The sequence below is a fragment of the Heterodontus francisci genome, chromosome 14, assembly GCF_036365525.1.
Source record: "Heterodontus francisci isolate sHetFra1 chromosome 14, sHetFra1.hap1, whole genome shotgun sequence".
Classification (NCBI taxonomy): Eukaryota; Metazoa; Chordata; class Chondrichthyes; order Heterodontiformes; family Heterodontidae; genus Heterodontus; species Heterodontus francisci.
In genome coordinates, this window is record NC_090384.1 from 68,045,149 (window position 1) to 68,169,769 (window position 124,621).

Genomic DNA, 124,621 nt, shown 5'->3' on the forward strand with positions numbered 1-124,621 from the left:
GTTGGAGAAGTTGTCTCTAAATACCCTAGGTGGGTACGCCCTTTTATTGAGAGACCTCCTTCTCTTCCCTCTGTGCACAGTTTCCCCTCTCTGCTGCCTGTGTTCCATTCCCTGTCATGTTTCAGCCCAAGAGGGCCTGCAACTATAGCCCCCATTATTGAAAGTGGCTTTCTGCTGACAGACCTTCCAACTCCTCTGGCCTCCTTGTCAAAGTCCAGCACCACTCCCTTTTGACTCCAACAACCATTCTAAACTCTTCCACAACATTCAACATGGTACTTCCACTCACTCCACAGCTGCAAAAGAAAGTCAAAAGCACCTCTCCTGGAAGTACCATGGTGATTTGTTTAAGAAACACAAGGGTTGGGGGGGAAGGAGGTGGGTACCTCCTACCGGTGAACGCATGTCCAGCTGAGAGTAATTTAGACAAGGCGTCAATAGGAGCTACAAGGTCCAAAATAGCAGTCTGCATACGGGTGGCACAGTGGCGCAGTGGTTAGCACCGCAGCCTCACAGCTCCAGCGACCCGGGTTCGATTCTGGGTACTGTGCGGAGTTTGCAAGTTCTCCCTATGACTGTTTGGGTTTTTTCTGGGTGCTCTGGTTTTCTCCCACAGCCAAAGACTTGCAGGTTGATAGGTAAATTGGCCATTGTAAATTGCACCTAGTATAGGTAGGGAAATTAAGGGAAGGTAGGAACATGGGATTAATGCAGGACTAGTATAAATGGGTGGTTGATGGTTGGCATAGACTTGGTGGGCCGAAGGGCCTGTTTCAGTGCTGTATCTCTGAAATTAAAAAAAAAATCAGTATTAGATGCTGTTTGATGTCATGATCTGCCGACTGTGCATGCTTCTGGTGCACACACAGCACGCCTGTATTCTTCTTCTTCTTAGGCAGTCCCTCGGGAATGAAGATGACTTTCTTCCACTCCAGGGTTTTGGGTCCATAGGTGACTGAGTAGTTCAATTCTGGATCCGCACACTCTGTCGCAGGTGGCGTTTGGTGAGGCAAGTGAATGAGATGCTCGAATTTCCGAACGCTCCTTCCACTGTTTACACTTGGTCGTTGCCTGGGCATGTCGATGTTGTTCGAACTGGCTGGCACCTTCGTGGATGCTTCTTCTCCATTTTGGGTGGTCTCGGGCAAGAGATTCCCACGAATCAGTGGAAATGTCACATTTTTTCAGGGAGGCTTTAAGGACATTCTTGTAGCGTTTCCTCTGCCCTCCTGGGAGCCTCTTGCTGTGATGGAGCTTGGAGTAGAAAGCTTGCTTTGGGAGTCTTGTGTCAGGCATGTGGATAATGTGGCCCGCCCAACATAACTGACTAGCCATGACCAGTGTCTCAATACTGGGGATGTTGGCCTGAGAGAGGACACTGATATTGGAGCGCCTGTCCTGCAACTGAATTTGCAGGATTTTGCGGAGGCACTGCTGGTGATAACTCTCCAGGGCTTTGAGATGTCTGCTGTACAGTGTCCATGTTTCTGACACATACAGGAGGGCAGGTAATACTATGGCCCTGTAGACCATGAGCTTGGTGCCAGGTTTGAGGTCTTTGTCGTCAACCATCTTTTCTTCCGATGACCAAAGGCTGTGCTGGCACACTAGAGGCGATGCTGAGTTTCATCGTTGATGAGGAGAAATTTCTTTACTCAGAGGATTGTGAATCTTTGGAATTCTCTACCCCAGAGGGCTGTGGAAGCTCAGTCATTGAGTATGTTTAAAGCAGAAATTGACAGATTTCTAAATACAAATGACAAAAGGGAATATGAGGATAGTGTGGGGAAAAAGGCATTGAAGTGGAAGATCTGCCATGCTCATATTGAATGACGGGGCAGGCTGAATGGGCTGAATGGCCTATTCCTGCTCCTATGTTCCTATGTCTGCCCTTGCTGAGACAAGGCTCCCAAGTTTTGAGAAGTGATCCACATTGTCCAGTGTTGCGCTGTGGGAGCAGGCTGGTAGAGGACCTTTGTCTTCCAGATGTTTAGCTTAAGGCCTATTTTTTCATATGCCTCCGTGAATATCGAGATGTGGATATCACAGGGGCAGGAATGGATGTTGGATGTTCCGGGGTTTAGATGTTTCAAAATGAATAGGGAGGGAGGTAAAAGAGGTGGGGGAGTGGCATTGCTAATCAGGGATAGTATCACAGCTGCAGAAAGGGAGTTCGTCGAGGAGGGTTTGTCTACTGAGTTATTATGGGTGGAAGTCAGAAACAAGAAAGGAGCAGTCACTTTGTTGGGAGTTTACTATAGACCCCCCAATAGCAACAGAGACACAGAGGAACAGATTGGGAGGCAGATTTTGGAAAGGTACAGAAGTAACAGGGTTGTTGTCATGGGTGACTTCAACTTCCCTAATATTGATTGGAACCTCCTTAGTGCAAATAGTTTGGATGGAGCAGTTTTTGTCAGGTGTGTCCAGGAAGGTTTCCTGACTCAATATGCAGATAGGCCGACTAGAGTGGAGGCTATGTTGGACTTGGTGCTTGGCAACGAACCAGGCCAGGTGGCAGATCTCTCAGTGGGAGAGCATTTCGGTGATAGTGATCACAATTCCCTGACCTTTACTATAGTCATGGAGAGGGACAGGAGCAGACGGGATGGGAAAATATTTAATTGGGGGAGGGGGAATTACAATGCTATTAGGCAGGAACTGGGGAACATAAACTGGGAACAGATGTTCTCAGGGAAATGCACGACAGAAATGTGGAGGTTGTTTAAGGAGCACTTGCTGCAACTGCTGGATAGGTTTGTCCCGATGAGGCAAGGAAGGGATGGTAGGGTGAAGGAACCTTGGATGACAAGAGATGTGGAACAGCTAGTCAAGAGGAAGAAGGAAGCTTACTTAAGGTTGAGGAAGCAAGGACAGACAGGGCTCTAGAGGGTTACAAGGTCGCGAGGAAGGAACTGAAGAATGGACTTAGGAGAGCTAGAAGGGGACATGAAAAAGTCTTGGCGGGTAGGATTAAGGAAAATCCCAAGGCGTTCTACACTTATGTGAGGAACAAGAGGATGGCCAGAGTGAGGGTAGGGCCGATCAGAGATAGTGGAGGGAACTTGTGCCTGGAGTCGGAGGAGGTAGGGGAGGTCCTAAAGGAATACTTTGCTTCAGTATTCACTAGTGAGAGGGACCTGGTCGTTTGTGAGGACAGCATGGAACAGGTTGATATGCTCGAACAGGTTGAGGTTAAGAGGAAGGCTGTGCTGGAAATTTTGAATGATATGAGGACAGATAAGTCCCCGGGGCCAGACGGGATATACCCAAGGATATTACGGGAAGCGAGGGAAGCGATTGCTGCGCGTTTGGCGATGATCTTTGCGTCTTCACTGTCCACTGGAGTAGTACTGGATGATTGGAGGGTGGCAAATGTTGTTCCCTTGTTCAAGAAAGGGAATAGGGATAACCCTGGGAATTATAGACCAGTCAGTCTTATGTCGGTAGTGGGCAAATTATTGGAGAGGATTCTGAGAGACAGGATTTATGATTATTTGGAAAAGCATGGTTTGATTAGAGACAGTCAGCATGGCTTTGTGAGGGGCAGGTCATGCCTCACAAGCCTTATTGAATTCTTTGAAGATGTGACAAAACACATTGATGAAGGAAGAGCAGTGGATGTGGTGTATATGGATTTTAGCAAGGCGTTTGATAAGGTTCCCCATGGTAGGCTCATTCAGAAAGTGAGGAGGCATGGGATACAGGGGAAGTTGGCTGTCTGGATACAAAATTGGCTAGCCCATAGAAGTCAGAGGGTGGTAGTAGATGGAAAGTATTCAGCATGGAGCTCGGTGACCAGTGGTGTTCCGCAGGGATCTGTTCTGGGACCGCTGCTCTTTGTGATTTTTATAAATGACTTGGATGAGGAAGTGGAAGGCTGGGTTAGTAAGTTTGCCAATGACACAAAGGTTGCTGGAGTTGTGGATAGTGTGGAGGACTGTTGTAGGTTGCAACGGGACATTGACAGGATGCAGAGCTAGGCTGAGAAGTGGCAGATGGAGTTCAACCCGGAAAAGTGTGAAGTGATTCATTTTGGAAGGTCGAATTTGAATGCAGAATACAGGCTTAAAGACAGGATTCTTGGTAGTGTGGAGGAACAGAGGGATCTTGGGTCCATTTCCATAGATCGCTCAAAGTTGCCACCCAAGTTGATAGGGTTGTTAAGAAGGCGTATGGTGTGTTGGTTTTCATTAACAGGGGGATTGAGTTTAAGAGCCGCGAGGTTATGCTGCAATTCTATAAGGCCCTGGTTCGACCACACTTGGAATATTGTGTTCAGTTCTGGTCGCCTCATTATAGGAAGGATGTGGAAGCTTTAGAGAGGGTGCAGAGGAGATTTACCAGGATGCTGCCTGGACTGGAGGGCATGGCTTACGAAGAAAGATTGAGGGAGCTAGGGCTTTTCTCATTGGAGCGAAGAAGGATGAGAGGTGACTTGATAGAAGGGTACAAGATGATGAGAGGCATAGATAGAGTGGATAGCCAGAGACTTTTTCCCAGGGTGGAAAGGGCTATCACCAGGGGGCATAATTTTAAGGTGATTGGAGGAAGGTTTTGGGGAGATGTCAGAGGTAGGTTCTTTACACAGAGAGTGGTGGGTGCGTGGAATGCGCTGCCAGCGGTGGTAGTAGAAGCAGATACGTTAGGGATATTTAAGCGACTCTTGGATAGGTACATGGATGAGAGTAGAATGAAGGGTAGGTAGTTAGTTTGATCTTAGAGTAGGTTAAAGGGTCGGCACAACATCGTGGGCCGAAGGGCCTGTACTGTGCTGTACTGATCTATGTTCTATGTTCTGTGAATGCATCGACAAGGGTTTGAAGCTCGGCCTTTGAGTGTGTGCATACGCAAGCATCGTCAGCATACAGCGGCTCAATGACAGAGGCTGGAGTGGCCTTGGTTCTCATCTGGAGGCGATGTAGGTTAAATAGTTTCTCACTCGTCCTGTAGAGTAGATCTATTCTGGCAGGCAGCTTCAAGGAGATGAGGTGGAGTGTTGCGGCGAGGAAGATGGAAAAGAGTATTGGTGCGATGACACAGTCTTGCTTGACCCCATTTTGCACTCAAATTGGGTCAGTAGCAGATACATTGGCAAGGATTACAGCTTGCATGTCATCATGCAGTAGTTAGAGGATGGTAACGATTTTCTCCGGGCAGCCAAATTTGAGGAGGATGTTCCATAATCCCTCCTGGTTGATAGAGTTGAAGGCCTTTGTGAGCTCAAAGAAGGCCATGTATAAAGGTTTCTGCTGCTCCCTACATTTTTCTTGGAGTTGTCTTGCTGTGAAGATCATGTCCACTGTACCTCTTGATGGCCAGTGCTAGCGCCCTTAAAATTACGCCATGCACTGCATAGGCCACCCCAGACATTTTTGGAGTTCTGGGCTTCCATAGCACCAACACCAGGGGCTGCATTTTGCAGCCAAGGATATTAAATTTAATGAATTAGGGGTTGGGAAATAGTAAAACTCAGAGAAGATGGTTGAGTTGGTCTTCGTATTGGACAGAACATGATTGGCAGATTTTTATGCAAGTCGGAGTTAATGAAGGAAGGAGAATGGGGGACTAGTAAGAAGGGTTTGAATAGTCAAGTCTGAACATGACAAAGGTATGTATAAGGGTTTCAAGGTGGCAGATGAGGTGAGGTAAAGGTAGAAACAGGCAATGGATGCAGGGATGGAAGAAGGAAGTTTTGGTGTTGGATAAAATGTGAGGTTAAAAGTGGTCAAGATTGAACAGGATATTAAGGTTGCATATGTCCTGGGGGTTCAGCTTCAGAGAATGGCTGTATATGCATGATATAGTCAGGAGCGAGAGAGAAAAAGTTGTGGGAGGTGAGAAAGACAGTGGTTTGGTCTTATTGATCTTGGACTGCAGCAAGTCATACTTCAAGACCTAACATCAGACGAGCAGTTTAATTGCACAAAGACAGTCAGTTGGTGGTGGGTAATTAGGGGGAATGACAGAAGTAGTGGAGAGATAGAGCTGGCTGCCATTGACGTACATGTGAAAGCTGGCTCTATATTTGTAGATTATGTTGTCTAAGGGCAGCATGTAAATCAAGGAGAAAGCCAAGGCTAGATCCTTGTGGGACTCCATAACTGCAGGGAAGGGAAATTTTGGATATGCTCTGGTTGAGTTTGGATAGGTCAACATCTTGGGGGTTACCATTGACCAGAAACTGAACTGGACCAGCCACATAAATACTGTGGCTACAAGGGCAGCCCAGAGGCTGAGAATTCTGCGGCAAGTAGCTCACCTCCTGACTCCCCAGTGCCTGTCCACCATTTACAAGGGACAAGTCAGGAGTGTGATGGAATACTCTCCACTTGCCTGGATGAGTGCAGCTCCAACAACACTCTAGAAGCTTGACACCATCCAGGAAAAAGCAGCCTGCTTGATTGGCTCCCAATCCACCACTTTGAACATTCATTCCCTTCACCACTGATGCACAGTGGCAGCAGTGTGTACCATCTACAAGATGCACTGTATCAACTCACCAAGGCTCCTTAGACAGCACCTTCTAAACCTGCGACCTCTACCACCTAGAAGGACAAGGGCAGCAGATGCATGGGAACACCACTACCTCCCAGCTCCCCTCCAAGCCACACATTATCCTGACTTGGAACTATATCGCCGTTCCTTCACTGTCACTGGGTCAAAATCCTGGAACTCTCTTCCTCACAGCATTGTTGGCATGCCTACATCCCAAGGACTGCAGTGGTTCAAGAAGGCAGCTCACCACTACCTTCTCAAGGGCACATCCCATGAACAAATAAAAAAAAAAGTGTGGATGGCACCATGCGAGGATAGTCCCAAGGTGCTGGATGGCAGAGGAGAGAAACTGAAGGAGGATGGCATAATTAACAATGCCAAGATCGACAGGAAAACAAGAAGGTATGAGACACCAGGATCGTAGGAACCGAGAATATCATTCTTGACCTTGACAATGGCTGTGTTTGAACAGGGAGTGTTTGGAAACATAAGCACAAGGCTGGGAGTGATGAAGATCCTTAAAGTGCAAAGGAAGGTTGGAGATGAGTTCATAAACTGTAGGTGGAATGCCCTAAGAATTGCTTCAAAATGAATTTAGCAGTCAGACTGAACAGTAGAAAATAAAATGGCTAACTAATTAAACTATGAAAGTTGATACAACCATAACATTTCTTACCAGGAATAGAAACATCGCTCACTACAAGCATGTAGACTTTCATCTATCCAATAGTATGGTTATGTAATACTAACAACTTTGTCTACTATCTACTCTTGTCTACTATGGGCAGCACAGTGGTACAGTGGTTAGCACTGCAGCCTCGCAGCTCCAGCAACCCAGGTTCAATTCTGGGTACTGCCTTTGTGGAGTTTGCAAGTTCTCCCTGTGTCTGTGTGGGTTTCCTCCCACAGCCAAAAGACTTGCAGGTTGATAGGTAAATTGGCCATTATAAATTGCCCCTAGTATAGGTAGGTGGTAGGGGAATATAGGGACAGGTGAGGATGTGGTAGGAATATGGGATTAGTGTAGGATTAGTATAAATGGGTGGTTAATGGTTGGCACCAACTCAGTGGGCCAAAGGGCCTGTTTCAGTGCTGTATCTCTAAATCAAATCTATGGAGTCTTATCTTCAATTAGTATATTAGTCTCAGACACTGAACTCAATGTTTTAAAATTCATTTACAGGATGTTGGCATCACTGGAAGGCCAGCATTTATTGCCAATTCCTAATTGACTTTGACTGAGTGCTTGCTAGGCCATCTCAGGAACCAGTTCAGAGTCAACTGCATTGCTGTGGGTCTGGATTCACATATAGGCCAGACTGGGTAAGGACAGAAGATGAACCAGAGTGGTTTTTATGACAATCTGCTCCTTGTTAATGACATTAGTTTTTTTCAAAATTCCAAATTTATTTATTAATGGAATTTAAATTCCCCAGTTGCCATGGTCAGATTTGAACTCATATCTCAGGATTGTTCGTCCAGGTCTCTGGATTACTAGTCCAGTAACATAACCACTATACTACTGTGCCCTTAATTTATAACTGTAAATTTATAATCATTGAGCAGTTAATGGTGAACTATTGTGACATAACTGAACTACTTTTGTAACTTGATATTTATTTTGTCAATTAACCCTATCTAATTAACAGAATTGTACATTTATATGGGGTCTTTCACGACTTCAAGATATCCCAAAGTGCATTTCAGCCAATTAAGTAATTTTGAAGTGAGCTGTAAGTAATTAGTTGCACATGCAATATTTAAAGATAAATGCTGCTGTGATTCTCAGGTTAAGAAACAATTGTTGGTTCATGACTGTTCTTTAACTTCTTTGATAATTGGCAAGAAAGAATTAATTTATTCACGCAAGGAGCTAGTGCATATCCCAGTAGTGTAAATGTTAATATAAACTGAATTTGTTGTTGTAAGACAATTCAGTGGACCATATCGAGACAACATTAGCTTCTAGCTTTAAAAAACATTTTTTGACAAGGCGAAGGGGTTAAGAATTTGTCTCGTGCCATGGATGAATACTTCTTTCTTTTGGGCCTCCTTATCTCGAGAGACAATGGATATGCGCCTGGAGGTGGTCAGTGGTTTGTGAAGCAGCGCCTGGAGTGGGTATAAAGGCCAATTCTGGAGTGACAGGCTCTTCCACAGGTGCTGCAGAGAAATTTGTTTGTCGGGGCTGTTGCACAGTTGGCTCTCCCCTTGCGCCTCTGTCTTTTTTCCTGCCAACTACTAAGTCTCTTCGACTCGCCACAATTTAGCCCTGTCTTTATGGCTGCCCGCCAGCTCTGGCGAATGCTGGCAACTGACTCCCACGACTTGTGATCAATGTCACACGATTTCATGTCGCGTTTGCAGACGTCTTTATAGCGGAGACATGGACGGCCGGTGGGTCTGATACCAGTGGCGAGCTCGCTGTACAATGTGTCTTTGGGGATCCTGCCATCTTGCATGCGGCTCACATGGCCAAGCCATCTCAAGCACCGCTGACTCAGTAGTGTGTATAAGCTGGGGGTGTTGGCCGCTTCAAGGACTTCTGTGTTGGAGATATAGTCCTGCCACCTGATGCCAAGTATTCTCTGAAGGCAGCGAAGATGGAATGAATTGAGACATCGCTCTTGGCTTGCATACGTTGTCCAGGCCTCGCTGCCGTAGAGCAAGGTACTGAGGACACAGGCCTGATACACTCGGACTTTTGTGTTCCGTGTCAGTGCGCCATTTTCCCACACTCTCTTGGCCAGTCTGGACATAGCAGTGGAAGCCTTACCCATGCGCTTGTTGATTTCTGCATCTAGAGACAGGTTACTGGTGATAGTTGAGCCTAGGTAGGTGAACTCTTGAACCACTTCCAGAGCGTGGTCGCCAATATTGATGGATGGAGCATTTCTGATGTCCTGCCCCATGATGTTCGTTTTCTTGAGGCTGATGGTTAGGCCAAATTCATTGCAGGCAGCCGCAAACCTGTCGATGAGACTCTGCAGGCACTCTTCAGTGTGAGATGTTAAAGCAGCATCGTCAGCAAAGAGGAGTTCTCTGATGAGGACTTTCCGTACTTTGGACTTCGCTCTTAGACGGGCAAGGTTGAACAACCTGCCCCCTGATCTTGTGTGGAGGAAAATTCCTTCTTCAGAGGATTTGAACGCATGTGAAAGCAGCAGGGAGAAGAAAATCCCAAAAAGTGTGGGTGCGATAACACAGCCCTGTTTCACACCACTCAGGATAGGAAAGGGCTCTGATGAGGAGCCACCATGTTGAATTGTGCCTTTCATATTGTCATGGAATGAGGTGATGATACTTAGTAGCTTTGGTGGACATCCAATCTTTTCTAGTAGTCTGAAGAGACCACGTCTGCTGACGAGGTCAAAGGCTTTGGTGAGATCAATGAAAGCAATGTAGAGGGGCATCTGTTGTTCACGGCATTTCTCCTGTATCTGACGAAGGGAGAACAGCATGTCAATGGTCGATCTCTCTGCACGAAAGCCACACTGTGCCTCAGGGTAGACGCGCTCGGCCAGCTTCTGGAGCCTGTTCAGAGCGACTCGAGCAAAGACTTTCCCCACTATGCTGAGCAGGGAGATTCCACGGTAGTTGTTGCAGTCACCGCGGTCACCTTTGTTTTTATAGAGGGTGATGATGTTGGCATCGCGCATGTCCTGGGGTACTGCTCCCTCGTCCCAGCACAGGCATAGCAGTTCATGTAGTGCTGAGAGTATAGCAGGCTTGGCACTCTTGATTATTTCAGGGGTAATGCTGTCCTTCCCAGGGGCTTTTCCGCTGGCTAGAGAATCAATGGCATCACTGAGTTGCGATTTGGTTGGCTGTATGTCCAGCTCATCCATGACTGGTAGAGGCTGGGCTGCATTGAGGGCAGTCTCAGTGACAGCATTCTCCCTGGAGTACAGTTCTAGGTAGTGCTCAACCCAGCGGTCCATCTGTTTGCGTTGGTCAGTGATTATGTCCCCCGATTTAGATTTGAGGGGGGCGATCTTCTTGATGGTTGGCCCAAGAGCTCTCTTCAAGCCATCATACATTCCTCTGATGTTTCCGGTGTCTGAGGCCAGCTGAATATGACTGCATAGGTGTTGCCAGTAGTCGTTTGCGCAACGCCTAGCTGTTCTTTGTGCAGTACTTCTGGCTGCTTTAAGTGCTGCGGATGTTAAATCGCTGGGGGCTTTCTTGTAGTTCAACAGTGCAATGCGCTTAGCGGCTATGACAGGTTCCAGCTCTTCATTATGAGATTGAAACCAGTCTGCATTTCTCTTCGCACTTTTGCCGTAGGTGGTCAAAGCTGACTCATAGATGGCGTCTCTGATGTGGGTCCACTTGGTCTCAGCATCCCCTGTGGGAGTGTTTTGAAGGGCTGTTACAAGTGAATTTAGAAATTTTTGTAACAGCTGTGGGTGAGAAATTCTGCTCGTGTTGATGCGCGGGTGGCCCTTCTGCTTGGAATGATGCAACTTCTTTGGTCTGAGTCTAACCTTGCTGCACACAAGGGAGTGGTCGGTGTCGCAGTCCGCACTGTGGAAGCTGCGTGTGATTTGAACACTGTTTAAGGCGGCTCGCCTTGTGACAATGAGGTCTAGCTGGTGCCAACGACGTGATCTTGGGTGCCTCCATGAAACCTGGTGACAGGGTTTAGTGTGAAAGAACGAGTTGGTGATGCAGAGGTTATGATAGGTACACAACTCAAGCAGTCTCTGCCCGTTCTCATTCATCCTTCCAACGCCATAGCGCCCAAGGCAGGAGGGCCATGAGTCATGGTCGGCCCCAACCCTGGCATTAAAGTCCCCCAGCAGGAATAGGTGTTCGGTGTTGGGGATGCTGCTAATGATGTTATGGAGTTGTTCATAGAACTGGTCTTTAGCTTCAGGTGGGGAGCAGAGTGTTGGAGCATAGATGCTGAGTAGGTGTACTGGACCAGAGGTGGTGAGCAGTCGGATGGACAGTATGCGTTCCGAGCCATTTGAGGGAGGCTCTATCATGCTGAGCAAGGAGTTTCTGATGGCGAAGCCCACTCCATGCTGTCTTGGTTCTTCAGGATCCCTGCCCTGCCAGAAGAAGGTGTAGTCTTGCTCTGCTAGAGAGCCACTCGCGGGGAGGCGAGTCTCCTGAAGTGCTGCAATGTCCACATTGAATCTACTGAGCTCGTTGTTAATGATGGCGGTCTTCCGAGAATCGTTGATTTGTGTAAGGTCTTCCGACAGGCCAGGACACATAGTTCTGACGTTCCAGCTTGCAAAGCGAAGGGCTGGTACCTTCTTTCCTTTTTTCATGTTGTTTGGTGCGGTGTATCAGTCCACCTTTCGGGCAATGACCCTGAGCTCCAAGCACCCATTGAAGCAGGCAGACTGTGGCGGGACAGAACCTTATTGACCGGGGGCTGCCCGGTTTGAGGCGGGCGGTAGCTGTCCAGTGAGGTGCAATGATCTCTCCCACCGACAAAGGCAACCCGTGGCGCCCAGTTTCTACGCCAATTTATCTGGACTTATAACCCGTAACTGCTGCCTTCCGTGTTGTTTTAGTCGCTGTGAGGCAACTATGGAGTGACCTCTCCATGGCGCATGCCTGGGCAAATTTATGGAGGTTGAGAGTTGCCCAGTCGTCAAAACCCCCCTCTCGGCCTTTCTGGTGGGGTCCAAAGGAGTGCAGGACACGACGTTTGGCACCAGTATGGCTGCAGGAACTGCCGGAAAAATGCTAAAGGTGACACATGACCGCCTACGGGGTTCCGCTCCGGATTTTCTGTTAGGGTTTACTCCCTTAGCCTTGGTCTCTCCCGAGACGCCCACAAGGCAGTGGGGTTCGTTTGATGAATACTAATGTCAGGATATTGATCCCAACATTCTTACAAAGTGACAAGGACAACCTTGTTATGAATGGATTTTTTGAGAAGAGAGCGATGATTGCAGTTTTGAAAAGGCCATTAACTATTCTTCCATCTTTCTCTTCCTTTAACGAATGTTTATTTCAGTTCAGCATTCTGAAAATAGCCAACTTACCTGGCTTCACTACCACATATCTGGTACTGTTCAATGTCTTCCAGGAAGTCGAGTTAGGGTTTGAGTGGGAAACACTGGGTGAAGCATGCAGCACAAATAAGGAGAACGAAGTGCAAATGGCAGCAGAAGAGCAGTCTGACAGAGGGTAAAGGACCATTTTCAGGCTGCTCTTAGATCCTCAGTTCCAGGATTGGTGCCATCCAAAATCATCCTATAAAAGTCTATGCATCCGATAAGGAATTCAGGAGAAACTTCTTCATTGAGAGTGGTGAGAATGTGAAATTTCCTACCACATGGAGTGGTTGAAACGAACAGCATAGATGCATTTAGGGGGAAACTAGATAAGTACATGATGGAGAAAGGAATAGAAAGATAAGTTGATGGAGTGAGTTGAATTGGGGGTGGGGTGGGGGTGGGGGAGGATGCTTGTGTGGAGCTAAAACACTGGCATAGACCTGTTGCGAAAAGTGGTCTGGTCTGTGCTATAAAATTCTAAGTAATGAAACCTACTGTCCTTACCCAGTCTGGTCGATATCAGACTCCAGACATACACCAACATGGTTGACTCTTAACTTCCCTCTGATGCAGCCTTGCAAACCACTTAGTTGTACCAAACTGCTGCAAAGAACTGCAGTAGTTCAAAAGGAAGGTCTGCTACCACCTCCTCAAGGGTAACCAGTGATGGGCAATAAATGCCAGCCTTGCCAGTGACACACACATCCTGAGAATTAATTACAAAATGGTTTGCATGTTGAACCTGATCAATTCATTGAATTCTTTGAGAATATTTTAAAAACACAGCTTGAATGGAGGAGTTTATTGAAAACAATATTGATTCTTTATCAAAAGTTTAGAAAATAATGATTGTTGGAACTGCATTTTATTTTTAAACATTAACATATCTTTACCATAGAAACCAATTATTTTTTCCATCACCAGCTCTCCAGCAAACTGTTCTCAAATTGCCTCCAGTCATTTCCCTTGACTAAAACATGTATCCCAAAGTCAATAAATAGTCACAGAGTGAACATATTGTAATTTTTGGAGCATATTTTGTTAACTGTTTTATACAAAAGGACATTATGTAGGATAATTACGAATTATACTGATGCTAACATGTTTGGAACAGTGAACAGGATTTGCAGTACATGGTAAATCGTGTAATATACTTCACAATTTCTTTGATCCTTCCTGTCATGCCTTAACACATAACTCAGAATGTCCCCAAGTACTTCACACCATTCTTTTCTTTTGGGCCTCCTTATCTCGAGAGACAATGGATAAGCGCCTGGAGGTTGTCAGTGGTTTGTGAAGCAGCACCTGGAGTGGCTATAAAGGCCAATTCTGGAGTGACAGGCTCTTCCAGAGGTGCTGCAGAGAAATTTGTTTGTCGGGGCTGTTGCACAGTTGGCTCTCCACTTGCGCCTCTGTCTTTTTTCCTGCCAACTACTAAGTCTCTTCGACTCGCCACAATTTAGCCCTGTCTTTATGGCTGCCCGCCAGCTCTGGCGAATGCTGGCAACTGACTCCCACGACTTGTGATCAATGTCGCACGATTTCATGTCGCGTTTGCAGACGTCTTTATAGCGGAGACATGGTCGGCCGGTGGGTCTGATACCAGTGGCGAGCTCGCTGTACAATGTGTCTTTGGGGATCCTGCCATCTTCCATGCGGCTCACATGGCCAAGCCATCTCAAGCGCCGCTGACTCAGTAGTGTGTATAAGCTGGGGGTGTTGGCCGCTTCAAGGACTTCTGTGTTGGAGATATAGTCCTGCCACCTGATGCCAAGTATTCTCCGAAGGCAGCGAAGATGGAATGAATTGAGACGTCGCTCTTGGCTGGCATACGTTGTCCAGGCCTCGCTGCCGTAGAGCAAGGTACTGAGGACACAGGCCTGATACACTCGGACTTTTGTGTTCCGTGTCAGTGCGCCATTTTCCCACATTCTCTTGGCCAGTCTGGACATAGCAGTGGAAGCCTTACCCACGCGCTTGTTGATTTCTGCATCTAGAGACAGGTTACTGGTGATAGTTGAGCCTAGGTAGGTGAACTCTTGAACCACTTCCAGAGCGTGGTCGCCAATATTGATGGATGGAGCATTTCTGACATCCTGCCCCATGATGTTCGTTTTCTTGAGGCTGATGGTTAGGCCAAATTCATTGCAGGCAGACGCAAACCTGTCGATGAGACTCTGCAGGCACTCTTCAGTGTGAGATGTTAAAGCAGCATCGTCAGCAAAGAGGAGTTCTCTGATGAGGACTTTCCGTACTTTGGACTTCGCTCTTAGACGGGCAAGGTTGAACAACCTGCCCCCTGATCTTGTGTGGAGGAAAATTCCTTCTTCAGAGGATTTGAACGCATGTGAAAGCAGCAGGGAGAAGAAAATCCCAAAAAGTGTGGGTGCGAGAACACAGCCCTGTTTCACACCACTCAGGATAGGAAAGGGCTCTGATGAGGAGCCACCATGTTGAATTGTGCCTTTCATATTGTCATGGAATGAGGTGATGATACTTAGTAGCTTTGGTGGACATCCGATCTTTTCTAGTAGTCTGAAGAGACCACGTCTGCTGACGAGGTCAAAGGCTTTGGTGAGATCAATGAAAGCAATGTAGAGGGGCATCTGTTGTTCACGGCATTTCTCCTGTATCTGACGAAGGGAGAACAGCATGTCAATGGTCGATCTCTCTGCACGAAAGCCACACTGTGCCTCAGGGTAGACGCGCTCGGCCAGCTTCTGGAGCCTGTTCAGAGCGACTCGAGCAAAGACTTTCCCCACTATGCTGAGCAGGGAGATTCCACGGTAGTTGTTGCAGTCACCGCGGTCACCTTTGTTTTTATAGAGGGTGATGATGTTGGCATCGCGCATGTCCTGGGGTACTGCTCCCTCGTCCCAGCACAGGCATAGCAGTTCATGTAGTGCTGAGAGTATAGCAGGCTTGGCACTCTTGATTATTTCAGGGGTAATGTTGTCCTTCCCAGGGGCTTTTCCGCTGGCTAGGGAATCAATGGCATCACTGAGTTCCGATTTGGTTGGCTGTATGTCCAGCTCATCCATGACTGGTAGAGGCTGGGCTGCATTGAGGGCAGTCTCAGTGACAGCATTCTCCCTGGAGTACAGTTCTAGGTAGTGCTCAACCCAGCGGTCCATCTGTTTGCGTTGGTCAGTGATTATGTCCCCCGATTTAGATTTGAGGGGGGCGATCCACACGATTCACCATATGAGTTACAGAAGATTAAAGTAAAAAAAAATAAAAGACTCCAGACAGACATCCACATTGTTTCTGTATGAGACAATCTGCAGAACAGTAATTTGATAATGCATTATCCTGTTTGTCAAATGTCTTGTTCAAAAAAGTTGCTTTACTTCAAAAACTTATAGTAGCTTTAGAATATATTATGTAATCAAGCTCTAGCAAAGATTGATTTAGTGATGTTTGCTATTAAGGTAATATTTCTAAACACATCTTTTGATTCAATTTTGTTCATTAGGCGCTCTTGGTTTTACATTCAGAAAGTACCTTTACTAAAAGCCAGTTCAAATCTCTGTAGTTGTTAGGAATATAATTTTCAAATTCAGTGGGCAGCTTGCTCGAACTCTGTCTCAGAAATGCTAAAATGATTACTTGAGATTGTCATGAATAGAATGCCACTTCAATTATGTGGTTTCAATCAGAATGAAAATGGATAAATTATGAAAGTAGTGAAGCCGAAAATGAAACTCAACCTCTCGGAAAAAGGAGAATAATCCGAAAGAAAATTAGGTAAAAATGGTAGTTAATGAATTGGCTAGTTCGAAGCAAAGAGTCTGCAGTAGCAATTCAGTCGCTGACCGGCACTCTTACTATTGACAGTTACCACCATAGTGAACGATTCTGATTGTGTTTTGTAAGATGAGGCTGAAAATGGCTGTCTCGCAATTTTATTTGTGAAGGCTGCCGCACGGGGTGTACTTTTGTTTCCTCATTCTGCTGTTTCCTGCCTTATAGTAGTTGTTCTAGTGAACAGTGACGAAGGAGGAGGAGGGAGGGGGACTGGCCTTCTTTACACACTGTCCATGTTACTGTCGGTGGGGCACTGACTTCCCCACCCCCTTGGTAGCTTTGTCCAACGATGGACGCCTGTTCAACAGTTGCCAGATGCATGTTCTCGCTAGAGCGAGTGGTCAATTCTTGCTGTTTAAACTGAACATGCCTCCCATATTTCTAAATGTGAAGGCAGTGCCAGAGACTGGGGGTTGGGAGAGAAGGTAAAACTCTCCCGAGCGCTATCACACAATGCTGCCAGCTCACAACACTGTGGGAGCAGCTGCCCTGAACTGCCCTCTTTGTTGCAAGTAAGCGGCGAGGGGGTGGGGGAGGATCCGGCGCTTCCGAGCAGCCAGGAAACTCTGTCTAAACCACACGTTTAGTTGAGTAAAGTAAAACACAAATCCACAATCATTTCCGCAATAAAGACCCAGACTCTTCTCAAAATGAGTAAAGCAGATCATTTTAAAGCACTCTTTGTTCCTGCCCCTGTATGATAATTGCAATGTATGAGAATGTTGTACGAATAGGTAATTAATAATTGAACTGGCCGAGTACACGGCCTGCAATGTGCTCGGCTATCAGAGATTGGCAGTCATTCCGCCATTGAGCAGTGACCTGCAATAACAGGCTTGCAGACTGTTACAAAATGGCTCTTTGCAGAATTTATAGACGTTGCTAACATTTTACAGACGCAGAGTTTTGTATCACAATCACATCGGCACCACACCTGACAAGGTAGAGGAACAACGTTGATTTATTTTCTACTATGAACAATCAAAAGAACATGCAACTTATTTTTAAAAAGCAGAAGCTACAATGCTGGAGCTTTGGATTGTAAATTTGCTGGCACAAACTCAAAGGCTAATTCCGACTATTATTTATTCTTGAGCTAATCTCTACAGGGGGTGAATCTGTAGTTATTATTGGATTATTCAAGTGGGGGGAAGTCTCCTGTATTGCTGAAGTGCATTTCCCAGGTGGTTGGTTAATATGTACCATTGACACAGGGGTTGCAGTCTTCCAACCCAGAGTGTAACAGAACAGTAAGACAACGTTATGATGAAAGGTCACAAACCTGAAACGTTAACTCTGTTTCTCTTTCCACAGATGCTGCCAGACCCGCTGAGTATTTCCAGCACTTACTGTTTTTATTTCAGATTTCCAGCAACCACAGTATGTTGCTTTTATTAAAGTAAGGCAACGTTGTCAGACAACATAGATGACAAGTTGCTGAAATTCTTTAAGAGCTTCTGAAACATATATTTCCTTTTATACTGCAATAATCACTACCCAGAATTGCATAGCATTTATTAACTTCGATGATATAACGCACTAATCTCACGCTGGAAGGTTAGTCATGTTCAAATGGTCACTGATACAAACTCCCACTGTGGCTATTGTCACACAGCAGATAGACTACATCACAGGCCCAGGAAGCATTGTCATAGGCATAAAAGCAAATTCCCAGATCTTTTATTTAAAAAGCTATTATAGTTCCCATTATGCAAAAATATTATTCACTATCATTAAAGTCACTCAAGCTTTTAAAACCATAGAAAAAGTACAGCACAGAAGGAGACCATTTAGCCCATCATGGCTGCGCCGGCCAAATAAACTATCCACCCAAACTAATCCCACCTTCCAACACCTGGACCATAACCCCGCAGGTTACAGCACCTCAGGTGCATGTCCAGGTACCTTCTAAAAGAATTGAGGGTTTCTGCCTCCACCACTGTTCTTGGCAGCAAATTCCAGACACCTACCACTCTCTGGGTGAAAAAGTTTCCCCTCATGTCCCCTCTCATCCTTCTACCAATCACCTTAAATCTGTGTCCCCCTGGTAACTGACCTCCCCTCCAGGGGAAACAAGTCTTTCCTGTCCACTATCTAGGCCTCTCATAATTTTGTACACCTCAATCAAGTTTTCTAACATCAACCTTTTCAAAAAGGAAACTAATTAAAAGTACATTTCAACACACCGGCAAAAACAAAGTTGCAAGATACACGCATGACAACCGAAAAATAATTGTAAAGGCAAACAAGCAACTTCAAAAAAAAGCTGCAGCAGTTCCCAAAAAGCTGACAACTCAGAAACAGTCTTGAATATAAGTCTGTGACATGAATGTAACAGACTAAGTGAAATTCCTTAATATAAAAGCAAAATACTGCAGATGCTGGAAATCCGAAATAAAACCAAAATGCTGGAAATACTCAGCAGGTCAAGTGGCATCTGTGGAAAGAGAAACAGAGTTAAAGTTTCAGGTCGATAATCTTTCATCAGAATTGGGAAAAGTTAGAAATGTAATAGGTTTTAAGCAGGTGAATTGGGGAAGGTGGATAAAGAACAAAAGGGAAGATCTATGCTAGGACGGAAGACGGGAGAGCTTAAATGCCAAAAGAGTTGGTGGTGCAGAGCCAAAGAGAGTTCTAATGGGACAAGTAACAAAACAAAAGATGTGTCTAGAGAAGGTATGAATGGCAGAATGATGAACAACTGCCATCCGAAAGCAAAAAAAACCAAAAAACAGTAAGACCGAAATTTGAAACAAATAGGAAACAAAATGGAGGCAGAGATTACTGTCTGAAATTGTTGAACTCAATATTGAGTCCAGAAGGCTGTAAAGAGCCTAATTAAAAGCTTGTGTTGAGCTTCATTGGGGCACTGCAGTAGACCGAGCACAGAGAAGTCAAGTGAGAGCAAGGTTGAGAATTAAAATTGCATGGCAGAGGAAGCTGGGGGTCAACATTTTCAAATTTCCTGGCCTTAACCATCTCTTGTTGGCCATGAACGTCCAATCTCTCTGCACCTCTATCCCTTCACCAGGATGGCATTAGCACTCTCCGCTTCTTCCTTGAACAGTGCCCAACCAGTCTCCATTCACCACCACCCTCCTCCACTTGACTGAACTTATTCTCACATTGAACAACTTCTCCTTTAACTCAACTCACTTCCTCCAAATAAATGCTATGGTTACCAGATGGGTCTTAGCTTTGCCTGCCTTTTTGTGGGACATGTGGAACATTCCTTGTTCCAGTTCTACTCGAGGCTCCCTCCCTCACCTCTTTGTCTTGTACATTGATGATTGTATCCATTTCCTGCTCTCGCCCTGAACTGTAAAACTTCATCAACTTTGCTTCCAATTTCCACACTTTTCTTACCTTCACATCATCCATCTGAAACTTTTCCCTTCCCTTCTTCAACTTCTCTGTCTCCATTTCTGTGAATAGGTTATCCCCGGGGCCAGACGGGATATACCCAAGGATATTACGGGAAGCGAGGGAAGAGATTGCTGCGCCTTTGGCGATGATCTTTGCGTCTTCACTGTCCACTGGAATAATACCAGATGATTGGAGGGTGGCAAATGTTGTTCCTTTGTTCAAGAAAGGGAATAGGGATAACCCTGGGAATTATAGACCAGTCAGTCTTACGTCGGTAGTGGGCAAATTATTGGAGAGGATTCTGAGAGACAGGATTTATGATTATTTGGAAAAGCATGGTTTGATTAGAGACAGTCAGCATGGCTTTGTGAGGGGCAGGTCATGCCTCACAAGCCTTATTGAATTCTTTGAAGATGTGACAAAACACATTGATGAAGGAGGAGCAGTGGATGTGGTGTATATGGATCTTAGCAAGACGTTTGATAAGGTTCCCCATGGTAGGCTCATTCAGAAAGTAAGGAGGCATGGGATTCAGGGAAAGTTGGCTGTCTGGATACAAAATTGGCTAGCCCATAGAAGTCAGAGGGTGGTAGTAGATGGAAAGTATTCAGCATGGAGCTCGGTGGCCAGTGGTGTTCCACAAGGATCTGTTCTGGGACCTCTGCTGTTTGTGATTTTTATAAATGACTTGGATGAGGAAGTGGAAGGCTGGGTTAGCAAGTTTGCCGATGACATGAAGGTTGCTGGAGTTGTGGATAGTGTGGAAGGCTGTTGTAGGTTGCAACGGGACATTGACAGGATGCAGAGCTGGGCTGAGAAGAGGCAGATGGAGTTCAACCTGGAAAAGTGCGACGTGATTCATTTTGGAAGGTCGAATTTGAATGCAGAATACAGGCTTAAAGACAGGATTCTTGGTAGTGTGGAGGAACAGAGGGATCTTGGGGTCCATGTCCATAGTTCGCTCAAAGTTGCCACCCATGTTGATAGGGTTGTTAAGAAGGCGTATGGTGTGTTGGCTTTCATTAACAGGGGGATTGAGTTTAAGAGCCGCGAGGTTATGCTGCCGCTCTATCAGGCCCTGGTTCGACCACACTTGGAATATTGTGTTCAGTTCTGGTCGCCTCATTATAGGAAGGATGTGGAAGCTTTAGAGAGGGTGCAGAGGAGATTTACCAGGATGCTGCCTGGACTGGAGGGCATGTCCTACGAAGAAAGGTTGAGGGAGCTAGGGCTTTTCTCATTGGAGCGAAGAAGGATGAGAGGTGACTTGATAGAGGGGTACAAGATGATGAGAGGCATAGATAGAGTGGATAGTCAGAGACTTTTTCCCAGGGTGGAAAGGGCTATCACCAGGGGGCATAATTTTAAGGTGATTGGAGGAAGGTTTCGGGGAGATGTCAGAGGTAGGTTCTTTACACAGAGAGTGGTGGGTGCGTGGAATGCGCTGCCAGCGGTGGTAGTAGAAGCAGATACATTAGGGGCATTTAAGCGACTCTTGGATAGGTACATGGATGATAGTAGAATGAAGGGTAGGTAGTTAGTTTGATCTTAGAGTAGGTTAAAGGTTCGGCACAACATCGTGGGCCGAAGGGCCTGTACTGTGCTGTACTGTTCTATGTTCTATATGTTCTATAAGCTCACTGACTCCCACAGCTACCCCGACTACACTTCATCACACCCTGCTTCCCGTAAAGACTCCATTCTATTCTCTCAGTTTCTTCCTCTCCGTCGCATCTGTCTTGATAATGTCACACCAGTGCTTCTGATATGTCTTCCGTTTTCTTCAACCGAAGATTCCCCCCACCCTACCATGATTGGCAGGGCCATCGACTGTGTCTGACCCATTTCCTGCACTTCCGCTGTCATCCCTTTCCGTCCCTCCCAAAGCCACAATAGGGTTCCCCTTGTGCTCACCTTCCACCCCACCAGCCTCCGTATTCAATGGATCATCCTCTGCCTTTCAGCTACCTCCAGCATGATGCCACCACCAAACATATCTTCTCCTCCCCTCCTCTTTCAGCATTTTGAAGGAACCATTCCTTTTGTGATACTCTGGTCCACTCCTCAATCACCCCAACACCCCATCCCCTTCCCACAGCACCTTTCCATGCAAGCGCTTGCCCTTTTACTTTCTCTCTCCTCACTGTTCAAATCTTCAAACACTCCTTCCAGGTGAAACGGTGATTTACGTACTTCTTTCAATTTAGTATACTGTATCCGCTGCTCACAGTGTGGTCTGCTCTACACTGGGGAGACCAAGCACAGATTGGGTGAATACTTTGTGGAACACTTCCATTCAATCTGCAAGCATAACCCCGAGCTGCCAGTGGCCTGCCATTTTATTTCTCCACCTTACTCTTACACTGACCTCTCTGTCCTCATCCACTGCAGTGTTCCAATGGAATTCAACGCAAGCTCGGGGAAAAGCACTTCATCTTTCAATTAGGCACTTTACAGCCTTCTGGACTCAACATTAAGTTCAACAATTTCAGACTGTAATCTCTGGCCCCATTTTGTTCCCTTGTCTTTACAAGTTTCCGTCTTAACTGTTGTTTTTCTCTTGTTTTTGCTTTCTAAGAGCAGCTGTTCCTCATTCTGCCAATCACACCTCCTCTAGGCACATCTTTTATTTCCTTACTTGTCCCATTTCCACTTCCTTTGGCTCTGCACCACTTACTCTTTTGTCATTTAATCTCTCCTGTCGCCCCCTACCACAGACCTTCCCTTTTTTTTCCCAGCCTTCCCCAATTCACCTGCTTAAAACCTATTACATTTCTAACATGTCCTCGTTCTGATGAAAGGTTATTGACCTGAAGCGTTAACTCTGTTTTTCTTTCCACAGATGCTACCTGACCTGCAAGTATTTCCAGCATTTTCTATTTTTATTTAAGTTAAATTCCTTCTTTGTTATGTGGAATTTGAGGATTCTTACCCAAGTTTTGGGATTGAATTCTACAATTTAGTTTATTTTTCTATGAGACCACATGGAATCATCTATGACAAAAACTTGTACTTATATATTGCTTTTAATATGCACAAATATACCAGCTTGTTATCTTTGAGAATTCCCTTTAGTCTTATTGGCTGATTTGAAAATGCTAGTTTCTAAGAAAACAAATAGTTTTACTGCTTCTTGTAACCTCAAAAATTCTGGTCCCTGGAAAGGATAGCAGAATCCTCCGTGATTCTGTTCTCATTAGAGATGCTCTTTTATATGCATTACAGAAATACCAAGAATACTTCATCAGTCAGTATGCTACATGTACTGATTACAGTCAACAAGCATAAAATGGGAATGGCAAGGCTTACGATTAGTCCAAAATGTCATCCTGTAGGTCAGCTTAAAATAAAATTGTGGGGAAGTTACTGGAATTTATTATCAGGGGCAGTGCGAGTACTGGAACAGGTTTTGGCTAATGAAAGAGAGCAAAGATATGTGAATGGTAGATCATGCCTGACTAATTTAGTTAAAGTTTTGAGGAGATCATTAGGGTGTGTCTATTGGATGTTGTCCATATCGACTTCCAGCAGGCGTTCGATTATTAGCAAAAATGAGTGTGTGTGGAACTTTAGGTAACCATGTGACACAGCTCCATAATTGGTTGGGTGGTATGAGAGTAGGGATAAAGGGTTTGTTCTCTGGTTGGTGGGAAGTGACAAAGTGCTATTCCCCAGGGATCTGTACTGGATCCTCAGCTTTTCATCATTTTTCAACGACTTGGATAAAAGAATAGAGAATTGCATATCCAAGTTTGCTAATGGAGGAGCATTGCTTAGTTGGTTTGAGTGTGCTAATAACAGCAAGGTTGTGGGTTCAATCACAGTACTGACCAACTACACTACCTGATGCTGTTTTGCCTGAAATGCAGCAATTCCTTTTCATTATGACTTAAACTTGAGGGTAGAGAAGACAATTTTGAGATTTGCAAATGACACGAAACTTGGAAGTGTAGTAAACACTGACGAAGTGAGTAATAGACTTCAAGAGGTCACAGAGGGGCTGCTGGAATAGATGGATAGACGGCAGATGAAATTCAACGCAGAAAAGTGTGTGGTGATACATTGTTGGTAGGAAGAATGAGGAGAGACAATATAAGCTAAATGGTACAATTTTCAAGGGGGTGCAAGCAGAAAGGTGGCAGGACAAGTTAATGAAGCAGTCAATAAAGCATATCGGATCCTGGGCTTTATAAATAGAGAACTAGAATACAAAAGGCAGGAAGTTGCTAAACATATATAAAACACTAGTTTGGCACTAGCTGTATTATTGTGTCCAAGTCTGGGCACCAGACATTAAGAAGACGTGAAGGCACTGGAGTGGGTATAGAGGAGATTTATTAGAATAGTTGCAGGGATGAGGGATGACAGTTATGTGGATAGAGTGGAGAAGCCGGGGTTGTTCTCTTTAAAGCAGAGAAGGCTAAGAGGAGATTTGATAGAGGTGTTTAAAATCATGAAAGGTTTAGATAGAATAAATAAAGAGAAACCGTTGCCAATTGGTTGATGCCTGAAGAGCACAGATTTTAATGTGGTTGGCAAAAGAACCAGAGGCAACATGAGGTAAAACCTTTCACAGAATCACAGAATAATACAGTGCAGAAGAGGCCCTTCGGCCCATCGGGTCTGCACCGATGCATTAAAACACCTGACCTGTCTACCTAATCCCATTTGCCAGCACTTGGCCCATTGCCTTTTTATGCAACGAATGGTTAGGATTTGAAATGCAATGCCTGATAGGGTAGTGGATACAAATTCAATAGCACCCTTCAAGAGGGAATTGAATAAATACTAAAAGGAGAAAAGATTGCAGGGATATGAGGAAAGAGCAGGGAGTGTGGGACTAACTAGATTGCTCTTCGAAAGAGCTGGCACAGACTCGATGTGCTGAACGGCCTCCATCTGTGCTGTACTATTCAATGATTCTATGGCACTGTGTTAGGAGGCAAAGAAAGTTGTGTGAGTCCAGACAAGAAGTTACAAAGAGACATAGATTAAGCAAATAGGAAAAAGTATGGCAGATGGAGCTCAATGTGGGAAATATTAGGTCATCCATTTTAGATCTGAGAAAGACAAATAGGAATATGTTCTTAATGATGAGGGACCAGACACTGTGGAGGAGCAGAAGGATTTAGGTGTCCATGTATGCATTCATTAAAAGCTAGTGCACAGGTACAAAAAGTAATCAAAAAGTGTAATGGAATGTTGGCTTTTACCTCAAGTGAGCTGGAATTCAAAAGTGAGGAAGTGAAGCTTCAGTTGTATGAAGCTTTGGTTTCAGTCTTAGCCACTGAACCTCAGGAAAGATATGTTAGCCTTGGAAGGGTTAAATTATGAGGACTGGTTGCAGAAACTTAGCATGTATTCCCTTGAGTTTAGAAAGTTCTTGGATTATCTAATGTTTATTATAAAAAAAGAATTTGATAGTGTAAACAACTTTCTGTGCTGGGAAAATTCAGAATATGAGACATAATCTTAAAATTAGATCTTGGCCATTCGAAAGTGAAATGCGGAAACGGTTTTTCACACATAGGGCAGTGGAAATGTGAAACTCACGCCTCAATACGCTAGGGATACTGGACTAATTTTTTAAAGACCAAGATAGATAGATCTTTGTTACATAAGAATATCAAGGGATAAGGAATGAGGGTAGGAAAATGGAGTTGAGGTACAGAGCAGCCATTCTTTAATTGAATAGTGGAACAAGCTCGAGGGACTGAAAAGCAAACTCCTGTTCCTATGTTCCTCAGGTATTTTAATGATGAAGCTGAACCCATTTAAATTAACAGAAAGAAATTTGAAACACACACATAAATGTTCTGAAGGTAGTATCCTGCAACATTTTTTCAAGGCCAAGATGTCGTTGGCCCTATTGCAAGTGTGTAACTAAAATGGAAAACACTCCCATCTAGTGTATGTAAAGGATTACTACATGGATTTCCTTTACAACGACTTACAGGAATTCTGTTCCCCAAATTATGTTCCAATTTTACAAATTATGAAATTCATTGATAGACTATTGGTAGTGGAATGCTTTGATGTGGCCTGTCGATAATAGAATGTCAATATAGGACTTGGACAGGTGAAGGCAAGCCACCAATGGCAGGGTGAAGGGAGGGGAGGATGCAAAAGAGGCCAGAGTTGGAGGAACATAGAGTCTGGGAGGGGTTATAGGGCTAGAGAGGTTTCAGAGATAGGGAGGGGTTAGGCCATAAGGGATTTAAACATGAAGATGAGAGTTTTAAATTGGAGGCCTTAGGGAAGCAGGTAGCAATGTAGGTCAGCTAGGACAGGGATGGTGGGTGAATATGACTTTGTGTAGGTTAGAATACGGACAGCAGAGTTTTCATTGAGTTGGAGTTTACAGAGGGTGGATGATTAAAATTAAATTAGATCAAACACTCAACAGCCTCATAATTCACTCAGGACTGAGGTAAAATATGACACTACCAATTAGACAGATGAGAAAAAAGACCTGTGAAAATCTTCAAAAACATCTCAATATAGATTTCATTTTTACTTTTATATATATTGTTACGACCAGGTGAGAGGGGTCTAGGGGTTCCTTCTCAGCCTTTGCTTGGTTTAACCGTAACAAGGTTTAATTTTAGAAACACCGTGTTTTTAGTTCCCCCTTAGTGAATCCTTGTTCACTGCTCCAAATGTAAGACAAAGAAATCAAACAGGTTTCCTTAGATTTAAACAAGAAAGGTGGAAGTTTATTAATCTTAAACACTAATCTGGTTACCGACTACAAATATGCGACGCAACCACGCTAGCATGCATACCAATAAACACACACGCAGATAGAAACAGAAAAAAGTAGAAAGAATAAAGGGGAAAAGTTTGAGGCAATATCTGTTAGTTACTTACTGTCCTTCGAGTTCAATGTGGAGTCTTTGGTTGCCGGTAAGTCCTGCTGTTTGTTGGGGCCCAGTTCACGCTTCAACTTGTTTCGATGTTGGAGTCTTTTCTCCCTTGAGGTTTACGTGTCTTCCATGGGTCCGGTGGCTTGGGAGAAAGCAAGAAAGAGACAGCCAGGAGAATGGCCTCCTTGCTCAGCTTCAGTTGCAAACTCTCCTGATCCTTTTTGTGTGGCCCAATTCAAAAAGCCCCAGGTTGCCCAGCAGGAGAGTCATATGACTAGGTCCATATTTGGAACAGTCTCTCCAGCAAGGTTTGCGAATTATATTGTCTTAGCAGGCCCTGGAATGTGCTTCCTTACACCTTCAATGTCTGGTGATCAAAATCCATTTGGGTTAATTGGATCAGGGAATAGTCCTTTGTCTCCACAAGCAGCATCTCTTAGTATGCAAATGCCCTTCCAGCCCAAATGTCTGGTGATCTCTTTAACAAGACATTTCTTCACTCCAGCAACAGTTTAAAATCAATGTTCATATGACAAAATTAATATGCCTCATTCTTGGCTGGTGGGGGTCTGCATGACACCTCCACACCCAGTGGAAGGAAATGTGATTTTTAAAAACAGCATTTCATTAAAAGGGACTAGAGAGAAGATAAGGACAGGAAGACACATATGCATCTATTTCATGCATTCAGAACCTTAACAATTGTTACAGCCTGTCTTTTCTGGGTTGCATTGCTGCTTTAAACGGCCCTTTTTGGCCTATGTGGTTTTTGGGGAAGTTTTTCCAGTTTGCACATTTCCATGACTGCCTAAGGTGTCTTTGTTGTTGTTGAGGTCTGCAGGGGGAGGGTTAGGTTTAATTAGCCCTAGATTGGAGTTCTGCTCAGTGGCGGTGGCAGTGGGCAGTTCCACTCTGAACTCTCTTTCAGTGCTTTGAAGAGTCATGCAAGGGCATTTCACCTCAGAGGATGGCTGGTTCCCTTTTTTCCTGACTGTGGGGGTAGATTCTTTGCTAATCTTCCCTTCGTCCTCTGGGACACTCCTGCTTGCAGGTATTTGTCCAGATTCTGCATCACTCCCCTGTGGCACTTCAACTAGATGAGGCATCACCCTCACGGTTTTGCTGCCCTCTTGAGGACTTTCTTTGTCTCTGCAGGTTCCTGTAAATGCTGTTAGCCACTCTGGTGGGGTGCTTCTACTGTCTGCATTTGCATAGGAGGATGGTGGGGGGCTAACTTTTCAAATATTTTGGGTTGGCTGACTGGACAGTAGGGCTTTTCATCCGGGATTCCTCCCAGATTTCCTTCAACCTGCCCTTTTAGTCTCTTTTCCCCCTTTCGTTTCTAACCTTTTGCCAGGCTTGTGCCTGCCTATTTCCTTTTGTTCTCAGCGGGGGTCCCTTACAGTTCACCAGCCCTCAGCTGGAGGGTCCTCCAAACACTGATACAAGACTTAGAGGTGCAGATTTCACTGTAGGTTGGGGTTTCCCCTCAACCTGGCACATATGGCAACTCCTACAGTACTCCACCACATCTTTGTGGAATTTTGGCCAGTAAAACTGCTGTCTTATGCAGGCTTTGGTTTTTCGTATACCAACATGTAAGCCACTGCAATCTCATGGGCCAGTCTTACTGTTTTCTCTCCGGTACCTCTGCGGCACCACTAACTGGTGAACCACTGTCCACTCTTTGTCCTCAGGTCTGTGAGGAGAACTCCATTTCCTCATCAGTCCCTCATTCTTTAAATAGTAGCAATCAGGGACTCCCGCTGCTTCAATTTCAGACTGGGCAGCCTGTGCTAATTCTGTCAATACTGGGTCAGCTCACTGAGCCTCAGCTAGGGAAAATTCACTTAATTCATTTCCTGGGTCTTCTAACTTTCCAAAGAAAGTCTCGGACAGACAGACCTCATGGTCATCTGCCTGCAGTGCCAATTCAGTCTCCTCTGGGGGAGCTGGTTTGATCATGGCCTCACTCATTACACATTCAGGGAAACTGCAGGGGACCGTCTGCTGTCACAGCCCTGTCTCTCTGACCTCCTGGGGTCTCTCCTTCTCTACTGAGGAAGCTACCACCTTCGGCCCCGCCAGATCATTACCTCGGAGAAAGTCAACTCTATCCACAGGCAAACTCGGTCCACAAGCAAACTGGTCCTGAAACTAGGTCGCACTCCAAGTGCACCCAGTGTAAAGGTACAGGCATACGCTACCCTCCAATACCATTCACCACCATTCTGGTGTTCACTGCACTCTCTAGGGGAAAGGTCATGCCTTTTCCTAGTAAAAGGGATCTAGTGGCCCCTGTGTCCCTGAGGATTACTATGGGCTTGCTTGCCCCACTCGAGGGGTATGGGGTTACTCTCTCTTCAGACACAAAACCCTGATAACCTTCGGGAATCTGATTAAATTTTCCTGCACTTGCAACCGTAAGCTTCCTGGGTTGCACTCTTATTTCAGTTAAAGCCACAGCTTTTTCTGCTGTGCTTTCCATCAGGGTCCTGTCTTCACTGAGCGGGTGTGCACTGATTAACCCTACAGGTTTTCTCTTTAGTTTCCAGCAGTCAGCTCTTAAATGCCCTGCTTTATTACAATGGAAGTGCACAGGTCTCCGGGTCTCACTCCTACTCACAGCACCTTCCTTTTTGACTGGAGGATGGCCCCCTATGTCTCCTGCTTTTCTTTCCCTCCCAGGACTGCCTGGGCTTCTATTACCTTCCCACCCTCTGTCCTTTCAGCTTTGTGGCGGTGATTAGGAAAGGTTCTCCCCTGCGAAACCGACTTATTAATAAGAGCAAACTCATCGGCCAGGACTGCTGCCTGCCGTGCTCTATGAGCCTTCTGTTCCTCTGCATGTGTCTTTATTGAGAGTGGGAGAGAGTTGTTAAATTCCTCTAGCAAAATTACTTCCCTGAGATTTTAATAGCTGAGCTGTACTTTAAGAGCCCTCAGCCACTGGTCAAAAGCCAGCTGCTTATTTCTCTCAAACTCCAGGTAAGTTTGATTAGCTTGTTTCTTGAGGGTTCTAAACTTTTGGCGATAGGCTTCCGGTACTAATTCATATGCCCCGAGGAAAGCATTTTTTGTCAGTTCATAATTTGATGAACTCTCATCTGGCAACATGGAATATACCTCATGGGCTTTTCCTACTAGTTTACTCTGTAACAGCAGAGTCCAAGCCTCAGCTGGCCACTTTAACTGCCTTGCCAGTTTTTCAAAAGACACAAAAAACACTTCCACGTCTCCTTCGTTGAATTTTGGGATCAATTGGGAAAGTTTTAACAATTTAACAATACCCAGCCCTGAATTACACTCCTCCAATTTGGGCATGCTTTCACTGGGGTTACTCTGTCACCTCTTAGATAACTCAAGCCGCTTTAGCTCTCTTCGCATTCCTTCCGGGAAGTTCTTTCTCTTTCTCTTTCCTCCCTCTCTTTGTCTTCACATTCCTTCTGGAAGGCTCTTTCTTTCTCTCTCTTTTTCCTGTCTCTCGCTCTCTCTTTCTCTTTCCCTGTCTTCTAATTCCAGTTTTCTTTGTTCCAATTGTAGCAATACCCTGTCGGGGTCTACTTCTAACCCTGCTTCTGCTTCTTCAGATTCAAGGGAAAACTGGTTGGCCACTAGTCTTAGGAGTTCAGACATCCTAACCTTGCCAAGTACAGTGATCCCACACTGCTCAGCCATTTTCCTCAACTCCTCCATAGACAGTGCTTTTAACTTATCCCAAGTTACTTCACCCTGGCTTGGGGAGTTACTAGCTTCGGTCACAGACATGTTAGTATTCTAGCACACACAACCACAAGAAAACCTGTATTGAAATCTTTTTCCTTTTTTGATTGGGAACAATTTGGCTTCCCACTTCCAATTTCCTTGTTTGTCTATGGATCAAAACCAGGACGCTAGCCCCCAAATTTCTGTTACAACAAGGTGAGAAGGGGTCTAGAGGTTCCCTCTCAGCTTTTGCCTGGTTTAACCATAACAGGGTTTAATTTTAGAAACACCATGTTTTTAGCTTGCCCTCAGTGAATCCTTGTTCACTGCTCCAATTATAAGGCAAAGAAATCAGACAGGTTTCCTTAGATTTAAACAACAAAGGTGGGAGTTTATTAATCTTAAACTCTAATCCAGTTACCGACTACAAATATGCGATGTGACCACGCTGGCATGCATACGCAATAAACACACATGCAGATAGAAACAGAAAGAAGTAGAAAGAATAAAGGGGAAAAATTTGAGGCAATATCTGTTAGTTATTTACTATCCTTCGAGTTCAATGTGGAGTCTTTGGTTGCCGGTAAGTCCTGCTGTTTGTTGGGGCCCAGTTCACGCTTCAACTTGTTTCGAGGTAGGAGTCATTTTTCTTTTGAGGTTTACGTGTCTTCCATGGGTCTGGTGGCTTGGGAGAAAGCGAGAGAGAGACAGCCAGGAAAGCGGCTTCCTTGTTCCAGCTTCAGTTGCAAATTCTCCTGATCTTTTCTGTGTGACACAATTCAAAAAACCCCAGGTTGCCCCGCAGGATAGTCATGTGACTAGCTCCTTATTTGGAACAGTCTCGCCTGTGCACTTTGTGGATTGTATTGTCTTAGCAGACCCTGGAATGTGCTTCCTTACACCTTCAATGTCTGGTGATCAAAATCCATTTGGGTTAATTTAACAGGGAATAGTCCTTTGTCTCTACAAGCAATGCCTCTTAGTATGCAAATATCCTTACAGCCCAAATGTCTGGTGATCTCTTTAACAAGTCATTTCTTCACTCCAGCAACAGTTTAAAATCAATATTCATATGACAAATTTAATGTGTCTCATTCTTGGCAGGTGGGGATCTGCATGACAGTATGTTCATGTGATGCAGTAAAATAGAACAGTACTAACCAGTTTGGAGTAAAATATAATACTTTTTCAGCATTACACTGGTTTACATATTGCTGCAGTTATACATTTTGTGTCAACTGCTTTTGCAGGCAGCATCAGCTGAGGAGTGCTATATGGGGGCTACCTTACATGGCTTGGAAGTGTCATTGGGTAGGGTCCCTATTCTGTTGATGCCTTAATTAGGAGGTGATAATCCCCCAATTTCTGAGTTGCAGAATTCTTGCTGCTAATTCCAAGAATGTACAATTACCTTGCTCCAGCAAAGCTGCATCATCACAGATACAAGTGCCAACTCAGTTCAATAGCCTCCTATTTTCTCGGTCAGAAGATTGTGGATTTGAGTTCAGAATCCAAACTGACACTTCAGTGCATTATTCAGGGCCTGCTGCATTGTCAGTGGCAGTGTTTTTAGTATGAGCCTAATGTTCTATTGGCTGTGGCGAATGTCATGCAGCTGATTTTCAGTTTTGGTCAAGGTAGAAAACTGGCAATAGCAAATCGGCCAACCGTTATACACTCCGCCCGAGTTTCCTTTTCATTGAAGTCCTGGCCAGCCAACCAAAACCACCAAAAACAGAATAATTGGTCACTCAGCTCATTGCTGTGTGCAAGATATTGATGGGGGTAGAACCTTTGCTGTATTTGTCTTTGCAACAAAACTAACTGGAAATAATTAATTGCACAAACTGTTTTGAGATGTTCTGCTATGTATAATGCAATTTTTATTTGTTACTCTTTTGGGCCTCCTTATCTCGAGAGACAATGGATACGCGCCTGGAGGTGGTCAGTGGTTTGTGAAGCAGCGCCTGGAGTGGCTATAAAGGCCAATTCTGGAGTGACAGGCTCTTCCACAGGTGCTGCAGAGAAATTTGTTTGTTGGGGCTGTTGCACAGTTGGCTCTCCCCTTGCGCCTCTGTCTTTTTTCCTGCCAACTACTAAGTCTCTTCGACTCGCCACAATTTAGCCCTGTCTTTATGGCTGCCCGCCAGCTCTGGCGAATGCTGGCAACTGACTCCCACGACTTGTGATCAATGTCACACGATTTCATGTCGCGTTTGCAGACGTCTTTATAACGGAGACATGGACGGCCGGTGGGTCTGATACCAGTGGCGAGCTCGCTGTACAATGTGTCTTTGGGGATCCTGCCATCTTCCATGCGGCTCACATGGCCAAGCCATCTCATTAGTAATTTGTTACTAATTTCTGATTAAGCACCTGTGAAGAATCTGCTAGTTCAAGTGAGTAATACATGACTTCCACCTGAGGCATTGAAAGCTTTTCACCTCCTCAACCAACTCTATAACACATCCGCACAGAAAGAAGGGCAGGAAGGTACATTTGAAAAACAGTACTTCAAATGGAAGAAAATTTAGGACATTGAAGTTACTAAGTTAAAGTTAGTGCTTCATTTAAAGTTTTTATAATGTGCCTAATTTTGCTGTGGCAGGGCACCTTGTGCCATCTGTGTTAGACTTATCCTTGCACTTTGAGGTTTTAACATTTTTGCATTGCAAGTTGCTGAAAGTGTGAGCTGATAACTTTGCAGCAAGGGAAACAGGGCATCTAAGACCTGACTGAACAGGGCAAGTAACTGTGTATCTACTTCATCAGATTGAAGGATTGTGAAATTAACAGCGCAATGACTGAGAAGAAAGTGTAAATTACAGCGGGTGAATTCAATATATCAGATACAGAAAGAAAAGTAAAGAGAGGGAAAGAAAGATTGGATTAAGAGCAATAGAGAAAAAGAGACAGAAAGGCAAAGTAAAATAAAAGTTTTAATTTTAAGATTGACATTTTTAAAACCTCCAACAACAATTAAAGCCTGAATGAATGAGTCTCCACAACTGCAATAGTTAATTTTCAGTGCCAAAAAGGTTGACTGGCAGCAATAAAACTTATCACATTGTTAAAAGGATATTTGGACCTGAATGAGTCGACTGTGTCAATTCAGTTTGTATCTACTGTGCAAATACAGTAAGATCATGCCATTCAATATATTGCAAAGACGAGGCAGATGGCGGGATACTTGTTTTTCATGAAGCTAACTGTGGAGCGGCGCAATTTGGGCAGCAATGTTTGGAGCTTTGAGTTTAATCGCACATTTGCCTCTTGCCTGAAGTTCCTTTACATTTGCCCATAGATAATGGCGAATGCCAGTAGCCTCACTGTTATTTTAACAGCAAAGTCAGGGCCAACGTTCTAATTTTTTCCTAATATTTATAGTTTAAATTTTACAAGGCTGGAAATGGAAAAATATCTTTTGTGCTAAATATTGCCATTTAAATTTTTTTCTTAAAAGTACAAAACAAATCTGACATAATGGTTGGAGAAAAAATTATTTTTGCATCTTTGTAATTTGTTATTGTGTTGCAATCCATTAATTGAGTCTCCGTAGCAAAATTCCAGAGTGGTATGCTCCTCGGTATTGACTGGCAATGCAACACTGCATTGCAAACCATATGATAAATATGAAAGAATTCACATTCACTCACAGTGACAGGAGTAATAGCAGCGCAGAGAGAGGGGTTTCCTCAACATGGAGGAGCAGATATTATTGGAAAAGTATCTGATGATCAACAACATTCCTTTAAAAATTTTGAACAGTTTTAGGATATCTAAGCCTATTTTGGACCATGTGATGAGTATGAATCCAGGAGGTCCTCTCACTTGTCCGTGTCCCCTACCCCCTTATGTACTATGTAATTAATTATTAGACATTAATGGACACAACATTTTTAATAGCATCATACTCTTCCCTAAAGTGCAAGACAGCACCATCTGGAAGATAAAGAACATCACTGTGTTACTGAGAGGTTGCATCCGAAAGTAATCAGATTAGGGCCTTGGTAAAGTGCCATATTTAAAAATTTATAGAGTACTTATATAATTCTGATCCATGCAGGGGCAGCTGTTTATGACATGAAAAGGTACTAATTTTAAAAGAGCTGGGCATACCTACCACAGATTTATAAGAACCCGTACTGAAGGGTGTGATTTTTGAAAATCGCTGTGTACTAAGTGAAGAACAGAACCATACAGATTGGTAACATTCACAAGTCATAATTTCCTTTCTGCCACAAAGATTTTATGAAAAGTTTTGAAAACATAGTATTTCATTTACTGCTCAACATCTACAATATTAATTAAACATTGGTAGAATAAAGGCTAACCTTACAGTATTTGATCTAGGCTCCATTATTTTTCCTTTCATTTAGTCACCAACATAACCCCATTGAAATTGTTGCCTTGGGATTCTTCCCTTGGACATGAGGCAAAAACAGGAATTATATGGCCTTCGCTTTTTTTCCCTCAAGTCCAAGGGATATTGACATGCACATATTTGGCAGTCATCCATCACAAGATCTGGCTGGACCACATCAAATTCTATTGGGCCTCACTCTTCTCCATCAAAACCGTCCACCAAAACAGGATCAGCCTGGAGAGCAAAAATAACCCTGACTTCTGTTCTCCACTATCAGTCATCTCATTAAATCCCTCTCCCTGCTCGCTCTACCCTCACCATCAACAAGAAGTATGAGGAACTCATGGACTTACTTGTCACTAAGGTAAAGATCATCTGCGCAGTTGTCTCTTCTGCTCCCCCTACTCCCTCCTTCCCTTGCCCCACAAATTCAAAACTTCCCCAGACACACCCTGCCCCACACTGTAAACGCATTGCTTTCTTGTTTCCTTTCCATCTCGCCTGATGCTCTCTCCAAGCTCATCTTGTCCATGAGACCTGTCTAAAATTTAGTTTATGTTTATAAGACAGAAAGATTAAGCCTCACTCTGATTAAATGAGACTTGACAAATTATAGTCTTGGGACAAATTTAAGTTTCCTCATTCAATTCAGAAAAAAATATCATGAGAGCCATTCTAATTGGTAGTGGGCTATCTGGCAGCATGCTCAGCTTTTAATCCCTTCTGTGCATGTTATAATGGGATGTCACTATTTTGTCCATCCACCCTCTGCAGTTTGTTCACCTCATTTTTGATAAGTGTGTCTCAGGTACAGCATTGTTGCACTGTGTTCTTTTTAGGTGTAACAGCTCTTTAGCTCTTTTCGCCAGATACCTATCCCCACAGTCCAGGGCATCCTTTTTTGCATATCTTGTTAAGCTGTATGACACACATTTCCATTTTTGGAACATTCCAGCTGTTTATTCTAGTGCACCTTCTCTCATGTCCCCAGGGCAAGCTCCAATTTGTGCATCTCTTCATCTATTTCTGGAGAAGTATTGATGTATTTTTTTCTTGTCCCTATAAACAACACAAAAAGAAAAACAAACTAGCTGACCCTACCAGTGCATTTGAGAGCTCCACAGCCTCTCAGGCGACAGTAACAGGAATCCACGGGGAGGCAAACAAATTTAGACTTCAAGAGGACCAGAGGAACCATTTAACTAATGCCCCTGGTCCCATGGTGGATTATAGTTTGAATAATGTATTTTGTGTGTTGTCGCAGGTCAAGAGATTGGATAGGCTGGGTCTGTTTTCCCTGGAGCAAAGGAGGCTGAGAGGCGACATGATAGAGGTATATAAAATTATGGGAGGCATAGATAGGGTAGATAGCCAGAGTCTGTTTCCCATGGTAGGGGTGACTAAAACTAGAGGGCATAGATTTAAGGTGAGAGGGAGGAGGTTTAAAGGGGATCAAAGGGGTAAATTGTTCACACAAAGAATAGCGGGTATCTGGAATGAGCTGCCTGAGGAGGTGGTGGAGGCAGGAACAGTAGTGACATTTAAGAGGCATCTGGACAGGTACTTGAATGAGCAAGGCATAAGAGGGATATGGAATTAATGCAGGCAGATGGGATTAGTATAGATAGGCATTATGGTCGGCATGGATGCGGTGGGCCGAAGGGCCTGTTTCCACGCTGTACGACTCTATGACTCTAAAAGTGAATTTCATAGTCATTAAGGTGAGGGACAACAGTGTGGAGAATTAGATACCTTTCCAAATTTTGCAATTGGCTTCAGCATCCAATGTCACTGTGTCTAGTATGGCAAAGGTCTGATGTGCAGTAAAGCTTCCCTAACAAAAGGCCTTAACTTGAATCTTAGGAGAGAGTATCCCTGGGAGAGTACATCCTTTTGTCCCCAAGCTATTTTTGTGGACTCTCTAAATGAGACTGTCAATTTAGTGACATTTTTGTGCCCATTAAGCCTGGATTGAGACATCCAAACTAAGTTCACATGGGACCCAGATTGCACTGTGGTGAAATTTCTTTTTGTTTTCCACTGACGCAAAGCAGACAGCACAAGCAACAGAAACAGAATGCAAATGATACTGTAGCATAGCTTTCATCTGTAACAAATATCAGAACCATTGGGCTGAATTTTATTCTCCCACTGCCGCTGTCAGCAGCGGACAGAAAAAATGGCGTCTCGCATATGCGGCCGCGATCTAGCACACGGCGGCTCATCTATATACTCCGGGCAGACCGTCCCCCCCAATCAATGTGGTGGGGGCGGGCTCTGCAACACCGGCAACGGCGTCAGCTGCCTCTATGCAGACACTGGCGCCATTTTTAAAGGGCTGCCAGACCTGCACTGTTGAAGCCTCTACCCCCCCCCCCCCCCCCAAAAAAACACTGAATTGATTTTTGGCCCATTACCCTCCCCAATGCAAATGATACTATTGCCCTGTTCCCCACCAAAAAACACTTGTATTTAATATATGACCTTTCTCCCCCACAACTGCACAAAGTGCAGAGGTTACCTTTTCCGCTTCCCCTACACTACATACACAGATTTGACTCCCCACCCTCCCCCCCCCCCCCACAACACGGAAAATCCCAAGTTCACCCCTTCCTCAGATTGCAGTGAAAGATATGTTAATATTTTCAATATTTAAATTTGGATCCCATCGCTGAGCAGTGTGGGGGGGGGCACTACGGAGCCTTGCCACTGCCAGAAAGATTGGGCCTGGCAATCCTAGCGTCAGGCTCCATGGCAGGCTGCTGGGAGCTCAACAAAATGTTTTAAGTTTTGTAGAGGAAAGGGGTGACTGTGAAAGATTACAGACTGATATCCCTATTTCAAACTAATAAATCCATATAAAATAATACATTCCATCGTTTTTACTTGACAATGTCATTTGTATTGTTATTTCTCACTTTGGTATGCTATATTTTCAAATATATTAAACCTTTATTGTCCTCTCATTGCACACATTAATGTAAGTGCAGAGTTCCCAAGTTTTTAAAAATGAATTTGCGTGAGGTTCTTGAGACGTCACCTTCATTCTCACCCACAATATTTTTTGGAAGTTTCCCACCTGCTCTCTTTGAATGCACGGATTCATTGTTGGATTCCCTGCAATACATCACCCAAGTAGTTTTTATGTGTGAACCAAGATGAACCGTGTCAGTAGACAAATCAACTATTGTAAGCGCTGCACAGAACTCAATCTTGTATGTGCCCAACACCAATATGGGCACATCCCTGAATAACATTTAGTCAGGAACCCGAGCTGATTGTTTATTTTGCTTCAGAGCTAAGAGATGCAGCGGCCAAATGTACCACTGAACCTCTACCACCACTGCAGCTGAGATCAGCTAACTCAACACAAACTGGGGAAATAACCTGGGAGCTATCTGTTCACTATCACACTCTGTGCTGTACTTGGCAACTGAGCCATCAGCCTAGTAATATCATTGGTTACACACTTTGAGAGTGTTCGAGCAGTGAAATTGCTGAAGTTTGTGCATTGTTTTGTGTTTGTGGCAGAAAATACTGTACAATGTAAAAATAAAAAGGTAAATGCTTATAACAAAGTGTATGCAAATTCACAAACATCATAAATAGTGGAATGGAGGATAAGGTTGCAAGAACAGCAAAAAGATAGTGAGATCAACCCAGCAGTCTGTGAGATTTGGCAGTGTTTGCAGATCACTCTCTACAGAACCAAGCTTCACTGCAAAAAGTGATTTATTGTGCAATGATGTTACTGTAAGTTGGTTCTTCTGAATATCTCTCAGAAGAAAAGTATATCATATTGGAGTGAAGCCATGTTATCACATTGGACCAGAATTTGCTGACAAAATGGCATGAGGTTAATGCACATGTCATTATTAGTATGCAAAAAATCCAGCAACTTGTGGCGGGGAAGAGATACGCCATAAGCTGAAAATCACCACAAATTGCTGGTTAATTGGTGCTGCTCCGTCTTTAGCCTCACAAAAATGGAAGCTTGCTGTCAATCTCCTGTTGAGCTTCAAGAAATTGCTGCATAAAATTAGGGCTGGTATTTCACTATGCAAGGATCCTTTTAATGATAAGATTTATGTTCCTGCAATGCCACTCAACCTCTCTGTCCCAGAAAGGGAACAATTGAAACTGTGGAGTCTCACTCCTATAAATTAATCCTCGAGGTTTTCAAAATGTTTAATTTTTTCTTACTTTTCTTTTCTTTCTCTCTCTTTATTCCTCTTTCTGCATCTAATTTGACTCTAGCTCACGCTTCTTTATGCTTAAATTTAATTGGGTTAAGAAGATTGGCTGTTGGTCCCATCGTTCACCGAGATGTTCTGCTGACTTTGTCATGCTGTTATCGCACTTCCAGCAATTTGTGGCGCAAAAATAATTGGAGCTGAAAGGTGAGGCAAGCAGCATGAGATGCCCTGCTGCAGCAAATTCTGGGACATTATCTGTGTTGATTTTGCAGCTAGCAAATAAAATGTCACTCATAAGAATTAGTACTGTTTTAAACTGTTATTTTGGTTGTATTGTATTCTTACAAATATCTGCAAGTCACTGGTTCTGACGGAAGGTCATCGACCTGAAACATTAACTCTGTTTCTCTCTCCACAGATGCTGCCAGACCTGCTGAGTATTTCCAGCATTTTCTATTTTTATTTCTGGAAGTCACTGCTGTCTTTACCCAAACATTCCAAAGCCCGAATTTGGGTTTTACCCAAATATGTTATTTGTATGGCAGTGCTTTATGGGCCACGGGCCACTAAAGAGGCAATGGACGCCTGTCAAGTAATGCAGAAAACAGATGGCCAAAGCAGCTATGGTACACTAGGAGATGCAAATAGCTTGGCTGGCAATTTCACTGGACTGTGAAAATAATGGAAATTCAAGTCAGAGTATTCGAACATGCATCAACTCTATCCAGCGAAACCACCATTGCCGAAACACCCCAGGAGAAACCTCTTAGAGGTAAGCATATTTAACTGGCATTAATTTAATATAGCTGACTTTTGTAAGAGATTGTATTTCATCTATTTTCACTAAAGGTCTGAACTTGGACTCATCAAATGTGACATATTTAATTCCTACAGCTTTTTTAGCTAGCTATTTGGCTTAAAAACTGTAAATTGGATCTTGTGATTCGATTTCATAAATGTAAAAATACATAATTTGGTGTTTTCAACTCAAACCTATGATTGACTAAATGTTGTTCTTCAAACTTGATTCAGAACAGTTGTGAAAATACTGGAGACACATTAATAGTTGTTGAGTTATCAATCAGCCAGTGCCAGTGGAGGCTTTTCCGCTACAGCTCAGCTATATGTTTTTCTAGCTGACCCAGCAACTTGTAAAAACTGCAATAACCATAAAGAAAGTAGCTCAAGCGATGATTGAATAGGGATGACGGATTCTATTCATGCTATTATTACTTAAATATACAAGCTAACTCCCAGTTAACAGGCATGGATTGTAGAATCTCTTGGTGTTCAATGTTCTTTATTTTACGATTTAGAATCAATCTTCTGATTCCATTTTATATGTAATATCCTTTTGCGTTTTACAGACATTTGTGAATATTTCAACTGAATTCAGTTTATGCTTTTTGCAGAATTATACATTTTGCTAAAAATAGAATTGAATTGGCTTGAAAAGAGGGAGTGCACACTATGCTCTAGGCATCTGCTGCCACACTTCTGCTATCTACACGAGATAATTAATGGTGATGGTAAGACAGATCCCAGAGGGTGTGCTTAGATTAAGAGTGGATGCCACTTTGACACAGGCTGTCGTAAGGACTGTAACATAGAGAGCCAATGATCATCCTCTTTGGATTTCTTCCTTCCCACATATGCACGACCTAAAAGATGCCTTGCACTGTCCTTAGAGAGTGAAGTTTCATACACAGAGGTTATAACCATGGACTGATTAATAACAGAATCTGACACAGTGAACAAAATAACTTCATTAAACACAGTAATTTCAGACTTCGGCTTTGTTGGTGTTTTCTGGTGCTTCACTTTGTGTTGATTGACATAGAAATCTACTCTTGTGTAAATACCTGAAAGGAAAAGGAGCAAAGTCAGACTGAATTAGCTGGAATTACGCCAGGCAACAGCAAACCCTATAGGACACTACCACAGCCTCACCACTGGTGGAGATTTAGTAAGTATATTCTAAGTTGATATTTCACAATATTCAGTAGGCCAGCAATATTGTTCAGCAATACATTTTTTAACTTTATAGAAATGCTTCAGGTAGAATGATTTGCAATTTAAGAGCAGATTCAGTTCAAGTATAGTCTATCAATCACTCAGGCTAATTTACTTGGTCAAAGAGGTAGGTTTTAAGGTGTGTCTTAAAGGAAGAAAGGAGGACCGATGGAGAGGGGTAGGAAGGGAATTTCACACCATAGGGCACAGAAAGCTGAAGGCACTTCCCCCAATGGTATGAGACCAGAACTGGAGGAACAATTAGTGGCCAGAGGGCATGCTGGAGGACCAGTAGGATTCCCCCTCTCAGCTTTAAAAAATTGGAAATAAAAATGGCTAGAGCTTTCGGCCCACCATTGTGGGGGGGAAACGGGTCCACAGTTCGGCCTGCGGCTTTGTTGGTGAATAGGCCGGCAGGGGGTGGGTGCCTCAGAGTCTCCCTGGATTTCTGGCTCCCGGGTCTGTTGCTCTGTTGTTCATTCCTGGCCTCATATCGGGGCAAAAATCCTGCCTCTGCAAGAACAAACCAAAGCACACCAAACACAGGTGCACAGGCACGCATACAGAAATGATAATGGATATACACACAAAAACAAACCCAGACATTGATAAACATGTTGGAGACACCCAGATGCCCACACATGCACAGATGCATGCATATGCACAAACAGTCACATAAATAAAGAATATATCCAGATATACAAGCCATCACATGGTTATAAACATGCACATAGAGAGATAGATACGGAAACATACATAACTCCATTTTCACACTTGCTGATACAAGCATAAATACACACACAAACTTATCAAGACACAAATATACATAGATGTCTTATAGATAGAGGCATGCTGTACTAATGTGTTCTTTCAGTAACACTCAAACACAATTCTGTATATGACTTTAATCTTTTTGCCTTTCATATTATATAGATTCCTCCACACTGCTGTAAATGCCTTAACCTTCAGGTCTTATTTCATATATGGGGACTTTGTGTAACTGAACATTGGCCCCCTCACATATGGGGGGAATCTTACGCTGGTGACAGGGGTCTCGATGTTGGGGGAAGCACTACGTTGCCTCTTCTCCAGAAGGCCCGTTGAATTTAATGCCAATCTGGCACCTAAATGGCCTTCCATAGGATTTAGGATCCTGTTGCCCCAGGCGATGACTGCTGCAGTAGCTGCAGCTACCAGACACCGAGGAGTGGCGCTGGAACCGGGCTTAAGGTAGGTCAGGGCAGGCGGGGTCTTGCAGGGTAGGGGTCATGGGGGTGGGGGAGGGGGGTCAGCCACTAAGTGTCTTTGAACGAGGGACCCCCCCCCCCCCACCCCTTTCACCACCCCACCTCCCCGGAGCCAAGAAGCAGCCCGTAGGTTTTTCATGCCATACTTCCCTTGCGCCGGCGCGACCTCCCGCTGCACAGGTATTTGCGGCTGCGGTGGGTTAATTACCCAGTTAAGGGCCTCAATTAGCAGCGGGGCAGGAGACCATTCACAGGCCTTCCTGCTCCAGACTAAATTTCAGTGGAGGCGGGGTGGTGGTGGGGTGCCCCCCTGCCATTATCCCACCCGATTTTACGCTCTCCCTGCCTCCAAACCTGCCGTGGGGGAGAACATAAAATTCCATCCATAGTGCAACTAGGTAGAATGGTTCATTTAAAAAAAAAATAGCTATTTATTATGTGCCTCTGGTTAATATTTAGTCTGGGAACATTTAAAAAAAGTCCTATGCATTACTTTAAAAGGAGCTAAATAAAATAAATCTTCAAAATAAAATGTTTCTAGCTAAAGATCTAAGTTGCTTATAAATGTTTTCACAGACAATTATTTGTACTTTTTCGTAAATGGGCAGAGAACAAATAAATAAAAACAGAAAGTGCTGGAAATACTCAGCAGGTCTGGCAGCCTCTGTGGAGAGAGAAACAGAGTTAACGTTTCAGGTCTGTGACCTTTCCTGTATCTCCACAGAGGCTGCCAGATCGGCTGCGTATTTCCAGCACTTTCTGTTTTTATTTCAGATTTCCAGCATCCACAGTATTTCGCTTTTATTTTAGAGGAAAAATAAAGTTCAGAATATAACGGGTTAAAACTCAGGAAAGGGAGCACATCATGTGATAGTGTTTGTACTGAATGATGTCAGATACCTGTTGTGTACTGAGTAACATGTAGAATCATATATAATTAACTAAGGAAGAGCAATGATCCTGTGACAGTTAAAGTATGCTGAATAAGCACAATTAACCACTCACTCTACAAATAAGTAATCTAATGTTCCTTTTATTGTCATTCTGGGATTTTGACTAACTGGTTCGGAGAAGGTTTTATTCTAGTTTCTGAAAACACATCCTAAAATAGAATGAGAAGTCACACAAGTGCCTTACACCTTAATCACGTCTATTTTCTGAGATTTGCCTTCTTTAAACAAGGGAGGAGAGGGAAACAGAAATGCACTTTCAGTCATAATCTGATTATCAGTCTGAACATAGATGTCTCAGTTAAATTGAAATTCCAAGGCTTTTTATACATATATAAAGAGCAAGAGGGTAACCAGGGAAAGGGTCGGCCCACTCAAGGACAGAGATAGGAATCTATGCGTGGAGCCAGAGGAAATGGGCAAGGTGCTAAATGAGTACTTTGCATCAGTATTCACCAAGGAGAAGGACTTGGTGGATGATGAGCCTAGGGAAGGGAGTGCAGATAGTCTCAGTCATCTCATTATCAAAAAGGAGGAGGTGTTGGGTGTCTTGCAAAGCATTAAGGTAGATAAGTCCCCAGGGCCTGATGGGATCTACCCTAGAATACTGAGGGAGGCAAGGGAAGAAATTGCTGGGGCAATTACACAGAGGGTGGTGAGTGCCTGGAACTTGCTGCCAGGGGAGGTGGTGGAAGCAGATACGATAGCGACGTTTAAGAGACATCTTGACAAATACATGAATAGGAAGTGAATAGAGGGATATGGGCCCCGGAAGTGCAGAAGGTGTTAGTTTCGGCAGGCATCAAGATCAGCGCAGGCTTGGAGGGCCGAATGGCCTGTTCCTGTGCTGTACTGTTCTTTGTTCTTTGTTCTTTGAAATGGGAGGTAATGATATTAGGGTATTTATTAGACTTTAGCCAGAGTTATCTGTGATTTGTTCTTGTTTCCTTCCCTAGCTAAATCTCAATTGTAATCAAAAGTAACTTGTATATCTTACAATGTTTGGGTACTACTCCCAAACACTTTGGGATGTATCGGGGATGCCTAACAGAATGTATCGGGGATGCTCAACAGCTGCATGGAGCGGAAAATGATTCTGCAGTGGGACTAGTGTGCAGTGCCAGAAGAGACAGCAAGGGGTCACTACCTTGGCCTTATTTCACGTGGCCCCATGGAGCAGAGATAAGAGAGGCAGATAGACAGAAAATCTTCTGAGAACCTGGGCTTCACCTCCCCGCCAGCTTTTGCAAGCGGCAGGCAGCGAGGGGCTGCCAGCAGTGGTCCTGGGGGTGGGGAGGTGGTAGGAAATCCAGATCACTGCTGTCCTCCTGCCCCATTTTCTGGCTGTTTCCATCACTATCCTGCTAGATCAGGAGCAGGAGAGCAGAGGAAAGTCCAGTCCTCTATCTGCCACAGACCATAGACAGATCAGACCTGAGCCCCTTGTGTCACATATTTTCCCTTCTTTGATCCAACATTAGTATTGATAATTAGTGTTGCTTTGAACCTAAAGCAAGGGGTGCTATAATTTAGATGATCCCAAAGCTGATGATCACACAAGTCTCTTTATTCTACCAGTAATTATGAACATACTTCCCACTTCCTCTGCTCTAGCTGTAATACTATGCTATGGCAAACAACCTTATTGACCTGCACACAATAGGGATTAGATACAGCTTCCTCATCCGCAATCAATTACTGTATTAGTATTACCCTGACATGCTCTTACATATACAGTAGACCCCAGGTATATGATTGTTGGGGATCAAATGCCCTGCTGTTATATTGAGAGAGATTAGGCATCTTTCATAAGCTGATATAAGAAAATGAAAACAAATTCATCTCTGAACCATCAGAGATGCAATATGTCCCAACAGACCAACCAGGCTACAAGATTACCAGCTCATTAAACAAAAAACTGAGAGAAAATTGGTCATATAATGTATTAAACACTGCCACTTCAGCTCTGGCAACTAGCTCCAAATCCACCGAAGACTCATGGAATGAAAATCTCCTCCATCAGCTGGCTGTATGAAAAGTGTTTGGGCAGTTCAATCCAGTTCCTAGCAGGCATGCACCACAGTGCAAACATCCGCAATTCAGGGCAAAATTGGCATTTTCCCTCTGACAGGTCACTGTGGGAAAAATGTCAGATTACTGGAGTAGCGAGTAGAGCTCAGGCATATTGTTTAGATTATATGAGGGAGATTTACACCGCATTTAACTGTACTACACCCAGCCCAGGAGGCATTGGGCATCTCAAATGAAAAGTGTTTAATTCCTAGTGCTAGCATCCATCCATTAATATATCAAAGAATTAAACAAAAATCTATTGATCTAAATAAAAGTTGTAGTTCACTCTCCTTGTTGCTGTGACTTGGGACACAGTTGGCAACTTATCACTCTCCATGTGGGTGGCAGACTCGTGGTTATACATATAGTGAGATACAAACATTTTATAAAAGAACAGTTCATCTCAAAGCTAAGATTAGCAGAACTGGGAAAAAGATCAGCATTTAGCGACTGATCCGAACTTACCTAATTTCTTCCTCTTCAGCTTTTGAATTTGGTTGTTCACCCTACCCGACAAAAGCACAAATTCCTCAATATTTCCCACGATGTATTTCGTCCCTACTTATGGTTGTTGCAAGAATGAAAGTCTGAAATTTGTTCCACAGCCGACACAACCCTCCCCAACCCCAACTACCTCCCCGTTCCATAACATTCAAAAGGTAATATCTGCTGAACAACAATTTTATTTTTACAGATCCCACTTAATTAACCCCCATTAATCCTTCAAATATATCTTCCAGGTGTCTATGGAATTGATATTGAGGAGGGATATGTGGTTACAGTTCCCATGCTGTGCAGGATCTTTATCTTGTTTATCTAGGAGTGAAATTGCCTGATTAAATTTAAGTGGAACTATTTGTTTGAACTGAATTTCCTTGTGTACTTTCAAATGACTGGCTGCTGGTAGAGTATTAAGTGCATTATAAAATTCTACTGTTCATCTGTTCAGGGAGAAGGGGGCGCTGAGAGGATAATATAATTGCCTTCTGCTGTCCTGCCTCCAGACGAGTTTCCCGGGGCAGGCTGTCATGAGAATCAGCAAACTGCTGCACAGAGGCAGGAGGCCAATTAGGCCAATTCAGAACCAGGCGGCATTCTCCTGGCGTTGGGTTGGCATTCCACTGAGTCCAGAGGCCTACAGCAACTTGGAGGTGGCCTCCCGGCGGCAGGCCGGAGAGCCATTGGTGCCTCCTCTCACTGGCCCAGTCAATGAGCTGCGAGCAGAAAAAGCTGCAGCCGTGGCCAAACCCATTCCTGTGGAGGGGTTTCCCCTCCACACTGATGGCCCTTACAACTGCGGGCCTTCTTTAATTTTAAATTTTCGGCAGGCTTCTGAGGTGCCCTCGCGCTCGCCTTCCTGCCGCAACAACGACCACCTCTCCCAGTGGGGCTGCGGCCATCAAGTGTTGTGGGCCCTGTCATTGGGACTCCCACCTTGGGACCCCACCCGCAGTCCTTCAATGGATGGCAAATGCGGAGACAGCCAATTAGGAGCCCTCCTCATGTAAGGTTGTCCGGTGGGCAGCTTGACAACAAGCTCGGACTCGGGATCCGCATATTGTCCCGATGCTGGGTTTCAGACACCCGTGGGAAAATCCAGCCCCATAGCTCAGAGATTAACGTGTAAACTCAGCACGGTATCCAACAACGACAACATTTATTTATATAGCACATTTAATGTAGTACAATGTTCTAAGGTACTTCACAAAGGCACAGTGGAGACTGAGCAGTAATAGAAAAATGAAAATAGGTTGTGAGGAGGCTTTAAAGCCATAGAATACAATAGTAAGGTATAGGGATTTCAGAAGAGAGTTCAAACAGTAGTACTGAGGCAGCTGAATGCACTAGTACCAGTAATGTGCTCGAGTCTATGGCTCTGAGACTTGAATGAGCAGAGGTGGGAATTTTACTGGGGAATGTGGAAGTGAGAGACTGAGTGTGGGGGCAACACTAGAAGAGGGAGTTTGAAGTTAGAGTCGGAGTAAGTAAGACAGCTTGGGAGGAGTTAAGGTTTGTCCCTGGGCAGGGGCAGGGATGACAAGGGAGATGGTGAACAGATTGGCGATGGCAGTTGTGATAACTGAGGCCTCAAAGATGTTGAGGTGTCATGCGCACTGGAAGTGCGATGATACAACAATCATGGACTAACTCTGAAGAGTTATGAAAAATGGACTTTGCCTTCAAAAAAATGAACCTTTATTTTCAAAAGTGAACAATGGTCCAAAATGGCCACCGAAGAAAAATGGAATTGGCCTTTTGTGTATTCAAACAGTCTGACAAAGACAAAGGACAAATCTTCAAATCTAAAAGGTGTCAAGTGTTACACCTATCCTAAAATTCCAGAATTGAATGTCTTACATATGAACATACAAATTAGAAGCAGGAGTAGGTCATTCGGCCGCTTTGAGCCTGCTGTGCCATTTGATAAGATAATCTGATTGTGGCCTCAACTCCACTTTCCTGCCTACCCCGATACCCTTTGACTCCCTTGTCAGTCAAGAATTTATCTACCTCTGCCTTAAAAATATTCAATGACCCTGCTTCCACCGCTGTCTGGGGAAGAGAGTTCCAAAGAGTCACAATTCTCTCAGAGAAAAAAATTCTGCTCATCTCCATCTTAAATGGATGACCCTCTTCTTCTGAAACAAAGCAGGTGTGAAGTAGCCATGTCCTGGGCCATTGTGTGATCACCATGGGGCAGAGATGAGAATGTCTGCTATCAGGAGGTGAGAGGTGACACAGTTTTACCTTAAAAAACGACAGACAGAGAGAGAGACTCGCCCAGGAGAGAGGCAATATCTAACAGCCAAACCAGAAAGCACATGCCCTGCTGCAGTATCTGACATCTACAATATGCAGCAGTGAGAGCAAGAAGTAACCCACCGTCTTCAATTGAATCTTCAATCAAAAGAGAAATCTACACTCATCTCAGGCCTGCATCCATCTGGAACTTGATTTCCAGGAGAATTCAACAGGTTTATCGTAACCTTTCCCCCCACTAAAAGCCACCTTCCTTTTTCCGTTTTCTATCTGTTTCTTTGTGTGTGTGTGTGTATGCGCGCCTGCATGCGAGTGAATGCGTGAGTGGATGCGGTTGCGACAATTTCGGGATAAGGCGTATTGATCAATAAACAATTGATTTTTTGTTTTTAAAACTTATAAGAAAACGTGCTGCTGTTTGGTGATTTGAAAAATAAAACACCAAGGGGCTAAACTCTAATAAATATACACTTGCTGTGGTAAGGAGTCCAACAGTGGGAACCACCCACGTCACACCACATGGTCGTAACAAATTGGGGGATCTGAACTGCCAGACAAATGAGAGACTTGAAAAACGGGAGGAAAATTGACCTTTAAAATTGTGGAAAAGTAAACAAATAAGTTTTCTTGTATTCTTCTGTTTTTTTCCCTATTGTGCTAGAAACAAAAGAGATGGCCACGTTTAATGCTAATGGGTTTGTAGAGCAGGGAGAGATATCCCATGATAAGTTAAATAAATTAAGTATTGAAGATTTTTCGAAACCTAGCTACAGAGGTGGGGATTCACTTTCAGACCAAAAGCAAAGAAACCTGAACTGGTGAAAAATCGAGCCAACCATTTTAAACATACTTCTGAACTAGAAGAAGACAGCATGGAATCAGAGACTTAAAGAATAGCCCTAGCTAGAATTCATCATGTCTGCCCCGGCTCTCCAAAAAAGTTATTCACTTCGTTCCATTCCCCCGCTTTCTCCCCATAACCCTGCACATTCTTCCTTTTCATATAACAGTCTAATTCTCTTTTGAATGCTTCAATTGAACCTGCCTCCACCACAGTCTCAGGCAGCGCATTCCAGACCTTAACCACTCGCTGTGTGAAAATGTTTTTCCTCATGTCGCTTTTGCTTCTCTTACCCATTACTTTAAATCTGTGCCCTCTTGTTCTCGATCCTTTCACGAGTGGGAACAGTTTCTCCCTATCTACTCTGTCCGGACCCCTCATGATTTTGAGTTACAGAGACTGTAAACCCAATATGAAAATGCTGCCAGCCACTCAAACCTTATCCCCAATTCAGAGCAAAACTTTGATGTGCTGAGAGACTCAAGACTAGTGCCAAAATTTAATGAGGGTATGGTTGAGTCATATTTTATCTCATTTGAGAAAATAACTACCAGGCTAAAATGGCTGAAAGAATTCTGGACTCTCCTCTTACAAGGTGAGTTTGTGAATAGGGCATGTGAAGCTTTTTCCCTGTTATCAGAAGAAAGTTCCTTTGATTGTGAACAAACTAAAACTGTCATTCTAAATGCATATGACCTAGTATCGGAAGCATATAGACAGAGATTCCGACACACCCGGAAATGACCCACACAGACTTACATTGAATTCAAAAGAATCAAACATATACTTTTGATTGTTGGATACAATCACTCAAGCTAGAACCCTCATATGAAAATTTGAGAGAAATGATGTTGCTGGAAGAGTTGAAAAATAGCATCCCAAGTAGTATAAGAACACACATCGAAGAGCAAAGAGTCACAAGAGTAAGGGAAGCAGCTAAAATGGCTGACGACTATGAATTAATACACAATTCCCTAACTCCGAGTAAATTTGGGTCTAGTAACAAGCTAGGGAGAGATAGCAGTGGTGCAGAGGAAGCAGAAATGGGCTTGAGAAAAAAGGAGAGCAGGGAAGGAAAACCTAACCAGTCTCCAACTTTTAAAAGAAGGAACCCTGCAGATGAACCAGTAGGGGTCTGCCCAACATGTTTCCAGTGTAGCAAATCTGGACAATTGCTGGTATGCCAAAAAACAGCAGGAGGCACTGCAGTCAAGCCTATGGCTGTGACTTTGAAAGCATTAAGCCTGTGTTCTATATATCACTCAGGAGCAGAACACACATCAGAACTTTTTGCACAAAAGAAAAATGGCTTCTTTTGTGTCCCAGGCACCAGACACAGAGATAACCATCCTCGGGGATACTGGTTCTTTACAAACCCTACTGGCAGCCAAACTGACGCAAATACCACTGGAAAGCAGAGAAAATATCATGGTATTAGTAAAAGGAAGTTCACTTAGTTAACATTTACCTACAGATTAAGTTGGTCACTGGGGTAGTGATAGTTGGAATCATTCTGAGTTTACCCATGCAGGAGGTAGACCTATTGCTGGTCAATGACTTGGAAGGAAGCACAATATTGTACGCAGTGGGTCCAGAGCAGTCCACGGAGACTGGAGAAACTGAGGGGAGAAAACAATACTCTGTACAACTGCAGAGGGCTGGGTGAGTCCCAAAAATCCCACATGGGGTGATAGAGCCAGAAGAATTTAAAAGGGCCCAGATAGGAGCCAAAAAGATTTAAAGAAACTAAGATTAAAGCCGCAAAAGCTGAAGGAAAAGCAACCAAGCTATGGTTAGCTGAAACCTTTTTAAAGATTTAAATAGGGATGAAGAAAGTTTCCGGATAGGAGAGCCAAGAGTGATGGAGATCCCTCACCTCGTTGAAGTGCACAGGGGATTGCTGTGGAAGCTGGACAACCACCTGTGAGCAGTAGTGCCCCAGAGAATATGGGGCAGATTAGGGAAACACATATCTTTGAAGTAAAAGGAAAAGGGAAGGTAACATACTCTAAAGTGAATCACTTGTGAAAATCACAAGAAAACTAAAAGCGAGTTCACTGTTGATCTACCTACTGAAGAATCACACAATCAGGTTCCAAATCCAAAACTAATCAAACCCAACAATTTAGATTCAGAACCCAGCCAGAACAAGGGGCAGGAAGAAATCCAAGATGCGTCGCAGGGGCTAAAAACAATTTATCACCCACTCTCACCCTAGAAATAAGAACTATCAATGTTTCAGAACCTGAATAGTTAACACCATGTATTATGGAAGCAGTAGTCAAGGGCTTAAAGCTTGTACAAACAGGGAACACAAGCAGCAACAGAAATCTGCATACTCCAACAATCACATGGTCCTGGAGATTAACATTCATAAAATAGTATAAACTGGTGTGAGAGAAACTACAACCCCATTTGACAACATGTAATCAAAAGAATTGCAATTTTCATGGTACCTCATCCAAAGGAAGGTTGAAAAAATTTAAACATACGAACATATGAATTAGGAGCAGAAGTAGGCCATTTGGCCCCTTTAGCCTGCTCTGCCATTCAATAAGATCATTGCTGACCTGTTTGTGTCTTGAATTCCACACTCCCATCTACCCCGATAACCTTTGATTCCCTTGCCTAACAAGAATCTATCTACCCACACCTTAAAATTATTCAATGACCTTCTGAGGCAGAGTTCCAAAGTCGCATAACCCTCTGAGAGAAAAAAATTCTCTTCATCTCTGTCCTAAAAGGGTGACACCTAATTTTAAAACAGTGCCCTTAGTTCTGGACTCCCCCACAAGAGGAAACATCACTTCCACATCCAATATGTCAAGACCATTCAGGATCTTATATACTTCAATCAAGTCTCCCCTCACTCTTTTAAACTCCAGTGAAAACAAGCCTTTTCAATCCTTCCTCATAAGACAACCTGCGCATTCCAGGTATCAATCTAGTAAACATCTTCTGAACTGCCTCCAATGCATTCACATCCTTCCTTAAATAAGGAAACCAAAACTGCACACGGTATTCAAGATGTGGTCTCACCAATGCCCCGTATAACATCCTTACTTTAATTTTCAATTCCTCTCTTAATAAAGGATCGTATTCCATTAGCCTTCTTTATTACTTGCCGTACCTGTATGCTAACTTTTTGTGACTCATGCACTAGAACACCTAGATCCCTCTGCACCTTGGAGTTCTGCAGTTATTCCCCACTTAAGTAATACTCTGCTTTTTTATTCTTCCTGCCAAAGTGAACAACTTCACATTTTCCCACATTATACTCCATCTGCCAGATTTTTGGCCACTCACTCAACCTATCTATATCAGTCTGCAACCTCCTTATGTCCTCTTCACGACATACTTTCCTACCTATCTTTGTGTCATCTGCAAATTTAGCTACCATGCCATCAATCTCCTCATCTAAGTCATTGATATAAATTGTAAAAAGTTGAGGCCCCAGCACAGACCCCTGTGGAACTCCATTCGTCACATCCTGCCACTCAGAAAAGGACCCATTTATGCATACGCCCTGTTTCTGCCAGCCAGCCAATCTTCTATTTATACTAATATGTTACCCACTACACCATGAGCTCCTACTTTGCATAATAACCTTTTATGTGGCACCTTGTCAAATGCCTTCTGGAAATCCAAGTACAGTACGTCAACAGGCTCCCCTTTATCCACGGCACATGTTACTCTTTCAAAGAACCCCAATAGATTGGTTAAACATGATCTCCCTTTCACAAAGGCGTGCTGCCTATTCCTGATTACCTTGAGTTTTTCTAAGTGCCCAGCTGTAGCCTTTTTAATGATCGATTCTAACACCTTCCCCACGACAGACATCAAGCTATGTGAACTTGAACCTCACATATCTGTTAAAAGCAAGGCCAGCTGTAGCAGTTGTGAGATGAAGGAGTGAAGGAAATGAATGTGTACATTGGTGTGACCCTAAGCTTTCTTACTGTTTCTTTTTTCCATCTTTGTGAACCCAAAAAACAAACAACATAAAAATGAAATCCAAGGAATTTCATTTTTCCCTTTTCGTGGTTGTAACAATAGCAAGGTCGAGAGGGTAGTTAGTTAATGGTGTGGGTGAAGTTAGATGAGGGCAGAGGTAATCAAAAAAAAGAGGCCCAGAGAATTTATATGAAAGTTGAAGTCATTCAGTGCAAAGGTGAAAGGACTGATCCATTACTTCTTAATCAATATTTTCATACAATGTAACGTGAGGGGCTTCCCAGTGACCAGCCTACAGTCCATCTGCTGCAGAAAGATGGCTACAGAGCTTGCATGTAGTTTGAAGAGTCACGGTGATTGACAAGACAAGCAACAGTTACATGAGGCAAAGAAAGCCTTTCCCATTTGGCAGCCATCAAATTGCAGACGCCGCTTTACTTTGATCTGTTCATGGATGTGGGCGTCGCTGGCTAAGCCAGCATTTATTGACCATCCCTAATTGCCCTTGAGAAGGTGGTGGTGAACCGCCTTCTTGAACCGCTGCAGTCCATGTGGTGTAGGTACACCCACAGTGCAATTAGGAAGGGAATTCCAGGATTTTGACCCTGCGACAGTGAAGGAATGGCGATATAGCTCCAAGTCAGGATGATGTGTAACTTAGAGGGGAACTTGCAGGTGATAATGTCCTCTTGCTGCCCTTGTTCTTCTAGGTGGTAGAGATTGCGGGTCTTGGGGATGTTGTTGATGGAACCTTGGTGAGTTGCTGCAGTGCATCTTGTAGATGGTACACACTGCAGCCACATTGTGGTGAAAGGAATGAATGTTGAAGGTGGTGGATAGAGTGCCAATGAAGTGGGCTGCTCTGTCCCGGATGGTGTTGAACTTCTTGAGTGTTGTTGGAGCTGCATCCATCCAGGCAAGTGGAGAGTATTCCATCACACTCCTGATTTGTAGGTGGTGGACAGGCTTTGGGGAGTCTGGAGGTGAGTTACACGCCGCAGAATTCCCAGCTTCTGACCTGCTTTGTAGCCACAGTATTAATGTGGCTGGTCCAGTTAAGTTTCTGCTCAATGGCAACCCCCAGGATGTTGATGGTGGGAGATTCAGTGATGGTAATGTTGTTGAACATCAAGGGGAGATGGTTAGATTCTCTCTTGTTGGAGATCGTCATTGCCCAGCGCTTATGTGGCAGGAATGTTACTGATCTTAATTCCCTCAGTTCCTGCTGCTCCTTCTTTTCCACACTGACTCTGACCTCACTCTGATGTCACTCTTTCAATATCTGCCCATGCTCCTTCCTGTCTCTGGCCTGTTCTGCCCCACACCTTTTATTCCACTCCAATCTTGCATATTATCTAAATGGTGAGAGATTGCAGAGCTCTGAGATGCAGAGGGGTCTGGGTGTCCTCATGCATGAATCACAAAAGGTTAGTATGTAGGTACAGCAAGTAATTGGGAAAGCTAATAGAATGCAATGGTTTATTGTGAGGGGAATTGAATACAAAAGTAGGGAGGTTATTCTTCAGTTATACGGGGAATTGGTGAGACCACATCTTGAGTACTGTGTACAATATTGATCTCCTTATTTAAGGAAGGATGTAAATGCGTTGGAAGCAGTTCAGAGAAAGTTTACTAGACTAATACCTGGAATGGGCGGGTTGTCTTATGAGGAAAGATTGGACAGGCTCGGCTTGCATCCACTGGAGTTTAGAAGAGTAAAAGGCAACTTGATTGAAACATATAAGATTCTGAAGGGTCTTGACAGAGTGCATGTGGAAAGGATGTTTCCTCTTGTGGGAGAATCTAGAACTAGGGGTCATTGTTTAAAAATAAGAGGTCGCCCATTTAAGACAGAGATGAGGAGAAATTTTTTTCTCTCAGAGGGTAGTGAGTCTTTGGAATTTTCTTCCCCAAAAAGCAGTGGAAGCAGAGTCTTTGAATATTTTTAAGGCAGAGGTAGATAGATTCTTGATAGGCAAGGGGGTGAAAAGTTATTGGGGGTGGGTGGGAATGTGGAGTTGAGGGTACAATCAGATCAGCCATGATCTTGTTGAATGGCGGAGCAGGCTTGAGGGGCCGAGTGGCCTACTCCTGCTTCTAATTCGTATGTTCGTATGTTCACCCTCCCCCAGCTCTGGTGAAACTCGCCTGTGCGGGGAACGGTGTTGGGAAACTGGTACATTGGCTGGTGTTATTATTTTCATCCCCCGTTCCCCCCCCCCCCCGCCCACCCCCCATTCCCGCTTCCTGTGGGACCTGAAAATTCAGCCCTTTGTTTGCACTCTGTTATTGTTGCTTTTGGACCAATAGATCCCAACAGATAAAGGCTGAACAGTTGAAAAAGGACATGAATCTTCCTAAAATCCCTTTTCAATTAGAACCTAAAAGATCTCTCATAATGACCTTACCACTCGAGATCGACACCATGAATGTAGTCAAAATGGGTATTCTTCTTGTTGTTTTAATTTCTACACATTTTTCTCTGTTCTCCTTGCTCCTCCTTGCCTGTTGGATCCTCCATACAGCCCTTCTCATTCTGTTCATTGTCACCACTATGATTTACTCATCCTTTTGAGCATTTTGACAAAATATATTCTTGTCTCAACTCTTATGTTCAACATGTTCCTTGGTGATTTCTTGCCTCTATTGTTTGGCTATTGCTTCCTTAAATAATTGTGAAAATATATTCAAATTTCCTTTATTGTGGAAATTATTTTTGTTCATTCAGTGCAGCCTTTCTGTCGCCATAGAGTAACAGCGCCCTCTGGTGTCCTTAAAATTATTTGTCTTTCTGTTCTGTTAATCGTTAGTTTCCTCATACCTGGTGTTCATCAGCCTTTTATAATGGCTGAATAGATAAACAATTAATTATTGTTAAGTTCCACTCAGAAAAATGTGATTTGTTTTATTTTGTTTTTATTTATTTGCTCCTGTTACTTTCCTTACTGTTTCAGGATCAACACACAATATCAAGAATGAAAGCTGACTTGACACTGCCAAAGCTACCCATCCCCAATTCAATAATTATTTCCCTATATTTTAGAGTTTGGGAGGTAAAGAAACATTCATTAAGTAAAAAAATGAACCTTTTTCCTTGCTTATAGTTTTCATCATTGCACTAACTGACTCTTGGGGTTGGGGGGGGTGGGTTTGTTTGTTTTGCTATAATGAAGATAGCGGAACCACATCTGATAAGAATTTCAATCACACATCACTGCGATTAACCTAGCTTCTCTTTGAATGTACAATTGATTATACCATTACTGGGCTGACGGTGTACATTAATAAGGATCATTTTGGTGTATGAACCTGGTCCTTCGGATATGCTATTCCTTCCTGATTGCTGTCCTTGAGGGTTTTTAATATGTAATTCTGAGTGATTTCTGCACTGTCCCCATAAGAACATTAAACTTTAATAAGCGCCTGTACCTTTGTTAGCTCTCTGGAGGCTGCCACAAAATAACGCACTCACAACAGAACACAAATCACTGTGTATGCTTAGATAACGAAGCCAAGATCTCATTTTCTAATCAGCGTTCAGTCGCTGGTGCCAGTGTTCTTAACTTGCTTGCGCAGAAGCAGTGAAACATTATCGTAAAAGGGGAGAACAATTAGCCCTGTTGTCTGTGAGCATTTGATCTTATGATCTTTTAAATTATGTTTAAGCAAGTCTCCTCAAATTTTTGAGATGAGGCAACATTCAATTCTTCCTTCACAGATTCTGTTGTCTGTGATCTGCTCTCCGGAAAGCTTTACTTCCTTTTCCCCACTAACATTTTATAATCTCTCAATTTATCTTATTTTGCACTGCCTTGGGCTAATGTTTCATCTGTCAATTATGAATGGAAGGAATTTCTATCTCTTATCCCTTGAAATTAATATGGTAGAATTCCCAATCTGCTTTGTCAGTTGTGCTTGCGTGATTCATGTGAACAAAGGTTAGTATAGCAGGCAATCAGGCCTTAGGACTGTTTCTCACACAATTCTAAGTACACGTTATTTTCTGGCCAAAATATTTCTGCCTAAGAATGCTCACATGTATGCAAGCCTCATTAACAGATCCCAAATAATTTTAAGATATTTAAATTAAGTGAGGGTGCAGATGCCTGTTTTGTTTCCCACCAGAATCGTGCTGTATGCTTTGGACTGAGACGTAAGTCATTTCTTTATTTCCATTTTTACAGTACATTTTTAGTGTTGGGTCGTTTTATTCAGTTATTTTGTCACTTTAATTTAAAAAATTAAATGTTTTGTACATATTTCTCTATTTATTTTGTCATTATGATAGGTCTTAAGTCAAAGTAAAAAGAGCCTGTCATCGTCTGCTAAGTCAATGGCATTTATAAGACTTTAGCAGTGAAGAGAAACATGAAAAAGAAAGGACATATAAAAAAATGAAGCTCTTCCAATGCCAACATTCGGAAGGACAAGGCATCTAAGTGATGGTATGAAAGTCAAAGTAAAATTAATGTTGGGGTTGGCTTTGAAATGTTTCAAATAGAATGGGGGGAATTTAAACTTTAAAAAAAGGTGGGTTTGGGTCAGGTGTTTTAAGTCTGAGAAATCTGTTTCTCCACCCAAGCCCGCCTCCAACCTGCCCATTTCCGGCCTTAACTGAAGCCAGAAGATAGACAGTTAGCCAACCCACTCCATGGAGGCAGGTTGGAGCTTTAAATAGAATAATGAGGCTAAGAGCCTGATTATCATTTTACTTTTCAACTTAAACTGCTGTCATTTGGGTTTCCTGAACATCGGGAACCCAGCAATTGCATTGAGGCAAGGATGGTGGATGCAGGAGATAAGTGCCTTTGCACCTACTTCCTGGGTCCAGCTGCCTGTCTGAGGACCTTCTGCGATCGGGCAATCCCCATGACCTTCCCACTGAAGCCTCCGATCCCACTATGAAGTCTCCAATCCCCCACCTCCACAAAGCCTCTGCTCCCCACCCCCCCCCCCCCCCACCCACCTCCGAGACTCCGTTCCCCCCGCAGGCCTACAATACCCCCACTCCACCTCAGGTCCCCGACCTCCAATCCACCCTCGTCTACTGGATCAGCAGCCCACCCGATCACTCTTCTTGATTGAAACCCCTCTTGCAGATAGACCCCCCCCACCCATCCTGATCAAGCCCCTTCCTCCCCTGCCCATATCATACCTCTTCTCCTCCCCTCACCCAATTGATCACTCTTCCCCCCCAGTCAACCTTCTTTCTCTCCCGCAATAGACCCCTCCTCCCAATTGACCCCTCTCCTTGCGTAACCGATCAACCCCTCCTCCTCCCCCACTCAATCGAGCCCCAACCCCACACAAATCTTTTGTGCTCCCTCTCTAATTCCTGCATCTTCCCAAAAGTGTGGTGCCCAGAATTGGACACAATATTCCAGTTGAGGCCAAACCAGTGTTTTGTACAGGTTTATCATGACTTCCTTGCTTTTTACTCTATGCTCCTACTTATAAAGCCCAGGATCCTGTATGCTTTATTAACCGCTTTCTCAACCTGCCCTGCAATCGTCAATGATTTGTGCACATATACCTCCTGGTTCCTCTACTCCTGCACCCCCTTCAGAATTGTACCCTCTATTTTGTATTGCCTCTCCTCAATCTTCCCACCAAAATGAATCACTTCACACTTCTCTGCATTAAATTTCATCTGCCACTTGTCCGCCCATTCCACCAGCCTGTCTATGTCCTCTTGAAGTTTATCACTATCCTCCTCACAGTTCACAATACTTCCAAGTTTTGTGTTATCTGCATACTTTGAAATTGTGCCCTGCACACCCAAGTCTAAGTCATTAATGTATATCAAAAAAAGCAGGGGTCCTAACACTGACCCCCTCGGGAACCCCACTGCATACCTTCCTCCAGACTGAAAAACAACCATTCATCACTATTCTCTGCTTCCTGTCATTCAGCCAATTTTGTATCCATGCTGTTACTGTCCCTTTTATTCCATGGGCTCTAACTTTCCCAACAAGTCTGTTATGTGACATTTTATCAAATGCCTCTTGGAAGTCCATGTACACCATATCAACCGCATTACCTTCAGCAACCCTCTCTGTTACCTCATCAAAAACTCAAGCAAGTTAGTTAAACACAATTTGCCCTTAACAAATCTGTGCTGGCTTTCCTTAATAATCCACATTTGTCCAAGTGACTGTTAATTTTGTACCAAATTATCATTTCTAAAAGCTTTCCCACCACTGAGGTTAAACTCACTGGTCTGTAGTTTCTGGGGTCATCTATATACGCTTTCTTGAACAAGGGTTAACATTGCAATTCTCCAGGCCTCTGGCACCACCCCTGAGGCCAGTGCCTCCATAACTTCCTCCCTTCTCTCAATATCTTTGGATGCATCTCATCTGGTCCTGGTGACTTATCAACCTTAAGTACAGCCAGCCAGCCTATCTAATACCTCCTCTTTATCACTTTTTATCCCATCCAGTGTCTCAACTACCTCCTCTTTCACTATGACTATAGTGTTTTGAAAATTGCATTGTGTATTTGGTCCACTTAATGCTACCATACACACATATACCAGCTAAGGGTGGCTGTAGGAGAATGAAAGAGTCCATGTTTTTAACAGCATGCAGCAGTTCTGTGTCTTACTAATTCTGCCTGAATATTACTGTTTAGTCCCAAGAACATCACAATTACTTGGGTGCAGCCATGCCCCCTGCCCCCATGCATAAATCCCCTTTTAGGTCCCTAATCAGTCCCACTCCTTTTATTATTTATATGCCTATAGAAGACATTTGGATTCCCTTTTATGTTAGCTACCAGTCTCTTCTCATATTCTCTCTTCGATTCTCTTGTTTGTTTTTTCATTTCATCTCTGAACCTTCTATATTCAGCCTGGTTCTCACTTGTATTATCCATCTGACTTCTGTCATATGCACCATTTTACTGCTTCATTTTACTCTCTATCTCTTTCATCATCCTGGGAGCTCTGCATTTGTTTGCACTACCTTTTCCCCTGGTGGGAATGTACTTTGACTGTACCCGAACTATCTCCTCTTTATAGGCAGCCCATTGTTCCGTTACAGTTTTGCCTGCCAATCTTTGATTCCAATTTACTTATACCAAGATACTTATACCAATCATCATATCAATAATCCTTGGCAATCAAGAGGAACATCTTCTGCAAGCTCTGATCAGGGTGCCAGTAACAAAGCTGTCCCATTTGCTGCAAGAACACTGCATCCATAAGGATTGCACTTAATTGGTAATGAAGGTCACCAATGCCCTGAACCTTTATGCATCCAGCTCCATCTAGGCGAGTGTAAAGATTAACTGCAGTATCCTTATTGTCTAAACATGTACCAAAAAGTTAACTTACACATCAGACAGCACAGCTACCACTTTCAACTCTTCTTGTGCTGGATAGCAATATGATATGGAATGATACCTGGACTGCAAAGGTTAAATTATGAGGAGAGGTTATACAAACTAGGGTTGTATTCCCTGGAATTTAGAAGCTTAAGGGGTGATTTGATCAAAGTTTTCAAGATATTAAGGGGAGCTAATCGGGTAGACAGAGATAAACTATTTGCACTGGTTGGGGAGTCTAGGACGAGGGGCTAAATCCTAAAAATTGGAGTCAGGTCTTTCAGGAGTGAAGTAAGGAAACACTTCTGCATGGAAAGGGTGGTAGAAGTTTGGCACTCTCTTCTGCAAATGGCAATTGATGCCAGATCAATTGTTAATTTTAAATCTGAGATTGGTAGATTCTTGTTAACCAAAATGATTAAGGGATATGGGGCAAAGGTGGGTATATGGAGTTAGATCACAGATCAGCCACGATCTCATTGAATGGCGGAACAGGCTCGAGGGGCTAAACTGCCTCCTCTTGTTCCTATGTTCCTAAGACGCATGTGTTCAATGTTCCTGCATTGCTACATTTCACAAACCACAGGCCATTGATAACAGCCACATGGCCATCCAGGCAGTAGATTTTTGCCACATCTCTGCCACCAGCATTTTCCCCTCCCCTACTGTGACTTCCCCACTGTTGCCAGCTTATGTTTGTTCACTGCACCCGACAGGATGTGCTGTGCTGGTATTTGTAAATATTGGTGGAAGAGATGCAGGATGCTGCAGGGTGCTCTCTAAGATCCTGTGCACTTTCCGTGTGTTAGGCTCATCATGGGTACAATTTTATTTAAGTGGGAGGCCACTGTGTAATGCCATAATACATTTAGAAACCTGAACGATACTCCAAATACTAAGCAGCCATATGAAATGGAAGCTGCAGGGGAAGTCCCTTCTCACATTTCGGGCCCTGAAGCTGGGAATGACTTGCTGCCTGTGACTTGCATTACAACACAGCTCAGTTCGGTACAGATGTGTGCACCACTAGAAAAACAGTATTCTGAGAGATGTTTCTATGATGTGTGTCTATCTATGTGACAGTGATTGAGAAGGTGACAAAGAAGATGAATAGTACTAATTCTGAGATTGAGTTGGCGTGCATCAGCATCTTCCTATACTCCATTAATGTTCTTATATGGTCATTTCGAAGGAAATCTAGCGCTTGAAATTTGTGAGCTGCCCTCCACTTCAATTCTGGCTGTCTCTCTTATTAAAGGCCATGTTGTCACACAAGCAGAGAAATAACCTTGAAATGTTGTAAAGTTGAAGGCGGACAGACATGCAGCCAACCTTTTATTCATCCTGTGTGTCAGTAAATCTTCATGCATCATATGTCGCTCATGTAACACTTCTATTCAAGAAAGGAGGGAGACAGAAAGCAGGAAACAATAGGCCAGTTAGCCTAACATCTATCATAGGGAAAATGCTAGAACCCATTATTGAGGAGGTAATAGCAGGACATTTAGAAAATCATAATACGATCAGGTAGAGTCAACATGGTTTTGTGAAAGGGAAATCGTGTTTGACTAATTTAATAGCGTTCTTTGAGGAACTAACAAGCAAGGTGGATAAAGGGGAACCTGTAGAGCTGGTGTACTTGGATTTCCAAAAGGCATTTGATAAGGTGCCACATCAAAAGTTACTACACAAAATAAGAACTCATCGTGTAGGGGTAACATATTACCATGGATAGAGGATTGGTTAGCTAACAGGAAGAAAACAGTAGGGATCAATGGGTCATTTTCGGGTTGGCAAGCTGTAAATTAGTGGAGTGTCACAGGGATCAGTGCTGGGGCCTCAACTATTTACAATCTATGTCAATGACATGGATGACGGGACCGAATGTATGGTAGCTAAATTTGTGGATGACACAAAGATAGGTTGGAAAGTAAGTTGTTAAGAGAACAGTAAGAGTCTACAAATGGATTTAGATAGGTTAAGTGAGAGGGCAAAAATTTGGCAGATGGAGTATAATGTGGGAAAATGTGAGGTTGTCCACTTTGGCAGGAAGAATAAAAAAGCAGTGTATTGTTTAAATGGAGATAGACTGCAGAACTGTACAGTACAGAGGGATCTGAGTGTCCTGGTACAGGAATCACAAAAAGTTAGTATGCAGGTACAGCAAGTGATTAGGAAGGCAAATGGAATGTTGGTGTTTATGTTGCAAGGGGAATTGAGTATAAAAGTAAGGAAGTGTTGCTACAGCTGTACAGGGCCTTAGTGAGAGTGCATCTGGAGTACTGTGTACAGTTTTGGTCTCCTTACGTAAGGAAGAATAAAATTGCATCAGAAGCAGTTCAGAGAAGGTTCACTCAACTGATTCCTGGGATGATAGGGTTATCTTATGAGGAAAGGTTGAGCAAGTTGGGCCTACACCCATTGGAATTTAGAAGAATGAGGGGTGTTCTTATTAAAACATGTAAGATTCTGAGGGGATTTGACAGGGTCGATGCTGAGAGGATGTTTCCCCTGGTGGGGGAGTCTAGAACTAGGGGACACAGTTTAAAAATTAGGCGTCTCCCATTTAAGACTGAGATGAGGAGAAACTTTTTCTCTCAGAGGGTTATTAGTCTGTGGAATTCTCTTCCCCAGAGAGCAGTGGAGGCTGGGTCATTGAATATATTCAAGGCTGAGTTGGATATATTTGTGATCAACAATGGAGTCAAGGGTTATGGAAGGCAGACAGAAAAATGGAGTTGAGGCCACAATCAGGTCAGCATGATCTTATCAAATGGCAGAGCAGCCTTGAAGGGCCGAATGGCCTACTCCTGCTCCTAATACTTGTGTTCTTGTGTGTTTGAATGATATTATGGGTGAGGGCCTATGGCAGTGTGAGTATGCCAAGTATTTCAGTTTGTTATGTACATAAAGAGCAAGGGAATAACTAAGGAAAGAGTAGGGCCTATTAGGAACCAAAAAGGTAACCTATGTGTTGAGACTGAGGATGTGGATAAGGTTCTTAATGAATACTTTGTGGCTGTCTTCACAAAAGGGGGCTCAATGATGACATCATTGTTAAGGAGGAAGTGTGAGAAATATTTTATGGGATGAACCTTGTAAGAGAAGAAGTATTAAATGGTTTGACACCTTTGAAAGTCGATAAATTGCCAGGCCCAAATGAAATATATCCCAGGTTGTTAAAAGAAGCAAAGGAGGAAATTGCATAGGCTCGGACCATCATATTTCAAGCTTCCCTAGCTACAGGAGTAGTGCCAAAGGATTGGAGGACTGCCAATGTTGTACCATTGTTTAAAAAGAGAGGAAGGGATAACCTGAGTAATAATAGGCCAGTTAGCTTAACTTCAGTTGTGAGCAAATTATTGGGATCAATTCTGAGGGACTGTACAAACCTTCATATAGATTAATCAAGGAAAGTCTGCATGGATTTAAAGGAAGGCCATGCCTGACGAACCTGATTGAATTTTTTGAGGAGGTGACAAGTAGAATTAATGAGGGCAGTGTAGGGGATGTGGTCTACATGGATTTTAGCAAGGCTTTTAACAAGGTCCTACATGGCAGGCTGGTCAAAAAGGTAAAGCCCTTGGGATCCAAGGGAGAGTGGCAAATTGGATCCAAAATTGGCTGAGTAACAGGAAGCAAAGGGTAATGGTTGACGGGTGTTTTTGCAACTGGAAGGCTGTTACCATAGGATTCCGTGGGGCTCAGTACTTGGTCCCTTGCTTTTTGTAGTTTATTTGATGATTTAGACTCAAATGTAGGGGGCATGATAAAGAAATTTGCAGATGATACAAAAATTGTGTGTTGACAGTGAGGAGGAAAGCTTTAGACTGCAGGAAGATATAGATGGTCTGGTTAGTTGAGCAGTAAAGTGGAAAATGGAATTCAATCTGGAGAAGTGTGAGGTATTGTATTTTGGGAGGTGCAATAAGGCAAGGGAATACACAATAAATGGAGGATACTGAGTAGTGTGGAGGAACAGAGGGTCCTTGCAGTGTATCTCCACAGATCCTTAAAGGTAGCAGGACAGGTCAACAAGATGTTAAGAAGGCAAAGAGCATGCTTTCCTTTATTTGTCGAGGCATAGACTATAAGAGCAGGGAGGTTATCCTAGAACTGTATACAACACAAGTTAGACCACAGCTTGAGTACTGTGTACAGTTCTAGTCACATTACAGGAAAGATGTGATTGCACTGGGGAGGGTGCAGAGGAGATTTATGAGGATGTTGCCAGGACTGGAAAATTTAAGCTATGAGGAAAAATTGGATAGGCTGGGGTTGTTTTCCTTGGAACAGAGAAGGCTGAGGGTTGACTTAATTGAGGTGTATAAAATTATGAGGGGCCTAGATATAGTAAATAGGGATGACCAATTTACCTTAGCAGAGGGGTCAAAAACCAGGGGGCATAGATTTAGAGTAATTGGTAGAAGGATTAGAGGGGAGATGAGGAAACATTTTTTCACCCAGAGAGTGGTAGGGACCTGGGTGAAAGGGTGGTAGAGGCATAAATCCTCAGTACATTTTAAAAGTACTTGGATGTTTACTTGAAAAGCCATGATCTGCAGGGCTATGGACCAAATGCAAGAAGGTATGTAACTCTTCGTCAACCGAGACAGACACGATAGGCCGAATGGCCTCCTTTTGTGTAGTAACTTTTCTTACACCCAAATCATGCAGCAACATGTCCCCCTCAACAGCTGTGAATCAGGAGGGAGCAAGTGCTCTATCACTATTTCACTTGCTCACAGTCTCCATTTCCTGCCTCCACATTTGTTTTTCCTCCCCATGGTACTTACCAGCCACTTCCTGCCTTCCAACAGCTTTGGAAAGGTGCGTTTGCACCCTTTAGAAAGGCCTTAACAATTGTTGTCCCTTAAATATTTACTGCAGCCCTTTGGAGCACTTTATATGTGTCATTTTTTTACCCGCTTTAACAAACTCTCACACGCAAGCACAAACCAGATAGGAAACTGGATCATCAGCCCCTAACAATTGTTTATAGCACTGCTGTTATTTGTCACAATAATATTAATAATAAGACAGGGGGTGGGGTGCCCTGCTGCAGCTGCTTCCAGAGGATTGGTTTATCCTGATGTTTAACCATCATTCCACTGTAGTTTAATTGGTTCCCAGATATTAGGGTTTAGTTCTGTGCAGATACTGAATGTTTCTTGTATTTTTTAAGTTAATTTAGAATGATTTTCTATTGAATGCTATCAAATGATTCTTCCAGCAAACAAACAATTTATAAATCACTGGTTAGGCCTCAGCTCGAGGATTGTGTTCCATTCTGGGCACCACACTTTAGGAAGGGTGGCAAAGCCCTTAGTGAGGGTGCAGAGGAGATTTGCTAGAATGGTACCAGGGTAAGAGACTTCAGTTATGTGGAGAGACTAGAGAAGCCAGGATTGTTCTCCTTAGAACAGAGAAAGTTAAGGGGAGATTTAATAGAGATGTTTAAAATTATGAAGGGTTTTAATAAGAGTAAATAAGGAGGAACTATTTCCACTGGCAGAAGGGTTAATAACTAGAGGACACCTATTTAAGGTATTTAGCAAAATAACCAGAGAAGATTAGGAGACTTTTTTATGCAGCGAGTTGGTGTGATCTGAAAAGTACTGTTTGAAAGGGTGGTGGAAGCAGATTTGTGAGTAACTTCCAAGGAGGAATTGGAAATATACTTGAAAAGGAAAAATTTGCAGGGATGTGGGGAAAGAGCAAGAACTTTGGACAAGTTAGATAGCTCTTTCAAAGAGCCAGCACAGGCATGATGGGCTGAATGGTTTCCTTATGTGCTGTATGATTCTATGACTCAATTGAGTGATATTATCACACACTGTCAAATTCAAAGTATACTGCTATATGCGTTATGCCACACTAAATTGCTAAAAACCTAATGCTATTATACTACATTACCTGCCACATGTTCCAGTTATTCTTCAGGTCAATCACAAACAGACCTCACTATCACTAGATAAACACATTTGAAACAGGTTTTCTTTCATCTGTTTTCGGCACGTGGGTGACACTAGCAGGCAGTATTTATTGCCCATCCCTATTTCTCATGAAAACATTAAGAGCCAACTACAGTGGAACTGGAGTCATGTGTAGGTCAGACCAGGGAGGGGTGGCTGATTCTCTCCCTTGAAGGATATTAGTGAACCAGTGGGTTTTTACGACAATTCAACAACTTTCATGGTCATTTACTGGCGCCAGCCTACAAATTGTCAGATTCATTGAATTCGATTTCACAACTTTGAGCTCACAGCCAAAGTTTTCTAGTCCAGTCTAGCCATATTCACTAAACTACAGTAGCCCATCTTAACTCATCCATTTGAAAAAATATGATTTAGATCATCTACCAGGATCTAAGCTTTTAGTCTCCACAACTCTAACCAGGAGACTATTGCAAGTGTTGATCGCTTTGCATGAAGGAGTTTTTATTGATATCGGTCCTAAATTGACCTTTCATCAGTTTTAGTCACTATACCCTTGCTCTAATGTATTGGCATGCCTCCATTTAGTCCTCCAGGTTGTCTTGTATCTACTTCATTTTCATTCAGTACTCATGTCAGCATTGCCACTTTCAAAGTCACTGCAACAAAGGAATAAAACCTAAACACACTAATACTGACAATGTGAATAACAAACACAGTATATATTTACAAAATAAATGGCAGTTAAAGATAGTAATCCCATCTCGGGTATTACTCCAGCTTTGTTCTTTTAATTTTTACAATGTTCTTTCCAACCCTTCTATGGAATCAGAGTTTTCTAATTACTCCCTTGGATCAATTATTCTATACATTAATCTTTATACAAGAAGTTATATGCTCATTAAAATAATGTGCTGCAATGTGTGCTAAAACGGAATAATTCTTGAGTTTATGAAAAACTGTGAAAAAAATATCAACAGGATTTAAAACATAACTCGCTATTTAAGATTCATATTCTCTATTTTATTTTGTTTGCCCTGCATCATTTTTAGGCATCCCAGGTTTCTGGGTATGCAACTATTTATTTTATTCATTCACAGGACATGGGCATCCCTGGCAATGCCAGCATTTATTGCCATCCTTAATTGCCCTTGAAAAGGTGGTGGTGAGCCACCATCTTGAACTGCTGCAGTCTGTGTGCTATTTGGAAGGGAGTTGCAGAATTTGACCCAGTGACAGTAAAAGAACAACGATATATTTCCAAATCAGGATGGTGAATGACTTGGAGGGGAACTTACAGATAGTGGTGTTCCCATGCATCTGCTGCCCTTGTCCTTCTGGTGGTTAAGGCCGTAGATTTGGGAGGTGCTTGGCAAGTTGCTGCTATATATCTTGTAGATGGTAAAAGCTACAGCCACGATATGCCAGTTGTGCAGGGAGTGATTATTTAAGGTAGTGGATGAGTTGCCAATCAGTTAGGCTGCTCTGTCCTGGATGTCGCTGAGTTTCTTGAGTATTGTTGGAGCTGCAGCCATCCAGGCAAGTGGAGAGTTTGCTATCACACTCATGACTTGAGCCTTGTAGATGGCAGACAGGCTTTCGGGAGTCAGGAGGTGAGTTACTCGCCACAGAATTCGCAGACTCTGGCCTGCTCTTTTAGCCACAGTATTTATGTGGCTGGTCCAGGGTAGGCTTCTGGTCAATCATAACCCCCAGAATGTTGATGGTGGGGGATTCAGGGATGGTAATGCCATTGAATGTTAAGATGAGATGGTTAGATTCTGCCTTGGAAATGGTCATTGCCTGGCACATGTGTGGCATGAATGTTACTTGCCACTTATTATCCAAGCCTGAAGGTTGTCCAGGTCTTGCTGCATGCAGACATGGACTGCCTTATTATCTGAGGAGTTGCAACATGGAAAAGTATTGATTCATCACTTGAGGGAGGGCAGTAGGTGGTAATCAGCAGGAAATTTCCTTGTCCATGTTTGACCTGATGCCATGAGACTTCATGGGATCAGAGTTAATGTTGAGGATTCCCAGGGTCACTCCGTCCCAACTGTATACCACAGTGCTGCCACCTCTGGGACGTTGTCTGAAAGGTCTGATTCTGTGCGTATGATTATGTTAGATTGTTACCCAACTAGTATGTAGGATATCTCTTCCAATTTTGGCACAAGTCCCCATATGTTAGTGAGGAGAACCTTACAGGGTCGATTGGGCTCGGTGTGCCTTTGTCATGTATGCTCGTGGTGCTCAGCTCAGTGTCGAGTGATCCATCCAATTTTATTCTTATTCAACTTTTTCATAGTGGCTTGGTACAACTGAGTGGCTTGCTAGGCCATTTCAGTGGGCGGTTAAAAGTCAACCACATCGCTGTAGGTCTGGAGTCACATTAGGCTAGACCGAGTAAGGACACAGATTTCCTTCCCTGAAGGGCGATAGTGAACCAGATGGATTTTAGGACAATCCAGTCATTACTGATACTAGCTTTTTATTTCAATTTTTAAAAATTTAAGTAACTGAATTTAAACTCCCCAGTAGCTGTGGTGGGATTTGAATATATGTGTCTGGATCATTAGTCCAGACCTGCTGGATTACTAGTCCAGTAACATAAACACTATGTGAGGAATTTTATGCTCTCTCCCACGGTGTGTTTGGAGGTGGGAAGAGCATTTAATCGGGCAGGATGGTGGCAGAGGGCCCCTGCCACCTTCCTGCCTCCACCCCAATTATGTCTGTGGTGGGAAGGCTCTCCTGTGGTGGGAAGGCCCATGGACGGCCTTCCTATCCTGCCCCAATTGAGACCTTTAAGTGGGCAGTTAATGCCCAAATAAGGGCCTCATCTTGCCTCCACTGGTATTAGCCCAGCAGCAGCTGGGCCTGTCACCAGACGGGTAACACACAAGCACACCCTTGCAGGTTGCTTTACAGCTCTGGAAGTGGGAGGGGATTTCCCTCATTTAAAGGCATTTAGTGCCTGATTGAGGGATCTGGCATCCTTACGGGGGCCCCCGCTGAGAGCCAACCCAGCCCTTGCTGCTAACTCCCCTCCACCCACCTCCCCCACGACCACCATCCCGCGAAACCCCTCCTGCTCTGACTCACCTGTGGCCTCGGTCCAGTACCTCCAGTGTGTCCATAACCGGCATCAGCCACTGTCTCCGCCTTGGTGCTGCTCAGTAAAAGAGCTGCCGGCCTCTAAATTGTCAGCAGTTCTCAACAGGCGGGACTTACGTTGCCAGAGTCCTTAATCCTGTGGAAGGCCTGCCGCTGCCCACTTAAGTGCCTATTTGGCATGCAATGCGGCAGACATTCCCCAGAGGAGTCGATGCAGGGCTCTCGCCGGCGCTTTAGCAGGTGGCCGAGACACCGGTTGCCCACATAAAATCCACCCCACCCCCCCATGCTACTATATCCCATATTCACTAATACAGCCACTAGGTAGTGTGCAAGATTATCCTTGGTGATTTACCATCAATCTTCCAATGGAGTATTACATGCTGTCTATGTGGCACCTGCATTTGACAATATGGTCCAAGATCAGGAACTTACTGGCCAGACCTGAAAAACACATCTTATCTTTACGTGGCATGGAAATATCAGTGCATGAGCTCATCGACCAACTGTCTCCAGAACATTTAGTGATTCAGGCTTGAACACCCATTATAAACACATCATTCTTAGAAGAACAGGAAAGATAAGATCACCTGAGAGGTAAAGGGTTTATTGAATACAAATTTAAATGAAAACAAGCCTGCTAAATTCTGTTATCATAAGGTATTATCCCTAAATGGCTCAAGCTTAATGTAATATAAAAATTAAAGCTTTAAATACCTGTATCTGGACTGTTGCTCAGGCAGCCAGTTTTCACTTTCAGCAGTGCAACTTCCAATTTTCGGGCTGTTGGAAGATATTTAAGAGACAGAAAAATTTCCCCGACAAGCTCCTGAAGGAAGCAAAAACAAATAAAATAATAGTAGACCTGAAGTTTATGCATGTGCCTTAATCAGTTCACCTTCTGTCAGTTTTAAGCGATTATGAAATCTGGGGTGCACAAGCTGCATCTTCAGGCATATTTTTATTATTGGAGTCCTGGAAGTGTAACTTCTGCAAGCAATCTCTTGCTAGCTTGCCAGTTCCAGGGACAAACATCATATTACATTACATTACAGTGGTTCTTCTGACGCAGCTTTTGGACAATTGTGGCCCACATCCCATTCACATGAGGCTCAGAATTTTATATGCTACTTCTAGCTTGCTGTGGGATGTTGACTTCCTCTCCTCATGTTGGGAAACTCATGGGACGCACAGTTATCCCATACAGCAAATGAAAGGGCTCAATTAGATTATATTTATGAAATAGAACTATAATAAGTTTTTCCCTTCTTCTGGGAAAATCCTTAGCCTCAACTCAACAACACCCCATTCTGACAGAATTAAACTGTGTGGCAAATTGCAGGCACAGGCTAGTGTCTCTTCACTTCAGCTTGCATTCTTCAGATTACTCACTGAGAAAGGTTTTGGTTCAAATTGTGGTGCTCAACATATGGCTGCTGAATAGCACTGGCATAGAAACATAGGAATGTAGGAGCAGAAGTAGGCCATTTGGCCCTTCGAGTCTGCGCCACCACTTGATAAAATCATGGCTGACCTGATTGTGGTCTCAACTCCACTTTCTTGTCTGTCCCCCATTACCCTTGACTCCCTTGTCTATCAGAAATCTATCTAACTCAGCCTTGAATAAATTCAATGACCTAGCCTCCATTGTTTTCTAGGGAAGAGAATTCCACAGAATAAGGACCCACTGAGAGAAAAAAAATTCTCACTTCCATTTTAAAAGGGAGACCTCTTATTTTTAAACTGTGTCCCCTAGTTCTAATCTCCCCACAAGAGGAAACATCTTCCCAGTATCCACTCTATCAAGTCCCCTCTGTAGCTTATATGTTTCAGTAATATCACCTCTCATTCTTCTAAACTCCAATGGATAAAGGCGCAACCTATTCAACCTTTCTTCTTAAGGTAAGTCCTTTATCCCAGGAATGAATCGAGTGAACCTTCTCTGAACTGCCTCTAATGCTTTTTCAAATAAGGAGACCAAAACTGTAACAGTACTCTAGATGTGGTCACACCAAGGCCCTATACAGCTGCAGTAAAACTTCCCTACTTTTATATTCCATTCCCTTTGCAATAAACACAAACCTTCCATTTGCCTTCTTAATCACTTACTGTACCTGCATACTTAGTTTTGTGATTCATGTACCAGGACACCCAGATCCCTCTTTACCACCGAGTTCTGCAATCTCTCTCCATTTAAATAGTTTACTGATTTTCTATTCTTCCTGCCAAAGTGGACACATTATACAGCATCTGCCAAATTTTTGCCCACTCGCTTAACCTATCTATATCTTTTGTAGACCCTTTACCTCCTCTTGCCAATTTACTTTCCTACCTACCTGGGTGTCATCAGCAAATTTAGCTACCATACATTCAGTCCCTTCATCCAAGTTATTTATATAGTGTCATGCTAGGCCCCCATCTCCCAAAAAGGAAGCACATTAATGTTGTCATGAACTTGATTTTAAACTACTACAAGTGAAGAAAGGACTTGTTAAACAGATCAGCCATGACTGGAAAAGACATTTGCATATTAACAGATTGTGCTTGGAAGGACAAAGGACCATTCCCTGACACATTCAATCCACAATGGACCTTGATCACGAGGTATTGGTGTAAAAGGAGCTTTCCAGAGACTGCTAAGGTGATACAATCCAAGACGTGGTCAGACCAGTTAGTCACATGACTAACCTGCTTGGCAACTTGGGTTTTTCTGAATTTTACAAACAGTTTGAACTGAGAGTGTATGTTTGCTCCTGGACTGAGAAGAGCTGTCCTCTCTGCTCCCATCTCTTTCTCACAAGCCTCTGAATCTACTGAAGACACATGAATCCCAAGTGAGAAAAGTCTCCTACAGCAAACAAGATTTAAGAAGAATACTGGGCCCCAACGAAAAGCAAGATCTACCTACAATCAAAGATTCTACAGTGAGCTCTAAGAACCGTAACAAAGGTTCTTCAGATATTGCCTCAAACCTTTCCACTTTATTTTTCTTCTGCTTTTTTCTGTCTCTATTTGCATGTGTTTATCACGTGTTTATGCTGGCATGGGCATGCCGTGTATCCATGGGCATTAACTGAATTAGAGTTTAAGTTTAATAAATTTCAATTTTTCTTCTTTCAACCTAAGAAAGCCTGTTTGTGCTGGTTTCTTTGCCTTATAATTGGAAAGTGGTGAACAAGGATTCACCAAGGGGAAGCTAAAAACACGGTGTGTTTAAAATTAAACCCTGTTATGGTGAGACCAGATGAAGGCTGAGAGGGACCCCTAGCCACCTTTCTCACCTGGTCGTAACAATAGATTGTAAATAGTTGAAAACCCAGCACTGATCCCTATGGCACTCCGCTAGTACAGCTTGCCAAACTGTAAAAGACCCTTTTATCCCTACTCTCTGTTTCCTGTTAGCTAACTGGTCCTTTATCCATGCTAATATGTTACCCACTTCACTAGGAGCTCTTCTTGATGTGGCACCTTATCAATGCCTTTTGGAAATCCAAGTTCACCACATCTGCAGGTCCCCCTTGATCCACCTTGCTTGTTACTTCTTAAAAGAACTCTAATAATTTAGTCAAACCCGATTTCCTTTTGACTCTGTTTAATCCCATTATGATTTTCTAAGTACCTGCTATAACCTCCTTAATAATGGATTCTAACAATTTCCCTATGACAGATGTTAGGCTAACTGGCCTATAGTTTCCTGCTTTCTGTCTCCCTCCTTTCTTGAATAAAGGTGTTACATTTGCGATTTTCCAATCTGCTGGGACCCTTCCAGAATTTAAGGAATTTTGAAAGATTATAACCAATGCCTCTGCTATCTCTGCAGCCTCTTCTTTTCAGATTCAAGGGTTCAAGCCATCAGGTCCTGGGGACTTGTCAGCCTTTAGGTCTAATATTTTTCCCAGTACCTTTTCCCTGGTGATGGTGTTGGTTTTAAGTTCCTCCCTCCCTTTCACTTCTTGATTTTTAAGTATATTTGGGAAGTTTTCTAAGTCTTCCATAGTGAAAACAGACATAAAATAAGTGTTCAACACTTCTGCCATTTCCTTGTTTTCCATCATCAATTCCCCAGACACACTCTCTAGAGGACCAACACTTGCTTTAGTTACTCTTTTCCTTTTTAAATTCTTGTAGAAACTCTTACTATCTGTTTTTGTATTTCTAGCTAGCTTTCTCTCATACACTAATTTCTCTCTTTTTTTAGTCATCTTTTGCTGATTCTGAAAATCTGCCCAATCCTCTGACTTGCCACTAATCTTTGCAGATTTGTAGTGTTTCTTTCAATTTGATACAATCCTTAACTTATTTATTTAGTCACAGATGATGCATCCTTCTCAAAGACTTTTTCTTTCTCACTGGGATAAATCTTTTCTGAGAGTTATGAAATATCTCCTTAAAAGTCTGCCACTGCATTTCTACTGTCTTATCTTTTAACCTAGTTTCCCAGTTCACTTTAGCCAACTCTGCCTTCAATTCTATCCTTATAATTACCTTTATTTAGGTTTAAACACTAATCTTAGACTCACACTTCTCACCTTCAAACTGAACATGAAATTCTATCATGATATGATCGTCGTCACGTAGAGGCTGCTTTACTACAAGTTTATTGATTAATCCAGTCTCATTGCACATTGCCAGGTCTAAAATAGCCTGCTCCCTGATTGGCACTAAAATGTACTACTCTAAGAAATTGTCCCAAATACACTCTATGAACTCATTTTCAAGGCTACTTTTGCCAATCTGTTTCACCTAATCTACATGTAGATTAAAATCACCCATGATTATCGCAGTACCTTTCTTTCTTATTTATGTCTTCCTGTATACTCTGTCCTACAGTGTAACTACTGTTAAGGGGCCTATAAACTACTCCCCCAAGTGACCTCTTATCTTTCCTATTTCTTATCCCTACCTAAACTGATTCTACATCTTGCTCTTTCGAGCTCTGGTCATCCTCACTGTATTAATGTCATCCTTATACCCCACCACTTATCCTAGCTTCCTGTCTTTTTGAAATGTCAAATGCCCTTCAATATTCAGGTCCCAGCCTTGGTCACCTTGAACCATATCTCTGCAGTGGCTATCAGGCCATACATATTTATTTCTATCTGTGCTAACAATTCATTCATTTTGTTACAAATGCCGCGCACATTCAAATAAAGAGCATTTAATTCTGTCCTTTTACCAGTTTTGCAATCTCTGACTTTATCTGCTGGTGCACTCTTAAGTTTGTGTGCTCTGTCCCTTCCTGCCACATTCTGGTTATCATTACCCAATTCACTACCTTGCTCTATTACCTTGTCGTTTCTCTTTAATTTACCAGGTCTCCGCTCACATGATTCCTCCCCCCCACCACCCACTGTTTAGTTTAAAGCCCTAGCTATTGCCCAAGTTATATGACTTGCCAGAGCACTGGTCCCAGCATGGTTCAGGTGAAGACTGTCCCAACGGTACAGCTCCCACTTTCCCCAATACTGGTGTCAGTACCCCACGAATCGAAACCCATTTCTCCCACACCAGTCTTTCAGCCACACATTCATCTCTCTAATCTTATTTACCCTATGCCAGTTTGCTTGTGGCTCAGGTAATAATCCAGAGATTATTACTTTTGAGTTTCTGCTTTTTAATTATCCCCTAGCTGCTCATAATCCCTAAGGAGAACCTCTTTCCTAGTCCTTTCTATGTAGGGAGAGGCTAGAAAGTGGCATATTTTGTACCTTTTGAACCTTCTGTAACTCCTCACAGAATTCTACTGTGTTTGATAATTCCAAGTTGCTGAACGACATGCGCACTTCTCCTAGAACATCACGTCGTGAATATTTGTCAAAATCCCAGACCTGAGAAAAGATTATTTATTCAGAATTCGATTGCACAAAGGGCTAAAGTTCAGAGAAAGCAGGTCATAAATGTCAATAAGATCTGCCTAAATAGACTGTCAACTTCTGTTTGTTGGTGGATTAAAAGAGTTTGCTCTTATCCTGTTAGATGAGTGAAGTTTAAACAGTGTAAAAGATAACAGTGAAATTATTACATACGGACAGTGTGTGGAGGAGGGGAATTTAAATACCAAAGGTATTTAAATGAGAAATTTTGAGCATTATCAGAGAATGCTCTGAATTATGAACCAATTCATACAGTTCTGCAATTTTCTCACATTTTTCAGGAATTGCAACAAATGGCATTGGATGCGAGCACCATTTTGGAGAATCACACTAAAACAGAGAGGTGCTAAGATTTATGATATGGACCTGTAAATTTGATTTAACGCAATAGTAAGTGTAGAGAAACAAATGACTTGTGTTCTCTCCTGTTACTGGCCAAACCAGTAGGAAGAGATGCCAGGTACATCTCACAAGGCAGAGTAACTGTAAGCATGGTCATACACTTCCTCAAAGCTGGTTACAGAACAGCATTGACAGAATCCTGGGAATCTACGCAATCTCTTAGACAGGGAAAAGTGTGCAGTACTGGGGCAGTTAAAACCAGGGGTTGAGCAGGGAGGCGAGGAAATACTTTTCAAATAAAATAACCACTTCTGCTTTGTTGAACCGTTCTCAATTTTCAAACCTTATGCAGCTTTTTCAAATGTCTATTCACTGATAATGACAAAAATGAAGTTCTGTCGAAGGAACCTTTGTGAATTGCCATAGTGCATCCTATAGATCAGGGGTCACCAACCTTTTCTTTAGTAAGAGCAACTTATGATAAATGAAAAATATCATGATAAACTTAAACATATATTGAAAAAATATGGATAGATAAATGCAAACTAAATATGTAGCTATTATAACTATATTATAGCAACCTACAATCCACTTACATTAACAGGATAGGGAGACCAGAGGTGAGAAACACTCACCAACACGACTCCAGTAAACATCACACAAGGAAAAGGAGGAGCAGTTGCTGTGCCTGCCTTCTGCTCTCAGTTGTGTCCCAAGTGGTTTCTCCCTCTCCTTCCCCAGGCCCCCTTTATAACTGAGCTAAGTTTCCTTTAATGTTTTGGGATTTGATGCTACAGTTTATTCATTCTTAGTTCCTCCAAAAAGCTAGAAAGCTGGTAGCCATTAACCCAGGTCTATCACTGGGAAAAGCCCTGCAGCTGCCATCCCACTTGGTGCAAACGCAGTACTGGTACCTTCTTATTGGGGGTGTTTGACCCTACACCGGGTATTTATGAAGCTTCCCCACCCACTCGCCAGCTCCATTCCTCTCCTGCACTTGGCGGCTTCTCACCAGTTGCAGATCTGACCCAACCGCCTCCGTCCAGCTCCAGCACTCGCACTGCAGATGCTCCAGTCACAGCCCCGCTGGACACACACGTGACCCGCAATGGACCAATGGTTTCCTCAAAGCTTTATGCGAGCTTCTCAAAGTCCGTCAACGAGCTACCAGTAGCTTCCGATCGACATGTTGGCGATCCCTGCTTCAGATCATACACACAGTGTGGAATGGTGGATATTGAGATATTGGGCTGAATTTTACGCTGCCCCAGTGGGTCAGATGGTGGTGTGGGGGCGGTGTAAAATTGAGTGGGAAGCTCCGGGAGGCCTACCCACCCCGCTTCCGCCTCCAGCCAAGTTTACGGCATCAGGCGGGGAGTGGGAAATGGACCGCCCGCCTGCCTGCCTGAGGCCAATCAAAGCCCTTAAGTGGCCACATAACGGCCACTTAAGGGCCCTCGCCTGCCTCCATGGGTATTTTACCCATGGCAAGCGGGCGTGCTGGGGATGTGAAAGGCCGCTCAGCAATAGCTGCCAGCCTTTCTGCGCCCCGGGGCGGGGGGGGATTGGCAGTCAGGCACAGGGTACCCGATTGAGGGCCGCCCCCGCTTCCCAACCCACCCCCGGGACCCAAGATTCCCCCCTCCCCCCAAACGACCACTCCAGCCTCACCAAGGAAGGACCAATCCCCCTGGTGAGGCAACCCCAACTTACCTTCCCTCCTGGATCCATGGTGTCGGCTGGGCTGCAGTCCCAGCAGTGGCTACTGTTCCCCGTGGCGCTGCTGGAACTATGAGCTGCTGGCCCGCTGATTGGCTGGCAGCTCACTGAGGCGGAACTTCCTCCCTCAAGTGGGTGGATGTCCCGCCTTGGGACAATTAAAGCCCGGGGACCGGTAAAATGCGGGACGGATCCCCGGGCTAGGCGGAAGCAGTTTTGCCACCTACTTTCACGTCGGTGGCGAATTCCCATCCGCCTAAGGTAAAATCCAGCCCATTGAGTCCAGTGTTACAGGGAGTGAGCAAGTGCAATGTTGTGCCCTAGATGATTGAGTGTTGTTGCACCTGTGCCTATCCTCTATGGCGAGTATTCCAGCAAACCCCTGCCCTGAGTTTTGCAGAAATTGATCGGCTTTTAGGGGGCAGGGAGTTAACACTGCAAAGTGTTGCAAAGTGTCCAATCTCTGTCATGCTCATGTAACCACAGTGTTGTTTCTGGCTTGTCCGCTAAAGCTTCTGGTCAATGGTAACTCCCACGATGTTGAAGGTGGAGGACTTAGTGATGATGGTGCCATTGAAGATCAGGGAAAATGGCTGGCCTTTCTATTGCTTGAAATGGTCATTACCTAACACTCCTGTGAATTTTACCTGCCATTTGTCAACCCTCGTCAGGTCATGGATCATTATTGGAGGATTATAATTGGAGCTGAACAACAAACAGTCCCAGTCCTGAGCTTGTGATAGAGGGATGGTCATGGTTGAAGCAGCTAAAGATGGCTGGCCAAAGATTCTTTGCTGTGGAACTCATGCAGTGGTCTTCTGGGGCTGCGATGTTTGGCCTCCAACAACCACAATCATCTTGCCTTGTGTCACGAATCACTTAAACCACTGGAGGGTGTGACCATCATTGAATCCTCAGTTTTACTAGTGCCAAACTCCTTAGTCCCAAATTCGGTCAAAATGCTACCTTGATGTTAGGGATAGATACTCTCACCTCTCCTACATGGTTATCTCTTCACGCTTTATTAAGTTGCCTAGCAAGCCATTTGGTTCTAAATAATCACTACAAAATTCAAAAATAAGGAATAACCTGTTCTTTTAGATGGAATTAAACTGCAACTTTACATGATCATGGCCATCCAATTTGGCATACATTTGGTTCAGGGAATGTTTTTTTTTACATTTTCCTTCTCTTCCCCAGTTTATAATTTCCTTGTATCACAAACCATCTCTGTGTGAGAAGGCAGGCTTTTCCGTTTCACTTGCAGACCTCACAAACTTCATAGTGAACATGCTGATTCTAATTGCTTAGGGATTAACATTTTGACTGTTACCAAATTAAAGTTACAGTCGGACAATCTTAGGAGAGGACCATCTTAAGAGGCTGTAAGTGAAGGTCACTGGAAGAAGTGATGTTGCGTCACACATGACCAGGGAGAGTAAGATGTGTGTAGATGTGCTCGTGCAATAATTGTGTGTGTGTATATATATATATATATATATATATATATATATATAGTTAAGTTATAATAAAAACCCACATCTTCTTTGGATATTACTTGCAGTCCTGTGAATCTTACAATAGTTTACATACCAAAGGAACAATTAATATTACAAGGGTAGCAGTTTGTCTGAGTTAAAGTATGACTGATCCAGTTAAAGGTTAATATTACTCTGCATTAAGGGTTTAGCTCAAGTCAGCACTAACAGCAATCAAGCTGATCTATTTGTTATCTTGAAATCACAACAACAATAAGCAGAAGTAAACGCCACATCAATTCCTTGGTACATAAATATGTTACATTAACAAACCTAGCCAAGTGGCTTGAATTAAAGACAATGGTTTTGTTACAAAGTAGTTGAAGGAGAGACAAGACAGTTGATTATTTGTCTGGAAAAGCTGAAGCATTGTAATTACAATATGTGGCCTTCAATTTAATAGTGAATTTGATTCGCTTATATAATATCTAACATTTATAGAGCTTGTTTTAGTGTTTGTGCTATACTTAATGAAGCTCTGAAAGAATGTTGCTGGCAAAAAGTTGTTACAGATAAAGAAGTACAGATAAAAAAGCACTATAACTTCACAATGATTCAAAGTTCAAAACTATAACACTTGTCATACAAGGAACAGAAGAATTCAGAACCAAATGAGGTCTATCGCTGTGCTCATTCATACACAGGATCTCTCCTCTGGTAAATGATACACAGCGATAAACCATTCAGTCTATGATTGTCACACAAAGCAAGAGCCTGACAACAGGAAGAGGACAATGGACAGACAGCAGCAATGAGAGAGCTGCACGCACTATGGCCAAGATATAACAACAGTTAACCTGAATGCCAAACCCAGTAGATTATTGACATTGGCATAAAAAAGAAATCTTTGAATAAACATAAAAAGGCAGCAGGATTTAAAATTTTAAAAATGTACCTCAAGTTTTAAAGTAGCCTTCCTGCAGGTATTCTTTTCAATAGAACAAGTAAACTGGTCTCCGAAAGAAGGATTTCTCGTGTTCTTCACAATCTTTGTATCCCATTGGTGAAGGATGTGTTGGTATCGAGGTGAACTGGTAAACAGCTTTATTCGAATGAAAGAGTCAGCACGCTGATTGAAGTGTCGAGCAGGAAGATTAGATGCCTCTGAAACTGTCAGTTGTAATTTTGTTTGTTTTTTATCATATGATAGAGAAAATTTCAAATTTCCTGTAACCTCAACCTTTGAGTCAATGACAAGATCGTCGTTTGATTGAACCAGCTTAAAATTATCAGGGTCACTACTTTGAAGATAAAGGCTTAGCTTTTGTATACTCTCTTGGAGCTTGTATACCTTAAAAAAGACACATATGCACAAACTACATTGTAAGAATACATTAATCAATGTGTAACTTAATTTTTTCAACTTGTCAAGTAAAATATATTAACAATCCAGGAATTCACTTGCCTTGTAATCTTGTTTTTTCACATCTGAATGCTCATCTTCATCAGACATGCCCAGAAAGTCTGTAGAGTTGCTGCGTGTTGATAAGTTGCTTTTTTCTGTATATTGTTTCTTGGGATCAGACCCACCCACAGCCTTCTTTGCTACAAACACAATATTAGTTGAAAGTTACACAGGAAATCTATATTAATGGAATGATTAAAAGCAGGTGCTCACTATGTGGGAAACCACAGCCCCAAACCTGGGTCCCATTGTTCCCTGGTGCATCATGTTGGAGGGTTTTTGAGAGTTTCCCAGAAGACAGTTCACTCACAAGCACTGTTTTGTTTTACATTATTATGTGAATAACAATAACAGTTGGTAGCCTTTCAATGCCTTTGTGCAATGTTCAGTAGCATGTATAGAAGGATATTGCTTTCCTTGATAATATTACTGGAAGTACAGCAAATGTCCCTATCTAGTCTTTATATCATATGTTTGGATATACAAAACCTAAAATTTATTTGTGTTATGTTACAACATATTTCATAGGTTCGCATGATAGATTTGGAGAGGAAAACCTTTTGACCCATCCAACTGCAAAGAACTCACAGAAGCCTATCATGGCTGTTACTTAAATGATTCCAGAGATTTTGTTTCCACTACATTCTGTGTGTTTATAACTGCAAGGAGAATTTCCTAGCATCAATTATAAATTTGGGTTCTGCTATTCTAAATTTTGTCCTACTGGCATGGTCTATTTGAACTGGTGTTTCAGATTTAACTTTTTCCCAATATTCACTCTCTTGTGCAGCTGTATAAGCTGCTGTCTCAATCATTTCCTTTGGTCCTGAAAGTACTGAGTTTCTCCAACCTTTCCTCATACCTCAGCCCTCTGATGCTTGCGTGTAAACCCAGAGGTTAGGTAATTAAAGAGCCAGGGATCAAGCCTGGAAGTGACTAAAAAAGATATGTTTGTGGGGCAAGGAAGAGCAAGAGTGCTCATCTGAGTCCCATAAGAAAAGTTCATTCCTCCCTGCCAGCAGTGGCCCCTCACAAAATTATCCTTTATCTTCTAACTATTAAACTCCACAAAATAACAAAATAATAGTACAACGGTTCTGCAGGTCAGGGAAAAAAATCCCGACCTGAACCCGACAGAACCACATTGGACCTGGGCCCGACCCGGACCGAATCCCTCCATTTTTTCCCGCGCCCAACCCGAGCCCGACCTGACCTGAGCCCGACCCAAGCACCGGAATGTTCCCTTTACTTACTTTGCAACTCCCAATCTGCAGGAAGCTGCAGCATGAGTGCGATGACGTCATTGAGACGCTCACTCGCTCACTGCGCAGACTCAGAGTTTCCCTCCTTGACGTCCCGGACTCCCAGCTCAGGTAGGCTTTTCAACTTTTGACACTTACCAGCAGAGAAAAATGCAATACTTTGTGTGTCCAAACCAGACCCAGCCCGACCTGGACCAGGCCTGACCCGACCTGAGGCCGAAAGCCGGACCCAGAAGAGCAACCCGACCCAACCCAAACCCGACACATGTCATCGGGTCCTGTCGGGTTTGGGTCGGACAGCAGGCCTTTAACCTGAGGTGCTATGCATTGAATAATCTCAGATGTTTTATTTCTAGAATTTACCCAGGACCCACCTTTGGTTTTCTTTGTTTTTCTGTGTTTGCAGTAAAGGCAGATCTGCCACCCTAGAATTATCATGGATACCAAGAGAAAAAGACCTGCTGCACCCAACAGACCAATTTTCATTGTGTAACCCAGATGAATGTTCAGATTTTGAATAACAGCCAGGAATTTGCTGGTATTACCCATGTTCCGCCTGTGCCTGAAAGATAAAGAAAGTTATGTAAAAAGAAGACTTCAGTGAATGCAGCTGGTAGGTTCCCCTAATAGGTTTCTAAGATACACAGAAAAATACTGGACAATCAATTTAAAACACTTGCGAATAATATGTCCAGGAACATGAAAGTTGAGCATTTTTTAAAAATTAATTCACAGGGTGTGGGCACTGTTTGCAAGGCCAGCATTTATTGCACATAACTGAGTGACTTGCTAGGCCATTTCAGATGGTAGTTAAGAATCAACCACATTGCTGTCTGGAGTATCATATAGGCCAGATCAGGTAAGCACAGCAGATTTCCTTCCCTGAAAGACATTGGTGAACTAGATGGGTTTTTAACCACAATCCAGTAGCTTCATGGTCACTTTTACTGATAGAAGTTTTTTAATTCCAGATTTATTTATTAAATGAATTTAAATTCTCCCCCAGCTGCTATGGTGGGATTTGAACTCGTGTCTCCAGATTATTAGGTCTTTGGATTATTAGCCCAGGTCTCTGGATTACTAGCCCAGTAACATATGCACTATCCTACTATTGCCTAATTTGTGAGCTTTGTAGTCCCATGGAGTGAATGATTTTGGCTGCAGGCCACTTTGCAGCATATGGCACAATTCAGTCACATTGGGTAGGGACAGGGGGCATTAGGCTTCACTGCCTTCCCTTGGGTGCAGGGCATCATCCATTGCACCCATGTGGCCATCAATGCACCCAGTGATTGGCCAGTCAGATTCATCAACAGGAAGGGCTTCTACTCACTCAACATTCAACTGGTCTGTGACCACAACAAGGGCTTTCAACATGTGTGTGCTCGCGCTGTCTCAGATCTTCTCTCCAACCCCCAAAGGGCCTGGATGGATCCTAGGGGACAAGGGATATCCCTTGAAGACATGGCGACTCACCCCTCTATGGGAGCCCCAGACAGAGGCACAGAGACAATACAACCAATGCCACCTGCTCACTAGGACAACCATTGAGCAGGCTTTCCAGCTTCTAAAGTTGTAATGCCAGTGCCTGGACCAATCGGTGGCGCCCTCCAATACCATACTGCAAGAGTCTCTGCCATTGTGGTAGCCTGCTGCGCACTCCATAACATGGCCCTCCAGAGAGGTGTGGACCTTGAAGATGGTGAGGCCCTGGAACCAGATATCTCATCAGTGCAAGAGGAGGAGCAGGAGGTGAGAGAGGAGAAGGAAGTGGTGGTGGAGGGAGATGATATTGACCAGAGAGGTGCCCCTGCTGCATGATGAGGTGACCTCCCTCCTCTCCCTCATGGACCCCAACTTTAGATCCAGGTCATCCTCGATGAAGTGAGGGGCAGCCCTGCCCCGGTGCCAGTCCTCCGGCTCTCCTGTGACATCCCACTTCCCTCTGGTGCTTTGGAAGGTTTTGGCACAATCAGCAAATTTCTCTGATAGGACAACCAGAAGTGATGGGGGAGTCTAAATCAGTCCCCCACTTCATCTGACCCACCTCTTTTCCAGCCCTCACTCTCTCTAATTGGACCAGGGAACCCATCCCCATATCAATTATGGGCTCAGGCCCGTGAAAATCTTAACTTCAATAGGTTTCCCACTGGAAGCGGGTTCCTGATCCGAAAACAAACCTGGCTCCTGATTCCCATCTCCAAGGCGAAAATTCAGCCCATTGTCTCTTCCAAAGTGCAGCTTGTATTGTCAGCTGTGGCTCAGGTGGTAGCACTCTCACCTCTGAGTCACAAGTCCCATTCCGGGGCTTGAGCACAAAAATCAAAGCTGACACTCCAGGGCAGTACTGAGGGAGTGCTGCACTGTCAGAGTTGCCATCCTTTGGATGAGACATTAAACCAAGGCCCCAACTGCCTGCAAGGGGGGATGCAAAAGATCCCATGGCACTATTTTGAAGAAGAGCAGATGATTATCCCTAGTGCCCAGGCCAATATTTATCCCTCAATTAACATAACAAAAACAGATCTGGTTATTATGACATTGCTGTTAGTGGGAGTTTGCTGTCCACAAATTACCTGCTATGTTTCCTGCATTACAACAGTGAATACACTTTGTTACCATCAAGGTGGGAGGAGTGTACTGTCTTTCTTTGGTTCCACAGGTCACAACACATAGTTAAACGTGTACCCAGTTACCAATGCGGCCAATTATATACTCTCTATTTTAGTTTCAGAATAAAATCCACCAACCAGGTTTCTTTAATAAACAACAAAAGTATTAATTTATGATAAAACAAGACTTAGTCAATGAAGATGCAAAGCTTTACCAAACAGTTTGAAATATGATAGTAAATATATATCTTCCCTTCTAAGTATCCAACACACACACACAGGAAGAATAAAGAAGCTTTGGCCAAAGTACCTGTTAATTCTTGAAGAAAAAGGATAGGATATGTTATGTTCCAGGTGGCATTCAGTCTGGCATCTGTGACATGTAGACAGGTCACTGGAATCTTTTCAGTAGCAGTTCATTCAGGAGATGTCGAGAGGAAGTCTTCCAGAAGCTGCTCAGGAGAAATGCTGCTTCGGTTTCTCTATTTCTTATACTTGAGTCTTAGGGTTTCTCAAAGAGGTGGAGAAAAGATGAACTGGTTTTCTCTTTTAGCAGGCTGACCTCCAAACTGACTCAAAACAGTATTCAAAAATGAAACCCACTCTTGAGCACCATAAATCTTGACATGTCACTTCTTTTGTAAACAACTCCCATTGTTAGAAGGCACTTGTTGTTTACTTAGCTGAAGACATGTGACATCTAGTAAATGTTGTTTTTAAACAGAGTCCTTCCAGTGACCCTTTAAAAAAAGTCCATCATCTATGGAATCACTTCAGTCCTCCAATGAATCCATCTCCACAATTCTAAAACACGAGTCCTCAAAAAATATTTTAAAATGTTAGCACTTTCATAACACCTCCATCCTTGGAGGAATAAAACACCATTTTTACATGTGTTTCATTACAAAGTGTGGAAAAAGCAGAAGATGAAAAATATTAAAACACTTTTAAACACTCATTCTCATGCACTGTTTACCTGTAACTAATACAGTTATGCCCTGTACCATCATTGTACTCAGATAATTCAAAGAAAGGTTAAATTCTAGACAAAGCATCAGCAATTACATTATTTTTCCCCACAATGTGGATAATCTTTAGGTGATAGGGCTGCAATAGTAAACTCCATTGAAATAGTCTGACATTCTGGTTTTTGAATTTTGCCACAAAGGGTAAGGGGTTGTGATCAATATAAAGCATCTCTGTAGCCGTGGAGAACATAGACTTCAAAATGCTTAAGAACTAGTAATAAGCCCAGGGTTTCTGTTTCTACTATTGAGTATGTTGGTGTGGATTTAGCTTTCTGGAAAAGTATCTGACTGGCCTTTCTATGCCTGATTCATCGGCCACAATTTTACGGCCCCAAATGAGTGGGATGGTGGCGGGGGAGGACATAAAATTGAGTGGGATGTAGGGGTGGGCTATTGTTGGTGCCCTGCCGTCCCCGCTGCAATTTTATGCTGGGCAGCGGCGATGAGAAACAGCCCACCCGTCCCTGGCCAATCAAGATCCTTAAGTGGCCAATTAACTAGAACTATGGGCCTCCTCCCACCGCTGCGGGTATTTTACCCTTGGCAGCTGTACAGCATAAGCCTCAAGAACCCCACCTGGTAAAACCAGGCAGCCTTCTTGCAGGCTGAGGAGTGGCCCTCCTGATCGGGCACCCTGTGCCCCAGGGACATCCACCCCCGAAGCTCCAACCAGCCCCAATGCACAACACTCACCCCGCCCCCCAACCCACCAGCCCCCTTGCGTCACAGGAGCCTGGCCAATTGTCCCTGGCAATGTTCTAAAAACTAACCTGTCTTCTGGGGCCGTCCTTCACCTTGCTTGCGATGGCTGGGTGTAATCCCAGCAGTGGCCACCCCTCCCAGTGGCCCAGGTAGGACTAAGAGCTGCGGTCCGCTGATTGGCTGGCAGCTCCATTAGGTGGGACTTTCACCTCCTTGAGGCAGGAAGTCCCGCCTAAATCCAATTAAGGGCCTGGGGAGCGAAAAATCCTGGCTTGGCTCCCCAGGTCCGGCAGAGGCAGGCTCGTCACTGACATTTTGGCCAGTGGGTGGGGCATCCTGCCCAACGAAAAATTCCGCCATCATCTTATAACAAGACTGCACCGACCCCTAGGTCATGAGCATCAATTGCTACCTTGAAGGGCTTAGTGAAATTTGAAGCAGCCAACACTGGTTCAGTGATCAAAATAGCTTTCAGCTTTTCAAAAGATGTTTGGCATTCTCCTGACCACACTATCTTGGCTTTCATTTTTTGTAGCAAATCTGTCAGTGGAGCAGCTATAGTGCTAAATTTGGTGCAAGCTTGTGGTAGAAACCACATATCCCCAAAAACCTCATGATTTCTCATTTAGTTTTAGGGGCAGGGAGCTCCATCAATGCTTGTACTTTTGCTGTTCTTGGCAACACTTGTTCTTGCCCTACTATATGCCCGAGGTAGGTTACCTGCACTTTTGCAAATTCACTTTTGGCAGGGTATATCACCAAATTAGCTGACTTAATTTTCTAATTAGAGCTTTTAGTTATTCCAATTGGTGCTTCCAAGTGTCACTGTATACCAACACATCATCAAGGTAAATCACACAGTTAGGAACACTGGCTACCACTTGGTTCATTAGTCTCTGAAAAGTTGCTGGGGCACATTTTAGCCTGAATGGCATCGCTCGGCATTGGAAAAGACCATCTGGTGTGATAAAGGCTGATATTTCTTTAGCTCAGGGTATTAAAGGAACTTGCCAGTATTCCTTTAACAAATCTATTTTGGTAAGAAACTTGGCATTGCCGACTCTATCAATACAGTCTTCCAAGCGAGGAATTGGGTGGGAGTCTGTCTTTGTTACTGCATTACCCTTTCTGTAATCTATACCAAATTTAGTTGAACCATCAGGTTTAGGCATCAACACCACTGGGGAACTCCAGATGCTTTGACTGGGTTCAAGTAGGTGATTTTCCAACATGTATTGGAGTTCTGCTTTCACCTGGGCATGTTCCTCTGGACTTAAACGATAAGGATGCTGTTTTATAGGAAAGGATTCTCCTACATCCACATCATGTATGGCTAAGGTTGTATATTCTGGTTTATGCCATGAGTAGCCTTGTTAGGTCTTCTCATTGTTCTGCATCTAAATATGAAAGCATAGTGTCTAATCTCCCCAATAATTCAGTATTAGCAAACCGCATAGTAGGAGGTTCAATTTGAGAATTGTCTAGGCCTCCTTCTGCCTCATCCTCACTATCCCTTTCATCCTTCACTGTCCCTACTACTTGACATACCTGTGTTTGCTTATCCTCCTCCCGACGGTGATATTGTTTCAATATATTGATGTGACACAGCCGATTCTTTTTCCAGCGATCTAGGATGTTAATCAAATAATTTACTTTAACAATCCTTTTTATCACTCTGTTACAGCTACAAATATGGCATCTACCCAGGAATGTGGAAAATTGCCCAGGTATGTCCGATGCACAAAAAGCAGGACAAATCCACCCGGCCAATTACTGCCCTATCAGTCTGCACTTGATCATCAGCAAAGTGATGGAAGGGGTTGTTGACAGTGCTATCAAGCGGCACTTGCTCAGCAATAACCTGCTCACTGAAACTCAGTTTGGGTTCTGCCAGGGCCACTCAGTTCCTGACCTCATTACAGCCTTTATCCAAACATGGACAAAAGAGCTGAACTCCAGAGGTGAGATGAGAGTGACTGCCTTTGACATCAAGGCAGCATTTGACTGAGTATGGTTTCAAGGAGCCCTAGCAAAACTGGAGTCAATGGGAATCAGGGGGAAAACTCTCTGCTGGTTGGAGTCATACCTAGCACAAAGGAAGATGGTTGTGGTTGTTGGAGATCAATCATCTCAGTCCCAGGTCATCACTGCAGGAATTCCTCAGGATAGTGTCCTAGGCCCAACCATTTTCAGCTGCTTCATAAAAGACCTTCCCTCCACCATAAGGTCAGAATTGGGGATACTGAAGCCACCCATGTCCAGATGCAGCAAGACCTGGACCACATCGAGGCTTGAGCTGATAATTGGCAAGTAACATTCGCGCCACACAAGTGCCAGGCAATGACCATCTCAAACATAGAAACATAGAAAATAGGAGCAGGAGTAGGCCATTCGGCCCTTCGGGCCTGCTATGCCATTCAAAAAAGATCATGGCTGATTGTCTAATTCAGTACCCTGTTCCCGCTTCTCCCCATATCCCTTGATCCCTTTGGCATTAAGAAATATATCTATCTCCTTCTTGAATATATTTAATGAGTTGACCTCCACTGCCTTCTGCGGTAGAGAATTCCACAGGTTCACCACCCTCTGAGTGAAGAAACTTCTCCTCATCTCGGTTCTAAATGGCATACCCCATATCCTGAGACTGTGACCCCTGGCTCTGGACTCCCCAGCCATCGGGAACATCCTCCCTGCATCTAGCCTGTCTAGTCCTGTTAGAATTTTATAGGTTTCTACGAGATCCCCTCTCATTCTTCTAAACTCGAGTGAATATAGGCCTAGTCGACCCAATCTCTCCTCATACGTCAATCCTGCCATCCCAGGAATAAGCCTAGTAAATCTTCTTTGCACTCCCTCCATGGCAAGAACATCCTTCCTCAGATACGGAGACCAAAACTGCACACAATACTCCAAATGTGGTCTCACCAAGGCCTTGTATAACTGCAGTAAGACATCCTTGCTCCTGTATAGCTCTTGGGTTTAAAGGGATCAAAGGATATGGGGCGAAAGTGGGAACAGGTTACTGAGTTGGATGATCAGCCACGATCATAACGAATGGCGGAGCAGGCTCGAAGGGCCGAATGGCCTATTCCTGCTCCTATTTTCTATGTTTCTATGTATTCAAATCCTCTTGCAATGAAGGCCAGCATACCCTTCGCCTTCCTAACCTCTTGCTGCACCTGAATGCTTGCTTTCAGCGACTGGTGTACAAGGACACCCAGGTCTCGTTGAACCTCCCGATTTCCCAATCTATCATCATTCAGATAATAATGTGCCTTTGTGTTTTTACAACCAAAGTGGATAACCTCACATTTATCCAGGTTATACTGCATCTGCCATGCATTTGCCCACTGACCCAACTTGTTCAAATCACATTGAAGTCTCTTTGCATCCTCCTCACAGCTCACATTTCCCCCCAGCTTTGTGTTATCTGCAAACTTGGAAATGTTACATTTAGTTCCCTCACCCAAGTCATTAATATATATTGTGAATAGCTGGTGCCCAAGCACAGTCCGGCAGTACCCCACTAGTCACTGACTGCCACCTGGAAAAAGACCCGTTTATTCCTACTCTCTGTTTTCTGTCTGTCAACCAATTCTCAATCCATGCCAGTATATTACCCCCAATCCCACGTGCTTTTATTTTGCACACTAACTTCTTATGTGGGACCTTATCAAAAGCCTTCTGAAAATCCAAATGCACCACATCCACTGGTTCTCCCTTATCTATTCTACTAGTTACATCCTCAAAAAACTCCAGTAGATTTGTTAAGCATGATTTCCCTTTTGTAAACCCATGCTGGCTTTGTCCAATCCCGTTTATGCTTTTCAGGTGTACTGCTATCACATCCTTTATAATAGACTCTAGCATTTTCCCCACTACTGATGTAAGGCTAACTGGTCTGTAATTCCCTGTTTTATCTCTCCCTCCTTTTTTTAATAGTGGGGTTACATTTGCCACCCTCCAATCTGTAGGAACTGCTCCAGAGTCTATAGAATTTTGGAAGATGACCACCAATGCATCCACTATTTCCAGGGCCACTTCCTTTAGTACTCTGGGATGTAGATTATCAGGCCCTGGGGATTTGTCAGCCTTTAACCCCATTAATTTCCCTAGCACTATTTTTTTTATGAATACTGATTTCCTTCAGTTCCTCACTCTCATTAGACCCTTGGTTCCCTAATATTTCTGGGAGGTTATTTGTGTCCTCCTTTGTGAAGACAAAACCAATGTTATTTGTTTAATTGTTCTGCCATTTCTTTGTTCCCCATTATAATTTCCTCCGTTTCTGACTGTAAGGGACCTACATTTGTCTTCACTAATCTTTTTCTCTTCACATATTTATAGAAGCTTTTACAGTCAGTTTTTATGTTCCCTGCAAGTTTACTCTCATTATCTATTTTCCCCGGTTAATCAACCTCTGTATCCTCCTTTGCTGAATTCTAAACTGCTCCCAATCCTCAGATGCTTTTTCTGGCAATTTTATATGCCTCCTCTTTGGATCTAATACTATCCCTAATTTCTTTTGTAAACCACGATTGAACCACCTTTCTGGTTTTATTTTTGCGCCAGACAGGAATAATTGTTGTAATTCATGCACACGTCAACCCTTTTAGTAAAGTTCCCCAATCTACCATAGCCAACTCACGCCTCATACCATCGTAGTTTCCTTTATTTAGATTCAGGACCCTGGTTTCGGATTCAACTACTTCACTCTGTATTCTAATGAAGAATTTTATCATGTTATGGTCGCTCCTCCGCAAGGGACCCCGCACAACAAGATTGTTAATTAATCCTTTCTCATTGCACAATACCCAGTCTAGGATAACCTGTTCTCTAGTCTGTTCCTCGATGTATTGGTGTAAAAGACCGTCACATACACCCTCCAGGAAATCCTTCTCCACAGTATTATTGCTAATTTGGTTTGACCAATCCAAATGTAGATTAAAGTCACCCATGATTACAATTGTACCCTTATTACATGTGTCTCTAATTTCCTGTTTAATGTCATCCCTTACATCTCCACTACTGTTTGGGGGCCTATAGACAACCCCCACCAACGTTTTCTGCCCCTTGGTGTTTCTTAGCTCCACCCATACAGATTCCACATCATGATTTTCCGAGCCAATATCCTTCCTCACTATTGCATTGATTTCCTCCTTTAATAACAACGCTACCCCTCCTCCTTTCCCTTTTTGCCTGTCCTTCCTAAATATTGAATACCCCTGGATGTTCAGTTCCCATTCTTGGTCACCCTGCAGCTATGTCTCTGTAATCGCTACATATCATAACAGTTTATATCTATTTATGCTGTTAATTCATCTACCTTATTGCAAATGCTCCGTGCATTAAGACAGAATGCCTTTAGACTTGTCTTTTTAACATTGTTACTGGAAGCGTCCCTGATTTACCACATAGTGCAGGAGGAGCATATCACGGGTGTGAGATTTCCTGCCATGACTTACCTTTAGATTACTTAGTTACTCCCTTTAATTAAAAAATACTAATTACGCTAGGGACCTTGTTCTACTCCAAACACTACCCACTACAATCTAAAGTCCTTACCTTTACTTTTGGAGCTAATAGACTGCAGTAGTATAAATAGTAGAAAAAGTAGAAAAACTCACCTGAACCTACTTACCAATCAGCTGCTTCCCTGCGCCTGCGTCAATTTTTGAATCCTGACGCCACTTGGAATTCTGCCACCTGAAGGTCCCAAAGGTATGCCTCTCCTCAACTCTTCTCAGGTCTTGGCCTCTCTGCCTCTGAACATGAGAGAATCTAATCATCTCCCCTTGACGTTCAATGGCCATTGCTGAATCCCCACTATCAACATCCTAGGGGTTACCATTACCGGAAACTGAACTGGACCAGCCACATAAATGCTGTGGCTACAAGAGCAGGTCAGAGGCTGGGAATTCTGCGGCGAGTAACTCACCTCCTGACTCCCCAGTGCCTGTCCACCATCTACAAGTCAGGAGTGTGATGGAATACTCTCCATTTGCCTGGATGGGTGCAGCTCGAACAACACACAAGAAGCTCGACACCATCCAGGACAAAGCAGCCCGCTCGATTGGCACCCCATTCACCACCCTCAACATTCACTCCCTCCACCACAGACGCACCATGGCAGCATACCAGTGTACCCCCATATACAAGATGCACTGCAGCAATACATCAAGGCTCCTTCGACAGCACCTTTCTAACCCATGACCTCTAACACCTAGAAGGACAAGGGCAGCAGATCTTGGGAACACCACCATCTGCCAGTTCCCCTCCAAGCCACACACCATCCTGACTTGGAACTAGATCGCTGTTCTTTCACAGTCGCTGGGTCAAAATCCTGGAACTCCCTTCCTAACAGCATTCTGGGTGTACTGGAACCCTAAGCACTGCAGCCATTCAATAAGGCAGCTCACCACCACCTTCTCAAGGGAAATTAGGGATGGGCAACAAATGCTGGCCTAGCCAGTGATGCCCACATCCCACGAACAAATTAAAAAACACATGTAATGGGTTCTTTATGTTGTCTGATACAACATAAATGAGATGCATGGAGTCCAGTTATACTGAAGATCTCAAACAGGTTTATGAGTAGCTTATCTAATGTATGTACAGTACAGAGCAAACTATTTACAGAACCTTCGTCTGCGTGTTACAGTTGTAGGGTGACCCTGGCTTGTAGTTACATGACTACATCCTGCAACTTTTCTTATTTGCATATTGAGGTCTTAAAGGGACATCACTTTTAAGGCGATCATACAACAGAGCCGTGCAGTACTCTGCAGAGCATGTGTTGAGATTCATGGTTATCTGCTGCATGCTGCTCATCCTCATGAGGGCACAGCCCTTGCCACTAGCTATACATGGGAAGGCGGTGGTGTAGTGGTATTGTCACTGGATTAAGAACCCAGAAACCCAAGGTATTGCTCTGGGAACCTGGGTTTGACTCCCACTAAGACAGAAGGTGGAATTTGAATTCAATTAATAAATCTGGAATTGATAGCTAGTCTAATGATGGCCATGAAATTGTTGTTGTAAAAACCCATCTGGTTCACTAATTTCCTTAGGGAAGAAAATCCTTACCTGGTCTAGCCTACACGTGACTTCAGACCCACAGCAATGTGGTTGACTCCAAATTGGCCTAGCAAGCCACTCAGATTCAGGGATGGGCAATAAATGCTGGCAGAGCCAGTGATGCCTGTATCCCATGAATGAATAGAAAAAAAATACAGTGACCAGTTGAGGAAGGGAGGAGGCAACCAACACAGCCCATTTTTGGCCAGGCTGTCCATAGGTGACTCATCCAACAGTGATAGCAGTAAAAGTGACTCCCATTCACCAACTGTCCCACACCTTACGTTGCCTCTATTGCTGAGTGTCACAGTGTCCACTTGGCCATAAAACAAATTTATTAATCAAATTATGCCATATTTCATACAAATGTCAACTCATCACCCTTGTGTGTTCCCTCAGTGCCTGTCTTCTGTGTGCCTTTGCCTGTTCTAGTGCTCCTATGCAGTGCTATCCCTGTAGCTGCAGCATGGCTAGTGGAAGGCTGCTGACTTTCAGTGGAGGAGACTTCAAATGGTCTTGTTGGACAACCTCAAGCAGCTCTGAGCCTTTAAGGCTCAGCTTTGAACTGCACCATCTCAGCATGGGTGGCAGCAGTCTGGTATGGCTGATGGGCACTGGCAGAGGTGGGAGGACGAATGCCTATTTTTATTCTTTCATGGGATGTGGACATCACTGACAAGGCCAACATTTGCTGCCCACCCTAATTGCCCTTGAGAAGATGGTGGTGAGCTACCTTCTTGAACCGCTACAGTCCATTTGGTACGGGTACACCCACAGTGTTGTTAGGGAGGGAGTTCCAGGATTTTGATCCAGCGATAGTGAAGGAATGGCAATATAGTTCCAAGTCAGGATGGTGGGTGACTTGGAAGGGAACTTGCACAAGGTGGTGTCACTATGCATCTGCTGCTCTTGTCTTCTAGGTGGTAGAGGTTGCAGGTTTGGAAGGTGCTGTTGAAGGAGCCTTGATGAGTTGCTGCAGTGCATCTTGTAGATGGTACACACTGCTGCCACTGTGCATCAGTGGTGGAGGGAGTGAATGTTGAAGGTGGTGGATGGGGTGCCAATCAAGCAGGCTGCTTTGCCTTGGATGGTGTTGAGCTTCTTGAATGTTATTGGAGCTACAGTCCTCCAGGCAAGTGGATCTCATCCTGAGAGAAGACAGCCGGTTCATACTTGATGTAGCCACTGCAACTCCCTTGGAGCGGCACCTCAGCAATTCAAGTAATCTGTTGGAGAATACCCGGCAAGGTGCTTTGAGTGTTGGTATCTGCAGCCATGATGGCAGCAGTCTGAGCTTTCTCGGCAGCAAGGTGACCTTGCATGACTTCAGTCTGTGCTTCCACTGCAGACATTGGATGGCTTCTGCTTATGCTGCAATGGAAACTGAGACATTGGCCATCAGATTCTGTATCATGGTTGGGTCCACAAGTTGTTAATGGAGTTGGCCACCACTTCCAAGCTGGAAAGGATGGGCTCCACCGCACAAAGCCCTGTGCCAAGTTGGTGCCGGACTGCTCCATATTTCTTGACAATGATTTCTGCTAGGCCTGCCACTGCACCAAGCATTTCATTGTACATACCAATTAGCTGCCTTCTGTATGCTGTCCCATTGAAGTCCTCAGCTGAGTCCTCTGTAGTGGAACTCATGTGTTACCTTGCCCTCCGGTGAGCTGGAATCTGCACTACTCTTGTCCCCTTCCCTGGCTGCCAGCCATTCATACCTGGAGTCTCACCACATGCTGATCCAGCCTCCAAGCTATCCTCTAAAGCAGAAGCAGAATGGTGCTACCACCCAGTGGCTCCCCAGCAGCTATAAAGATCTCACATTGAGCATAATTTCAGTCTCTCATTTATTCAATTTAACAGAATCCCCGAGTTATCCTTGTCCGAAACTACACAGAGATAGAGAACCAATCCAAGGATAATTCCCTTTCAATTGGCAGCCTGTATGATTGGGTCTGGTGAACAAGGAAAGCAGATTAAACAAAAAGCAAAATACTGCGGATGCTGGAAATCTGAAACAAAAACAAGAAATGCTGGAATCACTCAGCAGGTCTTGCAGCATCTGTGGAAAGAGAAGCAGAGTTAACGTTTCGGGTCAGTGACCCTTCTTCGGAACTGACAAATATTAGAAAAGTCGCAGATTATAAGCAAGTGAGGTGGGGGTGGGGCAAGAGATAACAAAGGAGAAGGTGCAGATTGGACCAGGCCACATAGCTGACCAAAAGGTCACGGAGCAAAGGCAAACAATATGTTAATGGTGTGTTGAAAGACAAAGCATTAGTACAGATTAGGTGTGAATACACTGAATATTGAACAGCAGCAAGTGCAAACCTGAAAAAAAACCTGAAAAAAACAGTGGGTAAGCAAACTGAACAAACTAAGATGAAATGAAATAAATGCAAAAAAAGATTGTAAAAAATGTAAAAAAGAATGTAAAAAAAAAAGGAAGAAAAAATAACTAAAAATGAAAGTAAAATGGGGGGCTGTCATGCTCTGAAATTATTGAACTCAATGTTCAGTCCGGCAGGCTGTAGTGTGCCTAATCGGTAGATGAGATGCTGTTCCTCGAGCTTGCGTTGATGTTCACTGGAACACTGCAGCAATCCCAGGACAGAGATGTGAGCATGAGAGCAGGGGAGACTGTTGAAATGGCAAGAAACCGGAAGCTCAGGGTCCTGCTTGCGGACTGAGCAGAGATGTTCCGCAAAGCGGTCACCCAGTCTGCGCTTGGTCTCCTCAATGTAGAGGAGACTACATGAGCAGCGAATACAGTATACTACATTGAAAGAAGTACAAGTAAATCGCTGCTTCACCTGAAAGGAGTGTTTGGGGCCTGGGATAGTGAGGAGAGAGGAGGTAAATGGGCAGGTATTACACCTCCTGCGATTGCAGGGGAAGGTGTCCTGGGATGGGGACGAGGTGGTGGGGGTAATGGAGGAGTGGACCAGGGTGTCGCGGAGGGAACGATCCCTTCGGAATGCTGACAGGGGAAGGGAGGGGAAGATGCGACTGGTAGTGGCATCACGCTGGAGGTGGCGAAAATGGCGGAGGATGATCCTTTGGATATGGAGGCTGGTGGGATGAAAAGTGAAGACAAGGGGAACCCTGTCACGGTTCTGGGAGGGAGGGGAAGGGGTGAGGGTAGAGGTGCGGGGAATGGGTCGGACACGGTTGAGGGCCCTGTCAACCACAGTGGGGGGAAATCCTCAGTTGAGGAAAAAGGAGGTCATATCAGAAGCACCGTCATGGAAGGTAGCATCATCAGAGCAGATGCGTCGGAGACGGAGAAAGTGGGAGAATGGAATGGAGTCCTTACAGGAGGTAGGGTGTGAAGAAGTGTAGTCGAGGTAGCTGTGGGAGTCGGTGGGCTTATAATGGATATTGGTAGACAACCTATCCCCAGAGATGGAGACAGAGAAGTCGAGGAAGGGAAGGGAAGTGTCAGAGATGGACCATGTAAAGGTGAGAGAAGGGTGGAAATTGGAAGCAAAGTTGATAAAGCTTTCTACTTCTGGGCGGGAGCAGGAAACGGCACCGATACAGTCATCAATGTACCGGAAAAAGAGTTGGGGGAGGGGGCCTGAGTAGGACTGGAACAAAGAATGCTCGACATATCCCACAAAAAGACAGGCATAACTAGGACCCATGCGGGTACCCATAGCGACACCTTTTACTTGAAGGAAGTGCAGCAGATTAAACTGTCGCTCAGGTTTGTCCATTTATATTGTGTTTATCATCAGAACATAGGAACGGGAGTCAGCCATTTCGCCTCTCAAGACGGTTCCGCCAATCAATGAGATCATGGCTGATCTGCAACCTGACTCCACATGTCACACTGATACTTTTTGCCTCAACTGTAAGATCTCTGCAATAGAACACTGAGACTTACAGTTACCAGGTGATGAAAATCTCTTTCACACAACTGTTTGATCTTCTGAATATAAAGAAAAGCAGAACAAAAGCCTCTAATCCCAATGGCCCCTTAGAATCAATACTAAATGTAACGTGATACTTAGAACAGCTCCGCACAAAGAAAGGGAACATGTTGAGGGAGAGTAAAGAAACTCCTCAGATCCTTCTAGGAACGGAGACAATTAAAGACACCAACAGACTCATTTAGAGCTAGACACTGCAGAGCTGGAGAAGAATGGAGGAGGGGCAACTGAGAGATCAATATTCCAGTAAATCAGTGTCAAGAAACAAATACAGGGTCCAGATATGGTTTCCAAACTCCAACCCTGACAAACAGACTCTATTGACCTGACTGCAGAGAATTGAGGTGCTGTTGTCAAACCAAGGGTTATGGACCCCCAAATGTGTCCAAGCGTCTCACTGGGGTTTACCCAGCCTACTAGGGCCATTTCCCAGTACACAGCACTTGGATGCTTCTTAATAAAAAGCAAAATACTGCAGATGCTGGAGATCTGAAATAAAAACAAAAAATGCTGGAGATACTCAGCAGGTCTGGCAACAACTGTGGAGAGAGAAGCAGAGTTAACATTTCAGGTCAGTGACCTTTCATCATTCCCTATGTCAAAATCACTTTTCAAATGACTTCCAACACTTGATCCAGCCACAAGGTACCTCCTCTTTTACGAGAAGCAGGCTGACTTTAAGTAGTACAGGCTAGTTTTAACTCGATCTACCCTCTCATGAATTTTCACCCCCTGTGTGAACATGCAGCTGCTCAACAACACGCTTAGTGCTGGCTGAAAGATACAATTATTTAAATTAGCAGGCGGTGCGAAATCTCTGTGCTGCCTGCATCAGAAGCAACAGACATGGGGTGATTCCGCATCAATCCATGTGCCCGTCTTTGGGCCCTGTCCAATTTTGTGGCCTTGGCGTCCAGTTTACATTTTAGAAATTTCTACATAGCCAGCTGTTCTCCAGTCTAAGTCCAGATAGGAAGAAACTTAGGAAACATTTCAGAGCAGATGCCACCAGAGCCCACTGTTTGACATATTAATAACCTAATTGAGCCTGTTAAAGGTTTTAACTGTAGAATTTCTTTTCCATTGCATGCTGAGAATAGTAAGTACTTACTCCTAAAGTGTTCTGATTACCTTGACATCAATAATAGGAAGTAAACATACTGTAAAGGTTATTTTGTATTACACCTCTCCAGGGTGCCTGAATCATTGCATGATGAAATGTACAAGCCTTGGAGGAGAAGCTTTTAACTGTGACCTTTTCAAAAGTTAATTATTAAAAAAACCTTCTTGGATACATTTTAGACAAAGGATTTACTGTTTGAAGAGCTATCAGTTGTGGTAACTTCCCCTTTAATGCCACATTCATTTATTTCCCTTTAATGAAGTACATTGCATGACTGTATGCAGTTTAGGTCAAGATGATCTCAGCAGGTCCCAGTTCATGCAGAAGTGCTGTTAAAAGCCCTGTGTACTTCTGGGGACTCTTATGAAAGTGCTTCCATTTTTGAATTTTTTTGACGTCTTGTGTTAAAACTGTAAAGATTCCATGGATTTTGTTTTACCAAGTTCACGGAAAGGACACTTGAGATGTTGTTTAAAAGCAACCTGTGCTGGAAATCATGTACTTTAAGCTCAATAAGCAACAAAAACCTTGGTGACGTGGGGAAGATGTTGACAGAGAATCCACATGTCAAGGTTTATGGAGGTCAGGAAGTTGACTTGCTGTTTGGGGTTTGGATATTGTTTTCAGTTCTGTTGGGATGTGAACTGTTTTGAAGACAGTTGGTGTTTTGCCTCAAAAGGAAAAAGAAACCACCCAGCTCACCTCTTTCTCTACCTCTTTGAAGAAACTCTGCAAAGATCCAACGTGGTAGAGCTAAAATCCCTGGTGCTGCATCTCTCCTGAGAAGCTGGGAAAACCTGCCAGATTAATTCTCAATGCCGCCTGAAAAGAACTGCTTTAGAAATGATCCCAGTGACCCGTCTCCATATACCTGGTCACCAGACCAAAAGGGACAACTGACAGCCTTCCATATCTTCTCTTTTCTTCAAGAATTAGCAAGTATTTGGCCAAAGTATTCTTTTTCTTTTGTTTGTTTTTGTAGCAGACCTTTGCAGAGAGAATTTCTGTATTTTTTTCAGTGTGTGTGTGAGTGTGTGTATGGGGAATTTTAAAAGAGAACTTACATTATTTCAATCTGTGTGTTAATGCTTTGCTTCTTTACTGGATAAGTCTTGTTTTATAATAAACTGATAATTTTGTTGTTTATTAAAGAAACCTGGTTGCTGTATTTTATTCTGTGATAAAGAGTAGAGTAAATGATTGACTGCATCGGTAACTAGATAAACATTTAAATATATGATGTGACCTGTGGAGAAGTGGAACTAGAAAAGACGGTGCACTCCTCCCACTTTGGTCATAACATGACCATATCCTGATTTGCACATCGTCTTTAAGCAATCTGCAGCACTCCACCTGCCCTCTCCCACACCTATCCCATGTAAAAATATAAGAAAGCATATAATGTGAAAAATAGTTTAACTTTCTTTTTATTTCTTTCATGATTACGACTACACGTACTTAGAAAATTATGACACTGGCAAATTTATTTGTTTACAAGGTGTGAGTGACGGGGCAAGACCGCATTTATTGCCCATTCCTAATTGCCTGATGATGGACCTTCTTCTTGAACTGTTGAAATCTTTGTTGTCTTCGTGATGTGGTGTTAAGTAGGGAATTCTACCGAATGACAATGAGCATATGGGAATGTGAGTTCAAGTTAGGATGGTGTGGAGGGGAGCTTGTCAGAGATGGTATTTCAATGTTTAGCTATTGTAGTCCTTGGTGGTAGAAGTCATGCGGCTGGAAGATGCAGTTGATAATGTGTCCTGCAGCCACAGTACGCTGGTGGTGGAAGGCCAGGATACTGAATCCAGTGGCAGGGAAGTCAGGTAAGACACTTGTCACAGAATGCCCAGACTCTGCCTTACTTTGTAGTGACAGTGTTGATATTCTTGCTCCAGTTAAGCTTCTAGTCACCGGTGATCCCCAAGTTGTTGATGGTGAGGGACTCAGCATGGCAGTGCTATTGAAGATTGGGGATTTCACTTATTGGAGTTGCTCATTACCTGTGGTATGAATCTTACCTGCAGCAGCGATTTTGCTAAGTGCATTTACCTACTAAGACACGAGCGCCAGAAATTTCTGTGGGAGTTCTCCCAATATCCTGCTATAACTTTGGATTAGGTTGGCAGAACCAATCGAGAAACTGATAAAAATGACCATTTATGTCATTTCTCCAGCATCCTGCTGAAGTTATGACAAGAGGTCATGCTAACCCAGTGGGATTTTTCACCCTGGGTTTTTTTTATTACTTTTCTGCTCTTCAGGGCTATGAATATTACACACTGGACTTGATTGGATAGATAAAGAGAAACTATTTTCTCTGGTGGGGTGGGGGGAAATCCAGAAAAAGAAGGCATAATCTTAAAATTATAGCTAGCTTATTAATGAATGAAATCAGAAAGAACTTTTTCAAACATAGGGTAGTAGAAATCTAGAACTCCTTTCCCCCAAAAGGCTCTGGATGCTGGATCAATTGAAACTTTCAAGACAACAGCATCAATAACAACTTGTATTTATATAATGCCTTGACCATAATAAAAGATCCCAAGGTGCTTCACAGCAGCAATATAAAACAAAATTTGACACCGAGCCACATAAGGCAATATTAGGGCAGATGACCAAGAGCTTGGTCAGAGAGGTAGATTTTAAGCAATGTCTTAAAGGAGGAAAGAGATGTGGAGAGGTTTCGGGAGGGAATTCCAAAGCTTAGGGCATAGGCACCTGAAGACACGGCCACCAATGGTGAAGCGATTAAAATTGGAGACGCACAAGAATCCAGAATTAGAGGAGTGCAGATATCTCGGAGGGCTGTGAGGCTGGAGGAGATTACAGAGATAGGGAGGGGTGAGGCCATGGAGGAATTTGAAAACAAGGATGCGAATTTTAAAACTCAGGCGTTTCGTTACTGGAAACAGTGTAGGTCAGTGGGCACATGGGTGATGGGTGATTGGGACTTGGTACAAGTAAGGACACAAGCAGCAGAGTTTTGGATGATCTCAAGTTAAAGGAGGGAAGAATACTGAAGGCCAGTCAAATCTAGAGGTAACAAAGGCATGGATGATGGTTTCAGCAACAGATGAGCTGAGGCAGGGACACAGTCAGGTGATGTTAGTCTTAATAATGGTGCAGATATGTGGTCAGAAGCTCATCTTGGGGTCAAATATGATATCAAAGTTGCAAACAGTCTGGTTCAGCCTCAGGCATTTGCCAGTGAGAGGGACGGAGTCGGTAGCTAGGGAACCGAGTTTGTAGCAGGGACCAAAGACAATGGCTTTGGTCTTCCCAGTATTTAATTGCAGGGAGTTTCTGCTCCAGTTGATAAAAGGCGATAGATTTTTGTTAGGCAAGGGTGTCAAGGGATATAGATTAAAGTTGGATAAATGGGGTACAGATCAGCCATGATCTAACTGAATGGTGTTCTCATGTTTCTGTGCTTAAATAACCAAAGCATCGACAATATTGAGTCTAAATGAAATTCAAGTAGGTTCCAGTTTTCTGCATCATATACAACTTGCACAGCCATCAAGTAGTTGCCTTGTGATTTATGTAAGCTCTGCCATTGTGTTATGGTGTTCATTGATCAAGTCCACTACATCCAGAACCTGTGAGATCTCTGGTTGTGTTGGCATCCTACCATCTATGAAAGATGATGAGCGTGCAGCAAACAATCCATTTAGGTTAATAAAAGCAAAATACTGTGGATGCTGGAAATCTGAAATAAAAACAAGAAATGCTGGAAATACTCAGCAGGTCTGGCAGCATCTGTGGAGAGAGAAGCAGAGTTAACGTTTCAAGTCAGTGACCTTCTTCGGAACTGGCAAATATTAGAAATGTCAAAGGTTATAAGCAAGTAAAGTGGGGGTGGGGCAAGAGATAACAAAGGAGAAGGTGTTGATAGGACAAGGTCACAGAATAGCTGACCAGAAAGTCATGGAGCAAAGGCAAACTATATGTTAATGGTGTGTTGAAAGACAAAGCATTAGTACAGATAGGGTGTTAACAGACTGAAAATTGAACAGCAGCAAGTACAAACATGAAAAAAAAAAACAGTGGGTAAGCAAACTGAACAAAATAAGATGAAATAAAATAAACATACCAAAAAAAATGTAAAAATTGTAAAAATGAAAAAATAACTAAAAATAAAAGTAAAATGGGGGAGCCCGTCATGCTCTGATCCATTTAGGTTGGGTGTCTTCTCTTGGTGCACCTTTGTTGATGGCTGTGAAGGGCAATCCTTGAGAGGCTGTTTCTGCCACAAGTGCTGCACATGAAGCTGCCAAGTGACACTGTGAGTTGTTGTTTTTAACATTGGCACCTGTTGCCAAGCTGTTGTAGAAACTGGTCATTGTGGTAGTGCACACCAGACAACAGGATTGTCGCCATTTCCCTCTTTTGCCAGCTGGTGACTCCCAGGTGCAACAGTCGACATTTCGGGCCTTCATGTCACGCTTTCAAGCATCCTTGAAGTGGAGCTTTGGGTGCTCCACTGCTCATCGGCTCCCGGCTACCTCACCATACAGAAGGTCCTTGGGTATGTGACCGTCTTCCATCCTGCGGACGTGTCTGATCCACTGAAGCCATCTCTGTTTGATTAGTGCCAACACACTTGGGAGCTCTGCCTTTGAGAGGACTGCCACATTTGTGATTTTGTCCTGCCAGGATATACCCATAATACACCGCAGACAGCGAAGATGGAAATTATTGAGGTTCTTTTCCTGATAGCTGTAAATCGCCCATGTTTCACAGCCATACAACGTGCTGAGAACACAGGCCTTATAAACCATCAGTTTGGTCCTAAGGGTCAGCTTGGAGTTATCCCATGTGTGTTTCATGAGTTGTCCAAAGGTGGTAGCTGCTTTCCCTATGCATGTGTCGAGCTCTGCATCAAAGTACAGATTGTCAGTCACCGTGGACCCAAGGTAGCAGAATTTGCTAACCACTTCTAGTGGGGTAGTGTGATCAGGGATGGAGATGCAACACCTTGTCCCATAACCATGGATTTTTTGACCCTTATAGTCCTTATAGTCAAGGAGAACAAGTTACAGGCATGGGAGAGACAGTCCATGAGTCTTTGTAGCTGAGCTTCCATGTGAGTGACTAACGCAGCATCATCAGCATACAGGAGTTCTCTGATCATGATGTGATATGTTTTTGTCTTTGCTTTCAGCCTTGATTGATTGTAGAACTTGCCATCTGACATAATGTGCAAGCAGACTCCTTCCATATCTGCAGGGAAGGTGAAGGTCAGGAGCATGGAGAAGAAGATGCCAAACAGAGTGGGGGCTAGGACACAACCCTGTTTCATTCCTTTCTTCACTCTGAAACTGTTGGAAGTGGAGCCATCAAACTGTACAGAGCAGTGCATGTTGTCATGGAAGGAGCGGATGAGACTGAGGAGCTTCGGTGGACAGCCAATTTTTCCCAAAATCTTGTATAGCCCTGCTGTGCTGACAGTGTTGAATGCCTTAGTGAGATTTACAAAGTAAGGTAAAGAGGTATACTCTATTCCTTTGTAGCTGGTGTATGGAGAAGATCATATCCACAGTATATCTACTGGCATGAAAACTGCACTGTGCTTCCGGGTACATTCGGTCTGCAAGTAAATGGAGTTTTAAGTATGACCCTAGCAAAGGCCTTCCCCGTGATGCTAAGGAGTGAGATACTCCTGTAGTTGTAGTGGTCTCCTCTGTCACCTTTATTTTTGTATAGTGTGATAATTTGGGCATCATGCATTTCCTGTGGAACAGAGCCTACTTTCCAGCAGAGAAACTCATTGATCAAGTCCACTACATCCAGAACCTGTGAGATCTCTACTATTGCATAAAATCATTACTACCTATTACAAGTCATCTTTAGGAAAACATGAACCTGGAAGCATTAGGCTGTGACCTGTTGAAATCCTTGGATACAATATAGTCCAGAGGATCTTTAATGTGGATGTTCATGGCTACTGTAATACAATGGTAATCAAAGAGGATGGTTCCAGGTCAGCATATCACTGATGCCATGTATTATTATGTAACTCAAGAGGTGAAAATAACATGGTGCTGCTGTTCCAATGCCATTCCTCATCCTCCAGAGTCACTTTCCTTTTCCTCTATTGTCTTTCTAATCCAACAAAGCTCCATTAACCATAAATTTATCAAATGCTAAGTAGACTCATGACTACCTCACTTCTGAGTGACAAGGTTCCAGGTTCAAGTCCCACTCCAAGGCTTGAGCACAAAAATCTAGGCTGACACTCCAGTAGTACTGAGAGAGTGCTGCACTGTTAGAGATGCCATCTCTCAGATGCGACATTAAACCAAGGCTCCATCTGCCTGTTTAGGTGGATGTAAAAGATCCCATGGCACTATTTTGAAGAAGAACAGGGGAGTTATCTCCAGTGTCCTGGCCAATATTTATCCCTCAATCAAAGTCACTAAAACAGATTATTTGGTCATTATCACATTGCTGTTTGTAGAAGTTTGCTGTACGCAAATTGGCTGCTGCATTTCCTACATTACAACAGTGACTACACTTCAAAAAAGTACTTCATTGGCTGTAAAGCACTTTGAGATGTCCAGTGGTCATGAGAAGTGCTATATAAATACAAGTCTTTTTTTTCTCTAATGGAGCAGACAGCTGTTGGATGTGCCTTCAGCTAAACAATAGAGCCAACATCCCAAAACATGATTGTCTCTTTATGTAGTTGCGAGCCTTTAACACCTTAGTAACACATCAATTCCTTCCCTCTAATGGGAGTGCTTGCAATCCCAGGCACAAGATATGCCTGCAAAATAAAATTGACCCAATCCCAGGAATACAGGCAGGTGCAGTTCTGTACAGCAATTCTGCCTGACTGAGTCAGGTGTAGCAGAGGGAGGAAAATCAGTCCCTACAAGGGTGTACAGACTCGTGATTATCAATAGAATAGAGGATATTAGAACATGGAATACTTTACCACAAGTGGTGATAGCGGCAGGAACGATAACATAATTCAGTAGAGAATTAAATAGGTATTTGAAAAAGAAGAATACAATAGGGAAAGGGATTAACTTAGACAATTAAAGAGCCAGCACTGAATTCAGTTGTAGCCGGATAGCCTCATTCTATAATTCCCATGATTTTAACAAAGGCTACTGAACTCACCTGCCTGGCTAACAAGCAGCAGTTAAACCCACTTCAGTTGGGTTGGTGTAGTACATCGACTAATAACCAGTGTTTCTGTGTTGATGAATTATGGCTTGTTTTGATTCAGTAGGGAAAATGTGACCTTGAGGGAATTGCGGCAAAAGTTACATTACTGCCAAAGCAATTGTGTCAACCTAAACCTTTGTGCGTCAATGTATTTTGGCATGGAGTATAGTTTTAAAATCGTGAAATCAAAGGGACACAAATATCAGGCCACTGTCATGTGCTTATAAATGGCTAGATACAGACCTCCTAAGGAACCGAGGAGAAGTCAAATATTCTTCTGAACTAGGTATGGGAAATTCTTAATGTTTCTTTCCAAAAGGAAAGGAATTAAATAAATGTTGCCCCAATCTTCTTTTCTCTTTGGTTTCTAACATTTTCTCCACACTTGCACACTTGCTTTACTTCCAGAACGTTAACAGCTGGGTAAGCTTTGTCACTGACAATACCTGATAACACTACGGGATTAATGTAGGATTAGTATAAATGGGTGGTTGATGGTCAGCACAGACTCGGTGGGCCGAAGGGCCTGTTTCAGTGCTGTATCTCTCTATGACTCTATGACTTGATAACAAAATATTTTTCTGTCACAGATTAAAACTGAAGAATACATTTTTATGCATATTAATGTATGTTGTCATGCTAGGCCACCACCTGCCAAGAATGAGGCACATTAATTTTGTCATGAACATTGATCTCAAACTATTGCTGATGTGAGGAAAGGACCTGTTAAACAGATCAGCCATGGCTGGAAATGACATTTGCATATTAACAGACGGTGCTTGGAAGGACAAAGGACCATTCCCTGACAAATTCAACCCACAATGGACCTTGATCATCGGGTATTGTGTGTAAGAGGAGCATTCCAGAGACTGCTAAGGTTATACAATCCAAGACTGGTTGGACCAGCTGGTCACATGACTAACTGGCTGTTCTAGGGGTTTTTTGAACTAGCCACAGAGGGTTTGAACTCAGAAAGACTGTTTGCTCCTGGACTGAGGAGATCTCTCCCGTCAGCTTCCATCTCTTTCTGACAAGCCTCTGAATCCACTGAAGACACATGAACCCCAAGAGAGAAAAGTCTCCTACAGCGGTCAAGGTTTAAGAAGAATACTGGGCCCCAACGAAAAGCAAGAACTACCTACAATCAAGAACTCTACAGTGAGCACGAAGAACCATAAAAAAAACTCTTCAGATATTGCCTCACATTTTTCACTTTATTTTTTCTTCTGCTCTTTTCTGTCTCTACTTTGTATGTGGGTATCACGTATGCATGCTCGCGTGGGCGCGTTGTGTATCCATAGGTGTGAACCAAATTAGAGTTTAAGTTTAATAAATTTCAATCTTTCTTCTTTAAACCTAAGAAAACCTGTTTGTGCTGGCTTCTTTGCCTTATAATTGGAAAGCAGTGAACAAGGATTCACCAAGGGGGAGCTAAAAACAGTGTGTTTAAAATTAAACCCTATTACAGTCAGACCAGGTGAAGGCTGAAAGGGACCCCTAGACTCCTTTCTCACCTGGTCATAACAATGTGTTTAGCTGAGTGAATGCTTTTTCCGTATATTTTTATACAGAGAAAAGGATACATACAGTGAAGTCTCTGTGCAGTTTTATCACACGGGGAATACAGTGGTATTTCAAAGTTATCAGTACAGGTGAGCAGATTATTTCAATGCTTGCTTCTTTTTAAATGAATGTTGTGGTTTCAGGTTGATTTGAAACAATACCTGGCCTCTGTCACCCACTATTGATCCAGCTAATTAAAATAGTCATTGCCTGGTGATTTTCCAATCATTTATCAGGGCAATTTTGCATGCATGGCCATTAAAGTCCTGGTTGCCTTTTGATAGTGATTGATTAGTTATGTGTGGTTCCTAATCTCAAATCAACCAATAATTGATTTCTGGGCAAAAAAAGGTAATTTGTAGAATTAAAGGACCTTAGGGGAGTCTACCTATTTGAGACAGTGAAGATGGCAGCAAGATTGCTGTATTTATAAGAATTCAGTTTTCAGGTGGCTTGAAAAGTCTGATACACCGAGGTGCTAACATTTAATTTTAAGTTCCATAAAGAAGGGTTAAATTAGAAAGGTGATATGTAATAATGATATTTATGAAGAGATCTCATAGCACATTATAAAAACAAAGGTATTACTACAGTAATCAGATGTTAATGTATATCTTGTACCTTTTACTCCTGGTTAGTAACTTGTTTGCCAGTGTGACATATACCAGTGACTTATAGACATAACCACTAATTTTTTATGTCCCCTCTCCCTCCTCACTCAAATCTCCCCCAGTATACCGTTGCAACTCGTGGAAAAACGTTCACCAAGTCAGATAAACAGAGAAGAAAATAAATAGAAATAAAGATCGGTTATGTGCTTGTGTTACCACAAGCCAGACATGCTATATTAACTTTCCACTTTCAAAACTAGATAATTATATTATGGTTTAAAATTATTACTAAAAAAATGTTTTAAATAATAATTATTAGATTTCAGTTCTTTAATTAGACAACAACCTATCCAAAGTAGTTTATACTTCAGTAAAATACTACCAAGAGGATATTATGCAGGCTATTGTAAATTGAGATGCAAGCAGCTGTCTTGTACATTTATTAAATATCTAGCAACTTTTGCCAACAAAGCAAAGAAAAATATTGAAGTGCTGTGACCTTTGAGGATTTCTCAACTTCAACTTATGCCTGACACACAGAGTATTATGGATAATCCACGACTCTTGACATTTGCCAACAATAAAAGATTTTCCAAGTAATGCAGAACTAACAGGTTATGTTACATTCATACACTGCTTCCATGTTGACTGGTTTGTCTGCAAGGCAAGGATAATGATACTATTTGATATTTTCAATCTCAGGGAATCAAAAGCAGGGTGCTTTCCCAATGCCCTGGCCAGCATTCTTCCCTCAGTTAACATCAGCAATGAACCAATTATCACTCATTCATTTGCTGTTTGTGGGATCTTGCTGTGCACAAATTGGCTGTTGCATTTGCCCACTGCACCTTAAAAGTAATTTATTTGACTTTGCAGGAATGTTCTGCTATAATGATTGAGAAATTACGGTGTGCCTCATATAGCCCAAGTGGTTATCAATCTCCCTAACATGGCAGGGAAAGCAAGGGTCAAGTAATATTTTTCTAGTACATGTCTTATACCACATTTTATTGAAGAAGCATTTGCAATATAACTTTTTGTACTAAATACGTCTTATCTACACTGAGGTGTGGATTCAACAACAGCAATTGGCAAGAAAAAAGAGAAGTAGAATTAAGGTGGTTTTGGGAAAACTTCTAAATTGACACTAAGCTCTCCCAGTAGCTCAGTGAGTAAAACAAGTGAGTAACCAACATTACAGACCAGGAAGATACAAATGCCCCTTGGTTAAGGAAGAGAATATCATCTAGGATATCTGCTCATGTCATCATCCAGTGACCCATGCTGGAAATGTTTTTGTTTTAATATTGGATAAACATAGCCAGCCAGCACTTACTTTCTGGGCTTTCTTGTTGATAATGGTAGTGAAGCATAATGGATAGGATATGGAGTTGCAGCTCAAATATGGGTTAAACTGGACAGCAAAGTCAGCATTATATGGTTCAGCTTGAGTAACCAGTCAGGAGGGCTGTAATCTTGTCAAGATTAGATTGGAGAAACATAGAACAATTTAATGTGGAGTTGAAGGTACTGCAGAAAATTTGAACTGGGTGCTATCAACATACCTAAGGATCTTATTCCCAATGTATTGAATAATGTCAAATAGAATGAAAGGAACATAAAAAACAGAACATTTCTCTGAATGAAGCAAAATTTCAAACCAACATTTACATTTTTGCATTTTTAGTTTGATAATAAAATGCGACCTAAACCTTCAAAGCATTAAACTCCAATCACCTGCAGCTCACAGTAAACTACACTTGGCTCCTTCCTGCTAGAGTTTACAAGCACAGAAATGTTTCCTTCTTGCATATGTGGAAAGCTTGCCAAAATCTCAACAATGAATGTAAGTGAACAGGTCAGTTCTCTGTGAAAATGCTGACCTGTCACATGTATGCAAATTATTATCAGTCAAGTGTTCACTCAAATTCCAATGAATTGGCCTTTTCCATTCTATTACCAACATACACAGAATGCTTGTGTTACACCTTGTAGTAGCCATCTTTAGTTCCAAAATCATTAAAATAAATTTTTACCTGATAAACATAATAATGCACAGGATTAACAATTTATACTGAAACTTGTGATGTGTGGTACACACCATGCTAAAGCTAATAATGATGTGTACATCAAAGATGTAACTGGAAGTTATTTGCATTATTTACCAAAGGAATGCAACATAATACATTCAGCTGACTCTATTGTATCTGCCTGGTAACAGATCCCTGGCATCAGCAATATGACCTTATTACCAGCTGCTACCTGGTATGCCATCTAACATAAAAGAAAAATCTTAAACCAAATCTGGAAATAAACAGAGACTGAATTTGGTTCCATATTCGCAACAAAGCCATTCGCAAGTGTTTGTGTGAACAGTCTGTTTGAACTTTTTTTTTTCTTTGGTGAATATTTATGCACAGAAGGTTACTGCTGAGGGATAAAACACTTTTTCCCATTTTTGCCACCAATTCTTGGAGATTCCATTCAGCTGTGAGCCTGAATGGAAATTGTGCAGAGAGGTGACACTGATGTAATTTCCAGAGTCTTGGAAAAGAAATACTGTGCAGCTGCAGGATTAAAGGAATTGTTTTTACTGCTGTGAGATTCAGAGAGGAACCTAGATCCTCTAGTTGGGTGGACTTGGGAAGGAATTGCAAAGAGCTCAATGGGATATCTCCTGCTCACTCCTACCATTTTCTATTTTTATTCTTTCATGGGATGTGGGTGACAGGGCAAGGCCAGCATTTGTTGCCCATCCCTAATTGCCCTTGACAACTGAGTGCCTTGCCAGGCCAGTTCCGAGGACACTTAAAAGTCAACTACATGGCTGTGGATCTGGAGTCACATGTGGACCAAACCAGGTAAAGGCAGCAGATTTCCTTCCCTAAAGGGCATTAGTGAACCAGATGGGTTTTTAAAACAGTTGCTGATAGTTTCATGGCAACATTACTGAGACTAGCTTTCAATGCAGATTATTTATTAAATAGTTGAATTTAAATTCCACCAGCTGCCATGGTGGGATTTGAACCTGCATCCCCAGGGCATTAGCCTGGGCCTCTGGATTACCATTATGACGCCATCTCCCCCTACGTCACATAAGCAGGCATTTGCTATGATAGACAAATAATGGTAAGTTTGAAAAAAATGTAAAACAAATTTTTGGATTACATTAGTAGTGCTGAGGCCAAAATAGTACTATGCCGTGGCAGGTCGCTGTGACTTACATGGCTTTCCAAAGTAAATTTCTGCTCCCACTCCAGGTGCACACTCCAGTGAAGGGGAAAGATGTCAGCATGGATATTTGTTTGAGGGTTCCAAAAGTACTGCATAAGTGAGATTCCAAAGGAAAGATCCTGAAGGGTCAACAATTGTCAGTGCAATGATTTCTGAAGCATTCAGGCTACATCCATCACTGTCCCAGAGCCTGCACCTGGACATATTGGATCACAGAATCATCATCATGCAAGTTGGTGGCAGTTCACCAGGAAGCAATCGTGACGCTGTGTTGCTTGTCACAGGCAAGGTGTTCTTTGAAAGGATGGAATCCTTTCATGTTACTTGGAGCAATGGGCCTGTAGAGTCACACGCGTACAATCTAATTCTCCTTGGACCTTTGGGAATCCTGCCACAGTAAAATTGCAATGATCTATCATGCTGGAGCAGTGAAGGACATCAAATTGCTTGTTCTAACATAATAGTGTATTGATCATTTGCTTTATGCATTTGTGAACAGCTGATTGACTAAAGTTAGTGACAGCTCCAGTGTCAGCATGGAACAATTCCACAACATAGACATTCAGGATGTTTGCTCGATAACTGCCTACATTTATTTATCAATCAAATAATTTAGAGAAGCACAAAGAATGACAAGGTACTATTCAGGGCAGTTATCTTACATGACACATGAGTATTGAAAGAGGTGGCTATAAAGATAATGGATGCATTGGTGGTTATCTTTCAAAATTGGTGGTTATCTTTCAAAATTCTAAAGATTCTGGAAGGGTTCCTGCAGACTGGAAAGTAGCAAATGTAACCCAACTATTTAAGAAAGGAGTGAGAGAGAAAACGAAGAACTACAGACGTTAGTTTGAAATCAGTAGGAGGGAAAATGTTATTATTTATTATAAAGGATGAGTTAACTGGACACTTGGAAAATAACAATATGATTGGGCAGAGTCAACATGGATTTGTGAAAGGGTAATCATGTTTGACAAACCTGTTGGAGTTTTTTGAGGATGTTACTTGTAGCATAGATAAAGGAGAACCAGTGGATGTGGTGTATTTGGATTTTCAGAAGGCTTTTGATAAGGTCCCACACAGGAAGTTAGTAAACAAAATTAGAGCACATGGGATTGGGAGTAATATACTGCAATGGATTGAGAATTGGTTAACAGACAGAAAGCATAGAGTAGGAATAAACGGGTCATTCTCAGGCAGGCTGTTCCTAGTGGGGCACCACAAGGATCAGTGCTTGGGCCACAGCTGTTCACAATCTATATAAATAATTTGGATATGGGGACCAATTGAAATATTTCCAAATTTGCTGATGACACAAAACTAGGAGGGAATGTGAGTCGTGAGGAGGATGCAAGGAGGCTTTAAGGGGACTTGGACAGGCTAAGTGAATGGGCAAGAACATGGCAGATGGAATATAATGTGAATAAGTGTGAAGTGATCCACTTTGGTAGAAAAAACAGAAAGGCAGAATATTTCTTAAATGGTGAGAGGTTGGGAATTGTTGATGTCCAAAGAGACCTGCGCGTCCTTGTTCATGATGTACTAAAAGCTAGTATGCAGGTGTAGCAAGCAATTAGGAAGGCAAATAGTATGTTGGCCTTCATTGCAAGGGGATTTGAGTATATAGTAAACATGTCTTGCTTCAATTGTATAAAGCCTTGGTGAGACTGCAACTGGAGTATGCTCTCAGCTCATCTGCCTTATTCCTTCTTGCATTAAAGTACATACCATTTAGCACTGCCAAATTCCCTTGTTGTTTATTTTCTAACCTTTGTTTCCTCTACCTTCCAAACACACTCATTTTCTGCCTTCCATTTCCAACTTTTTTCTCTCCTTTCTGAATCCACCCTCTCACTCCCATCCCCTGCCAAGCTAATTTAAACCTTCCCCAACAGTACTAGCAAAACCCCCTGCAAGGATATTGGTCCCAGTCCTGTTGAGGTGCAACCCGTCTGGCTTGTACAGGTCCCAGCTCCCCCAGAAGTGGTTCCAATGCCTCAGGAATCTAAAGCTCTCTCTCCTGCACCATCTCTCCAGCCATGTATTCATCAGCTCTATCGTGGAAGAAACAACCTCTATTCCAACCCTCAATATTTTCAAAATTATATAAAATAAATTTCTGTTTTTGCCATATTATTCTTGTCATTCTCTGATATATCAGTGTATTTTGAATGTAGCATGCCCAAAACTGCACAGTGTTCTAAATAAGGCATCACGAATGATCTGTACAAGATTAGAGCATTTTTCAGTGTTAATTGGGCTTTTGAGATGATCCCAGTAAATAATTAGCTTTGTTGATACTCTCAATGACTGATCAATATTCTATATCCCTTTGTCTTCCCATATTTTGCTAATAGATACCCCTTTATAATATACACATTTCATATTGTTTCTTCAGTATATGATCCATTCCATTTTTTTGTATTCCCTAGCAATTTGTGGCACCTTTTATACTGTAAGACCTTTACATCCAAGCATGTCCAAAAATGGCAAGATTTCTGGAACAGATACCTGCTTGTAGTCTGGAGTGAAATGAGTTAGTAGTCTACCTGCCTCAACATTAAGCTTTAATATGTTGGCCAAAACATCATCAGGAAAACAGCACGTTGTTGAAAGTAGTATTTTGCACATTTTATTTCAAGTAACAAATTTAATTGAGCTTTGTCATTAAAATTTGCTGTTTTAACTTACCAACCCCAGTTAGCCAAGTACAATAAAAAAAGAGCCAAGAAGTCATCTAACTTATCAGCTACACAATACACAACTTATTCCTAATTTATATCTTGGCATTCAGACAAGAAGCTATGTTAAATATTTGACTTTCCTAAAATATACAAGAGGTCCAGCTGTTGACTCTCAACATGAAGTTTAAAACATACATAGAGAAATCATCACATTAATAACACTTTACCATATTGAGCTGCAGCTTAAGGGAACTCAAGTATTAGCAGGACCTCTGAACTTAAGAAGCATTTCAGAATACTGTAGCTTCAGCAACTGTTTATGGCCAACATCAAACATTAAAGCAATAAAATGCAAGTTTATGTACTTTTTTTCTTTACTCTGCAATCTTCTCCCCTTTTTTCCTTTCTTGATGGCAATGGTTTTTTACATTACACATTTATCTAAGTGCCCATTATTTACATGTGAGCCTTCCCAATATGCATTAGTGTGTTATTCAATAGCCAGGCCTGATCTGTGTCTAATTCAACATCCAAACAAACCTCCAGTGGTAGTAGCTGGATTAAGCCAAGAGTGGGAACCCATGCTGATTTTCCTCTTCCTAAATCAGAGGTGCTGAAGCCAGTTATAACACATTTAACACAGCACAGATCAGGAATCAAACTTCAGATTTCTTGGTCTGTATGACTGAGCTTGATAAATTCTTGGAGTTACAATTGCATGTAAACAACCATTTATTCAGTATATAAGATCGTACTAATTCCAAAATGCCCAGTATTACAGATAACCACAGTAACAAAATCTGGAAAATTGCAGATTGATGTAGTAATTACACACGCTGACTTACACAAACTTGCTAATGATTTTAAATGTGTATAACTTAATAATGAATCAACCAAAAGAACAATTAATTTGAGTGTATTAGCAAAACAGACTCATTATTTTCAGTACAGTGTTTTACCTATAATAGGAATTCACAAAGTAAACAGATTAGTAGATCGACATTATGTGGTCAGGTCTCTGGTAACAAGCTGCCCTAATCTTAGTTAAGATTCATGCACAAGCTATAAAAATCGCTAAGTCAAATTTTAAGTTTAGGAATAAATAGGAAGTCCATTCACTTTACCTGCAAATTAAAATCTACTGGGAAAAAGAATCTTCACTGACTTTGTCAGCCATCCTCTGTTCCTGAGAATCAAATGTAGATGAACACAAGTAGAACAAATGAGGCAATATTCAAATCAGCCAGTGAACGCCTTAGTTAATATTTAAACTCTCTTCCTTGAGTTCATAATGTGCTTATATACCAGTTAAGCAAGTACAAAAATGTATTCCTTGTGTTTTGGAAGTTATTTGACACCACTTTTCAGTGAACTGAATCAAGAAGCAAGATGCAAAATAGGCAGAGACGAAAATGCTGGCAACAACAATAGTTGAGTTGATTGATTAAAGGTGCTTTCTAAGGATGAATGTGTGATGTCCAATTTTGTTTTGTTTATGGGAAATGTTTGAGATTTTGAGTTAGCCATTAACCCCAAAATAATTTTATCTGAAAACAGTATTAAGTTTTGTCACTTATGGGGTTACTGGATGAATGCCAGTATGCTCCTTCCTCCTTGGTCACATGCAGTGGTTCACTGAGTCTGACCCACTTTGGATGCTTTCCAATTGCACCTTTGATTTAAGGTTGTTAAAACTAAACTGGACCACATTTGTATTTTACATGTAGGTACAATTTTTAGTGATTTTCTGCAATACATTAAAAATAACAGTTTGAGAAAACAGTTTGAAAACAACCTCCGATTTTGTTTTACCAGAGTTCAAGGTCAACCTCTTTTACGAACAATCATCTGTATTTTTTAAAGGACACATATACTTATCTCATTAATTAATCTACTGATATAAGTTATATCAAACAGAGTAAATGAAAGGTTTTGGCACTGCTCAAAGTGAGTAGGAATCTGAAGCAGCCTTTAAATACCCAGCAAATGTAGTTGCCACTAAGCCAAGGCTGAAGGCAAGGTCAGTCGGAGTGTACTTCTTAATTTCTGATGAAAGATCAATAACCTGAAATTTTAACTCTGCTTCTCTCTCCACAGATGCTGCCTAACACGTTGAGTATTTCCACCATTTTCTGTTTCGATTTCAGATTTCCAGCATCTGCAACATTTTGCTTCTGTTTTACAGTTTAATTATATTAGCCAGGGAAGTTGGAAGACAGGAATCTGCTTTAAGCTGCAGCTCAAAAGCTCATATCATCTTTCATAAAATGTAACATCTGCAGTGTCACATCTGCATTCACTAGATGTACTGTTTTGAATATACTACTTTATCTTTCATGACAATGCATATGGTAAGCCAGGGAATGTGGAGCATGAAATTTAGCACCGCTGGAGATGGCACTACAGAAGCTGAATGCCCTCCGAGTGGGGCATCCTTAACCAATAGCCATTTACGGTGCAGCCCGCATGGCACCCCATGCTGAGAAAGGTGCTATTCATGATGTCATTCAGCCCTACCGGCTAACAAAGAACAAAGAACAGAACAAAGAACAAAGAACAGTACAGCACAAGAACAGGCCATTCGGCCCTCCAAGCCTGCGCCGATCTTGATGCCTGCCTAAACTAAAACCTTCTGCACTTCCGTATCCCTCTATTCCCATCCTATTCATGTATTTGTCAAGATGCCTCTTAAACATCCCGATGGTACCTGCTTCCACCACCTTCCCCGGCAACAAGTTCCAGGCACTCACCACCCTCTGTGTAAAAAACATGGCGCCCAACTTCCAAATGTGGACAATGCAGGTCCATTGGATAAATCCGTTTGTCACTCACCGAAGAACATGCATTCAGCTGCAAGAGGGACCGAGCATGAGTGTTTCTTAACGGGCCAGGCACTCAACTGGCAGGTGAGGTAATTTTGAATGACTTCTATTGCTATTGCAAAGTCTCTGGAAGTACTGTGGAGTGCTTTTGGAAGTGTTGTGGTGAATCCTTGGATTTGGCAGGAAAAGTTACTGCATTCTCACAGGGAGGGCAGTGGATATGGAGATCTGTCCACACAAAGGTTGCAACAGGTATGGGGCTGCAGTTGTAGTGCCTCTGTGTCTGCAACACAACAGGAAAATGGAGCAGAGGCTGCGGAGAGAAAAAGCTCCACATGATACCCTCTGCAAAGTTGGAGCCGAGCTCCTCCACGCTCCTTGACAGTGACAACAGCACTGTGGGTGTACCTTTTTTTTATTCGTTCATGGGATGTGGGTGTTGCTGGCTAGGCCAACATTTATTGCCCATCCCTGAGAGCCCTTGAGAAGGTGGTGATGAACTGCCTTCTTGAACTGCTGTAGTCCATGTGGGGTAGGTACACCCATAGTGTTGTTAGGAAGGGAGTTCCAGGATTTTGACCCAGTGACCGTGAAGGAACAGTGATATAGTTCCAAGTCAGGATGGTGTGTGGCTTGGACGGGAACTTGCAGGTGGTGGTGTTCCTATGCATCTGCTGCCCTTGTCCTTCTAGGTGGTGGAGGTCACGGGTTTGGAGGGTGCTGTCGAAGGAGTCCTAGTGAGTCGCTGCAGTTGATCTTGTAGATGGTACACACTGCTGCCACTGTGCATCGGTGGTGGAGGGAGTGAATGTTTGTAGATGGGGTGCCAATCAAGCGGGCTGCTTTGTTCTGGATGGTGTCAAGCTTCTTGAGTGTTGTTGGAGCTGCACCCGTCCAGGCAAGTGGAAAGTATTCCAATACTCTCTTGACTTGTGCCTTGTAGATGGTGGACAGGCTTTGGGGAGTCAGGAGGTGAGTTACTCACCACAGGATTCCTAGCCTCTGACGTGCTCTTATAGCTACGGTATGTATATGGCTACTCCAGTTTAGTTTCTGGTCAATGGTAACCCCAAAATGTTGATAGTGGGGGATTCAGCAATCGTAATGCCATTGAATGTCAAGGGGCGATGGTTAAATTCTCTCTTGTTGAAGATGGTTATTACCTGGCAGTTGTGCGGCATGAATGTTACTTGCCACTTATCAGCCGAAGCCTGGATATTGTCCAGGTCTTGCTGCATTTCTACATGGACTGCTTCAGTGTCTGAGGAGTCGCAAATGGTGCTGAAAGTTGTGCAATCATCAGCAAACATCCCCACTTCTGATCTTATGATTGAAGGAAGGTCATTGATGAAGCAACTGAAGATTGTTGGGCCTAGGACACTTCTGCAGTGATGTCCTGGAGATAATTGACCTCCAACAACCACAACTATCTTCCTTTGCGCTAGGTACGACTCCAACCAGCGGGGAGTTTTCCCCCTGATTCCCATTGACTCCAGTTTTGCTAGGGCTCCTTGATGCCATACTCAGTCAAATGTTGCCTTGATGTCAAGGGCAGTCACTCTCACCTCAACTCTTTTGTCCATGTTTGAACCAAGGCTGTAATGAGGCCAGGAACTGTGTGGCCCTGGCGGAACCCAAACTGAGCGTCACTGAGCAGGTTATTGCTAAGCAAGTGCTGCTTGATGGCACTGTGGATGACCCCTTCCATCACTTTACTGATGGTGTGGTAATTGGCTAGATTGGACATGTCCTGCTTTTTGTGTACAGGACATGCCTGGGTAATTTTCCACATTGCCAGGTAGATGCCAGTGTTGTAGCTGTACTGGAACAGCTTGGCTATGGGCGCGGTAAGTTCTGGAGCACAGGTCTTCGATATTATTGCCGGAATGTTGTCAGGGCCCATAGCCTTTGCACTATCCAGTGCCTTCAGTCATTTCATGATATCATGCAGAGTGAATCAAATTGACTGAAGACTGGCATCTGTGATGCTGGGGACTTCAGGAGGAGGCCGAGATGGATCATCCACTCGACACACCTGGTTGAAAATTGTTGCAAATGCTTCAACCTTATCTGTTGCACTGATGTGCTATCATTGAGGATGGGGATGTTTGTGGAGCCACCTCCTCTCGTTAGTTGTTTAATTGTTGACCACCATTTACGCCTGGATGTTGCAGGACTGCAGAGTTTTAATCTGATCCGTTGTTTATGGGATCGCTTAGCTCTGTCTATTGCCTGCTGCTTATGGGGTTTGGCACGCAAGTAGTCCTGGGTTGTAGCTTTACCAGGTTGACACCTCATTTTTTGAGGTATGCCTGGTGCTGCTCCTGGCATGCCCTCATGTACTCTTCATTGAACCATGGTTGGTATCCCGGTAATGGTTGAGTGGAGGATATGCCGGGCCATGAGGTTACAGATTGTGGTTAAGTACAATTCTGCTGCTGCTGATGGCCTCATGGATGCCCATTTCTGCATTACTCGATCTGTTCGAAATCTATCCCATTTAGCACGGTGGTAGTGTCACACAACACGATGGAGATTGTCCTCAATGTGAAGACGGGACTTTGGTTCCACAAGGAAGATGGTTGTGGTTATTGGAAGTCAATCATCTGAGCTCCAGGACATCACTGCAGGAGTTCCTCAGAATAGTATCCTAGGCCCAACCATCTTGGATGCGGTGGTCACTCCTACCATTACTGTCATGGACAGATGCATCTTCACAGGCAGATTGGTGAGGATGAGGCCAAGTATATTTTTCCCTCTTGTTGCTTCCCTTACTATCTGCTGCGGACCCAGTCTAGCAGCTATGACCTTTAGGACTTGGCCAGCTTGGTCAGTAGTGGTGCTACCGAGCCACTCTTGGAGATGGACATTGAAATCCCCACCCAGAGTACATTTTGTGGCCTTGCCACCCTCAGTGCTTCCTCCAAGTGCTGTTCAACATGGAGGAGTACTGATTCATCAGCTGAGGGGGTGTGGGGCGGTAGGTGGTAATCAATAGGAGGTTTCCTTGCCGATATTTGACCTGATGCCATGACACTTCATGGGGTCTGGAGTCAATGTTGAAGACTCCCTCCCAACTGTATACCACCACTGCTGTCCTGCTGGTGGGCCAGGACATACCCAGGGATGGTGATGGCGGTGGCTGGGACTTTGTCTGTAAGGTATGATTCGGTGAGTATGACTATGTTAGGCTGTTGCTTGACGGGTCTGTGGGACAACTCTCCCAACTTTGGCACAAACCCCCAGATGTTAGTAAGGAGGACTTTGCGGGATCTACAGGGCTGAGTTTTCCATTGTCATTTTTGGTGCCTAGGTCGATGCCGGGTGGTCTGTCCGGTTTCATTCCTTATTGACTTCGTAGCGGTGAGATACAACTGAGTGGCTTGCTAGGCCATTTCAGACAGCATTTAAGAGTCAACCACATTGCTGTGGGTCTGGAGTCACATCTAGGTCAGACCAGGTAAGGACAGCAGATTTCCTTCCCTAAAGGACATTATTGAACCTACACCCCAAGAACTGCAACTGTTCAAGAAGGCAGCTCGCCACCACCTCAAGGGCAGTTAGGGATTGGCAATAAATGTTGGCCTAGCCAGGAATGCCCACATCCCATGAACGAATTTTAAAAAATCTGAGCTGGTAGCTGCGAGTATCAGATCAAGTGACGGGACCTCGTCATCAATGTTGTAGTGCTGCCCTCTCTCCTCCTCTTGGGTCTGCTGTGACTGGGCAGGCGGCAGTTCTTGGGTGTCTGAAAGCAGAAAATCAGAAGCAGAAGGTTGGGGTGAGGGAAGTGGGATTTGATGGAAAGCAAGATGCCCATGGTGACTGCAACTGCAACTTGCTCATCATGCCAGATAGCAGGATGAATGTGAGCTGGGAGTGGAGAAGGGGCATAAGCCAGGAACATGCTGTCATCCTCAATGTTCTCAGTGATGTCGGATGCCACGGGCTCTGTCGCTGCAGCCCCATGATGTGGAGAACATTCTCCTCTGCAGGGCTCAGGAGATTTAGGTATCCATGTCCCCCCACTGGTTCTGCTCTGCTGCCTTCTGTTGTGTGCCACCTTGTCCTGCAAGACAGAGGGAAGAATATCAGTGATTTTGTTGCATTGCATTTGGGTGATATGCCTGCTACAGCTGAATAGCTGGAGGTATGTGGAAGCAGCAGGAACTGGGTGTGAGGCTGGCATCAGTGGAATATGTGTGAGGGTGAGGTGGAGTATCTGGATGTTAGGTCTGAGTCCTGAGTGCCAGGGACTGCTGATGGGTGAGTGATGGGTATGAGGTGCACAGAGAAGAGTCTGAGGCTGGTGTAGCGGTGGGTAGGAGATATCAAGTGAAGATGCATGAGGTGCTTAGTCTTCTTGTGGCACCTCTGCCAGGTCTTCAGTTCCAGATGCTGGGGATTGACCTCCCTGACCACCTGCTCCCAATCAAGTTTCTGCGATATTTTTATACTACATCACACTTTACACGATAAATGTTGCGAGCCTTCGCTTACAGCACAGAATCTCACAGGATGGAAGTGTGAAATGGAGAATTAGATACTAAAGTCAAGGCAAGTTATTTGCACTGCTCCTGACTTTCCAGTCAATACATGATTTTAAAAAATGTCAGCAATGCACAAAGTGAGCATACTGACCTTTGTTACATTCAATCTGGGGGAAACTCAACTCCACATTTTCTAAAATATCAGTTCCCTGCTTTCAAAGGAAATTAAAAGAATTTTAAATCAAATTGTGCCATCTAGTGGTTTCATTCTATCAACAAAATATTCTGTAAAACTGCACTTATTTCATTTAAACCTTGCTTAATATACAAAAACAAGTTTTTTGCATTTAATACATTTCTTACAATTGCTGTTATCAAAAACTTGGTCTCAATGCATTTCATAGCAAGTGAAGCTATGTTGAAAAATATTTGTACATTTTTTTGTTCCAGCTCTTTCTCTTTTAGTTTGGTGCCAAGAATGTCGATGGGTCAAAACTGAATCCGGTTAAGTTGTGCATGTGTTTTATTTCGTTCATATTGACAGCATGAATGGATGGCCCTACCGAGAGAAGGAGTGATGATGAATCAATTTTTTAAATGTGGAATTTTGACTACATTTTTTTCCCTGTGAGATACTTTCAACTGTAACCTTCAGTTTCGTTTGCTGGAGGGACTGGGTGATGATGGGGATTGGAAGGCAGGATAATTATTGTGTGAGCCAATGATAAGGATTGTGGGATGTTCATTTTGGTGCCCACAGTTCCTCACACTATGGTTGCTATGCTGTTTGAGCAAAGATAAGATACTTCCTTGGAGATGATGGTCACAAAACACTCAAGCCTGTGCCCAGTATCTGAATGATTGAATCACAGAGGAAACAGTCACATGAGGAAAGTATAGAGAGGGGTGAAAAATAACTTTTAAACTAGTTACAATTTTTGCTTTACTAGTTTCCTATGGTAGCCAGTATCTTCTCTTTGACCGTACTTACTTTTGGGAGTCATTCCTCATAAACAATGATAAAAAAACATGGGGGCAAATTGCACATTTATTATTTCTTGTGGTAGATGTCCAGTTGCATTGCTAATGAGTATTTGGGGTCTGAAATGTAGTTTCTGTTATTCACCATGTTGGGATGGCATCTGTAATAAATCCAAATGAATTAAAAGTTATACAATGTTTTGTATTAAACTTAAACAAGTTCACCAAATTCTAAATCAGAGAAAGCCTAATATCTTCTTTGTACACCATGTTTGCTTCAAGTGCATTATCTTGCATTTCAAACTTATCAAATTGAAAGCTAACATTTTCCTAAGATTTAAGGGCAGATAGGAAATAAATTCCATGTGTTGTCTCTGTTGTTAATCCACAATACTTCAGCATAATTGCAGTACAATTTGTCAGTGATTGTTTGGGATAGGAACGCACTACTGTACTAATGTGCCTCCTGGTTTGCCGTAGTCATGTGACCCCCCTACCATGAGACACTCACTGCAGGCATCCATCAGCAGGCAGTTCAATAAAGGCACAGTACAAGCAAGACTGTTGTCCTGTGAGCTCCTATCAGTGATGACTTGAGTTTTGGTGTTGGAAGTGGAGCACAAAGTTGGGAGTGGGGTAGAGGTAGGCTTTAAGGAGTGTCTTGAAGGAGGAGAGACTTAGGGAAGGAATTCCAGAGCCTGGGGCCAGGAAGCTGAAGGCATGGCTAGCAATGGTGCATTGATTAAAATGGTGAATGATCAAGACAAGCGCAAAGAATTGGGGGAAACAAGGCTATGGAGAGATTTGGAAACAAGAATGAGAATTTCAATAACATAACATAAAAACTGAAAATGCTGGAAACAGTCTGGCTGCATCTGCAGAGAGAAAAACAGAGTTAACAGACTGAATTTTGTTGGGGCGGTAGGGGCCCCAATGATTGGCCCGAAAGCCGGGAACAATCCTGCCCCGGCTGTTTGGTGGCCCCCCCGGCTGCATTTTATGGCAACCATGCAGTTTATGAGCTGCCGTCAGTGCCCCTGTCCCTTTACGAGATGAGAGCCCACCTGCAGGAGCTGCTGTCCAATCAGAGGGCTGGCAGCTCCTCGGTCCCGGCAGCACCACTGGGAATGTTGGCCATTGCTGGAACTGCACCCAGCTGAGAGACACAGCATGGACGCTGCCCTGGGAACAAGGTGAGTGGGTTTGTAGGTTGCCGGGGCCAGTCAGACAGGCCCCAGCGAGGGGGGTGGGGGGTTTGGTGAGGGCGGTGAGGCATGTTGCCGCGGGGGCCCATCAGTGGGCCACAGAGTGCCCGATTAAGAGGGCCCTGCCCCCTGAGCCCGTAGAGAGGCTACCAGAGTTTACCAGGTGGTCTTCCCAAGCAGCGGAAGGCCCACCCACCACTGGTAAAATGCCAACGATGGCAGGAAGAGGCCCTTAATTGGCCACTTAAATGGGGCACAATTGGCCTCTGGGTGGGAGGGCTGTCCTCCAACCTCCCGGCCACAGATAATGCCATGGAGGTGGGAAGGTGACAGGCACTCCACCCCCCACAATTCGTCGCCATTTACCCGGCCCCTCTGACCTAGTCTGTCCCTAGAGGGTTGGTAAAATCCAGCCCAACATTTCAGGTCTGTGATCTTTCATCAGAACTGGAAAAAGTTAGAAATGTAATAAGTTTTGAGCAAATGAATAGTTGGGTGGGGGGGGGGGGGGGGTAGGAAGAAGAAAAAAAAGGTCTATGATAGGGTGGAGGTCAGGAGAGATTAAAATGACAAAAGGTTTCATGGTGCAAGGCCAAAGGGAGTGGCAATGGGACAAGTAAAGAAACAAAAGATGTACCTAGAGGAGGTGTGAACAACAGGATAGCTGCGGTCCAAATGCAAAGTAAAGGAAGTAAGAGAGAAAAGAGAGAAAAAAGCAAGCCCCAAGAAACACAAAACAAAATGAAGGCAGAGGTTATGTTCTGAAGTTCTTGAACTTAGTGTTGAGTCTGGAAACCTATAAAATGCCCAGTCAAACGATGAGGTACTATTTTTAATCTTATATTGAGCTTCATTGGAACACTGCAGCAGACTAAGGATAGAAAGGTTAGAGTGGGAGCAAGATTCAGAATTAAAATAGCAGGTGACTGGAGGCTCAGGGTTGAGCTTACAGATTGAACGGAGATGTTCCACAAAGCAGTCACCCAGTCTGCGTTTTGTCTCCCCAATATAGAGGAGACCACATCGTGAGCAGCAAATACAGTATACAAAATTTAAAGAAGTACAAGTAAATCACTGTTTCACCAGGAAGGAGAGTTTAGGGCCTTAGACGAGGAGAAAGGAGGTGGTAAAAGGGCAGGTGTTGCATCTCCTGTGCTTGCATGGAAAGGTGCCATAGGATAGGGGGGGATATGTGGGTGACTGAGGAGCAGACCAGGGTGTTGCGGAGGGAATGCTCCCTTTGGAATACTGAAAGGGGAGGGGAGGGGAAGATGTAATTGGTGAGAATTTTAAAATTAAGGCGTTGCTGAACCGGGAGCCAGTGTAGGTCAATGAGAACAGGGATGATAGGTGAATGAAACTTGGTGTGAGTTAGGATATTGGCAATATTGGAATAATCAAGTTTGGAGATAACAAAGGCATGGATAAGGGTTTCAGTAGCAGATGAGTTGACGCAGAAAAGGAGATGGGCAATATTACAGAGGTGAAAGTAGGCGATCTTGGTGATGGAACAGATATGTGGTCAGATGCTCACCCTGGGGTTATATAAGATGTCAAGGTTGTGAACAGTCTGGCTCAGCCTCAGATGGCAACCAGAGAGAGGGATGGAATCAGTGGCTATGGAACAGAGCTCATGACGGTCTTCGGTCTTCCCAATATTTAGTTGGAGGAAATCTCTGCTCATCCAAGACTGGATGTCAGAGGAGCAATGTGACAAATCAGAGACAGTGTTGCAGTCAAGACAGGTGGTAATGAGGTAGTGTTAGGTGTTGGCAGATTACATGTGGTACCTAACATTCTGTTTTTGGATTATGATGCCGAGATGTAGCATGTGTCTAAGAAGCAGGAGAGGTTCAAGGATAGATCCTAGCGGACTCCAGTGTCGTGATTTGGGAATGGGAAGATAAGTCATTGTAGATGATTCTCTGGCTATGATTGGATTGCTAAAATTGGACCCGGTCAAGAGCTGTCCCACCCAGTTGGATGACAGAAAGTCTTGCTGCAGTTGTACAGAGCTTTGGTGAGACCACACCCGGAATACTATGTGCAGTTTTGGTCTCCGTACTTAAGGAAGGATATACTTGCCTTAGAGGGGTGCAGTGAAGGTTCACTGGATTGATTGTTGAAAGGGTTGTCCTCTAGGGAGAGATTAAGTAGAATGGGCATATACCCTGTGCAAT

At 43.3% G+C, this 124,621-nt stretch overlaps 1 protein-coding gene across 4 annotated transcripts; it reads right to left on the reverse strand.

The window, feature by feature from the left end:
- Positions 1–40,106: 40,106 nt before the first annotated feature.
- syt19 (synaptotagmin XIX) lies at positions 40,107–114,293 on the reverse strand. Of its 4 annotated transcripts, none has more exons than XM_068046407.1 (9): positions 114,068–114,293; positions 87,077–87,156; positions 84,109–84,616; positions 81,561–81,748; positions 79,925–80,064; positions 79,415–79,561; positions 74,756–74,875; positions 69,765–69,876; positions 40,107–40,689 (listed from the first exon to the last, which is right to left on the reverse strand). In XM_068046407.1, exons 4-9 carry the CDS (start codon positions 81,733–81,735, stop codon positions 40,382–40,384), a joined length of 1,002 nt encoding a protein of 333 aa, XP_067902508.1. In that variant the 5' UTR covers positions 81,736–81,748; positions 84,109–84,616; positions 87,077–87,156; positions 114,068–114,293; the 3' UTR covers positions 40,107–40,381. The 4 variants fall into 4 exon arrangements, with proteins under 4 accessions (XP_067902508.1, XP_067902505.1, XP_067902506.1 ...); XM_068046404.1 differs by having other exon boundaries at positions 79,415–79,810; positions 114,068–114,290; XM_068046405.1 differs by lacking the exon at positions 84,109–84,616 and having other exon boundaries at positions 79,415–79,810; positions 114,068–114,290.
- Between the last annotated feature and the right edge of the window lie 10,328 nt (positions 114,294–124,621).

Bases quoted from the DNA above. Each gene is read 5' to 3' on its own strand.
- syt19 (XM_068046406.1), bottom strand. From the start codon at position 81,735: ATGGGTAATACCAGCAAATTCCTGGCTGTTATTCAAAATCTGAACATT. The intron at 69,877-74,755 runs GTACAAAATATG...TGCTTCCTTCAG, and splicing joins AGTTACAGAAGGTTCAAAAG to GAGCTTGTCGGGGAAATTTT. The intron at 40,690-69,764 runs GTATTTAAAGCT...TTTTCCTTTCAG, and splicing joins GAGCAACAGTCCAGATACAG to GTATTTACACAAGAGTAGAT.